The sequence below is a fragment of the Triturus cristatus genome, chromosome 3_2, assembly GCF_964204655.1.
Source record: "Triturus cristatus chromosome 3_2, aTriCri1.1, whole genome shotgun sequence".
In the NCBI taxonomy this organism is placed as follows: domain Eukaryota; kingdom Metazoa; phylum Chordata; class Amphibia; order Caudata; family Salamandridae; genus Triturus; species Triturus cristatus.
Window position 1 is genome coordinate 353,608,488 of NC_140584.1, and position 144,179 is coordinate 353,752,666.

The 144,179-nt window shown below is 44.0% G+C and overlaps 1 protein-coding gene across 2 annotated transcripts; it reads left to right on the forward strand.

Moving 5' to 3' along the window:
- Window positions 1-13,836: 13,836 nt before the first annotated feature.
- Window positions 13,837-113,329, forward strand: RRAGC (Ras related GTP binding C). 2 transcript variants are annotated; one of them, XM_085647868.1, is made up of 8 exons: window positions 13,837-14,497; window positions 23,652-23,855; window positions 39,670-39,869; window positions 62,052-62,166; window positions 78,099-78,241; window positions 85,312-85,428; window positions 90,665-90,813; window positions 111,667-113,329. In XM_085647868.1, exons 1-8 carry the CDS (start codon window positions 14,312-14,314, stop codon window positions 111,816-111,818), a joined length of 1,266 nt encoding a protein of 421 aa, XP_085503994.1. In that variant the 5' UTR covers window positions 13,837-14,311; the 3' UTR covers window positions 111,819-113,329. The 2 variants fall into 2 exon arrangements, with proteins under 2 accessions (XP_085503994.1, XP_085503995.1); XM_085647869.1 differs by lacking the exon at window positions 85,312-85,428.
- Window positions 113,330-144,179: the final 30,850 nt, after the last annotated feature.

The following is a 144,179-nucleotide window of genomic DNA, read 5'->3' on the forward strand; positions in this document are numbered from 1 at the left end:
AGAGAGAGAGAGAGAGAAAGAGAGAGAGAGAGAAAGAGAGAGAGAGAGAGAGAGAGAGACAACGAGCAGTTCTTCGGATACTAGAAGTCCTTTCTCAGCTTTTGAACTTTCCTGCTTTCTTTATCCTTCTGTAATGAGAAGGGAGAGACAATCTGATTACTAAAGTCGCTAATCTCTAGTATATCCACTATAAATGATCTGTGCCCAATAGTTCCACCAAACTATTTGGATATCTGGTGGTGTGCCCTTTCCCGCTTTTGATGCTACCTCACTCTTGTGTATGCTACGATAAACTTCTGTATCTTGAAAATAAAAAGGAATATAAATGTATGTGTTCTTCTTGAGTCCTACTTGATATTTATATATTGTGTTTATTAGTATATATTATATACCGGGGCTTTAAATCTGTAAAAGGATTCATTTTAGGTGACACACTACATCTTGATCCTTAATCTATTCATGGAGTTCAGGATTCTAATGTAGATGCGCCCTAGAATTATATCTGATATGCATAAAACAATATACATAAACTTTTGACATACATGGAACAACCATAATACTTTCTTATGGTTGCCATAGCCCCACAACTGTAACCGTAGAGCGTTAAAATGTATATATGCATCTTAATACTCAAACACCTCTTTATATCAGGAATGTTAAATTCACATTCTTTAACCAAAAGGATCTGATACAAGTTCACATTTAAATAAAAATGCACCGGAATTCATACTCAAACATAATACACAACTCCAGTTAAGTCTCAAATCAACACTGTCATGCAGTGTTCAAAGGCATGTTTTCAAGGAAATTTAGCGCTACGCTTTGACCCGTAGGCAGGGATATCGCGTAGAGTTCCAGGTATGTAATTATGTTGGTATATGCAAAGCATTCATGGCGCGAGTGTGTTACTGCCTTAAATCAACAAGGCTTGTTGTTAGTTTGTTGCAGGAAGGCCCGACTGATGCTGGCAAGGGAACAGGAGAACAATATACAAAAGGGAGCAAAAGAGGGAAATATGCCAGAGGCGCCCTCCACTCAAATAATCATATTTTACAGAAATACCTTGTTGGTATGGTACACACATCAAATCCTTTTTATTAAAGTTTCGGGTTCACTTTGTCTATATCAAGGATAGTGCTGTCTCTGGTGTAAATCTAAAAAAACATCCCTGTCTGTGTGTCAAGTGTCAAATCAAAAGTGCCTCACGTAGGCACGCCGTATGTTTTCTTCTATGGGTGTTTCATTTTTAAAAACATTATTTGTATTAGTTTTCCACAACAACACAAGGAGCAATTTGCATTAACATTGTGTTATAGTCATACCACAGCACAACATCCTACACCTCTGATTCTTAACATTTCTCCAGTGACCAAGCATTAGGGTATATGAGAGGAAAATGTTTGGGAGACATCCTGTGTGCGTATGGTATGCACCTATTGCAGGCAAATGGCATATACGACCATGTAAGCAGTCTAGGCAGGTTGGGGGGAGGTCGGGGTCGATGGTGCCTGGGGGCCAGCAGTGTTTTGTTCTAGAGTGAGTAGTTAGTCGCCCAGGGGCTGCCAAATATCCACAGGGCGAGATGTCAGGGTTGTAAGGTAGCAAGGGCCATATGTATGAACTCATTTTCTCATAGACACAGAATTGGTAAAACTCTTTGATACATATGGCCCCAAATTCCGTACTGGCGCCGTTGTATTGTGTCATAGATATAAGCCAGGCAGTCGGGTGGGGGGTGCTGGACTGCCTCAGCACACAGCGATCTCGCGCTTCGCCAATAGTAGAGCCATGGACATGAATCTGCGTTTTGATCGGGGAAGGTCAGCTGTGTGCCCCAAGAGTGCCATTGCTGGTTCTGGGTGAAGTGTAGTGTCTGTTATTTACGCAATATGCGAATGTACCAATTGCCAGTACCTGGTGATGATGGGACAGGGCCATGTGAGGTGTGCAAAGTAGGGTGATCAACTGGCACTGGTGCAAATTCAGGACGGTGAGTGTAAAAATTCAGGACAAAGGGTCAAAATTCAGGACACAAATTCAGGACAGGAGGTCAAAATTCAGGACAAAAATTCAGGACAATAGGTAAGTTTTACAGACACATCAGAGGAGGTCGCGCAATAGTATATAAGTAAGCCCAGCCATATCCAAACATATTCAGCCATTTGCAAACCTATCCATCATGTATCCTTCCATCTATAATTTCACTCATCTATCCATTATCCATCCATCCATCCTTTCACCCTATCCATCTGTACACGCATCCATCCACTCTTCTACCCATCCATCCATTCACTCATTCATCCAGCCATTTACCCTTTCACCCATCCAGCCATCCTTTCACTTACTCATCCATCCACCCAGTCACTCATCCTTCCACCCATCCACCCTTTCAGTCATCCATCCATCCTCCCTTTCCCTCTCCATCGACCCTTTCACTTAGCCATCCTTCCTTCCATCCATCCACCCATCCATCTACTCATCCACTCATGAATCCATCCATTGACCCTATCACTCATCCATCCTTTCTCTCATCCATTTATCCTTTCACTCCTTCACTCATCTATTCATCCTTTTGTCCACCTACCCTCCCTTTCACTCATCCATCCTTACATCCACCCTTTCACTCATCGTCCATGGTTGTATGACGTTACAACGCATTCCGTTGCAACGCATGCCTTTACCACACATGCGTTACAACGGGAATGCCATCACCACGCATATCTTTTATCACGAAAATGCCTTTAACACACATATTTTCACAACATTTTTCGTTGTTAAACTATGCATGTTAATGGCATTTTCATGTTAAAGGATATCTCCTATCCCTACAAATTAACCCTAATGTACTCTTAAAATTTACCCCTGCGCAACACCACCCCAATTCCCCCTTACCTCTCCACTCCAAGCACTTCTGATTTGCATTTTACGTCGTTAAGAGGAAGCGGAAGTGCCTTTCCGTTTCCTCTAACGACGCCGATTGCCTCCACATCGTTTCTCTTCATTATCTTAAAACGACGGAAACAGGTGTGTTTTTTTAAACCCACGCTTTATCTTTGTATTTTGGGGGGGGGGGAGGTAGACCCCCCCAAGCCCCCTCTTTTTTTTTTTACCTTTATCACACATGCCTTTACTACATATCTCGTAGTAAATGTATGCATGGTAAAGGCTATTCGTTGTAACCACACATGCGTTGTAATGCATGCGTGGTTATTGTCATGCGTGGAAACGACCGCGTTGTAGTGGCCGTTTCCCATCGTCCATCCATTCACCCTTGCACTTATCAATTCATCAATCCATCCATCATTTCACTCATCCATCCACCCACTCACTCACTCATCATCCACCTTTTCACTCATCCATCCACCCTTTTACCCATCCAGCTACCCTTCCACCCATACATCCATCTATTTACCTTTTCTCTCATCCATCCATCCACTCACTCATCAATCCATCCATCCTCTCTCATTATCCATCTATTCAATCTTTCATTCATCCATTCACCCTTTCACTAATTCATCCAGCCATCCACCCATCCCTTCACTTACTCACTCGCTCACCTTTTCATATACATTTTTAGCTGAGCCTTTTTGAGAAGAGGCCCATCAAGAACTTCACCCTCGCTGCAGGAGCCATTCCAGGACTTGGACAGAAGCCACCCAGGGCAGAGACAGGATCCACCACAGGGGGGGGACAGGAGCCATCACAGGCGGGGTGGGGAGGAGATGGACAGGAGCCACCACATGGGGGGACAGGAGCCATCACTGGGGGGGGGGGACAGGATGCACCAGGGTGGGCACAGGGGTGGCCATGCAGTATCCTAGTATCATCTTGGTCTCTTCCAGGGTGGGGTAGGGCTCCTCACCCCCTCCTGGACAAGACAACGAGGCAACAGGCTCTCTTTCTAAAATGTTAGTTTTGCCATACCCCACTGTGATGTAAAGTACTTAAAGGAGATACTCCAAGCGAACTGATTTAACGGATTTCCTCCATACTTTGTTAATCAGTGTGGGTGCGATTGTGCCATTTCTTTATTTTATTACATTATAGACTGCATGTTTGAAGAACCGAGGTTTGTTTACAATTTAGTAACAGTAATTAAGCTCTGTGAAAAGAACCACGTGCTGCCTCGGTGTAATCAGGGCCGGTTCTAGGATGTTTGGGGCCCTGGGCAGAAAAGGAATGTGTGAGGCCCCTCTAAATTGCAGATACATGACGCATTCAGGGATGTTTGCATCTGAATAGATGCCCCTGCTCCTGAAGCTGCAGCCCCTCCCTCTCAGTCACCTTCAAACACCTCTTAACAGCTCATCAAGGGCTGAAGGTGTGAGGGGTTGCCATCCCGCTGTGCCTCTCCAATGCTGCTGGGTATCTGAGCTTTGGTACTGCATCGGAGTCTGTCACACCCGACCTCAACAGCATCAGACTCAAGCAGGGAGGTGGGTGGAAGCTGTACCGGCTTTAGGGTGGTGCGATCGGTGCCCGGTTAAAATTACGGACAAATGGCGTCCATTAAAGGATCCTTCACGGACAACGGACAGACGGCCGAAATTACGGACTGTCCGTGAAATTTACGGACGGTTAGTCACCCTAGTGCAAAGTCTGCTGCGTGGCCTGGCATTTGAGGCAGCAGTCCGATCTGCCGGTATCATATTTAGCTATGTCCACCAGTGAAAGGTGTGCTCTATGCAGGGACTTGAACTGCAATAGCTTGTACCTATGATGAAGTGATATTTTCTGTATCTGCATGCAGCAATATGACCACATGCTGTCCGTCACGGGGATCCCTAGTTCACACTCCCATGCCTCCCGTGTCCTAATGGTAGTGTCAGGTTTCAGTGCTGTGCATGCGCGGTAGAGTCTGAAAATTAAAGGGCTCCATCTGCATCCGTTATTGCAAGCATTAACGGTGGGAACTCTTCTGGGGCCAGGGGATACGTGGGCATCTTGGATCATAGAGTGGAAAAGATTCTTTGGAATACAAAGTGGTGCATGTAGGGCATGCTATGGAATCTGGGGTCATCCGCAAGTTGCAGTGCACTGCCATCTTGGAAGAGGTCCCCAATTGTGTGGATGTTATAGGATGATAGTGTGCGTTGTACTAATGGTTTACCCATGAGCGGTAGCCATTGATTATTTTTTAATGGTATGCCAGGGGAATACAGAGGGCGCCCCCCCTCCCCCAGTCCGCGCCGCAGAGGGCGCTATGCCCAGCATGTCCCGTGCTCACTACGCCACTGGAGTCAAGCTATCCTGGCTGAAGAGGGGTGAAACCCCGAAACCGGTCCTAGGATGCTTGATTCCGGTCCAGGGAAGACATGGCTTGGCAGTTCGGGCTGGACTGTTCCCATGAGGCACAGGGTCAAGACTGATTTGCATATGGCCATGTCTGAACTGGGGTGGCGTGGTGAGCAAAATAACAATGGATTAAACCCAGATCTGTGACTGGGGGAGAATGTTTTGCCAATGTGCAACATTCCGTCCATCATCTTGTGTGTTTTGCTGTTCGCCCTATGTGGGAAGGGTAAGCCCAGACGTGGATCCCGTGCTCACTACGCCACTGGAGTCAAGCTATCCTGGCTGAAGAGGGGTGAAACCCCGAAACCGGTCCTAGGATGCTTGATTCCGGTCCAGGGAAGATATGGCTTGGCAGTTCGGGCTGGACTGTTACCATGAGGCACAGGGTCAAGACTGATTTGCATATGGCCATGTCTGAACTGGGGTGGCGTGGTGAGCAAAATAACGATGGATTAAACCCAGATCTGTGACTGGGGGTGAATGTTTTGCCACTGTGCAACATTCCGTCCATCATCTTGTGTGTTTTTCTATCATCCATCCACACCATCGCCACCTCCTCCAAGTATGCTGGAAGTGCCAAAGGGGATTTAGTTAAGCGAGTTGTTTATAGATGTTTATTATACTCTAGGAAGGCATTTTGGACGTTCTTGGTGCACAGAACATGCGCAGCCGTATCTGCTTGAATTTCAGGGATGTAGTCAGAAGCCCGTTCAGGGCGCAACATTGTGGCAAGGGTGCAGCCCAGTCTTTCACCCTCTCCGTATCGATGAGCCGTAGCATATTTCCCAAGGTTTGAGGTTTCGCAATTGGCTAATTTGAGAAATTCTTTCATATGTTGCGCTCTACGGTGCAGGCGCAGGTTTCTGTCCGCCACTGCAGCCGAGTCTAGGCCACGCAGAGCTGACTCAGTGCCATGACCGCGAGTTGGTGAGAGACACTCGAGAATACAGTTTTTAAGGAGGTTTGGGAAGAAGCAATGTTGGACTTTGGCATCAATACATGACGATCTCTAAGGACTAAATACTACTAATACTTTGAACCTACTACCCCCTGGAGGCCGACGAGCACATCCAGAGGGGTACACAGCTAAAGGTTGAACAGCTGGTTGATTGATGATCCTTGAATAAGAACTCCTTCCGGGCTCGGAGGAGTTAATAGATTTATTCTTGAGAATTCCCAACCACCAAGGGCTTTAACACTTCCTTCTTTTGTCCTGAAGAAGTCCCTACTTGATGGATCTACAAATACATACATACACAGGGTTGAAACGTCGATGTACAACCATCTCATGTCCTGGCTCACTATAACAATAAATTTAAGAAATAGGACTATCTAAAGTGAAAGACCTGAAAAGGACAGAGAATTTATGTTATTGTCTTGTTTATTGTTTGAATTTGAAAGGTCACCCATTTGCACTATATTTCACCAGTCACTCATTGAATTGTCTGTGTATTTGTTATTGTGTTTTCTTTGTCAGACAGCCCCCATTGGTATTATCTTTTTGTATAAAACTGTTTACACAATTGGCGAGAAAAGTAGAAAAACATAACAAATAATGTAATAAATACATATTTTTGATATAAACTTACTGAGGTATGGTACATTTATAAAAGTTCACTATTGATTGTGAAAGAAATAATCAGGTTCTGAACCAGTACCTTGTGTCACTGATTGGTCAAGGCATTCACTGGGAGGTGGGGGTGTCAGGGGCTATTTGAAAGTGCAATGCAGGGCTGTTAAGGTAGCGCTTTGGCGCGCTATGCAAGATTGACACCTCTGTAGTGCTGCTGTGGGTGAACCATGGGATTCCCCCGCAAGAAGGCAGGTGCAGGGGGTGTGACAATAGACTATCTGGGAATTTCTGGATTACTGCAGAAAGTAAGAAAGAAAACATGTCACGCCTCTGAAAGCGGCCAGTTTTGCAGCAGGATAGATGGCGTCTACCCTCTAAAAATAGTGATATTCAGCATCTACCCTCGACTCGTGCACTAATGTATAGTTCTCGTTGTATTTTACATTATAAAAAGCACTCTTTTAGGGCGTTGGGCTCACTCTCCGCTGATCTCTAGAAGGTGAAACTGTCATTCTGACCTTAGTCAAGATTTATTTACTTGAGCTGAATTATACTCTGTTCTGCTATTTCATATAAGCACATAATTGCATTTCATTCTGAGCTTCATGCCTTTATATGACAAATGACTAACTCACTGATTATTTGCATTTTATTTTGCTTTCTGTAATGCTTTCATTTTTCAGTAAATCTTAAAGGTTTTCACTGTAATATTTGCCAGTCTTTGTTGTGAAGCTTAATGTGCTTTACTTTTTATTCTAAAAGGTTGGTGGATATTGAAGTAATATGCTGACCAGGTCCAGTTGAGTAACAACAAAGTCCTTAGGGAGTTAATACCACTCCTGGACCGTTAGAAGTGCTTTAATTTGATCTTAGACAAAAGCGCTACATCAACTGAAAGATAGAGTGGTCACACAAAAGCAGGCTGAACACTTGGCAGCTATGTAGCAGAAGCATAAAGCTGTTTGCTGTTGTTGATTGGTTCCATGCTCTTATAGTTCTTTTCTACTTGTTTGGAACTTGAAGTTCTTTATTTGCTTCAGTCCGGAAACGTGAGCGGTCGCTGCTATTATGAAGAAAGTTATTCCATAACCTCGCCTCTGATTCCCTCATAAAAATGTTATTGATGTATAACTTTGGATGATCACAATGATTGCGCTGAGACAGGTGATATCGCTTGTGCAGTTACGATTAAGAAAACCCTAACTACCTTTTCTACAAGTCATTACAGTAACGCAAAATGCAGATTTTCCACATTTAGAAATGGGTAGAAAATCAGGATTTTAATAAAGGCACGGAGGCTAATATTATACATTATCCCTTTTATTGCTCCCCAGACAGCAGCAACAAACAAGCAATAGAATCAGAACACTTTCAGCTTCTAGAACACTGAACATGCATATACACGTAGAACTGGCAGCCATCTTCCTCTTTGGGTGCTGCAAATAAAATATAAAATCCAAAGTCTCTTATTAAAAACAAAACTTCTTCCTTTCTTTGATAACGACTTTCAAACTTCTGCATTAGACAAATTCTTCTTCTTTAACCTGCATAATAAAAAACAAATCAATAATAATTTGGGAGGGAACAGTGGAGGGATAATATTAGCCTCTGTGCCTTTATTAAAATCATGATTTTCTACCCATTTCTAAATGTGGAAAATCTGCATTTTACATCAAGGCCCGGAGGCCAATATTATGCATGTTCAAAGTTCATCTAAAACTCTATCCAACACATTTTCCACAGGCTTAAAATAGAACTTCTTAAACGTTGATTCATTACTCCAATCTGCAGCCTTCATAATTCCACCTAAACTAAAACCTCTCATAAACGCCTTGGTTGCCATAGCCCCTCTAACAGAATGAGCTCCAAAAATACTAATATCTACTCCTGCCCTCAACATCACCTCTCTCACCCACCTAGCCAATGTAGCCGATGACACAGGCTTAAAAGGTTTCTTATAAGAAATTAAAAGTTGAGAACAACCTCCTTGCCTCAAAACTAAAGTCCTCCTTTCATATTCTCTCAAACACCGTACCACACACAAGTTTTCATTTCCCTCCAAATGAGGATAAAATATTGTCCTAGACACGTTCTTTTCCTTAACACAAAGCACACACCCTCTGGCTGATAACACCTAGAATCCACCTCCAAGGCTCTAATATCAGAAACTCTTTTACAAGAAACCAAACAAAGAAGCATAGCCATCTTTCAAGATAAGAATTTAATATCCAAAGACGTATTACTACCCCAACTATCTAAGTCCTTCAAAACCAAAGAAACATCCCAAAGTACACCATACTTTGCCTTGGGAGGTAAAACCATCCTTACACTCTTAACTAACCTTTTAACCAACACATTTTGCCCTACTGGCAAACCATCCACCAAAATATGCCCAGCTGAAATCGCAGATCTGCTAATATTCACAGTATTGTAGGCCAATCTGAACCTATACAATTCTGACAAATAATTAACCACCTCCACTACAGGAGCTGATACGGAATCCAAATTCCTCTTGACACACCAATCAGACCAAGCTGATCTACAAACCTTTGTCGTCCCCTTTGACCATGATTCAACGATAATATCCTCAACCTCCTTCAATAATCCATGCACTTGCCATATTCTCCTGAAATCAACCACGCCACCAACCTTAACTGACCCCTCACAACTAAATCGTGAACATTCCCCTCTGGATCCAGAATGATCTCCCTTAAATTCGGTAACAACACCGGATCCTCTATCAACAAGTCCATCATATCTGAAAACCACACCTGAGCTCTCCAGAAAGGCGTCAAAATTACCATCTCTACTTTCTCTCTCCTGATTTTCATCAGAGTCCTCTGAATCAATGAGAATGGGGGAAAAGCATAACTTCTTCCTACTCTCCAATCCTGGAGAAAAGCGTCTATTCCTTTTGCCTCCGGATCCGGTCTCCAACTGTAAAACTCCTTCATCTGACAATTCAGTCCGTCCGCAAAAAGATCCACTTGAAATGGACGCAATCTCTTCTCCAAACTCAAAAAGAACCCCCTTTGTAGCTTCCAATTGCTCACATCTCTGAGATATCTTGAAAACCAATCCGCTTCTACGTTGCACAGACCCGGAATATACTGAGCTTGAACCACAATCTCCTTCTCTAAGCAAAATTTCCAAAATTCCTTCGCCAAGTCCGCTAACCCCTTCGACCGAAGTCCTCCTAATTTGTTCACGTACCTTACAGCCGACAAATTGTCCATCTTCAATAGCACACAACACTTCACCTGATCCCTCATGAAACTTTTTATTGCAAAGGAAGTTGCAAGAAGCTCCAGACAATTTATATTTTTCTGTTTATAAAAGTAGGGACGTCAAGACTGGTGCAGGTATCTACGCTTTGATCCCCAACCTTGTATGATAGACAATTTATATGCATCTCTTTCTCCTCCTTTGACCACTTTCCTCCTGTCGACACCAAACCACATCGTGCTCCCCAACCGAAAAGACTCGCATCCGACTCTATCTCTACTTCCGGAACCTCTCTAAAAATCACCCTGCCGTTCCATGCCTCTAGATTCATCAACCACCAATTCAATTCTTCCTTCAACTCTTGATTCAACAACATTTTCTGAGAATACTTTGCCATTCTCCTCAAGTGAAGACCCTTCAATCTCTGCAATGCCCTGTAATGTTGAGGGGCCGGAAAAATCGCTTGAATCGATGATGACAACAGACCCAGCAATCGAGCTAACTGTCTCAATGTAACCCATTTTGAATTCATTGCTCTTTTCACCTCCTTCCTTATTTTCTTCACCTTCATCATAGGTAACCTCAACACACAATCCAACGTCTGTATCTGAAAACCTAAAAATTGAATCATCTGCTGAGGCTCCACACAAGACTTCTCTTTGTTCACTACAAATCCTAGATCCTCAATTACTTTCACTGCAAACTCCATCTGTTCCTTTGCTAAATTCCTCTCCTCCGCCATGATCAAAAAGTCGTCCAGATACACTATTAAACGTATTTCCCTTGATCTCAACCAAGCTGCCACTGGACGCATCACCTTCGTAAAGCACCAAGGGGCCGATGTCAACCCAAAAGGGAGAGTCCTGAACCTCCATAACCTTCCTTTCTACCTGAACTTCAGTAAATCCCTCTGTTCCTTGCACATTGGAATAGTCAAATAGGCATCCTTCAAATCCAATCTTGTCAACCAATCTCCTTTCCTTAAAAGATCCATCAACATATGAATCCCCTCCATCTTGAAATGATTGTACGTTACCCAATTGTTCAATTCTCTCAAATTTATCACTGGGCGCATACCTTTCTCCTTTTTTTCTACCAGAAATATGTTGCTTATAAAGCCTCCCTTTACAATCCTTGCCTCTTCTATAGCTCCTTTTTTCTCTAATGCCGCTATCTCCTTCATCACCATATCCTCCATCTCCACTGAGAATCTCAAAATATTCGGAGCTCTCACCTGTACTGGCGTCTGCAAGAAATCTATTCTGTAACCTGAAACCGTTTGCAATACCCAAAGGATCCTTTGTAATCTCTTTCCATCTCGAAACAAACTGGGCTAGTCTGCCGCCCAACTTTATTTGGATAGAAAAAGGGTCTTGTAACCATCTTACCTGAGGCGCCTCTTGTCCGCCTCTCTGAACGCATTCCTCTGGCCCTGCTTCACTGTCTCTGAGGGAAGAAACTTCCCTGTCCCCCTCTTGATCCGTAGAAATTGGATCCATAACCAGTACCATAGGGTCTTCCTCCTCTTCCAAAGTTTCCTCTAGTAAAAGCTTGTCTTCGGCCGGGGAATTGACCCCGCATCCGCCCGGCCACTCAAAAAACTCTCCTTATGTCCTTTTGTGCTTTCTCAAGAGAGCTAAAAGTAAATAACTAGACATATCCTTGACGAAGTCGTCTCTAAAAAGCAAGCCCTCACTACGCTCTCCAGGTTCCTTATTTGCCAAGTCCGCCAATTTTGGGTCAATTTTAAAGAGAATAGGTTTTCTCCTCTCAATGCAAATTGCCGTATTTGCAATCCCCAAAAGACATATGGCTCTTTGGACCCATTGTCGCATTTCTGCCACATCAACTCCAGTATTATTAGAATGTGCTTCCTAGCACATATCAAATATCTTTGTCAATGGCCCCAAGACATCTAGAAGTCTATCTTAACACCCTTTTAATCCCTTTTCGAGACCTTTTCCAGGGTCTTTTCCATATTTATTTATAAACGCCACCATCTTATGATCAAGTTCTAGAGTATACGCAACCTTGCTCTCCAGACTAGGTCTAGGACACTCACTTCTCATCCTAGTTCTGACCTCTTTTGGTATTTCCCTCCTTATCCAAAATCTCACGTCCTTTGCAACGTGCTCCACCGGAGCCCACTGCGGAGAAAGAGGATGTTGTATTAAAAGAGGGTCAAACATATCCTCACCCTGAGGACCCACAATCTCATTATCTTCCAATTTAATTTCTCTCACTTTTATCTTTCTCCTTTTAAGTGGAACCTCCTCCACATCTGATTCTTCGATACTTGAACTACAAGTAAGCTCAACATCACCACTTGACGATGTTGAATCACAAGCAACAGTAGTATGTTTAATTTTCTGCGCCCTTTTTGCGCTCTCCTTCGCCTTTATAGTGATTCCTTTCAGAACCTTACGTTCCTTCCCTTTTTTCAAAGTCTCAATCATTTTCCTTTTTTGAGCTTTCTTACTCCCTTGATTAGAACCTCCTGCAACCATATCAATCTCCTCAGTGGTCCAGAAATTCTCATCTTCCCCTGATCTTTGTCTCCTTAGCATACCTTTCTCCATGGTATTCTCTATTTTTTTATCTATAGAAGCCGACATCTCCTCAAACATCTTTTCCATGTAGCTCTTCATTCTCTCCTCAAAGTTTCCTTCAACACCATCCATTTTTTTGTCTCAACTTTCCAACAATACCAACTTACAAATTTCCTCTAAAGTTCTTCCAACAAACTAGTTCTTAAATCCTTGTTATACTCCTTTCCTATTTTCTAACTCTAACATTAATATTAAAATTCTTTCCCTTAGCTCCAATCTTCTACTCAAAAACACGACCTCCTGCTGAACTTTCGACCGAAGTCTGTCAGAAACTGACCAGCGTTCTGACAGACTTCGTATTTCTTATCCCTAAATATGTCCGCGTCAATGCCCCTTTAATGTAATAAAGCTATTCCCAATCTTCAAAAATGTCCGCCACACGCTGCGTGCGTACGGCGGCCTCACTAGGTCAAAATGTCCTTCTTTATGCTGCACGCGCCTTCCACGCTAGAGATTCGATCGCCTCAAGACACAAACTCCATCTGCGCTCGAGGACCAAACACTCGTTGCCTCGTGCTAGGCCACAAACGTCCAACCGCCATACCAAGGTAACTTAAACAAGCCAAAAACGCTATTTTCCATACCCGCTAAACTTTCTAATACTTATACCTAACCATACTTCCTTTTATTTCCAAAGCTCATACCCTCTAAATATGCTTGCAACAGCAATCAACTCTAAGCTGTCAAACCTTCACAAAATCCTCACGCAACAAATCTAAACGATACACTTATGTACTCCAATTAATTCAAAATTAGCTTAATAAATATACCTTTTTAATAAATTATACAATATTTCTTTAAACAACAAACTAATTAATCTTATACAAGGGGACAACTTAAAAGTGTGCCTTATCTGATCACTGAGCAGCAACAAAAGAGGAAGATGACTGCCAGTTCTACATGTATATGCATGTTCAGTGTTTTAGAAGCTGAAAGTGTTCTGATTCTATTGCTTGTTTGTTGCTGCTGTCTGGGGAACAATAAAAGGGATAATGCATAATATTGGCCTCCGGGCCTTGATGTAAAATTGAACTGGCTTCCATTGCAAGATGGCCCCGTAGTTCATAGGCACTAGTCAGTCCCTTTTCTGTTTCTCTTGTCTTTTCTCCAGCGGGCTGCGTCAGCTGTGAGGTCAAAGTGCATAATCGTTCTTCTTCATCAGCCGCAAGACTCGGGAGCAGCTTTTGCCAGTCAGGTGATTTCTAGGCACATGATCCACGACACACCGAACCTGTTTGCTGAGCTTGACGTCTAATCCTACGATCGACGTATGGCCTTAACCAATCAGAGGTTTGGATTGCTATTCTACAGCGAATCATCGGTTAGACCAAGAGAGCAAGGCGTGGTCATTGCGAGGAGTTCGGTGGAAAGGAAGAGGAGATACGGGGGAGCTGATTTTAAATAAGGGGGACTCCCTTGTCCGTGGAAGTATACAAGTGTCACTGGTGCGGTGCAGACTCGAGCGCGTGAGGTCGGTGTCCAGTGTGACAGGTCACGGCTCTTCAGGGCCTCCCATTCGCCCGATGCGCGGCAGGCGGTGGTGGAAGTCCTGTTAATCCAAACTGCGATTCCCTCTTGCTTTTGGCAGGACCAGGCTCCCTTGGCGGACATGTCTATCCAGTACGGGGACGAGGAGCAGCTACAGGGCAGCTATGGGCCAGTGGACTCTTTCCCTAAGGACTTTGGCTATGGGGTGGAGGAGGCGGACTTGGAGGAGAGCGAGGCTCCTGCAGACAGCAAGCCGCGCATCTTGCTCATGGGGCTGCGGCGCAGTGGGAAGTCCTCCATCCAGAAGGTAAGCCGAACTTACAAGCTGCAACGTGGCTGCATGCCAAATACTTATAACTATATCAGTCGATCCTGATTGTAAAGACAGCCCAAAAAATTATGCTGTGCATTTTAAGGTTAGTGCCCTAATGGTAAAAGAGAAATTCCAAGTACTAGCATGAAAATAACGAGTACTCCAACAACGAAAGGTCCTGGGAGAAATTATTGCAATACGTCTAACCACTGGCAGTCGCTCATGTTAGCATTCCAACCCATTGTTCTTTTTCTCACCAGGCCACCTCAGGCGTTACTTGTGTTCTGGTTCAGAGGACTTGGCTTGACAGTTTTGACTGGACTGGACCTATTGGAGCAGGGCAAGGACTGCTTTCAATATGACTGGGTCTAATCTGAGGTAGCATGATGTGAAAAAGAATGATGGGTTAGAATGTTATCCCAAGCAATTGCCAGTGGTTGACGTACTGAAAGCATTCCTTCTATCCTGTTTTGGGTTATTGACTATTATTTCTGATCATTGCTGTCTCCCGCCACAGGCTTTAACCCACCAGAGTTATTTCTAGACCATCCTTGTCTATGTTGCCATTATCCATTACCTGTCCTGGTAACTGCTAATACCATTGATTTCCTATCCCAGAAAGAAGAGTGCCATGTTTCTGAGAATAGCAGAAAATTGTGGAAGAGTGAGAGACAGCTGCAGTATCATGTGTTTCCCCATTCCGTGTGTGTCTGAGCTGGTACTTGGAATGCTGAGAGTGAGTTATGTTGGGGTGTGTTGTGGAGTGGACGCTAGGATGTAGACACAAGTGGGAGGATTGATGAAACCCAGACATCACATACTGCGGTTCCTGTAACCTAAGGTCCTACATGTGAATATTATGGTTGGCATGCAATGATTCTCTCCTAGATGCCTGGTTACGTGTATGCCCTTCATATCCCCACAGTGATAAGTCTACTAAACCTGTGGAAGTTGAAGCATGGACTGTGGAGGAATCTAGGTATTAACTTTATATTTCCCTTTGTTGTGTTTCTATACAGGATTTATTCTGCATTGTCCTTGTGGATTATTTTACTAAGTGGCTAGAGATAAGGATAGTAGGCAAGGTCACGATGGAGAATATAGTTGAATTTTTAGATTATATTTTTATGCAGGGTCAGGGATTCTAAAAGTCGGCATTGGACAATGATCCACAACTTGAATGTGGTGCATAAGTTTATCTTTTTTTAATTTTTTTATTAAAATTCAATGTATCATCCAAAAGCCAGTTTAAGAGGTTTACTAGTGTTGCCAAAGAATCCTTTCAACTGGTGATTAAGAGTGGACTAGAGTGGAGCAAGGAAGGTTCTTCATGCCCCCTTGTTGTTATACAGGTTCACTTCAAATCAAGTCAGAGGGTTGTACCCTTTTGAGCTGCTACGGTTGAGAAACCTGGTTCCAGATTGATGCCAAGAGGGGGTGACTCTACAGTGGATTTTGAAATAATAAAATAAACAGTTGCCAACTACAAAATTGAAGTGGCTAAATATATGAATATATGGCGAGACAAGGGTTATATGAAGGTAACGAGAGACCCTTTCACATCAAAACCCTGCTCTCTAACCATATAATTTTGGAAACAAGTTGTTAAGGACCTGCGTGAAAATGCAGTTGGACTTTGGTGGCAGTTGGGAGTCCTCTCTGGTAAAGGAGGAGGCCTGTTGTCAGAAGGAAGTTAGCCCTGTGACCATGGAGAACTAATGTGTGCCCGCCTTTTCCCACTCTCAAATTGTGTCCGCACTGGCTGCTGTATAGGAGGATCTCGGTGAGAAGGGTGGGCACGTTCTTGCAAGGACAAGAATCCATCTGAGGAAAGTTAGAAACTGAGCTGTTGTGTTCCAATGTGTAGTCCTAAGCTTAAGGACAACCTATGGAGACAGTGTTATAAGGATAGTGCTGTTTCAGACAGTGGGAAGAGACAGTGCGTTTTCTTCACAGTAAGCATAACTGAAATGACCCATGAAGCTTCAGACAGTAATGCATTCAACAGTGACGGTGATGTAACGATATGCATTGAAGAGTATGCTGTATGATTTGTCAATTACGGTGGTCGTGGCACTGGTTAGTCCTTGCCTCTTGAGGGTGCTGTGTGCCTTGTTGGGGTTAGTGTACTGCAGTGGTTGCACATCGTTCCATTTAAATTCAAGTATCATGTATGCTGGGATCATACATCACTCACAAGCCGCCTGCATCACTAGAGGGGCATGTGCCACATGACAGGCAAGCACCCTGTTGATGGAATGTGGCCTGTTTGAGAAGGACAGCGGGCAGACTAAGACCACTGCTTGAAGCATTCACATATTTTATGGTGCCCAGCGTGACTAGAGGCGGTTGCACGGCTCCTTCCAGTGTTGTGGTCACGGCAGTGAACAGAGATAATGTGCGGCACCAGGAAGAAGAGTGTGGTGTTTGTGGGCATTGTGAGAGATACTCACCAATGTTTTGAATTCCAGACATTAGTGTCAGAGTGACACACTGGCAGTGTAGACTGTGACATCATGAAGGAGGGTAGCAAGCTGGTTGATTGGGACATGCCTGGAGACGTTCAAAAAGGACTAACCTAGGCCTCATGCTTAGTTTAGAAAGAGAATCAGGACTATCTTCAAGTACATTGGAGACAGAAATGAGACTATGTTGTTTGAGGGTGCACTGGTTCCTGACGTCATGGGAAGTAAAGACCTTGCCTGTCTTAAATGTGAACAGTGGCAATGTTAATTCACATCCATGGAGTTCATATTATTTTATGCACTTCTGTTAAGAAGCCTGCTTTGTTACCAACTGTGAGGGTAAATAATATGGGGAACAGTTTGGTGATTGTTGTGTATTGACATGTGGCATATACAGCTTATTAGTAATGTATGTGTCAGTTTAGCATGGTTTTGTGTAAGCTAAATTCTGTTTGAGAATCGCAATTAACGGTCGTGCTGTGCTAAATGCTTGATTCTGCAAAACCGGTTGTATGTTTAAATTATCCATCTGTAGTTTTTCGGAATACTGAGTGAGCATTTTCTTTTACTCAATATGGAGTCTACATAGAAGTTTGAGGAACAAGGTGAGTACCCATCTGTATGCTATATAGATTTCTGTTGGTTTTACGCCTCCAAATGTTGTGGATGTGGGGAAGAGTAGGACCCCATTTTGAGAAATGGAGTGTAGTGCCAGAGCAGTACCATGTTGGTAGAATTTTAATGGGAGAGTACCCCATGGTATGCAAAGTTAGGGAAGAATAGTACCCTGTCATAAGTGTGGGGGAGTACCTCATGGTGTACTTAGTTGAAGAAGATAAGTACCATGTTAAGAGAGGTTGAAGAGGAAAGTACCACGTGGAATGAAAATGCGGGAAAGAGTAGTACCACATGGTTTTCAGGGTGATGGCCACAAGTTTCGCCCTAGTGTTGGGGGTGATATCCAAACATTTCACCCGAGTCTTCATTCTGTATGAATTGAAGATTTAAAAGGTGTATTGTATAAGAGGGAGAGTACGTTTTGTGATTGTTTTGTGGTGCATTTTAATGAGATTAATGGATTCGGTCAGTGTTTAAATAATAGTATTTAATGTAGTTTTAGAACGTTGTAGGTGAGTGCTTCTTTAAATGCGGATGTGGCCTGGTGTTAATGGTGGTATTGATGTAGTGTTTAATTGTTGTAATATCAATACATTTTCAATACATGCCTACTAGAGGCTGTCATCATTGTGTTCGGGCGACTTTCCAAATTTTTCTGGTTCAGTTTCCAGAGAGCCTGGGTAAAAAATGTGCTGTTTTCATCCTGGCACTTGGTCATTTTGGATTGTGCAGCTAGTGTTACTAGATGTTGGGCTTGTTGGAGTGCTGAGCTATACATTTGTGTGTGTTTGGTGGATGCATGAAAAGCATCCACTCGTGGGGCCCCCTCCGACCCCTGCCCCCCTCACATCTACCACAGAGCCGCAGCCGCCATCGCTCCCGAACTACAACGCACCATCAACACCACCTTCAAAACAGGCACCTTCCCAGACGACTGGAAGCGCGCAGAAGTCAGACCCATGCTCAAGAAGCCCACAGCTCACCCCACAGACCTCAAGAACTATCAGACCATCTCGCTCCTCCCCCTTGCAGCCAAAGTTGCATAGAAAACAGTCAGCAGGAAACTGACACAATTCATTGAAGAGAACGCCGTCCTCGACCCGTTCTAATCTGGATACCGAAGCAACCACAGCACAGAGACCGCCCTATTCGCCGCCACAGACGACATCCGCACCCTCCTGGACCAAGGCCACTCCGCAGCCCTCCACCTACTCGACCTATCAGCTGCCTTCGACACAGTCTCCCACCGCACACTAGTCGCCAGACTACATGACACAGGCATACAAGGAACAGCCCTGGACTGGATCTGATCATTCCTCACCGGAAGAAGCCAAAGGATCAGACTCCCACCCTTCCTCTCCGACACCATGAAAATCACCTGCGGAGTCCCACAGGGTTCATCACTGAGCCCCATCCTCTTCAACATCTACATGGCTCCCCACGCAGCCATCGTCCGACAACACGGCCTCAACATCATATTTTACGCCGAAGACACCCAGCTCATCCTCTCCCTCACCAAATACCCCACCACTGCCAAACAAAACTTCCAGAAAGGAATGCAAGATGTCGCAGTCTGGATGACCAACACCTGCCTGAAGCTCAACGCCGAGAAGACAGAAGTCCTCGTCCTCCGTACCACCCCTTCTGCATGGGACAGCAGCTGGTGGCCGACTGCTCTCGGAAGCCCACATACCCCCTCAGACCACGCCAAGTACCTCGGCATTGTACTCGACTCATCACTCACCATGAACCGACAGGTCAACGCCATCACCTCCAGCTGCTTCAACACCCTCCGCAAGACCTTCAAGTGGATCCCCCCTGAGTCAAGGAAGACAGTCACCCACGCACTCGTCACCAGCAGACTGGACTATGGCAACGCACTCTAGCCCGCTATCAACAAGACCCTTCTCCGCAAACTCCAGACAATACAGAACATCGACGCCAGACTCGTCCTCTGCATCCCCCAACACAAACACATCCGCCAACACCTACGAAGTCTCCACTGGCTGCCCGTGGAGAAAAGTCATTTTCAAAATCCTCACTCATGCCTACACAACAACGGACCCAAATACCTCAACGACAGAATCAACTTCCACGTACCCAAAAGAAACCTCCTAGCTTCCAACCTCGCACTAGCTGAAACCCCGCACATCCACAGAGCCAGAGCAGGCGGCAGATCCTTCTCTCAGATTGCAGCCAAGACCTGGAACGAGCTACCGGCAGACATCAGATGCACCCCCACCCTGAAGACCTAAAGGAAGACCCTCAAGACCTGGCTCTTCGGCTAAACAGATCTGCGGACCCCCCCCCCCTTCTCCAGCACCTTGAGACCCTCACGAGTGAATAGCGCGCTTATAATCCCCTGATTGATTGGTGGAGTATATTGTCCTGCTGGGGATGTATATGTTGCTTGTGGACAATGGAGAATGTGTAAGAGTTGTGACAATTTCCTACGTAGTTTAATAATATGAGGTGGATTCCTGGGGACCTTGTGTATGAGTGTAATTGTAGTGGCAGGTTTTTGCTGGAGTCAAGTCAAGAGCGTTTTTAGTTAAGGTGATGTATGTTTAAACTTTCAGTTTTTTAGGTCTCGCCTGACCCAGCGCATGTGCTGGTCTGGCGAGACTTTTTGAGAGGACTCCAAAAAATGCTACCAGGCCAGCCTAGAGCTACAGTGCATGTGCACGGGTGCGCTCCGTCCTTTTCCGCGATTACTTTCAAGGCCGCACGGCCGCTTTGATGTTTGATCGCGATCACTTTCACGGCCAATAGGTCTCGCTTTTGGGACCTTATAAGTATTTAGTTATGCAACTGTTGCATGGCTAAACACATAAGGTCCCAAAGGCGAGACCTATTGGCTATGCCAATGCTTGTGTTATGTTTGTGCCTGGAATGTGTAGGCTTAGGGATGACTGGAAACCCTCTATCGAAGAAAGCTGGTGGGGTCTATGCCCTGGCTGTTGCATGACTGAGCGTCTGACTGCATATTCTGCATGCTTGTATGGTGTAATTGTGAGTGTGCAGATATTTGGTGGGAGGGCCTCCCGTCTGAGGAGGTTGAAAGATTTACACATTTGCGACCATTGTGTAATGGCAGTCATAACTTGGTTGTCTTGTTTTTTTGTGTGACATCGGGTATTAGGATCCTCATGTCTTGACCCCTCACAGAGTTTCTGTGACTGCTGTTTGTTCTCTTTGTGTGTCTACTTGGATATTGGAGAGTTTAATATGGTTTTGTTGAGTGAATGTGTAATCTATACTTGATGGAGATAAAGAAATTGTGAATGATTGCTTATGTACAAGGGAGTCTTTGTTTAGTTCGAAAGAAAAGGGTGTGTAGTATCCTGTGTTTCATTTCACCCCCACCTCTGTCTGAGCTGATGTTTAGAATGCTGAATGTGAATTATGCAATAGAATTTTAGGTGTATGGTGTTCAGTTGAAGCAAGGAGATAGACATGGAGGAAGAACGGAGCCTTCGCTAGACTTACCTGTTGTTTGAGGAACCTAAGAGCCTCACATTAAATAAATACCTTCCTACCTGAATGCTTCCAGACTCTTGTGTGAATACCCTGCCTTTGAACTAAAATAACAGTAGTTTCTGTTGAGTGGACAAGGGCTCAGTAGGTATCTACACACACCCAGTTCGGTTGCAGCATAAGTTTGTCATGTGAGCTGGTTATGGTGTTGTAGGTTGTGATGGTGGTGGTCTTTCTTGGTTGTCTTAATGGGTTAGAGTTGTTTCATAATAAGATGGGGTATAGGTGTGAGTCACCAGACACTCAGAGAAGCACATGGTTTGATATCTTGATGGTTTGAAGCAAAAGCAGGCTGAATTTGGACTTGTGGGCCCAAGTGATTAGCCTTTGGTGATATAGAAAAGTATGTGAAAATTGGAATTGTTTTATCAAGAACTACTGAAAATAATTATTTTATAGTTTAACAAAGCAGGTAAATGCATGTGTTTGTATTGCAAAGAGAAAGATGGGTCGTGCTAAGGTAGTGAGAGAAAAGACTGGATAGTTTAGACATCAGTAAGTGGGTAGCTGCGATAGGCAGAGACAGTGATTGTAACTGATTAGGTCTCGCCTGTCGTTAGCAGCGCACATGCGTTGCTTTCGCCATGCGAGGGCCTTTTGGAATAGATACAGATTCTGACTTGACTTGAAGCCCCGCCCCTGTTTCCCATTGGCTTGCGTCATCGTTTATGGTAAACGATGGCGCGTGATTGGAAATGTGGCTTCTTGGTTCCCTCCTTGTCCACTTTTAGGATGGCCCATGTGGACAGGCCGACACTATCTTTGTTCCCGGGCTCCTTGCAGCCGGACACCCTTCACACAAACCCAGTATTACACACGGTCTGTGCATGCACGTTATTTCTACGAGCTCTCCGTGCACACGCTCTCACAACTTGCACTTGCCGCACATGCCCTTGGAGTGCAAGTTACGCGATCTTTGTTCCCGGGCTCCTTGCAGCCGGACACCCTTCACACAAACCCAGTATTACACACAGTCTGTGCACACGCATTATTTCTACGAGCTCTCCGTGCATGCTCTCTCACAACTTGCACTCGAGTGTTTCCAGACCCTTCAGCAGTGCACCCCGTGAATGCATGCGTGCGGCGCGGTGTGGTCCCCATATGGACCGTATCCAGACCCTTGAGCAGTGCACACCGTGAATGCACGCATGCGTGCGCCCTGGTGTGTTCCCCATATGGACAGTATTTCCATACCCTGTAACAGTGCAGCCCATTAATGCACGCATGCGTGCGCCGTGATCCCCATATGGACAGTGTTTCCAGACCCCTCAGAAGCGCACCCTGTGAATGCGTGCGCCGCGCTGTTCTCCCATCTGACCTACCCCTATACAGACTCTCATCACCGCTCTGGATACCTGCTCCGTGTGTGATGAGAACTGGACGCTGCTGCATTCCTGGCATTCACCACATCACAAGCCGGGGGACGTGACTCGGGAGGCCCCGTCAAGGGGCCTGCTCGGCGCTGAGCCCTGCCATGTGGGCTCTGCTCCGGACTGCCTGTCCTCAGTCACTCCCCAACCTCTGCTGGTCCTTGCACAGAGGGACGTGTGAAGTGAAATGTCCATTGTACTCTGGGACACTGACGTGCGCCTAGGGGACCTTGACACGTGTCTTTCGGCTCTATGTAGCGCTTAATGCTGCGTTCTGCCTGTTTCTAGGCACTATTAAGGTTTGACTCGCCCAAGATCATTGTGTTGTCAAGCAAGTTCAGTGCACATGGACCCCGACTCTACAACTATTGGTTTCACCACTACTTCTCATCTTGTGCAGTTAACTTTTTTTTGTAACACGGTGGGTGACCTGAGACCCACTCCCAGCCAGTCTTAACCTTCCAGTCTACATCACTTCGCATGCTGGATTTTTGAGCCCGTACTTACACTTCAAGTCTATTATGATATCTGCATGCCATTTTTTGTTATTTTACTCTTTTGAAAAAAACAAAGAATTGAGATACAGTAAGTAACAAACCAAGCATTAAAATGCAATAGGTCTCGCCTTTCATTAAGTTAAAGCCATTTGCTTTGCTATACAATACCATTAGCAAAGCAAATGGCTTTAACTTAATCAAAGACTAGACCTATTGCATTTTCAATGCTTGTTTTAAAAGTGCAACTGCTGGGTCAGCAGAAAAAATACTTTGTTACAAGGTTGCCTGTGATGGTGATATAAATCTCTGTGTGGGCAAGGAACTAAAAGAGGGTTATCAAAGGCTGAACGGTAAAATGTGGTCTGAAGAAGAAACCTGTGTGAATCTAGTGCTAGTGGTGTTCAAGGTACTAGTCGCTGAAACAGATTCCTATACCTTCTCAAGGGCGTTAACTTTAGAGTTTGTGCCTGCAACCTTTCTGGACATGGCATTAAATCTTTTCTGTACTGCTGTGAATCTGGTTTCCAAGCTGTCTGTTTTCTTATGCCATTTATCCAGGGAGACTATTGTTTCTATTTTGATCGTGGTCAGACCCCAGTTCACTAGATATATGCTGTACATTCAAGCGCAATAACCAGTGACTTTTATTTCCAATCCATAGGTGGTGTTCCATAAGATGTCGCCCAACGAGACTCTCTTCTTGGAGAGCACCAACAAAATTTATAAGGACGATATATCGAACAGCTCCTTTGTGAATTTCCAGATCTGGGACTTTCCAGGCCAGATGGATTTTTTTGATCCTACTTTTGATTATGAAATGATTTTCAGAGGAACAGGAGCTTTAATTTATGTCATTGATGCACAGGTACATTTTAATCGGTGTTCTTGCATATGGAATCTTTTGCTCATCCATGCATGACGTCATTTTAGCTTTAAATTGCAAATGTTCATAATATTAAATCCTTGAATGAAGGTAAAATACTCAGAAGATTGCAAATCGAGTAACGCAATTGTTTTTTTTTTTTTTTAAATGTTCAATTCTAGGTGACTGAAAAAGTGGTAAAAGTAATGGTGGCCAATCTGAAGGTGTTGCAGCGAAACTAGACTTGTCATAGAAAATCTACGATTAGTACCACTGGATGTACTTACACCCAGTCTATTTCTATTTGCTGAACTTGACTGCACACTTTTTCCGTTCGTATACTTTATTTTCGGTACATGGGCCATAAAAGTGCATGTACTGGAAATTTCTTAACTATGTTGCACATTCAAGACTGAGAACTGTCCAGTATAACCCTGGTGTGATATGTGTCACGATTTTAGTGGCCATGAGTTCAGTTAGTCAGCACTTTTAGAGTAGTTAGATGTGTGGCATTCCTAAAGCCTGATGCCCGGGACATTGTTTGAGGTCAAGGACAGCAAGTTTTTATTTTGATTTTGTCCTTGGGGCAAGTAACCCCCTCCCCTCCGCAGTACAAACTCTTTGTCTACCAGTTCACAGTACCACATTATGTATCTGTGAATGGCATTGTCTGCAGTTAATGTAAGATTTGTATCCATGTTTTAATGCTTTTAGGACATGTATTTATGGTTCATCAATGCAAAACCTTTATTAGAGCCAGTGCTCTAAGGAAATGCTGCAAGCTTGCAATGCACTATTGACAGTGGTTCAAGTATAAAAATGTAAACATGTGTTTACAAAGTTTAACTATATGAATCTATGCGTATCACTCCCAAAATACTCTCTGATTAGATGCAAGTATTTGCAGAAGCTTGAAAACAAGATTGAAGATTCTTTGCGTTCAAAAATAAAATGTTCACAAAAATATGTAACTAGAAAAAAATATTTAGCTAAACTACTGTGAAATTTTAGGTAGCATTTATTTGAAGTATCATTTAGTAAAAACTGTTTGATGCATGCTAGTATTTCCCAAAAATATTCATAATGGAAAATCTGTCTAACCAGTTTCAACAAGATTACGGGAAACATGAAAATAAACTGTGGGAGCTGCTGGGCCCTCGTCATTAAACACAAAACTTTGCCTAAAAGGAAAAATTTATTTTGGGCTGAAAAAGCACAAGTTACCACAGTAGTTCCTGGCACTGAATGAAACGTTTGTGTGCCGATATGCTCCTTGTGAAAGAGCAGAATGCCGTCACTCACAGTATAGCCAGCTGATGGATAGAATTTCTTTTTATAACCAATTTTATTTATTTTAATCCAACGTACACGAATGACACATTGACCAGCTCTACATATTAGCATTACGTGTGTTGAGTAAAGGTACATACTGAAGATGTTGCAACAATGAACCCATGCGACACCCAGCAATTACCCCAAATCTTCTCCCGCTTGCTGGGTCAGCCCGGGACCTCATAAATTGGCCTTTTCTAGTTGGTGCACTAGTCGACACCCCTCCTCTAGTCCACCTAAGACAGGGGTTCCTAAGAGTAATTTCTCATTTAGCCACCTTCGAGGCCACCCCATTGAAGAGCCTCTCTATCCTTGGGCCACCCACCCCCCTCCAGCAAACCCACCTGGGGGTGAGGTCAAGTTGACGTTCAAAGGCCTTGGAAAGCTCCCATTGTGTATACCCTCTCAAAAGGGGGTCTGTATGGGGCAAGCCCAGGTAAAATGGAAGAAGTCAGCTTCTGGCAGTTTACAGTGTGCACAGTGGCCTGGAACAGTATTGCCTGCTCAGTGTAAATGTTGGGGACTCGGGTAGGCAATGTGAAGGTAGTTCGGTAAGATCATGCGAAGGTGTGAAGAGATCGCCAGTTTCCTTGCAGTCTTTGTGGCCTTACGCCAATCATCTTCATCAAGGTCTCCCACCCATGTCTCCATCACATCTGTAACTCAGGTAAGCAGTCCGGGGCGTTAAGAATGAGGGAGTGGTAAACCGTGGAGATGGCTCGCTTTCCCATTAAGAGCTTGGCCTCCAGGGGATTTAACTCTGGAAGATGTGTATCTGGTGTGAGGTGGACAGAAAGGGCATGATGGCATTGTGTGTGGGAAAGCTGGGAGTGTTCTTGCATGTCTTGGAAGGACATTAGGGTTTTGCCCCGCCAGACATACCCCCAGGTGAGTGATAATGATTCTGCCCCACCTCCTAAATCCTTGAAGGCATGTCACATGGAGGAAACATCTATCCTGTTACAGCAGGGTCATCACAGTGAACTTGTGGTCCCAGCCGGTAAGTCGGAGAGCTCTCCTCCAGCACGGAAGGGCCACCTTGTGCATTCTGTGAGTGTCTGTAGTATAGGGAATCTGTAGAACAGTCCTAGGAGCCTGTCGAGGTGCAGCTGATTCAATTCCTCAAGGAAGTTGAGCCATTCCACCTTCATTTAAACCAGTCATTAATTGGCGCGAGCCGTGCTGCCAGGTAGTTAATATATGGGGCAGGTATGCCTATTCCACTATCATGAGGGTGTGGGGGAGCAAAGTGCACACGGCAGTGTCTCCCTGCGAAGATAAAAGTAGTGACCTTCGATTTCAGGGTTTGAAACCATTTCTGATGAATTAGATGAGGATAGCTCAATCATTTTGAACATGGCTGCACGCCAGTTCAGGGGTAGACGGCCCTAACGCTGCAGGCCGTTTCTCATACAGATGATGAGGGGGGTTCAGATTTGGAGCCTGATTTAACTCTCAGCATATGGGTTATTCCATCACAACAGTGACGGATACCCCGTCCACCGAAAATTAAATCCTATTCTATGCTATGGGATTTATATTTCGACTGACTGGATAACCGTCATTGTTGTAACCGAGTAACCCATCCGCAGAGTTCTAAATCAGGCTCTAATATTCCACACGATGTTTGCCAGGGGGAAGTCCTGCTGGGGACCTCGTGCGTCATCTCTGGGGTGGTTTGGGCGCTGGAGGTGGGCCTGTGTCATCCGTGTCCCGGCCGGATTGTCTCAGATTCTCATTGTGGTGGAGCGGGTGGTATTCCTTTGCCCACTCCCATGCCTGCTCAGGAGTGTCAAAGAAGTGGGTGGAGGAGTTGAACACAACTTTTAGTCTGGCTGCGAAGAGGAGCATGTATTGTGCGTGAAGGGCGCTGAGCTTCTGCTTGACCTCCTCCAAAGAGCGTCTGCGTTGTTGGACCGAACGTGAGTAATCTGGGAAAATTAGAATCTTCGTAGATCATTCAGCACACAGGCTTCAGGGCTTGGTGATTAAGGATGCAAGCGATTAGTGCTTGGGGAGGAGCCTCAGGTGGTGGTCTCTTCACCAAGGATCTATGTGCCCTTTACGCCAGCCAGGAAGAGCCAAGAGATGAGTGTCTCACTGTAAGCGCTGCTTCTGCCTCAGGCAGGATAGGTCAGAGGCGCTGCCCCGACCCTTCAAGCCCCCGGTCAGCCTCTATCGCCCTTTTCCTACACCATAAGCCCAATTGTCTATTTAAGTTTGCCCAGTTGTCTGTCTGTTTTTAATTGTCCATTTATTTCTGCCCAATTGTTTTTATATTCTGCCAAAAAGTCTGTTTATATTGCCAATTTGTCTTTATTATTGCCCATTTTTTAGGTCTCGCCTCAGCTATCGCGTAAGCGATGCTCTGCGAGACTTATTGAGAGGGCTCCAAAAAGTGCTACCAGGCCAGCCTAGATGGACGCTTTTCGCGGCCGCTTTGTTGTTTGATTGCGATCACTTTTGCGGCCGCACGGCCGCTTGTCTTAATTTTAAATTTTCAATGTTGCCTTTACTTTATTATTATTGTTCACCACCTCACCTCTGCACCACCCTCTGTTTCCTGTACCTCCTCTCTCACAACCTTAAGCCTTACTCACAATCTTTTTCTGTCATTTACTCTTTGGACCTCCTCTAATGCAGTTCTCACTCTCTGCCTCACCGCTGTATCGTTGTGCATATCTCTGTCACCAGTGTACCTCTGCTGCTTCTCAGCACTCTCCACTCTTTGACTGTATGAACCACTCCTCTTTCTCTACCTGACGTCTGTCCCTCTACTTAATCTCACTACAAACAAATCTCCCCTTCACCTTTGTCTTTCACTGTTTTCTTTTCCTGGCCTGTCTTTCTACACCTCACTTCTCATTTTTCGCCTACACGCTCATCTTTAAAATGCAGCTCCCTATGCTTCTGTCCTATCCTCACATTCCTACCTCCCTCGAACTCCTCCTTCAGTGCACCCACCTCCTCCCTACATTTTGTTTTCTCTAACTCACTCTAATTTTAGCTTGCTCTAAAATCTTAGCATCTATTTCTCTGCCTATCTGTATCTTTCTTGCGACATCACTTTTTTCTTCACTTTGTCTCCTTACTTCACCTTGTCTCCTTACTTCACCTTGTCTCCTTACTTCAACTGTCTGCTCATTTCTAGCTCCCGTCTCTGCTTCTCTTCTGATTCTCTATACTCCTTTTACCCAAATCCTCCCATTTTTCTAACTCAGAAGGGGAGAAGGTCACTGTATAGGCAGAAGTTTACTCCTAGAAAGAGGCAGGACAAAGTAGAGGAGGAGAAATGGTCAGATTTCACCTCACTGAATAGTGGAAATCTTTCAAGCAGGCCTTTGAACTTACTGTTGCAGCAAGAATGCCTGTTCTGAAGGAGAATTTGGTGAATACGAATATCCAGCAATTAAGCCTAAAATGTCAAATTCATATATCTTATTTTACTATTATGTATATTAGACCATGAAATAGCCACCGAGCCATCTTTGGTGTCCCTCCTACAATGAGAGGAACAGCCTAGTTAGACCCTGCATTCCATGTCAAATATTGCTGTTGCGAGGCAAGAGTGTAGCTCAAAGTGCAAAAAGAAATCGCTTTAACAGTGCTTGTTCAAGCTGACGTTCTGTAGCATTTGGCTACTAGACTTTGGGCAGCTTGAGCCACTGGCTGTGTTTGTGGACTCCCATTTCTGAAAGTCTCATATGAATCCTTATTTGGTATCATGAGGGCTTGAATTCGCGGAAAATCGGTAATACATTTAACCTTGTAAGGAACTGGAGGGCCCCAAATGTTTGCCAGGGGCCCCAATAATAAAGATATCACTGACCTCAACACCTATAACTTGGTTGGTGAATGTACTTGGATTTTAATGTTAGTCGAAACTTGCAGTGTGTTTCCATGCACATCAGTTGCACAATAACACTAAATGTTGCCACACCGAACAGCCCAACGACACCGACCACACAGGCTACATTTTCTTCAGTCATGACAGATTCTCATCCAACTATGCAAATTGCACCGACTTCTTACACACAAGACACTTGTTTACCTTAAGCTACCAAAAACCATCACCTTAAATGAATTTTCCCACACTATTAAAATTTTGAAAATCCCCATGCCTGCACAACGCATAACCATCTTCAGACCGCACACCAGCCTTGTACAAGAACCTGGACCAGCCCTGCACAAATGGTCAGAAACTAAAAACTGATTGCTTCCCTACCCCTGTGCTCCAACCTGCACAAACAACCCTTGCACGCGCTCAATGTCACTCTAAGCCTATACCCAAAGGTCCCTTCCTATGCCACTCAACTCTCATCCCCTTCTTGTCTACTTGCAAAATTTGCATTGAGCCCCACTTCTAAACTCACTAGGCAGACTTTCCTTTTTTCTCCCCAAATCACTCCAGCTACTCCTCTCCACCAACACAAAGTCGTCTGGTACTCACACACTCAGTATCACCACACCACATTACAAAACTCCGGTCTTATATCAACCCCCCCCAAACCATAATAACCCCCTTCTGCCATACTCAAACAATCAGACATATGTTGTTCCTTGTTAGTAGTTGCATGGGTCTACAGACAACACGTATACATAAGTGCATACAACAGACTGCTATTCCTTTTGGCTGAGTGCAGTAGCTATTCGAAATCCACCATATTTTTAGGTCTCGCCTGAGCTATTGCGTAAGCGATGCTCTGCGAGACTTATTGAGAGGGCGCCAAAAAGTCCTACCAGGCCAGTCTAGACCTACAGTGCATGTGCGCGAGCGCACGCGTCGCGCTTGCCGCGATTACTTTCACTGTTTGCGATTGCGATCACTTTCGCGGCCGCACGGCAACTTGTCTTAATACATTTTAATTTTTCAATGTTGCCTTTACTTTATTGTGACCGTGATATATATCGTGTTCGCTTTAGTCATGCTCTGAATGGAAGACTACTTTATTTAGAACCTACATCTCCTTTAATTTTTTCTTTTTTTTTTTTTTTACCGGCTTCGCTCTAGTCTTTCTATTCTAGACGTGGCTCCATCCCTATAGCCATGCCAATACCGGAAAACGCACACTATTTTAAGGGCAGCGCTGGAGTTCATTTCCTTCGGCACCCTAGACGTTGGTTCTCGGTCGTTCAGATAAGCATTACGATGCGCTCTTCATTCCCTTTCGCATTCTACTTCCCTGACCTTGCTTTAACACTATCCTTCGCTCGCAACGAAACCGTAGCGCTGTCCTTAAATTTTAACTAATTGCGTTTTGTTCTTATTTTTTGAATTGATACGTGACATAATGTGACGCGCCCACTGATATCTTAAATGAAAGCTAGGACAGAGAAGCGGCTATACGCGCTTCCAATGCGCTTTTCTCCCCCATCTCTAACGTGCCTTATATGTGATGTAACACGCTGCGCCAAACGGGAACAGCATTAATTGGCATTACTGTCTTCACAATTTGACAAGGGAAGTGGCCATACACGCCTCACCGTATTTAACCCATTGCTTTACATGGTTTCGTTATATATTATTTTATGATTAATATCTATTTTGACATTTACGTGGTGTAACGCACAGCCCATACTATGACCAATATTGAATGCCTTCTGTGAGCAGCTTTTACTGGCCTTTTTTTTTTTTATCCCATGATACGGGCCACAGCGCTCCCAGGACATTACAATCTATTACAATTGTTTGAGGCGGAATTTACTTTTCTATAGCCATTTTCGTTTAGACTCCTGCATGATTACGTTTTAGGTCTCGCCTGAGCTATCACGTAAGCGATGCTCTGCGAGACATTTGGTAGGTGGGTTTAGAAAGTGCTACCCACATTGTTATGCTGGCGACAAGCTACAGTGCACGATGGCGTGCACGCGCACAGCTGCTCCCCACATTCCCCTCTCCCTTCTCGCCCAGCCATCTGCCTTTCCTGCGCCAGCCTACAGCACCATACCCCTCCCCCCCGCTGCTGCGCCCGCATCCCTAGCGTGCGTCATCGCGATCACTTTCGCTTTTAGAGTGATCGCGATGAGGGATTGTCAGTGTGTAAGTGCTTTCACTTTAGCCACGGCGGGCGCTCGCGCGCGCACCACCCCTCCTGTGACTCCATTAATTGAAAACATATGTGCTTTCACTCCATTCAGACTCCAAAAACTGCACACACAACTTTCCGCTGAGTCAGAGGCAACACTCCAGATACCTCTCACAGCAGTTACCATGTAGGAGGTTTAACTTATAGGTTCTCTATGCAGTCGTCTTTTTACGCGAGTTCTATGTTCTGTAGGTTGCTATTGAATATAACCTTCAATAACTATTGATGGATAAGTATTCAAAAACTATTTTTTTTTTAAATTGAACATATGTTATTGGGTTTATCATGTCCTATTTTGCAAATACTGAGGACCAGTGACGTAGGCATTGCCCCAGGGTCAGGAAGCACATATACGAGTCTGTCTCTGTTACATTTCACTGTACACTGCTATCAACAAAGTCATGTGCTGGCCTAGTAAAGAGATCATACTTTCAAGACTTTAAAAAAAAAGAGAATTATTTATTCAAAACCTATTTTTGATATAGCGGAGATTTCATCCCATTTTTCGTGAGACAGCTCTCTTTTCTTATCCAATTAATGACCCCTTGCTGAGTTCGATAGCTCAGATGAAGAAGGGCTTGCTTGCAAGTTTTATGTGTAGCCTACAGGTAACTCATTAAAACACAAGCAAATAGGTCTTTACCGTTTATCATTCTTATGGTGACAAAATGAGTGGCACGCATTTGGGTAAAAATAACCAGCTTTTTACATTAGGCAAACATGCGATTTATTTTTTTGAGCTGAGTAGTTGAAAAGCGGTGCTTTATGCTAATAATAACCATCACGTTTATTCCCTTCTTCATGTCTAGTGCCTCTCTCATTCTCAAACTCCCTCCTTGCTCCAGAATCTCACTACAGACACACTCTGCAGAGATGAAACTAATAGTGCCTATGTACTGGCGTCTTTCCTCACACCTCTCTCCTAACTTGTTCTCCTTCTGTCCCCTTCGCTGCCCCCGTGATTCTGTGCCTTTCTCCTTCTGTCCCCTTCGCTGCCCCTGTGATTCTGTGCCTTTTTTCTCTTTCTGTCCCCCTCGCTGCCCCCGTGATTCTGTGCCTTTTTTCTCCTCCTGTCCCCTTAGTTGTCCCCCGTGATTCTGTGCCTTTTTTCTCCTGTCCCCTTCGCTGCCCCCGTGATTCTGTGCATTTTTGCTCCTTTTGTCCCCTACGCTGCCGACGTGATTCTATGCCTTTTTTTCTCCTATCCCCTTCGCTGCCCCCATGATTCTGTGCCTTTTTCTCCTTCTCTTCCCCTTTGCTGCCCTGTGACACAACCACACACACAAGCACACCTCACACAAGCACACTACCACAACACACACACACACTACCACAACACACTCACACTACCACAACACACACACACTACCACACACACACACAAAACCACACACAACCACACCGTCAGTGCACACTTTCACCAGGCACACACACCACCAGCCGTCAGTGCACGCTTTCACCAGGCACACACACCACCAGCCATCAGTGCACGCTTTCACCAGGCACACACACCACCAGCCATCAGTGCACGCTTTCACCAGGCACAAACACCATCAGTCGTCAGTGCACGCTTTCACCAGGCACACACACCACCAGCCGTCAGTGCACGCTTTCACCAGGCACACACACCACCAGCCATCAGTGCACAATTTCTACATGCACAAACACCACCAGCCATCAGTGCTCGCTTCCACCAGGCACACACACACACCACCAGCCGTCCGTGCATGCTTTCACCAGGCACACACACACACACACACACCACCAGCCGTCCGTGCATGCTTTCACCAGGCACACACACACACACACACACACCACCAGCCGTCCGTGCATGCTTTCACCAGGCACACACACACCACCAGCCGTCAGTGCACGCTTTCACCAGGCACACACCACCAGCCGTCAGTGCACACTTCCACAAGGCACACACACCACCAGCCGTCAGTGCTCGCTTCCACCAGGCACACACACCACCAGCCGGCAGTGCACACTTCCACCAGGCACACACACCACCAGCCATCAGTTCACAAGTTCTACCGGCACACACACCACCAGCCATCAGTGCACACATCAATTGTTAACGCATCCACAATTAAATATTGTAGCAATCGCAGTATGGTGCACTTTACTTTTAAACATATTCATCTAAAGCGCAGCATGCCACCATTGCTACAAAAATAAAAATACACCTTTTTTGGGCCTACAATTTATAGACTTTGGTTGCAATTGGTGTTGCAATATTTAGCAATGCCAATAGCTCAAACTTAATTAATGCGAGACCTATTGGCTATGCCAATGCTTGTGTTCTATTGTGCCCAATTGTTTTCTCCTTCTCCCCTATTGTTGTATTGTGTTTTCATCACCAAACTGTTTTCACCGCTTACCTCTGCCCTAGCCGGTTCCCGCCGGTCCCACCTGCGCCGTGTCTGTGCCCACATTTCTCCCCAACAGCCCCTCCCTCCTCCCAAGCCTACTTAATGGAGGCCGCAGCACGTCCGTGTCAAAGGCAAGCCTGTCTGCCCCTGGACCGCACCTAGTGCCAGGAACCCTGGTCCCCAGCAATCCCACATAGTACTCCACCTCGGAGCTCTGTGCCCTGGACCCAACACGCAGCAACAACTGCTGCCTCGCATCACCACGCACCACAGCGTGCCCGTTCACCATCATCCACTTCCCCTTCAATTGGAACAGCAACTCTCCAACTACAAACGCTGACACCCCTCCGGTTCAACTTGACTGCCTCCTGATCAGCGCCAGATCACTGTGCAAACACACCACTATAATCTGGAACACCATCTCCATCCTTGCCCCCAACGTAACCTTCATCACTGAGATGTGACTCACCCCCACATCTGCCCGTGACATCGCCACTACAACTCTCACCGGGTACAAGATGAAAAAACACAGAGACCGCGCCAACACACATGGAGGAGGCATCGACATCGTGCACAAGGAATAAAGCCCTTCACCATCACCAACGACGACAACACGCCCAGCATGATGCACATGAATTTTTAGCTCCACGTCGACGCCAAAACCACCATCGGAGGCACCCTCATACAGACCGCCAGAACCACGAACCGGCCTCAGTGACACTATAGCTAAACTCATCGCCCCTCTTGCAGCTGAATCCGAACACTGTCTTCCTTTGGGGAGGGGGTGGGGTCAATATCCACCTGGACCACCTCACCGACGCCAACACTGCGGACCTCCTGGAAAGACTAGAAAACACCGGCCTGAAGCAGATCGTCACCAACCCCACACACAGAGCAGGACACACGCTAGTCCTCTCTTCACATCCAGCAACAGAATCGAATACAGCCACACCTCAGAACTTGCCTGGACTGACCATCCCATCGTATGTTTCACCATCATCGGCCCACCACATACTACCTCCATCCAGAACAACACACTCTACCGCAGTTGAACCAAAGTAACTGAACAGCAATGGACAGACGCCCTCAGCTGTACAAAACTGCCATCCTGGACCAAACGGTAGAGAACTTCAATGCCTGCATCACCAACACCGCCAATCAAGTCGCCCCACCAAATCACCCAAGATGAACAGATCCACCAAACGTGCCAGCTTGTACACACCAGAACTCGGTACATTAAAACACGAATGTAAGCAACTAGAAATAAGATGGCGAACCGGCAAGCATTACTCCGACCGAGCCACCTACAAAGCAACCCTTAACAACTACCACCGCCAGCTCAAAGCCGCAATAAAGGGGGCCCTCACATGCCGCATCGAAACTAGTGCCAACCAAAAAACTTGGCGCTCCTCACCATCGTTAGAGAATTTCTTTGCCCCTCAACCACGAAAAATGTGATCCCTCCCTCGCAAGAAATCTGCGACTCCCTCGCCGACCACTTCCACAGCAAGATAACAACCATCTACACAAACTTCAAACTCCAACCATCCGACATTCTCAGCAACCCATCGAACACAACTAGTACCTACTCGCTCACCACATGGGAACAACTCAGCACACCAGCTACTACCACCCTGATGAAATCCATCCACTCAGGAGCTCCAACAGACCCCTACATACCTTGGCTCATCAACCTTGGAAGCGTTAAGATCAGCCACCAGCTCACCACCATCCTGAACATCTCCATCACTACAACCATCTTCCTTAACTCATGGAAGCACGCAGAGGACAGTCCCCTCCTCAAGAAGCAGTCGGCAAACCCCAGAGATCTCCAGAATTACCATCCCACCTCCCTCCTACGGTTCCCCGCCAAAGTCCTGGAGAAAGCCATTAACCTCCATCTCACCGATCATCCAGAAAGAAACATGCTACTGTACCCCTGTAAGTAGGGCTTCAGAGCCAACTACAGCACAGGGATACCCTGATCGCAGCAACAGATGACATCCAAGCCTTACTTGACAAGGGAGAAATGGCTGCCCTCATCGTCCTGTACCTCTCCACAGCCTTTGACACAGTCTCCCACCACACATTCATCCAGCGACTTCACCAGATGGGAATCACAGACGAGGCACTCGGATGGATGGCGTCCTTCCACACAGGTCTCACCCAGAGAGTCTACCCCCCGTTTCACCTCGCACCCCAAGCTTACTATCTGCAGAGTACCCCAAGGCTCATGCCTCAACCTCTTCAACATCTACGTGTCACTACTCGCTGACAACACTTTATATAGGTTCTTCACTTGCTCACATAAATATGGTACTCACAGACCACACTGTCTCTAGTCCTCAAGTAATGTAGAACCACACATCATCATCTCCTTAGCCGATGACACCCAACTAGTCCTCTCACTCTCAGCGGACCCCACCCAGGCAAAAAACTTCCACAACTGCGTGAGGAACGTTCCAACATCAAATCAAGTTGTATGTACAGCTGTGTTGTGGGAGAGGATGTAGCTACACATGTTTTTGATGTGTTCATCTGTAAATCTAATTGTAAATTGTAAATATGTATCGCTTACTACCCCTGACGAGGCGCTGATGCGCTTTGCAGCGAGTAGCATGCTACACCTGAGCCCAAGATAAGAGGTTAATAGTCGATTAGTAATTGTTTTTCCTTTGCGCATTAGTTTTGTTAGGTTTGTGCTCTTGATTTCTTGTGTGTTTAGTGTAGGGATAGAATGTTGGGAGTGGATTTGAAAGGGGAAGTAGTAAATTAGGTTTTTGTAAGTACAGGTCGTGTGTGGCTATTAGTTGTGCGACATGGGTAAAAAAGGTTAAAAAAAAAAAGGAGGGGAAGATTGAGATGGGTGTTTGAGGGTTCATAGTAGTCAGAAAGGTCTGGGATGAGACAGAGAGGAGAGATTGGACGAGGTTAAAAGGAGGGATTTTTTTTAATCCGCTGCAGGTTCAGTGTCGGGTGCAGAAATGAGCAGGGGTATTTTGGGTTTGGTACCCGAAGGACACTGCATCTGTTTTGAGGAAAACCCACTGGTGGCCTTACGTTGTGCCCCTGGTTATGTCAATCGATGATTAATGTTTCAGTCGGTGTGATCATAGATTACTCCCAGTGCCTATCTTGGTGCTTCCTGGTTTGAATACTTGTAACCTGAAAGACAGACACCGGAAGTATCTATATGAAAAAATAATCACCAGACTGGGTTGAAATGAAGTTGCCGAGGTGGCCTTTTTGGCCAATAAATATTTGAAAGATCTTGGATGTGCAGTATGTCCTAGCATTCTCTGTAGAACTGGTACACTCTCTATGTTGTACCTAGTCTGTTAACCTCTGCAACACTGGCCAGCATTGTACACCAGAACTAGAGTCATGACCTAATGAATAACATTTGAACTGTTTGTTGCATGGGTGCTGGGCTCTTCATATGTCACTATAATCTTTCATATGCATAATGTGTGTGATCACGGTGGTGGACTAAGAGGGGATCCTTGGAGCCCACTGTGATCTGTCCAGATTCAATTCTAAAAGTGTGTTCGTCTCTGCCCCAAAACACAGGCCTTACTTGAATTTTAACGCATGTGTTCTGTACCTCATTGAAGAATTTGGCGAGTCAGTGTTCTTGTCATATACATTGACTAGAGAAGACTTCAATCTTATGTAGGCAACCCAGAACTATAATGTATCATCCCTGGATATTTGCTACTTATATCTACATTTAAAAGTTAAGGTCACTAGCCCTCTAAACTGTGTGCGTTGACAGGATGTAATGTGATTTTTTGTAACTTGTAATTCGCTAATCCTCATGTACAGCGCTCGGATACCTCTGGGTCTAGCCAGCACTATATAAAACTCTGCAAATAAATAAACATGGATGTGAGACAAACGCCTCAAACTGAACACGGACAAGATGGAAGTCCTCATCTTCGGCAGACACATCGTCCACTGGAATGACTCCTGGTGCCCCCCACACCTAAAGACCATGCCCTCAACCTTGGCATTGTACTAGACCGCAAACTCTCCATGAAACACGAGGTAAGCACTTTTTCCACATGATCTGCATGCTCAGCAAAATCGTCAGATGGCTTCCATCAACACCAGGAAAACTGTGATGCAGGCCCTCCAAACTCCTGCGAAGGCTCCAGACAATCCAGAACGCAGCAGCTAGGCTCATACTTAAGCTGCCCAAGAGACCACACATCGCCCAACACCTCAAGGACCTCCACTGCTCCCCGTCCAGAAGAGATGCCAGTTCAAGCTCTTGACCCATGCATACAAAGCCCTCCACAACTTAGGTCCACACTACATGAAACATCGCCTGACCTTCCACCAGCCATCCAGAAACCTTCACTTCGCTCACCTCGCCCTCACACAGACTCCAAGCATCCGCCGCAGTTGCACCAAAAGACGCTCCTTCTATCACCTCGTCGGTAAAGCCTGGAACACCTTTGCACCCCACCCTCCCCGAACCTCTTCAGGAAGAAACTCAAGACCTGGCTCTTCAATTGAAACCTGCAGCACTGTGCCTGGAGAACCCCCAGGGTGACAAGCCGCGCTCTACAAATACCTTTGTGATTGATTGATAAGGCTGCTGCCATAATTTGTCACCGCACTGCATGGCACCAAAGGGACAAATGGATTTTTGTACATGACAAATAGATTTACAAAGCACCCTGTCCCATGAACTAGTGGATATATTTATTAAATTACACATGCCTGAGTAGGTGTGGCAATAATTTGTGATTTTTTTGGTTGCAGAGATTTTGGCTTGGAATGGTGCCCTTTACCATTTGTTGCAGCCACAGAAGTTTGTGAAAGTGACATTTGTATACTTGTACAAAAATAGAGGTTTTGTCTGCTGCTATCTAGTAGGTGTAGTTTCAAATGCACCCTTTCATATTTGTTTTATTACGTTTGCTATTAGGTTAATGGTACAAAATGTTCTTGGCACAAAGCAATACCAGTTGTACCTTCTTGCAAATGTGCTTGAGTCCAGCATTGATGGTGAAATTACATGAGAAGAAAAATGCTATTCTGGTGAAGTTTGAGAAAAATAGTTTTGGCCTTTAAAACATACCTGCAGGTTGTAGTCCTAAAATACATCTATCTCATGTTTCCCACTTGTAATATTTTACATTGTTCACCATTTACATAGTCTCTTGGAGCTCATGGATGTCTCGATATGTAGACTGTTTTGTACTGGTTATTGGTCATCCAGAAACCTATTCTCTCATCGCAACAACATAGTGAAGCTCATTGAACCCTAATTAAGTCAGTGCAGCACCGTGATAAAAGAACTGCAAGCACACAGAAACACAGATTTTTTGTTTGGAAAAAAGACATGTTGCTGACCATGGTATAAGTTGTTCTTCTGAAATGGTAGTACATAGTTTCTTTGAATGTTGGAAACTATCCCATTTCCTGAATCCGTGATTAGTTTAGCAAGCTCCAAAACGAAATTTAGAAAAGTGAGTATTGTAATCTAGCTTGATTTGTATACCATAGAAACTGAAAGACTAAATATGGCAATCTTCCCATAGGAGCTCTCTTGTATGGCATGGTTCCACTTTCTATCAATGCTAGAAGGCAAACAAATGAGTTGGTGTCTTAATGGCAGTTGTTCTTATGTTTTGTCTTTTTTGCAATATAAGTTGAAATTGGAATGCAGCACTCTTACTGTTGTCACTTTTCTATATTGAAAGTGTTTTGGTCAGTAAATGTTTGGAATGCTACTGAAGCTATCTTTACATGGTTTAGAGAGCAAGCTTTGTATTGGATGCCCAACTCTGATTCTTGAAGGGTTAAATTAATGACACTATGACCATGCAAAGCATCGAAGTGAGAATAATGTAAATTGTCGAGGGGGGGGGGGGGAGCTGTATCGTGTTTCTTCCTGAAAACGTGGCATGAAGGATTGTGCAACTCAAAGACGACCGTTTGACTCTACTGATATTGACATCAGAAAGCCATCTTCCTTTTTGTCCTAATTTCATATGTGAAATTGTGTTGCAGGACGACTACATGGAGGCATTAACAAGACTACACATTACTGTTTCCAAAGCCTACAAAGTCAACCCTGACATGAACTTCGAGGTTTTTATTCACAAAGTGGATGGTTTATCAGACGATCATAAAATTGAAACTCAGAGGGATATACATCAGAGAGCAAATGATGACTTGGCAGATGCTGGACTGGAAAAGCTTCACTTGAGGTACTTCATTAATTTTGGAATGGTATTTGTAGTTTAAACACAATTCTGCCTTCAGCTTCAGTGACGTAGTGCAGTTATATCCATGGTCTTTTCAAAGGCCAGACTAATGTTGCTTTATCTAAACTTTGCCCTTTCTTTAGTTGTCTGCAGTTTGGTTTCAGCTGTTTTAAGTTGTTCTTTTTCTTTTTGGTTTAATTTAGGTTTCCATTCCCTTGACTATTTGCGATGTTGGTTGGGTTCTGATCATGCAACAACACTTTATATAGGTTCTTCACTTGCTCATATAAATATGGTGCTCGCAGACCACATTGTAATGTATAATCAGAAAGAATGCCAGATTCGTAGAATCTTAGAACATCCTACAGTCTGTAGGCATGTGTCTACTTATGCATGTAAAGGACAAACTCTTCTTAAATTCGTAGTTCACTTTCATCTCTTTCTTTTCCCTTCTCTGGGGGAAAAAAGGATTCATGTTAAGCCAGGTACCAACCAAATGTAGTCTGTGTATCTCTTCCTATCCACTTCTGGTATTATGGCATGCTTTTTTTACTCTCCTGAAACTCCATAGGAAAATCTATCTTCGTTTGATGAAGAAGAATCTCAAAACTCTTTCAAGTCCTGTAGAGCTTATCCTTCTTTTCAGCCCTGAAATCTAGAGTCTTGTTGTTGTTACTACTTGTCTAACACCTCTTAACGACACTTATTTTAAAGAACTTACCAATGTACCATTTGCCAAAATATTTTTTTAATGATTCAGCATCTTTCAATATACCTTTGTTCTTAAAGCTGTATCTGTACCAGTCTATTTTTAATTACCCCTATGAGTTTGTAAAAGCCTACTGCTATTAAACCTAGTTTTTAGGTCGTTACTCTACAAGACCTGCTGTATTCAATCTACTGGGGGAAATTCCGCCTGCTGCTTACCATTGTTTCACGTCTGCGTCGGTCTTCTTTAATGTGTCCTTATTGGTTGGCACACCCATACATCATTTCTGTTTGCTACTCCCTTGCGCTGAAACTGTTTATTTGTTTCTTTGGGGACTACTTTAGTAAAGGAAAGGTGATAACGCTTGCAAATATAGCGCTGGAACATGCAGGCTGGCAGACGCTTCCTCGCTCGCCTTGCGTTTTTTTTCTTACCCTAAACCCCTCCTGTGTGTCGGCATGCGCAGCGAAAATCATGGTCATGCATTCTAATGCACACAGCACAGTGCACCACACATATTCACTTACTGGTGTTTAAGGCAATCCATTTCCACTCTGACTCCTCACTGCCGATTCAAGTGGAATATCGCTACTACGGTCCAAAGAACATATCAAACTAATCACTCATCTAGCTGCCGTTACAATAGGTCTCGCATTCGTTAAAGTTAGAGCTGTTGGCATTGAAAATTACATTGTGTTTTTCTTTTGTTTTTTATTTGCAGTTGAATAATTATATTTGCATAGCGCTATTGCCATTTGCATAAAAAGGCAAAAGTAAAAAACATTGTCGTTTTCAACCTCAATACCTCTAACTTTTTAACAAATGCGAGACCTATTGCATTGCAAATGCTTGTTTTTTTTGTTTAGCCTTTCTGTACTGTCCAACTGTGCGGCCACAACCAGGCAAGTGGTTGTGGCCACAATTCCCTTTCTCTAGTGTGTTCTTTCTTGCTTTATCGCCACCCTTGGCATTCTTCCGAGATGGCAACATAGTTTCCTGCAGTAAACTGAGATTTGTTTGTGCAACATTGATAGAGTCCATTTTTTCTCTGATTTGCAAAACAAAAGATTGTGCAAATCAACGTATGGGCTGTTTGCCACTGCAAACATTGTTATTGTAAAACATCATCTTTACCATTCTTATTTGCTCAGATTTATTTTTTTCTTTAAATAATTCTCTGCTGATGTCTCGGAATGTCTGAAAAGGTTAAGGAAAGATGTAATCAAAACATGGAAATTTCTGCAGAAAGCTAATTGACACCAACTATTGCCAACCTGCACTTGTCTTATCATTCCCTCAATTGAAAGATGTTTAGCTTGTGTCACACATGAAAGCTACCCATACTTCTTTTGCGGGTCATTATGAAATTATTGTGGCACACTAGTGCTCTGTATATGGGCCACTCAAACGTACACATTTTTTGGGGGACTAGTGCTGACAACCTGGCAATGTAGTTTGCACTGGCAGCGGTGTTTTTGTTGGCATGTTGAATGACTTTAAGACCCTGGCTCATGTTGCTGCAGGAAAACACTTTTCCTCCCCCAGTTTCAGTTGAGAGGCATCTATAGTTGGAGTAACCTCTGCTTGTCTGTACTTGCATGTTTCTGTGATAGGCTTATTTTGGCAAAGTTATTACTGTGCCTTAACTGTAGTCACAATTCTAGCTATACTTTTTTTTTCCACAGCCTTGGGGGCATTCTGTTTTTTAATGGAAGGTATAACTTTGGTGATTCGCTCCATAGTTTAATGCAACTATTACAATGTTCTAGTTACTGCTTTTCAAGTTTGTCCTACTATACTTTTGATGGTCTGACTTACAGATTCACAGAATATATAACGTTGGGAGTACTGTACTTTGTACTTTTCAAATCTGTGTGCAAAGTAAAGCTTTTCAGAAGAAACCAATGAAGCAGTTAAAAACAAACTACAAAATTATAAACATGTTTAAAAACTGTGCATAAATCTGAATCTGCATATTTGCACAATTTTTATGTATTGTTACTCCTTTGATGCCACTGATCTGATGGGCAGCCCGACTCAGTAATTTCCTTTCTGAAACCTTCCACCATTCATGTGGCACAGCCAAATCCTCGGCATAAAACTCCACTACCTTATGCAGACTGGAAAGACTTGAGGATGCACCAGGGTCGAGGATGCACCATGCGCAAAAGTCAACACTTGTTGCGTGTAATGTTGCTTTTTTATGCACATTTTGTTAATAATTTGCAGCTAGTGTCTGTCTTGTTTGGCCTAAGTTTGTGTTTTAATAGTCTTTTGATAGCCATGAAGAAGTCCCTGTGTTTCGGGATCAGACGCGTTAGCTGTGTCCTTGTCCCTGTTTTAAAGACCAAGCAAAGAAATAAAAAACAAACAGTCCAAATATGTGTTTTGTGATGTTTGGTTTCAATGTTTGAAACTCCCTGTAACTCAGATTTTAGAATCTCTTTGAGATATTAGTCCCCATGCCACGTTTCCTCTTGTTATACTCTTGTATTGGAATGCTTCTCCCTCTTGTGAAATGTGTAATTATTGGGGTTTTTCTCGACGGTTGACCCTGGGAGTGGGAACCTGCCTTTTCGGGAACTGTACAATGAAAAGTACATTGTACATTGTAAAGTGCAATGAAATCGTACCACAGCTGTTCTGGTGGTATTTTTTGGACAAGTCTCCTCACTGGTCTCAAATAGGCACCTCAGTCCGAGTGCCAAAGATCAAATCATTAAAGAGTTTGTGCTAAGGGATTCTTGCCTGTAAAAACAAAAGAAGGAACATTTGAAAAGATATGAGAGAAGGAAATGGGGAACAGAGAATTCACACAACTACTGACCCTTGGCGGACATATCAAAGAACATATCTTTCTTTTACAAAACGGCACAGCTCAGACTTCCAGTCACCAATCACTCCTCTGGACAATTGTATACATTTCCTGATTGTTCTTTTAAATCGATCATTCCATTGGTTTGGGGATGGAAGAGCGATCCTTTCTGGTAAACAATCACTCTTCCAACCAAAACAGCCTTTTAACTTTGGGGTGCAACTGCACACAATTGTCAGTCAAAATTATTTTGCAGTTACTTTTATTGTTAAAAAGCTCTTTAAGAACTGCAATCACAGTTCTAATAGTTATATCCTTTACAATGGCAAACTCCAACCAGCATGATTATAAATGAGTCCACCAAAATTAAAAGAAATAATTAGGCATAGAAACTCTGGATACAAATTCCATAATATTGAAGGCTATCTCCTCCAACGATCCCTTAGGAACATGCTTGCAAATCATAGGAGAAGTTCCTACTCTTCTCACCTTATTGCTAACGTTGCCGACCGCTCACTCTCACCATCTCACAAAGCACCGGACACACGTCAGCCAGAATCACACTGTTTTCCTTTTTCTCCAACCATTTCTCTTCAGTGATGCATCCTCCAGTAATGCTTAAGTAAACTTCGGAACACCACTAAACACTTACAGCACAATGTCCTTTCACATTCCTCAACAGAACACAAAAGTGTCCTCATCACACACAATGTATTATGAAAACCTCTAAGGCCTCTTGATGGTGGAATAACTGTATTCTCAAAACTCTTAAAGGCAAAAGCCAGGGTAGCTTCTATGCCTTTCTGGACCAGTTTGCAAGCCACTCAAAGGCCTTTTTCATTAGCATCTGTGATTAGCTGACATGCGACATTTGGTATATAGGTTTAAAGTTCTTGGGCTCCCGCAATACACTTTTTGATGTTATCAAACTCTTTTTGACATATCACTCCATAGAAAGTCAACTCCTTTTCTAGGCGAATACCTAATGACTGTTCTACTAGCAAAATCTCGACACAAAACAGGCATAAAGTTCTGACCTTTCTAAAAATGTCTGAACTTATTATTTCTTTAGAGGTCTAGGCCGATTAACAGTTCTATGAGTTAAGTCATCTTTGGGAAAACACCCATAGCTGATGAAGTTTGACCGAAGTAGTTTACCTTGTTGTGTTAAAATTTGTATTTCTTAGTTTACAAGGTGAAACCATTGATTTTCAAAATTTGAAGTACCTTTCTCAGCCGTAGAGAATGTTGTTTCAAGTCATCACTAAAGACCAAGATCTTGGAAAAAAATTACCTCAAACGTTTTCAAATACGTTTGACATCAAGCGTTGGAAACGCTGCAGAACATAACCCAAAAGTCTTGCAATTGAAACAATACATTGAACATGGAGTAATGTTAATGTCTAAAATCATCATTCAGATTTATTTGGTGGTATGATGCTGTCAAATGGAGCGTAAAAAAAGTATAATTTCTGTAATGTTTGGTAAAGGAATCCTGTCTTCCACTGCATTGTTGTTTAGTTCCCAAAAATAAATAGAGCCTGATCTTGCCCCTTGTGTGCTACTGTATGGCTTTTCCCAAACTTTAACTGATCCTCCTCCGTTTCCCCAGCCTCTATGATACTAAGGGATACCCTTATGGCCTTATTTACAACTGGAACAGTCTTGTTCTTAAGCTTTATATGTTTAACATAACCATGTATGCACCCTGTCATATCCGATAAACCCTCAGAAAACTCCTTTATCAACTCTGATTACAAAGTGCTGACACTGCTCACTGACACCTGTGGCATGGATTTGCGATCAAGGGGAATTCCCCGACAGCTTTCGATGTGGCCAGCTCAGCACGGTCACCCACTACAGGAACATACACCTTACTGTGAGTAGTGTTTCTCCTAAATTCAAACCAGGTGTCAAAGTATCCCAAAAGTTCAATGTTTTTGTCACCATATGGGTATGTACAATCATAAGGGTCTTTAAGCTATAATTTCCCTTTGACTTTCTCTGCAATGTCAGTGTCCAACATCATGGAAAACGATATCCTCTTTGTTCTGGATAACCAGTTCACTCTTAAATAAACCAACATCATAAGCACTCTCCTCTATTATGCAAAACTGCTTTCACTTTTGGTACCGCGCGCGACGCTGCATCTGCTTTCACTTTTGCCAGGTTTAAAGTGTTGCACTCACCGCTGTCCGAGATGTGAAATAAATCCTATGGCTTCAACTCTGGATGCAATAAACAATTCCAGGTCGTCTGGCTCTTTAAAATTGAAGCCACACAGTATTTCAGGGTCACACACTAGGCAGTAGTTAAACAAAGAGGCTAGAAACCTTTACCATGGTGTTTGTCAACATTTTGTTTGAGGTGTTGTGGTAAATAAAATTCATTACCGGGACTTAATTTGATACAGAAACATAATAAAATAGCTCAGTAAATAAGAGGCAGAATCCGTGGTATTAGAGGTTCGGAATGGGCTTTATTCCAATGATCGATTATAATCGGTTGCTCCAAGTTCCGTCACCACGAAGGTTCAGGAAGTGAAGTACATACTTTATTGACAAGAAATGACTTTTATAGTACATACATTACAATGAAGCGAATGCAGTAGGCGTAACAATTGATAAGGAAAATGACGATTCATATGCGTAACCGAAAATGGGTGTAATAAGGAGTAAAAAGGAACATAATTGGTTATGATGTCATATATAGGTGGATCTATAAGATAATACTTGGCATAGATGCGCGCGCAGCAGCATGACGTGTGATTGACGTGCAACTAGGGGGTGAGGGGGACTTGACATTTAGCTCTACATGTGGAGACAAGAAGTCTGGGGGGTCAAGTCAACCTAATCCCAAATCATATCTAACATCCTATGTTTAAAGAACTATGTTATCCACAAAAGAAGGACTCTCGGACAGAATCTATTCTATACTGACTATACTGACTGTTAGTGCGTGTACAAGCGTCTAAGTGTCTACACTAGATGCGAGGGCAGGAATTTTCCATAGTAACAGGGCTATGAATTACTTGCATAAAGACAGAGAAGCCGAGCCTTTGCTTGGTAGCTGGAAGAATGTTTACTTAAACTACTAGACAGGAATGCATCGGGCAGGGAACGGAGCAGATAATTTTCGAAGGTGAAATACAGTTCTTGGCAGGCAGCAAGCTGATGTCAGGCTTCGTGAGCCGCGCAGAGAATGAGACAAAGTTCATGGTCACAGATGCAGGCTCGGACTGGAGCTTTCAGAGGCAGAAGGCAAGAGAAGCTTGATGACAGAATCAGGGCCTACTTGCCTGGACTGTAAAATGGCATAAGTGAACCATATAAAGGCGGTGGCCTTTCGTACTTAGGAATGGAATATCCGGCCCATTCATGGCGGATCAACAGAGGACATGTTAACGGTGGACGCACATGTATTTGCGTCTTCATAACTGGAACTGGAGGGAACATACATGTACTTGTAACATGCACATAGAACCGTTGGGGTCCAAGATAGGGGACATAACTGACCAGAAAAATCCATATTTCCACATTCCCTCCTTGTCCCCTACTTGCCCGTCAAGAGGTATCAATCTTCATTAATCCATTGATCTGTTCATATAGCATCATTTGTTCTTCTTTCTTTTTCCGGGATCTTGAATGAAAATCTTGATGTGGAATGCACGATGTGGCACACAGACCACAGATCGCTGGTCCACATTGTAGACATAGGCAGCAACTGAATAGTATGAGAAGGCCAATACCTAGAAATGATAGAACTCTCCATCCCCAGGCTGATATCACACTCCAAAACCAACCGGACCAAGTCCAAGTGCCTGGGTTCTGGTGTATCTGGCTTACAATCTTATGAAGGCGAGTTATAGCTTTATATACAGATGGCGAATTTTCTGGTATGAATACGCAGCAGCTTGATCCGATGACCCTACAAGCTCCGCCCCTATCAGCCAGGATGACGTCAAGGACAAGACGATTTTGAAGCACAACAGTCCGCATAGCAGACTGCTCTTCTGTTAAATTGCCTAAGGCGGAAATAGTTTCATTCACTACTGCTTCAAGGGTTCTAGTTAATCTACGTATCAGCTTACTATTAGTAACAGTACCTATATAGGGAAAGATGCCTTTATTGAAATCTGTGTATTTTTCCCATGCTGTTTCAGTGTAATCGACAATCGGGAGATCTCTCCGCTCTCTGTTGTGTACTAAATGAATATTTCTATAATAATCAGGAGGAGCTAGGAAAACAGGTGGCAAAAGGAATGCAATGTAGCAGGTACCATCCCAATCTAGAGGTAGACGCATATATGCAGTCTGACCACATATAAAGTAGGAGTGGCGATAAGCTCTAAATGAAGATTTACCTTGATCACTGAATTCTACTGTAGTAGTGCATTTACTATGGCCCATATGTATGGAACCAACTTTTCTTACACACAATTCACCTTTCGCTGGGAATACTGACATGGTTGGTAAAACTAGTTCAACTTCGGATTCGACATTTAGAACCATGAGATTAGGAGTAAAGTTACCTAATCCATATACTTCATTTTCTAGATCAGTTCCTGTTCCTTTGGGGCGACCCTCCTTGTCAGGGTAACAGACTTTGAATAAAACTAGGTTCAGATTTCCCCATACCCACTGGTCTTGGTAGACGGCTGTATCTGAGTCTATGGAATTGATTAAACTGAACCATGCTCCACAGGAGCCATTATGTGTAAACGGATGTGGAAAGAAAGGCAGGACTCCTTCATAATTCTGATAGGGAGGGAGCCGGCCACACACCCAACAATTAGTTGCATTACTAGTCTGATGGGAATGATGTAACATACTAATGAAAGTGTTATTGCGCAGCGCAAGTCTATAAGACAATTCATGCGGGGGTAAGTCACTAAAAGAATGTTCAGCAGTAACATTGTAAACGTTTCTGGCAATAGGGTAATATATGTGCAACAATATACTTGCAGTAATTATTAAAAGACTTAAGAAAAACAAGATTAATAATGTCACTATGCAATGGCTACGCAGTGATTTACAATACGCCTGTCGTTTCATCATTTTTCACGACTGTCCATGATTCAGGTCTAGGCGATACATGTCGGAGACAGATTCAACCGCTTCACCTAGGAGAGGACTTAAACAATCAAATCGTCCGACGGCCTAGGCCTTAATTTTAGATTATAGAGTTCTTTACTGTCGGCCTCAGCCAGAGGTAGTTTTGAGTCAATTGGTGAGGACACACGAGGTGGGCTGTTTACATCTGAAGGAAGTCCATGAAATTTCTTGATATGACTTGAATGCACCCATCCTTTCCTGCCCTCGATCTTCACGGCTGTCCTTGTGGTCAGCAGGACCAATTTGGGTGCCTTCCACCTGGGCTCCAGCTGGGTCTTTCGGTCGAAATTTCTCACAAGCACAAGGTCCCCCGGAACTACGTCATGGGGTTTCACCTCAGTGTTGTCGGGAAAGGCTGCAGCTACCTGTGAACGACAAGATTGTAGTGCAGACATCAAGGAAGCCAAGTAATCTGTCAGCATATTACAGTCAATATCAGTTATTTTGCGTGGTATAGGCGTCCCCCACATATTTGGTGGTCTGCCGAAGATCACCTCATACGGGGATAGCCCTGTTCGAGAGTGTGCTACCATTCTTGTGAAAAAGAGTGCAACTGGTAGTGCTACTACCCAGTCGACACCTTTCTCCCTGCATATTTTGGACAATCTAATTTTCAGTGTCTGATTATGTCTTTCTACGAGACCTGCTGCCTCAGGGTGTCGGACACAGTGGAATTTCCACTGATAACCTAACAAAAGTGAAACATGTTTCATTAATTCGGATGAGAACGGCTGGCCGTTATCTGAGTGAACAACACGTGGTAAACCGTATCGTGGGAAGAATTCTCGAACTAACTGTTTGGCAGTAGTCGGGGCAGTGTAATCTGAAACCGGGTATGCCTCCGTCCAGCGGGACAGAGCGCAGACAACTACGAGAACATATTTGAATCCTCGACATCGTTCCATCTGGATATAATCCATCTGGAGGACTTCAAAAGGGTGATTAGGAGGATGAAATCCACCTTGTTCTACGGGAACACTTTTTCCTGGGTTGAACTGGCAACAGATCATACAGGTACGGACCTTTTGTTTGGCTGCTGCTCGTAAATGTTTATTGAACCAAATGTGTTGAATGCTGTCTAGCATAGCTTTTTCTCCTAGATGTGCTGGACTATGTATAGTGTTAATTATAACTTGGACCATTGAATCAGGAAGGAACCACACGGACTTTTCCTTCATCATCCATCCTTGATCCGTTTGGATCCCTCCTAATTCAGTCCATTTCTTTATTTCTTCTGATGTAGCATGTGTCTGGATGTCAATTAAGTCAAAAGTAGGATCTTTAACTGTCATACAATGTGTCGGGACTATTGTCTTTGTCATGTCGGATGTTCGTGTTTGAGCAGTCTGTTTAGCTGTTCTGTCAGCTAAATCATTGCCTTGAGAAATGATATCAGTAACTTTCGTATGTGCTTTGCATTTCATAATCGATATTGCAATCGGTAGATGTATCGCATCTAATAAAGCATGAATGAGGGGTCCGTGCTGAATGTGGGCACCGTGAGAAGTTAAATAACCTCTCTCTCGCCACAGTACGCCGAAGTCATGTACAACTCCGAATGCATAACGTGAATCAGTGTATATGTTGACTTTTTTATTTGTAGCTTGAATACAGGCTTGTGTCAGAGCGACGAGCTCTGCTGCTTGAGCGGACAAAGTATTTATATGATTTGTTTCAATGACCTCAGTATCTGTTGTGACTGCGTAAGCAGCCACTAACTCTCCTGTATTTGTTCTCATACATGAACCATCTACATACAATGTCAGGTCTGGATCTGACAACGGGACATCGGTTAAATCTTGTCTGGGTTTCGTCGTTATTGTAATAACATCAATACAGTCATGGGCTAGTGGGTCTGTTCCGATTACTGGCAAAAGTGTGGCAGGATTCAATGTGTTACAGCGTCTGATTTCTATATGTGGCTGGAACAATGTAAGTTCGTACCCTGTAAGTCGCGCAATAGTCAAGTGTTGTGTTTGCGTTCGATTCACAAGAACCTCCACTGCATGTGGTACTTGTACTGTCAATGGATGTCCTAACACTATGGCATCGCTTTGTCTGATTGCTAAAGCTGTCGCTGCCACTGATTTCAGGCATGCAGGCAGAGCCTGAGCTACGGGATCTAATGTGCTAGAAAAATAAGCACATGGTTTGTGTGCTCCTGCTTGTTCCTGTGTGAGTACTGACAGGGCAGTACCTTCGCGTTCTGTAACAAAGAGTGTAAACTGTTTTCTGTAACATGGCGTTGCTAAAACAGGTGCTTGACATAAAGCTTTCTTTAGGCTTTCAAAAGCTTGTGTATGTTCCTGAGTCCAAGGGAGAACAGTCGATGTGGCTGCCTCCTGGGTTGTCAACTGAATGAGTGATTTTGCTAGAAATGCATATTGGGGGATCCACTGTCTACAATATGAAGTGAGGCCTATAAAAGCCCGCACCTCCTTTTGTGTCTTGGGTATTGGCATGTTAGCTATTAACTGAATGCGGTCTGGTGTAAGCTGCCTTCCCTCCTTGGACAGCGAGTGTCCAAGATAAATAACTCGCTGGACACAGAATTGCAGCTTAGAAGGGGACACCTTGTGCCCCTTTTCGGCTAGAAATTGTAAAACTGTCAGTGATGCTTTTTCACATTCGGGTTCGCTTCGGGCGGTGATCAGCAGATCATCGACATATTGAAGCAAGGCAGTGTTAACTGGCATGTGGATACTGTCAAGTTCTCGTTTCAGTGCTTGGCTATAGATGCTGGGGCTTTCTGTAAATCCTTGAGGTGCGCGTGAGAATTTAAAGCTACGTCCATTTAAACTAAATCCGAACAAATATTGACTTTCCGGATCTATTGGGACGCTGAAAAAGGCATTTTTGAGATCAATTACAGTAAAGAATGTTGCTGCGGAATCAATAGCTGTCAGTAATGATGAGATATCGGGGACCACAGGGAATTGTGGCACAATACACTTATTTAATTCGCGCAGATCAATAATCAATCGATATACTGGCGGGGCCTTTGGATCTGTTCGTTTAAGAATCGGAATTATTGGTGAATTACATACATTGGAGTCTGTTTCCACAACCACTCCTTGGGCAATGAGCTCGTCAATGATTTGTAGTAAAGCCACTACAGCATCTGGTGGTAACTTGTATTGTCGCATTCGTGGTAGTACCACTCCTGCCTTTAATGTGACTCGATATGGTGTAATATTCATGCAACCAACATCAGTAGGGCCTTGTGCCCATAGATGTGTAGGTAAAGTCTGCAGTCGGGGATCCATGTCTCTAGATACATAGTGACCTTTAAAATCACGTAAAAACAATCTTACTCCTTCCGGAGAACAACATATTATAGCTCCTAGAGCTTTCAATGTTTTTATTCCTAACAGGTTTTCTGGACATGATTTAGTAAGCAATAAATCGGTAGTTCGGGTCAAAGGTCCTATCGTAAGTGGAAGAGGTTGTGACACTTCATTAACAATAGGTTTTCCTGAAAAACCAAGGGAAATATTCTGAGAGCCTGAGAGGGGTGCCCCTGGAACTTCACTACGTTTTATGGTCGTTCGACTTGCCCCTGTATCGAGTAAAAATTTTCTGTCTTGGCCTAACAATTCACTATGTACATAAGGTCCTTCTTGATCTACAGGGATCTCGATAAGGGGTAAGTCAACTTCCCTCTCTAGGCTTGTTCATGCGTATCGTTGGTAATCAGGATAGTCGTACTGTGCGGTCTGGTACAGTTGTCGTGTCGTGGTTTGTGTGGCAGCAACGGGCAGCGCTGGTGCAGCTGGCACAAACTGTACAGACTGGGGTGGAGCTGGCATGGACTGTGCATGTTGCAAGGCTCCTTGTTCATTCTGATCCTGTCTAGGTGGCCGTGGTCTTGCTTTTGTATTACCTATGGCGATATTATGTTTCAAAACTGGACAATCGTGTACGTAATGACCTGGCTTTTTACAATAATTGCATGTCCCTTTTACAGGTCCTGCTGAATCACCGGAATGTGTCATACCCTTTTTATGTCCCTCAGCTGGAACTGTCTGAGAAACTAGCATTTTCATTTTTGTGTCTTTCATGCGTCTGTGTTCATGTTCTTGTTCCTCTCTAATTCTATTGTGATGGTATTGTAACATTTGTAACATTTGTGATGGAGTGTTACCTTGCCAGGTACTCTCGAATTTTAATACTCTATTCTTTACTTGGGGCAGGGCATTTTCCACTAATTTTGTTACAAACAGATGTGGGTATGATTCGCTACTTGCTTTTATGCCACTATTTATACCAAAACATTTTTCAAATCGGGCATAGTAATCACTAGTGTCTTCATCTTGCTTCTGTTTACAGGCTGAAATTGTACCCCAATCTTCCTTTTTCGTAGTTAATAAACGTGGCAGTACCTGTACTAATAAACCTGGTAGTGCTTTAGTTTTATCCCCGAGTCCTGCTCCTGCAGTTCGGGCCTTTTCTTCTGCTTCTAATACTGACCATTCTATCTTTTGGTCTCCTACCTCCCACTCTTTTTCCCTGAGTTTCTCATAAATGCCAGCAGGCATCAATACCTTTAATATTGTCATAATGTCGGGATAGGTATACTCTCCCATGAGTAGCATGTCTTTAATTTCTCGGTGAAAACCCGCTGGATCTTTGTCATGACTGGGTACCACTTTCTTCATTTCTAACAATTCTATTTTTGATATGGGCGTATATACAAATACGCGCTTAAACTCGTTGTCCTCGCCCTTTATTGGGTGCACTTCTCGTAAGGGATTCTGTCTATCCATGTAATACGTGGTTCTTTCCTTGATGGGCAATGAGACACGGTCTGAACATACAAAAAGAATATACTGCTTTCTTGATTCTAGAATTTCTTTAATTAATTTAGTACCTGAACCTCTCCATCTATTCATGAGTAATTCAGTCAATATATCAGGTAAGGGACCAGGGTCCGAATGCTGACTCTGATATAGTATAATGAGTTGTTGAATCATATAAATCCCAGCTAACCGCTGTTCATCCGGGGTGAGATTCAAAAATGCGCGTGCTACTGTATCATCACTATATTTTCCGGGACTGTCAACCCAATGGACAGCTGACCTGGCTAATTCTTGTTCATCCATAGAATCGAGAAAATGATAACCCCTTCGTTCTCGGAGTAATTTGTCAGCTGCTTGGAACGAATGCTCGTTAGACCTTATATGGACTATGGGTGTTTGAAATTTTCTGTTATTTTCTAGACACATCGGACGTATCGGATCAGTAAGACATCTAGTACTATTACAAGATCTTCTTCTACCTACATAGGCTATAGTTTCTGACTGTCCTGTGGGCAGTCCTGATCCTTCTTCCTCGCTTTGATCGAACTGGTCTACCGCTAATCTTTCTTCGTGTAGGCGTTCTATTTCTTTACGGATCTTTCGGCACATGGCTATTATACAATTCTGCTTATCATGTCTTCCTTCTGATATATTCTGACTCCATCTGGTAAGAGTTTGCATTGCTTCCGGGTCTACCCCTGGTCGGTCTTGATTTCTGATCACACAATTTATGAGGAAACGTAACAGTTCCCCCTGTATCTCCACTTTCTGATATTCCATAGCTCTGTTAATACATTCAGAATCTCGCCCTGTTTGAACAAAATGATATATATTATCTAGATGCGCAGTCATTCCTGGTAACTTCCCTAGATACACCGCGGCTCGTCTGATACGTAATGATGCTAGGGTCATTTCGTCCTCTTTTCCGGGCACAGGGTCATATCTACAATCTATAAGGAGTTCCTTAAGCGTACGGGCATTTATGAGTTTGGGGGTACGTGAATGTGCTGACTCTTGAAAGGTAAGTTTATTTATTCTGGGTGGCGTAGAGAAAATGTTACTAGCACCTCCCGTAGCCCCATCTGGGGTGTCGGGTGTGAAAGGATTCGTTGAACGTGACACAGCAACTATAGGTGTGGACACAGCTATAGAAGCAGCTGTAGGAACAGATGTAGAAACAGATGTGCTTGTCGGAACTTGTGACACGATCTGTTGCTGTAGGGATACGGGTACTGGGTCTTGGCGTTGAACCTCCCTGATAGGCGGTCTATGTGGGGCGGAATTAGCATACTCGGGAGCTGCGTCATCTAAATATGAGGAAAGAAAAACATCTTCTGCGGTTCTAGGATGCCCCTTAGGATGTACCTTTATTGGAAATAATGGGGTTGGCAAGTCTTTTGGTATTTCTGGAGTAGCCTTAGGTAATCCTTCAGCCAGAAGGGGATACATACCATTCATAAGGGCATTTCTTTGTCTGTCTACTTGTTCTGATTTCACTCGTGCACCTTCTTCAATTAATAGATTTTCTCGGACTTCATTTGATTTTTCTTTACTCTTCTCTTCCTGTCTACGTGCTTTTTCTGTTCGTCTATGTGATTCTTTACGCCATAATTCAATGGCGTCTTTCTGTGATTGTCTAGCTTTCTTTTTCCATAATTCTTCCTCTACTTTCACGATGCACTCTGCATCCCAGGTCCCCGCTGCGGGCCACCTCTGACTTTCTGGTAATTCCTTGGTGTAGTCTACCCATAGATCAAGAAATAATATGGCGTCTAGGCCATGTTTGTGATACATGAAGTACCCTGGAGTGTCCCTAGGAGGAATGGGAACAGCTTCTTCGAGTACCCCTTTTCTAGTTGTGATCTGTCTTAGTTTCGAAAAGAGTGGCATATTGAAAACTGATCTGATACTTGATTTTGAACAAACTTAATACCATAAACACACTAATGAACAGTCATTCATACCACAATATGCAGAACGTACTTAAAACATTTAACATTTACCTGAACAATGAACAATGATGACGATCTAAGGAGAACTTAAATCACTAAACATAATACTCGACATTAACTGAATTATATACTTGATATACTGCTAAACAGTACAGATACACTGCTGAAAACAGTGCAGACCGGATTTGTGTACCCAAACCCGTCTCGACCGGCACAAACTATGTGCACGTCAGAAAGCCTCCCCAGTAATGGTACTCACCGGGTAGCTCGGAAACGGAAGGCCTCGGAAACTCGACTGAACTTGAACCGGACTGGACTCAACTCGAACACTTCGGACACTGGACTCGACTTGGGACTTCGGAAACTGGTGGGCCTCTGTATACCTCGGATCTTGCTCTCTCAGCTAGGCTCTGGTCGGGATACTTCGCACTTCTCACCGCCTCGTCTGGGTGTTGATCGCAGCCTCAGTCGCCCCCGCTTGACCGGAGGGAGATACAGGAAATCCTGCTGGTACGCGTTATTGTCCGTCCAGCTGTGGTAGGAGACCGGGCCTGCAACTCACCGCCGGCGCGTGAGATGAGAAAGTGTCCCTGTTCGGGCGCCATTCATGTGGTAAATAAAATTCATTACCGGGACTTAATTTGATACAGAAACATAATAAAATAGCTCAGTAAATAAGAGGCAGAATCCGTGGTATTAGAGGTTCGGAATGGGCTTTATTCCAATGATCGATTATAATCGGTTGCTCCAAGTTCCGTCACCACGAAGGTTCAGGAAGTGAAGTACATACTTTATTGACAAGAAATGACTTTTATAGTACATACATTACAATGAAGCGAATGCAGTAGGCGTAACAATTGATAAGGAAAATGACGATTCATATGCGTAACCGAAAATGGGTGTAATAAGGAGTAAAAAGGAACATAATTGGTTATGATGTCATATATAGGTGGATCTATAAGATAATACTTGGCATAGATGCGCGCGCAGCAGCATGACGTGTGATTGACGTGCAACTAGGGGGTGAGGGGGACTTGACATTTAGCTCTACATGTGGAGACAAGAAGTCTGGGGGGTCAAGTCAACCTAATCCCAAATCATATCTAACATCCTATGTTTAAAGAACTATGTTATCCACAAAAGAAGGACTCTCGGACAGAATCTATTCTATACTGACTATACTGACTGTTAGTGCGTGTACAAGCGTCTAAGTGTCTACACTAGATGCGAGGGCAGGAATTTTCCATAGTAACAGGGCTATGAATTACTTGCATAAAGACAGAGAAGCCGAGCCTTTGCTCGGTAGCTGGAAGAATGTTTACTTAAACTACTAGACAGGAATGCATCGGGCAGGGAACGGAGCAGATAATTTTCGAAGGTGAAATACAGTTCTTGGCAGGCAGCAAGCTGATGTCAGGCTTCGTGAGCCGCGCAGAGAATGAGACAAAGTTCATGGTCACAGATGCAGGCTCGGACTGGAGCTTTCAGAGGCAGAAGGCAAGAGAAGCTTGATGACAGAATCAGGGCCTACTTGCCTGGACTGTAAAATGGCATAAGTGAACCATATAAAGGCGGTGGCCTTTCGTACTTAGGAATGGAATATCCGGCCCATTCATGGCGGATCAACAGAGGACATGTTAACGGTGGACGCACATGTATTTGCGTCTTCATAACTGGAACTGGAGGGAACATACATGTACTTGTAACATGCACATAGAACCGTTGGGGTCCAAGATAGGGGACATAACTGACCAGAAAAATCCATATTTCCACAGTGTTCTGACTCATGGTACTCGCTCTAGATCCAGATCCAGCACCAGCTTCACATCCTTCACATCTGTTAATCTGCCCCTCCTCTGTCCCTCGTACTTCTGCATTCTCAGGCCCACTTCTCCTGTGTCGACCTTGTTGTCTGGCAGTGCGTGTGCTGTGTGTGTGTCTTCCACCTCGCGTGTGTGCTCCTGAGGCACTCTGACTGCCTGGGGTGTCCTGGCACTCCTGTGGATGTGTCACAGCCTGACTACCAAATGCTAAAGGCGTGCGTCTTCCTCGTCTTCCCTTGTCTTCTTTCCTCCTTCCTACTCGGGACAGCACCCATGGGCCTTCCAGAGCTTCACGCCATAAAGTTTCCCCCATTCTAACCGGTCTTGACACCCTGTCATTCGAGGAGTATCTTTGTACTTCTTTTATTTTATTTGCTGAGAACTCTGCTCATTTAGCATAGGTTTATCTTTCTTTCAGCTCATTTTTGACAATTCTGTCCCTTTAAGTCTGCCCCATCTTTCTTTCATTTATTTTGATGAGGACTCTGCCTCTTAGGGGTTGGAATAGTCTTTCTTTCATGTCATTTGTTGAGGAGACTGACCCTTCTGCTGTGATTGCACTATTTTTTAACTCCCTTTGTTGATGTTTCTGGCACCTTTGGAGAAGCCTGATAACTAAAGATTTTTAGGTCTTGCCTGAGCCAGCGCATGCAGGGAAAATGTGGGCTAATTGCCATACGTGGTGCATCAGAGGACAATATATTTTATAAATTTGCACACATGTATGAGTAGGGCGACCGGGCTGTGAGTGCAGAGATGTGAAGCTATATTGGAGGCTCTTCGTGAATATGCCACTAGTTCTTCCTATCTTTCATCCTTCTCTCCCCGTACCTAACTGCATCTTCACCCCTGCGCTTTGTTTCTTTGTTCTTTCACCTTCGCCTTCTTAATTCCCATGTCCTTTTCTTTTTCCTTCTTTCTCTTGCCCCATTATTTTCTCATTCCTTTTATTCCTTCCCTCTTTGCCCCCTTTCTCTGTCCCTCCCTAGGTTCTTTTCCTGTCCGCCCACCTTCTTTCTTTCGCCCTCCCTCGGTCTGCTTCACCCTACCTTCCCTCCATCCTTCCTACCTTCCATGTTTCCTTCTGCCCTACCTTTTTTACATCCCTCCCTTTCCTTCTCACGTTCCCTATCGTTCCTTCCCTCATTCTATTTGTCCCTGCATAGTATCCCCCGTCTGCTCCATCTTTTGCCCCAGGATCCCGGACTTTCCATTCTTTCTCCTTTCCCTGCTCCCTTGCTTCCCACCTCTTTCCTTCCTCTCTTCCATTATTCCATCCTTCACTCTTTCCTTCCGTCTGTCTGTCCTTTCTTCTGTCTGTCTTTTCTATATTCCCTCTTCAGCCTTCCTTTTTACCTCCCCTGCAATCCTTCCCTTATTCATTCTTCTTTTCCTCCTGTCACCCGTTTTTTCTTCCGTCCCATCTTTTTTCGTGCGCCTTTCTTTACACTTGCGAGATTTTGTCCTGCCTTCCAGTTTCACAGTTTTGTTTTGTTCGCACCAAGGCCGTCCTTCACCTCAAAGGCCTTGAAGCCCAGCGTCTGTTGTACTGGACACAGTAGTTTAACTCTCTAGGTAGAGCGCTGACGCCGGGTGTGTTTGCTGCCGTTCAGGCTGTAAGCACGGATTGGTTCTTTGTTTCCTCTCTAGGACTCAGCCTTTCTTGTTGTGTGTAGATGTGTACTTGAAGCAATCCTTAATTTGTAAAAATAAACCAGCTTTGGCATAGCCAATTGGTCTCGCCTTTGGGACCTTATAAGTGTTTCACCATGCAACAGTTGATGATGTTGTACCAAGGATATTTTGCTGCATAACTAAATGCTTATAAGGTCCCAAAAGCGAGACCTATTGGCTATGCCAATGCTTGTTTTGTTTTAGTGCTCCAACAGCTTTTGGTATTGTGCCCTTTTTCCTACATAATTTCTACATTCTCTTAATAGCATGACAAATCCTGGTAATATAACGGACACCCCTAAATTTTAGTGTCCCTTTCATTTAAGGAAGGAGTTAATATTTGGTGTCAACTGCCTGGATGTCCGTTACACAAGCTTTTTCTTTGCATAGTTCCTCAACACAAGAAATGTTTTGTATGGCAGTAGTAATAACTGCTTAATTTGGGACCAGCCTTGGGCCATAGTTAATGTTTAAGTTTTTTCGCATTTACACCTTAATATGAACTTGCCCCTTATTCTCTCCTCCGTACTATGACCAAACTTGCATATAGAGGCAAGTTTGTGTAACACACTTGCATGTTCCTCAATTGTTTCATCTCTGATACCAAAATAATATCTTTCAAAGAAAGTCAACACCTTAGATAGGTAGTGCTCGTCTAATTTTTTGATGCAAACACCATTTTCATTATGACTGAGTCTTCCTCATCATCAGTTATGTTAGGCAAAGTCTCAAAAGCATCTTGACCTTCTGGCCGCAGACAGTGAAGAATGTTCAAAGACTTTTTTTTTTCTTCATTTAGACCACTAAGAGGACAAAAAAAGAATGGCAGGAGGCATATTTTGCATTTTCAATAGAGAACAATATTAAAAATGTCTAATTAGCAAGAAAATTGCAGAAGGTGTACAAATGTTAAGCCGACGCCCGTATGTGATATTGTACCCCCAGTCTGCAGATGTTTAACTCCTGCATCAATTATGAAGACCTGTAAGAGAAGAATGTGAGGGAAGAAAGAAATAGAAAAGAGAAACTACAATTTTCAAGAAAATGTATGGATTTATGGTGACGTGTAAGGGAAGAGTTTGATGGAGGAAAGAAATCAAAAAGAAAAACTACAACCATTCCCAAGAAAATAGATGAATTTTGTGGATTTAGATGAGATTATGCTTAAAAAAAATATGGTTAATCTTGCAAGATACTGTTCGAAAAGGTTCTGTACTTCAAGAATACTCCTCTAGATGGCAGAATGACACCAGAAAATATCAAGACCATAAAAAAGGCTTCACTCACTTGATTTTATTGGTGCTTAAAGCGAGTTGCTTTGCTGTCTGTTGGTAGAAGAGTCAGATCTCTGAAGAATAAAAAATACAGTAGCTGTGACTGGACAGCTGCAGCTGCAGCTGGTCCAAAGGCACTCAGTTTCTTCTCCGTACAGGAGAGGTCTGCCTGCTCCTTGTCCAAGTAAGGCTCTTTGAGGAGCAGAAGAACTCTGAGTAAAATGCTGAGGAGTGCATAGGAACATGTGAGATGCCAGTATATTAGGTGCATATTGATGCCTTCATGAAATATGCCAGAGACAAACAATGTGGAAGTCAAGTAATTACTAATTGTAGAAAGGTCGTCCATGAAGTTAACACAGAACCATAGAAGCCAGTTTGAACATGGATATAAATTGAGGTTAAAGCATCTGTAAGAGAATACGTTAATTTTCAGGTTTTCTCCACATATTGTAATCCAATGAAACGTCTGTGGCAAAGGAGCAAAAACCAAACAGTGTATTTATATTTCTGGCTCCAGTGAAGAGGGTCCAATTAGCTCATCATAGTCAGATCTGCAATAACACAGTATGCATATAGTTCCATTCTGACAAAAAACTCTATGCACAGGTCCTGCATGAAGACTCGACCACTGACCCCCCTGAATATCACAGTGACTCGTCGAGCATGCACTCTGTTACTGAACATTGCTGCCTGATAACTATATTTCTCTGCCCCTACTCATTCTTGCTTTTTCCCACTTGCTCAGCCACAATAAAACACAAAAACAATGATATGCAAGGTAAATTAGAAGCATAAATGTGTGGAAAAAGGACAAATGTATCTGCCTAAACATGACTAGCTTATGCTTGCGAAAAAGCTACAAATTAAACACACCACTTGGCAGCTATCTTGACTAGATACCATTCACTTGTATCATTGTTTTAAAGGTTAAATATGACTACCACCTTTTAGAAGTCATCTGCCAGCCACCCTGAGGCAATAATACAAAGATTTGCTGTGTATTTACCATTGGGGATGTGGTGCAATGAATATGAAAGAAGCATCAAGCAAGTGGACCAGTAACACTTTCTAGGGAGCTTTATAGGCTTCAAAATTTAAAATAATAACATAAAAACGAGAGAGATTGTTGTTACATTTCATAATAAAGAGATCAGACATATGGCCAGTTTCATTACTTTTACTGTAGACTAATAAGGCATATAGCCTCTATAGTTGGCTTGGCACCATAACGAACTAGGGCATACTCTATTAAACCTAGACTTTCCCTCAAGGCAGTGTTTTTGTAGGGCTTTCTAAAATTGCACAATTGCAGTCGACAAAACAACATATAACCCACCCTTAGAGTGCCTAATGAGTATTCTCACAGTGCAGATTTCTACTCAATTCGCTTAAATGTATGTCTTTTCCCTGTACAAAAGTTGGACCCATTGCCTTTGCAATAACGTTTAATAATAAACCGTTCAGATTTATGGCTTCTCACAACAAAAAAACAATGAGGCATGTAACCTTTATTATTGGCTTGTCACTATAACCAATTGAAACCTTCTTTATTGAACATAAGCTTTCCTATATGTCGTAAAAGACACTGTTTCAGATTTTCAGTGGATGCACACACCTTTTGCCAATTGAAGGCTTGCAGGGAAGAAGCTCAACACATTGGCGACTCCTATGCACCTTTCTCAGTACAGCTTCTTAAAGCTGGTTTTTCCATATCACAGAAGGTATGGCAACAGCTTTGATGTCATGCCAAGCCTGAAAATGTTGTTTGTCTTTAGATACAAATTATTGGGAGGCATTTAATTTCATTTCACAGACCTAAGATAACGTGGTGGATAATGTCATACAGGCATGCATAGGGCACTTTCTTGGATAACGGATGTTCTGTTTAAAAATGTGTGTTGCTGGGCTGGTAGTTTTTATAGGTAGCAAACAGTTGATTTGAATAGTAGCCTGAACTTAACCTCTGTTGCACATCCATCAGTTGCTTGCACTGTTGGATAACATTTTAGTTCTTTCTTCCAGCTTTTATCTGACTAGCATATACGACCACTCCATATTTGAAGCATTCAGTAAAGTGGTGCAGAAGCTCATTTCTCAACTACCAACATTGGAAAACCTGCTGAATATTTTTATTTCGGTAAGTGAATCTTTAGGGTGTTATATTTCCATGGTAGTTTAATTAGTACTGAAAGTTTACATAAGAAAGGTGTTACTGGTTTGTGTGAGCTTGTTACTATTGTTTTTCCGTGTTTCCTAAGGAGACAAAGTTTTGAGTCGGGAGCTGTTCCTTGCTCAGCCCCTCTACACGTCTCTCCTTCAGCTCTCCTGCAACTTTTCTTGCTTTTCCTACGGGTACTGGGATTTGCAAAAGGTGCAGTTTAGAAAGCACAGTTAAGATTAGAAGTCACCTGTTGCCCTCACAAACTTTTCTATTAAAGCTTTATTTTTACATATTTTGTTTCCTTTCAATTATTTTTCAGCAGGATTATGTAAACTGGATATTGTCTCCTTCAGATTCTTTTCTCGCGCTCCCCTCACAGCCCCAGACTATATTTTGCACTTTCTTCTAGCAATTTGGGACCACTGGCCTGAAATGGCACTGTTTCAAGTCCTCATTAGGGTCTTGTAGCTGTGCTGGAAGTGATGCATAGATCCCTTCCACAGTGTCACCCTTTTCTTATAGACTCTGCTAATAGAGAATCAGGATCCAGTGCCAAAAATATTTCTCTTCAATTTTAACTATTTTAGTTTGTTTTGCTTATCAAAGTGTTGTATGTTGTTGCACAAGTCTTTGGGCTTCAGGCCCTGTTGCACAAGTCTTTGGGGTTCAGGCCCTGCACTGCTGGCTGCCAACATATGTCCGTATGTGACACCCATCCTTCTTGCATATGCTTCCTTGTGAACGGCCATGATATGCCATCATGAAGCATCTGCCTTCCCTAGTGCTAGTAAGACAGAGTACCTTTTACTTTTATTCCAGTATTTCTTTATTGACTTTCATACAAAAACACACCTATGTAATACAAATTACAAGAGTATTCACCCACAGTGGATGTTCAGGCAGAGTCAATAACATGAGATAGGGAAGTTACTGTAACCATCCTGTAATTAGGGGATCATAACTTTTAAACTGGGGATAAAGTTCCTACTGCAGTAAGTCCAGTTTCAGTCCACAGTGTCCGCATATCGCTCCACACCCAACATAACTAAGATAGACAATTGTTCCAAATCACTGGCGTAACATGTGCGAGCGCTCTCCCCATGGGCAACCTGCGAAGTCTACAGCAACTGGGTCTAGTTTGCACCCACCACTTGAGAGAGACTGATTGACTGACTGACTGTCCGTCCTCCCCCTTGTGTTATGCCCTAGACAAGGCCTTAGTTTGGTACAAGTTTCACCTACCCTGCTTCATGGCGGTTCTCATCTGTTTTGGATGTAATCATCCCATGTGTCTGCTGGAGGGCCTTTAGGGCCTTATGCACGCAAGTCACTCCAGGCATTTGACTCTGATGTCCCTCATTTAAGGAGATCCTTTGCCATCAATGGTGGCTTGGTACCCCCAGGAACTTCCAGACCATAACAATATTCAGTTTATTCAGAGTATACTCCAAGGCTATGAATTTGCCACATATTACTCTGTTTTGTGCTCGGTAGAAGTTCCAAGAGACACTGCTCCGGTGACAGCACGAGTAAGCTTGGCCATAACCCCCACCACGCTCTCATTGTAGCGTACTATTTCTGGGCATGACCAAACTAAATGTTGGAAATCTGCTGTGAGGGGCATCTAGGGCAATTCAGCACAATTCCCAGAAACATGCGGTGTGGCCACACCCAGGTGAGGTACTTCTGATGAAAGTAATTTAACTGCGTAAGCCTGAGTCTCGGATTACGAGACACTGTGCTCATGTACCTCATCGCTCCTTCCCACTGCTGGACGGTCAATGACCACCCATTTACCCCGTAATATAATGGGTTGCAAGGCAGGTGCCCAGCAACCCATTATATAACAGTTACCGTTTGGGTACACCCACCATGTGTCAGCAACACACCCAACAGCTCTCAGGGCGACTACAGTGCACTGCAAGTCAGGAAGTGCCCTAGGCCTGCTCTTTATTTCTCAGTCACCTCTGGGAGTGTGAGCAGTATGTTATGTTCAGACATATCCCTCACTGTGGACCACCCATTTTCAGTTCAGTGCCTCGTGTTGTGGTGTGTGGCGAGTTCTTTGTAGAAAAAAGCAACTCTTGATGGAACAGAGAGGATTTATTAATCTCTTGGGTGAGATGGACGTGCTCAGGACAGCTCACAACATGTCCTGGCACCCGATGCAGGAAATCCCTATGGTGTGAGCACCAGGGGGGGATTTCCTTTCATTTATTTCAGCCTCAGGAGCTGGGGAAGAGCTTCCTCGGCACCCAAGGCTGTTTTTTTTCTCTCTGAAATGACATTTGCCATGCTGACTTAATTTCAGAGAAAGTGAAATGAAACTATCAACTCATTTCACTTTCACTGCAGCATTGGTGCTTGGGGTGTATCACAGCCCCCCAAGCAATGATGCAGATTAGAGAGGTATAGTTTGAAAGGGGATCCCTTCTTGGGGGTTCGCTGCTGGAGCGCAATCCCAAGCAGGGATCTACCCACTAGACACCAGGGACGTTTTTTTTTTGAGGGAGGAGCAGCCCACTCGCAATGGTAGTGCCCCCTCCAGTGCCCCCTTCCCCTCCAGGCCCACCAGTCTTTCTGCCCCACCCTACCCAGGGGGCAAATTGGATGTTCTTGCCTCCAGTCCGACCCCAGTGAGGGGGACAGTAGAAAGCCCACTAGACACCAGGGAGTTTTTTCAATTTTTTTGGTTGCAAGTGGTGGGGGTAGCCTGATCACCCACCCACACATCGAACCTAGCCTTAAACATGACCCCAACAGTCATTCTGATCCCCCCCCCTCCCCCCCCCCCCCCCCCTGGGAACTAAAGCATCCCCGTCTTTTTGGCAAGAAGGGACTTTTTATTTATTTATTTATTTCCTGAATGCTTTTTTCTGTCTTTTATAAATATGGGTAGCAGGGTTGGGCAAAGTCCCAATATTGTCCAACTTCTGTGCTAAATTGGCTGCACTTTGTGGGCTTGGGTTAGCTGCCACCAAGTTGATGTGCCTTGTATGGATCTCATGACACTCAATGCCCTGCAGATCTCAAACTTTGACTAACATTGCACATTTTCCTTGCATTTCTGTGACATAAACTCCTAGATCCTCGGGGATCCTCACAATTCCTACCACCCTGCTTTTCCCCACGTGCCTTGATTAAAAAGGTTACCCCACCTGTGTGGCTGGTCCTAACGTCCGTGATACAAAAGTCCTCAAAACGCAATGTGGAGAAATCAACAATAGGGCTAGCTCCAGTGTTGACGTCCCGGGGAGTCCAGGGTGGCGTGTCGTGGGTGGATCCCACAACATTTGTTTACCCACAATGCCCTCCAAACCTCAAACCTTGCCTAAAATTACACATTTTCCTGCATTCCTACCACCCAGCATTCCCTAATTTGTCCCCCCCACTTGTGTGACTTGTCCTAGTGCCCCTGGCAGGCAGAAATCAAATCGGGGTCAGTGAGTCGCTCGGCGAGACTCTCATTGATCTTGGTTTGATGCTTGGGGGAATGGTAAGTGGTAGGAAATATGTGGCTTCCTGCAGACTCCAAAACTTTTCATCGCAGAAATGTAAGGAAAATCTAATCAAAGTTGGAGGTTTGCAAGGGCTTCTAGGTAAGAAAACTTTTTGAGAGCCACATAAGCCACACCATCCTGATTTTCCCCTGGTGTCCAGTTTTAAAAAATGTATAGGCTTTCTAGGTTTCCCTAGGTGCTTGCTGAGCTAGGCCCTAAAATCTACAGCTAGCCACACTCCCAAAAAAGAGTCAGTTTTCAGTGGAAAAATGTGGTGTGTCCATGTTGCATTTTGGTGCCTTTCCTGTTGCAGGCACTAAGCCTACCCACATAAGTGTTGTACCATTTTTATCGCAAGCCTTGGTGTAATTCTGGATAGTAGGAAATTTGTGGCTTCCCGCGGATTCAAGTTGTCCTAACGGAAATATGAGGAAAATGTTTTGTTCAAGTCATGTGAACTGTAGATCACATGCTTTGCATAGCCTGCCATCTAGTGTTGGGTCCGGATGATTGCACTTTGTTTTTGTTCACAGAAGTCTTTTCCAGTCACAAGGTAGGTGACTCCTCCTTTCGGTGATAGTGCGCATGGGCATGAACTCCATTGTTAGTGTTTTTTTTCCGCCCTCTGGTTCGGATGTGAATTGATGGGCTCCGGTTTGTCACAGTTTTTTGGGTTCCTTTCGATGCGCATTCCTCTACTCTCGACAGTGTTGTTTCTCGATCGCGTTTCCCCATTCTCCGTGTATTGTTTAGACTCGAAAACCTTTGGTCTTAAAACTTGTGGAGGGCCGTTGGGCTTACCCGCGCCGTGCTCTCTCGCAGTCGATGGAATGGACTCCATTCAAGCTCTGTTCCGGGTGTTGCGCTAAGTTTCCGTGCACCGACTTGCACGAAGTGTGCAACCTCTGCCTATCTGCCTATCCCCGGACAAAAAAGACTGTGACTCGTGCCGATCGTTTCGATCGAAGAAGACGCTCCGTGAACGTCTGGCTCGATGTCACTAAATGCAACATCAAGGTGGCTCCGCACTGGACATCTTTGGCGAAGATTCCAACAGAGAAGAACTACACAATTAAGGAGCCAAAGAAGAAGAACTTATCTGTGTGTCCAAGGCCGACTCTGACATTGAAGAAGAGCAAGTTAGCGTACCGTGAATACAGAAACTCCCTTGCCCCCAGCAACACAATACCAAAAAGGCTTCGATCCTTCCTCTGCCTTCGGGCCAAGGTTGGCACCGAGGAAAGGTGTCGGGCAACCCGCCCTCGGGCCCAACACCGAAGCACAAGGAAAAGACTTCCGACTCAGGCTCGAGTTGGCCCATGCTGGTGCTGAGCCGAAACCTTCGGCGTCGAAACCGAAGCATGTCGTGGTAACCATTCGATGGTTATCAAAGAGTAAATCTTCGGAGCCGATGGGTTTGGAGACGAAACATTCGACGCAGAAAACAGCGACCCAAGGCAGAAAGACTTGGCCTCGGTCCGATATTCCACCTTCAGATCCGAAACAGAAAGAACTGGTAATAAATCCAGACACTGGACATATCCATGCCAAACTGCCTGCAAAAATGAAAGTGGGCCTGCAGGATGATTACCACATTCCTCTCAAGAATATAATTGTGGGTACTAACCCCTCGCCACCTTACATTTCACCTCCTTCGCCCACTGATCCAAACTTACTCAACACACAAATTCACCTCCACCATGATCACCTTACCCACAGGATGATGGGGATGGGGATGGGGATGAGGATAGGCCACAGGATACTGACCCATGGGAAGATTATGACACTGACCCAAACACGGATAATGACGCTGATTTATATCCGTCCAGACCCTTGCCACCTGACGACAATATAGGATATATTGAGCTTCTTAACAGGGCTGCTCATTATCATGGGATGGGGCTGCATAAAGAGGCTTTTTAGAAGAGGATTTCTTATTCAAAACCCAAAGTTCGTCTCGGAAAACTACTCACTACTCATACACTGCCAATGCTTAAAGGGCTGCTTAAGCATACAGATGAGATCTGTAAAGATCCTGTGAGGGCAAGAATCATTACATCCAGGGTGGAGAAAAAATATAAACCTGCACCTACTGACCCAGTCTACATTAAGGGTCAACTGCCTTTAGACTCTCTTGATGGTTTTCCAACGCTCGCAAGAGAGCTAAGTCACAGACCACAGGTGAAGCCTCTCCTCCTGATAAGGAGTCTAAATTAATTGATGCCTCAGGCAAAAGGGTAGCATCGCAAGCAGTCAATCATTGGCACATTGCTAATGCCCAAGCTTTGTTAGCTCAATATGATAGGGCTCTATGTGATGAGTTAGAAAAGCTCATGCAATTTCTACCTGATGAGCATAAATCAAAGGCTAATGACCTTATACAGGAGGACAAACTAATCACAAATACCTCCATCAGGTGCACCTCAGACGCAGCAGACACAGCAGCCCGAGCAGTAAACGCCGGCAGACTGCTGTGCAGGCATGCTTGGTTGAGAATTTAGGATTCAAACCTGAAGTGCAAGCCTCTATTCTCAACCAACAATTTACCAAGGAACACCTCTTTGGTCCAGCAGTTGACACTTCGCTGGAAAAAATGAAAAAAGATACTGAGGTTGCCAAGTCCATGGGGCTTTGCAGTTACCTTCCAATAGGGTATCCTTTCGTCGCTCCTTTTACAGGGGTGGCTCCAAGAATATATCCACAGAGAATCCCTCCTCCTCTTACAAGGGAAACTACCAATCGCCCTCATAAAGAGGCTATTTTAGAAGTAGGTTTAGAGGAAACAACGGTAAGGGAAGAGGCAGCGTTGACTCAACATGCACTTTCCCCGCAAATAAGGAGTGACTTCCTTCCGCTACCCCCGGATCATTCCACTCCTGTCGAGGAGCATCTCTCCCAATTTCTACCTGTCAGGAATGCAATCACCTCAGACAAATGGGTTCTACAAATTATCCAATATGGTTACTGCCTGGAACTTACAGACCCTCCCCCAAACATTCTTCCAAGGTCACACGCAATGTCACAAGAACATCTCACCCTTCTCAAGCAAGAAGTTTTCTCTCTGTTATTGAAAGGAGCTATATAACCAGTTCATTTACAATATCAAGGGACCGGTGTATAGTCCCTGTACTTCCTAATTCCCAAGAAGGATGGCTTTCTCAGGCCTATACCGGACCTCATGAGAACTAAATCTATATATACAGTCGAACCACTTTCATATGGTAACACTCCCAACAAGTGCTGCTGCTCCTTCAACAAGGCGACTTTCTGTCCACTTTGGACTTTAAGGACGCCTATTTCCATAGCCCAATACACCCTGCTCACCGCAAATGCCCCCGGTTCGTAATAGCAGGTCAGCATTATCAATTCAAGGTGCTCCCATTCGGAGTTACTATAGCGCCCAGAGTTTTCACCAAATGCCTGGTAGTAGTCACAGCTCATCTACGAAGACAACACATTCATTTCTTCCCATACGTGGACGACTGGCTCATAAAAGCCAGCTCGCAACAAAGCTGTCTAAAGTCACACTCACAAAACAATGCAGTTGCTCCACGATCTTGGATTCACAGTAAATCTGTCCGAATCCCATCTCCAACCATCCAACACACAAGCATATTTGGGAGCCACTATAAAAACACAAAAGGCTCTGGCCTACCCCAATCCGTCCAGAATTCAGCCTCAACACTCATTACCAGCCCTAGTGTTCATGCAGTTACTAGGAATGATGGTGTCTTGCATCCTAATAGTCCCTTACTCAAGACTTCAAATGTGTTTCCTGCAGAAATGCTTAGCACGTCAGTGGAACCAGGCTCAGGGTCTGTTATCAGATCTAGTGTTGGTGGACGGCCGCACCCATCTCTCTCTGCAAAGGTGGAATACACAAAACCTTTTTAAAGGGCGGCCCTTCATCGACCTGGTTCCACAGATAGTGCTAACAGCTAACGCACACAATTCAGGGCATGTGGAGCTTGCAGCAAAAACAGCTTCACATAAATCATCTAAAGCTAGTAGCTATTTTTCTAGCGCTCAAAGCGTTTCAAGTTCATCTAGTAGGCAAAGCTATCCTAATTCGTACACATTACATGACAGCAATGTACTACATACAAAAACAGGGAGGAACACACAATCTCCAACTGTTGCAACTATCGCAGACTATCTGGTCACAAAATGTATCTCCTCGCAGAACACCTTCCAGGAGTAAACAATCAGATTGCAGATCTGCTCAGTCGTCAAACACAATGGATCCACGAATGGGAACTACACCCTCAAGTTCTCCTCCCATTCTTTCATATGTGGGGCTTTCCAGAAATAGGTCTGTTCGCCTCAAACCTAAACGCAAAATGCCAAGCTTCGTATCCAGTTATCCACACCCATTGTCCATAGGGAATGCACTATGGATGAATTTGTCAAAGATATTTGCCCACGTTTTTTCGCCTCTCCCACTCATTCCATAAGTGGTTCGTAAACTCACAGGCGTCCCTGACACTAATCCTTGTTGCTCCCACATGGTCCCGTCAACCATGGTTCACAAACCTGTTGGAGCTCTCACTAGTCTCTCACCGAAAACTACATCTCCCACCCAATCACCTCACCCAGAGCCGTGGAGAGATAAGACATCCAGATCCCAGTCATCTCAACCTTGTGATCTGGCATCTGAATATTTAGAGTTTGTCTACCTCAATCTCCCGCCAGACCGCATGAACATCATCAAAGAGGCTAGACGTCTTACCACAAGAGCCTGCTATGCAGCAAAGTGGAAGTGGTTTGTAATATATTTATGAAAGAACGTAGTAGTGTTCCCAAAATGGGAAAGGACCGCACATCAAACAAATATCAAAAAGTCAAGTAAAAGGCATATATAGTAAACGATAGCTATAAATGCAGTGGGGTGCTAGGTAAGCCGTGAGCACTTACTTCCCTAAAGTGCCGTAAGCAGATTGAAGAAACAAACTGCTGGAAAATTATCAAAAAGATTAGCTTATACAGCACTCCCATACACAATAGAATAGGTCCAGCACACAATACAATTTCCAAGGACCGATGTCACTATAGTATATGATTTCTCCAAAGTCCTTAAATATTGCAGGATATCCAACAGTTCCAAATGATGAAGTATATTTTAAATGAATATAATAATTCTATGTACAGACTGATAAAAAAACTGCTAATACAAAGGTAGTTACAACATGTAGTCCAAACAAGGTAATTATGTATACAGCCCAATACACCGCTACTACACGAATGGTTATAGCAGGTAGTCCAAACAAAGAAAAAGATCTATACAAGCAATTATTTTATTTTTTTATATGATTAGGCAACAGCAAACATCGTGCCATTAATAAAAGTGTTCAAATCAAGAGGGAAGAGTGCATAGATTTATAATTAAATTGAGAAGAAGAGGAAAAAACACCAGAAAGATAGAACCAATAAAAAAATAAAAAATAAGAAAATGAAAACATCAGTGATCCTAAGAAAAAGAATAAAGTGCTCTTAGTTAGATGTTAAAGATTAGACTTTAGAATAAAGTAGAAACCCGCTTGATTCTTCAGTTCAAAACATTATAAACTATTTATTACATCTGCTGCGTTCAAGTTTAGCATACTCATCCATACGCTTACATCTTGCTGCAAAAGCTGCATACCTCCAGAACAGAAAACATCTGTCTCTATTCAGAGTGGCTGTCATTAAAGCATTTATGGAGGGACTTAAAAGAATCATTCCCTAAGGCTTCCACCTGCTCCACTATGGAATCGCAATGTTGTCCTCACCAGACTGATAGGTCCACCTTTTGAGCCATTGCACAGGTGTGAACTGCAGTTTCTCACTTGGAAGATAGCTTTTCTGATAGCTATCACATCACTGAGGAGAGTGGGTGACCTTCAGGCACTAACCATAGAGGAACCATTTTTACAAGTACACCAAAACAAAGTGGTTCTTTGCACCAACGCTAAATACCTACCCAAGGTCATTTCTGCCTTTCATATCCACCAATCTGTAGTTCTTCCCTGAACTAGATTATGTGGCAGAACGTGCTTTACACACACTAGATGTGGAAAGAGCATTACTTTACTGCATAGAAAGGACAAAACCTTTCCGTAAGACAAAACAACTATTTGTAGCTTTTCCTCCACCACATAAAGGCAATCCCATATCAAAAAAAGGTAATGCATTGTGGATAGTCAGGTGCATTCAAACCTGCTATGCAAAAGCAAAACTAACATTGACAATTTCCCCTAGAGCGCACGCCACATGCAAACTAGGGGCTTCTATGGCATTCTTAGGAAATATACCCAGACATGACATCTGTAAAGCTGCAAAATGGTCTAGACCTCACACATTCACAAAATACTGTTGTGTAGATGTGTTAGCAAGACAGCAAGCTAGTGTGGGCCAAGCAGTTTTACGTACACTATTTCAGACGACTGCAACAGCTACAGGTTAGCCTCCGCTTTGGGAGATTACTGCTGTCTAGTCTATGTAAAGCATGTGATCTACAGCTCACATAACTCGAACGGAAAATGCTACTTACCTAGTTTGCATCTGTTCTTGGGATGTAGAGCTGTAGATTCACATGCGCCTCCCCGGTTACCTATACCTGTTGCAGTGACGTCTTACTTGGATAAATACATACATGCACATCTCATACTACTACTCTCACTAACTACATTATCACCCTCTGCGGGAAAACAATCTAACAATGTAGTCGTGCCCATGCGCACTATCACCGAAAGGAGGAGTCACCTACCTCGTGACTGGAAAAAAGTCTTTTTCAAACAAAAACAAAGTGCAAACATCCGGACCCAACACTAGAAGGCAGGCTATGCAAAGCATGTGAATCTACAGCTGTACATGCCAATAACCAATTCATACTGGGTAAGTAGCATTTTCCTTTCTTTTTTGTCAAAGTCTGAGGTTTGCAAAGCCGCCTGGGTAAGAAAGCCTGGTAGGAGCCACACAAGTCACCCCACCATGGATTCCTGTATGTGTCTATTAAAAAAAAAAAAAGAATCAGGTTTGCCAGATTTCCCTAGGTACCTGCTGAGCAGCTATGGCCCAAAATTCACAGCTACCCACATTGAAAAAAGGGCCAGGTTTCAGTGGAAAAAATGTAATGTGTCCCTGTTCTGTGGGAATTCAGAATAGTAGAACATTTATTATCAAATGTATTTCTCTGCATTTGTGCCTTCCTAATGTAAGGCAGCCTGTAAGAAAGAAGACATTTTGATAAATGCCATCGGAATCACATGGGTACCCACAAATTCAGAGATGTACAAATAACCAGTGCTCATAACCTCTGTATCTGTTGTCTATTTCAGAAATACAAAGGTTTCTTTGATACTCATTTTTCACTCTTTATATTTTACCATGGGAATTGCTCTGTACCCGGTACACAATGAAAAACCATTGTAAGGTGCAGCTCAGTTCAAGTTGGCTCTAGGTACCACAAGTTCTTGGAGAACCTACAAACCCTATATATCCCCTCAACCAGAAAGATCAAGCAGACCCAATGGTATATTGCTTTTGTAAATCGACCATCGTGACAAGAAGTTACAAATGAAAATGTTGTCAGAAATGGCCTTTTTTCATCAGTTAGTTTCTTTGGGGAACCCTTGCGGGATCTACACAAATGACGCCCTTGCTGAATTTAGAATTTTGTCTACTTTTCAGAAATGTATAGCTTTTCCTGATAACCTATGGGTTTCACCCTGGGCTCCATCACAAACTGGAAGTAGGTTGAAAGCACAAAAATTAGGAAAAACTGGCTATTTCTTAGAAAAACATTGATTCATCTCTGCGTGTTCCTTACAACTGGGAAAATCATTATTTTAGCACAGCAAACCTTTTATTGATGCCGTATTTAGGATAAAGGCCAGAAGTTTCTTTGTGGAGCACCTTTTTCCTATTTTTTCAAACAATCCCAACATTTTCATAGTCCCCTCCAGGGGATTCCACAAACCCTGGGTATCCTTGGATTTCCCAAGGATGATAATGAAAAAAAAGCACACCAATTTGGCATGTATACCTTATGTGACAACAATTATGGAGTCAGAAGCGCAAACTGCCCTAAATAACCAAAAAAGGGCTAAGCATTCTAGTGGGAAAAGGTAGAGCAGAAAAAGGGTTAAGAAATGGACATGAGAGAGAGATTATTAGGTCAGAAAGAACCACCAGAGATGCCAGCTGCTATGTTTTTGTCAGTTTTCTCTATTTTTGACACTTTTCTTTTGATGTTTCATCAGAGTTGGATGTTTGGCTGCCATGCTCATTTCCATCTGCCTCCTTATGGAAAAGATGCGTCTTGAGAGGCAATGCACACATTATCCCTCCGTCTTCATGTTCGGCTCAGTTGTGGACCTCTTCCTTCTGAGTATTTCTCCATGACCACTTCACCTGAGGGGGGGGTCCTTTGACACAGGATGAGGGTCGGGTGTTTCACCCAAACAGCAGAACCCTAAATATTCATACTTTGAGCTTGAGAGGCTAGCTCTTTCTTACTATCATATTCCGCCATAAGAACAGGTAGCCTTTCAGGCAGGTTGTAGGCCATCTGCAAGTGTTGTTGTTTAAGGAAATGGCACAGTTACATATCCTTTGACCTTTACAAGCTCGGACCTTTCTAAATTTGAATTTGATTAATCCTTCTCTGAAAAAGGCCTTAGCCTAGGAATATTAAAAGGTGACTTTGCACACATCGTACCTTGCATCCATACTCTTGAGCATGGTTTGCCTGTTCAAGCTATCCATTGTTTCATGTATTTATATTTTTATTTAAAGATTTCAGCAAACTCTCTCCTAAATATATTCTCATTCCTTATTGAGATCTGTACTTGAAATTAACATTCTTGATAGGACCTTCTTTGAATACTATCCACTTTTGCCATCTCAAATTAGTTTCCTGGCGCGTAGGTTAAGTGGCATTCGCTTAATCTATAAAAGTATGTTACGTACCCTCTTCTGTTTCCTTCATTACTTTTTATGAAGACGTTGCTGTTTTGTACAAAGGAGAGACAAAATCCAGAGTTTCACAGATTGCTATTTTCTTGATTTCTTTCCTCTGCTCGACCATAGAAGGGATCAATTTGTACATCCACAGCGCTTAATGCTTCAAGCAAGTTGGCATTGTGTATGTTGCTTTCACCAATCCTAACTTCAGTTTTTGTGTTAAAAAGCTAAGTATTTCGTGATGGATCTCCCTTACTTTAAAGTGTTGTTAAAACTGGTCAGGGAAGTCTCACCAGCAGTCTTTGGAGCCCATTCTACTATGGTCACTCCTTCAACTGGCCCTTCGAAAAGTTTCTCTGATTCAATCATTTCTAATACTTGATCTTCTGTTCACCCTCAAATATTACTGCCTAGAAATGGAGAGTCATGCTCTCACAATTTGGATGAGAGATTCCTCAATTATTTTCCTTCGAGTTTTTCCTCAAACATCCTCCTTCATGAGTTCTTTGAGAAGGATTCAGGTAAAGAATCTGTCCAAACTATTATGTGTTAAAAGAATGAGTTACTTACTTCGCTAGTGTTCTTTCTGATGGGTATCATGGCTTCCCTCTTATAGATATATTTTGGTATTACTGGTTCTCTCTGTGCTTTACGTCCTTGCACCCTTAAGGGGGCTTTGTGGAAAGTGGATGAAACTGATTTAAATGGCCTGGGTGGTGTTCTTCGAGGGACAAAGCACCACTTTGAAGGTGCTAGGAAAGAAACCCAGTTAATGCCATTTTGCACCAGTTTTTCCAAATTGCTTGAAAAACATTCTGGTTACATTTCAACATTTGTAAGGGGGTTCATGTAAGGAATCTGCAGGAGCCTTCATATCTATCAAAAATATTATTACGGATATTTAAGTAAGTAACATTTCTTTCCAATTTCTTCTTTGTGTAAGTACTTACTTTCCTCTGAAAGCCAGACCCTTCGCAAATACAATGTTCTTTAACAGTGCTAGCCCTGTGCAGTAATAGCAAGCCACGAAAGGGTAAGACTGTGCTCCAACGCCATAGCACATACCATTTTCTTAATAAATATGTTCATTTAAACAAGAGCAACAAATCCCCTTATTACAGGACAGAAAGAGCAGAAAGCTTTGACTTTTTTTTATAGCTTTGTGCGACTTTTTTCCATTCAGATAAGGGAACTTCCACTATAGTATGCTTTGACATTTTCTCTATGCCATGGTTACTAAATGAATTTTTGGAATGCCTCAACCTGTGACAATGGTTGACATCCTTGATGTAGTGCTGTTGATGAGCACATGGGCCACCCTTGTTAATAAATAATGCCATTTGTCATAGTTGAGGTATTGAAGACTACTGATAACAATTTAAACGGAAACCGCCACCATCTGTCTCCATTCGGAGGCCATCAAGTATGGAATCAGTAACGACTTGTGCACTGTCAACTTGTCTAAGTCTAGCTACAGTGTCAAGCGGTTGCGTTAAGGAATAGGGCAGCTGGACCCAAATCCTATCCATCTGAAACTGACTAGGGTGGCACATTGTATATTGGAGGTATATTGACTGTTTCTTTCAAATTCTTTGGAAGTGACTTGTACACAGGTGCTCTTTCCTGAAGATTTCCAGGAGATTAGTAATAGGTGCCCATAGCAGAAGCTTTTGAATTTAGTTTTCTCTAGCTTATAATAGGATTAACTGAATTTTCCAGCATCTCTAGGGGCTTGTACAATTATGGGCAAGGCTAACTTGACATTTTTCTTTTAAATATAGAATTTTTTGGTATTCACTTTTCTCATAGCTATTTAGCTTCCATGTGGACAAAGCAACTAAACTGCCCTTGTTTTCCTTTATAAAAACTTGTTTGCAATTTCTGTGGCACTACTATGAAATTTCTTCCTTGGACTGAGGAGGCTCTCCTACTGGACAAGGAAAGATTAAGTACCTACCGCAGTGAGGGTTTCTTCTCAAGATTTTAACTGGGCCTTCTCATTGCTCCTCATTTGAGGTATACTGTTCTGAAATACTATACAAACGGACATAAATTGCGTCACCTCTTTCTGGGCCACTCTGTGTTATTAGCCTAAAAATACTTTTTTTTAAAATGACCCACTTTTTTCCAAGGCGCTGCAGTTTCAGATTGTTTCTCTACACTTTTTCGATTTCTGACAATGGTTTTTTAAGGTAGAAACAGAACTTTTCCAGATATAGAATTTCAAATCTTACTTGCACTTGAAATACTACAAACATACATACAAGCTAGACTTGGGTGCATGGTTGTCAACTTCTCTGGTGGTGATTAAGTAGTAGATAGTGGAGTACAATGCACGGCGCCTTATCTTCTATTTGATACAGTTGCATATTCTTTCCAGTGTTTGTGGAAGAATCTGTGGTTGCAAGCAATTCTTTTGTTTAATTTTTATTTTGGTTTGCGGTTACTTGGTGTCGACACTTGATGAGGTCAAAAATTGTCACACAAAGTCTGTAATACACATACTCATTCCTTTGCACTATTTGCCCACTGTCTACTGCTTATGTGTAAGCAGTATTGTTTGTAGTATTTCTTTAGTGCTCTCTTGCCTGTTCACAAGACCCCAGAGCACTTTCAGACAATCTGGTGAGTAATTACTTAGAGTATTGTGCATAAATGGGAGAAGCATTTTAATAACTGTGTGTTTAGTTTTGGTGTTGTGATGTGAGGAGCGTGCTCTCCGGGCCTTGACTTAATGGAATTTTATGTACCTTACTCTTGTGATTGTATGCAAAAGTGTGAGACCTTGGTATCTCACACAGCATGTACAGGTTCAGTTGTGTCCAGCTTTTGGTAAAACCCTGGTCTTTACTTCTCTGTTGAAATCTTGATTATTGTTGATAGTCTTCATTCTAATTTTGCGAATGTTTGTACTTAGAAAGCGCTCCCACTTAGTTGGGGTTTTTGATGATTGATCATTACTCTATTTTATTTTTGTTTTCTGCCATAAATATATTTTGAAACCTCATTAACGCTTTCTGCAGACTGTTAGTGTTGCAATGGTTGTGTCATTCCAAGTTGCGTGATGTTGGGAATGCTTGAAATGGCAAGTGAAACTCTTGTACTGGTAAATTTGCTGATTCATCACTGAGCTTCGGATCATGTATGATATTTTAAGTTTGTTCGTGTTTCTGCACTGTCCCTCAGGATGTTTAGCCTAGTTTTAGAGTACTGAGGTCAAAGTGTATGCAATGCACATATATCTTTATTCTGAAAAAACTACCCTAGTCTGCCTAGAGCGCTATAGATTTGAGGCAAGCAAATTTTAAACAAGTAATGATTAGCACAAAACAATCAATTATTTTGGACAGTGTGTAAATTCCCCTTACGCAAACTGCAGTGGCAGGCATACACAAGTTTCCTCTTGGTGAGAATTATGCATTTTAAATAAATATTTGACAGTTCGTCTCCATTTTTTTTCTGCAGAATTCTGGCATTGAGAAGGCTTTCCTGTTCGATGTAGTCAGCAAAATTTATATTGCAACAGACAGCTCTCCTGTCGACATGCAGTCCTACGAGCTGTGCTGTGATATGATTGATGTAGTAATTGATGTGTCCTGCATATATGGGTGAGTAACCTAATTGGAAATGAGCAAATCTTCACAATCCCTCCGTATTCCTTTCACAAATATACTTGTTTACCATCAAGGAAATCAATACGATTTGTTGAAATCCTAAATTAAGTACATCTACTCTACAACTTAATTCCCAAACGCTTCTTCCATAGCCCCCTCCTTTCATGACACTTTTTGTACTAGGTCTTATCCAGTCTTTAGTTTTGATTTTGAGGGTGGATTAAGCCAAATTTGTTTTGAATCTCTTGTCAAGTGGGCTCTTGGGAATAAGAATTGAATCCACTTTTCTTTCTGTTTCACTGGTTCAGCCCTTCGTTATTTTTTTTCATGACTTTGGAAGCTATATGTATGCTTCGCCCTAACGTATGTAGGACCAAAAATGGTGTGCAATCCTTCATGAAACAAGCTTTCCAATGCAATGATTCTTGCCTCAGGGGTGCCATGCAATCGAGTAATCCATTCCATATATTCAGGTAGTAATCCTTTGTGTATAATTAGGCTCTCCTGTTTTCAGTTTCTATTTGTGATTCCTGATGTATTTGTTTCAGTGTATTTACAACTTCTTTAACTCGGTGGTTATTGCTGTTTACATTTATTTCTACCATAAAAAATATAGAGATGGTGTTTTTCCAGTACGTATAAAGAATTTGATTTTTAGGTCGAGCATTCCAGACCTCTTGTATATACTTTATTAGGTCAAGCATTCGAGACCTCTTGTGTATATACTTTAGTATATACTTATTATATACTTGTATGTACTTTGTGAGCTCTGGAGATCAGCCCAAGGACTTGCCTGCATCCGCTTAGTGACTTTTTTCTGTTCGACTGCCTCTATTTAACTGTCTTGATAGAAAACAGCTAGCAGAGGTCTGTAAAATACCAGAATTGCTTTCTGCTGAGGGGCTTTCTTTTAATAAAAATTCTGAATCACTTTAGCTCTAGATTCCAGTCCATAGAATATGTTTTTCAAACCTTGTATGTTCAGTGATATGACCACCGAAGGCTCTGATTTTATAATAAAAACAGAGCTTTGGACTATACCATTTCCCGCTGAAAGGCAATATTTCTCTCCATGTGTTCAAATACCTGGCGTGTCACGCAATTTGGTGCTTACTTTCCCTTCATGTTAAAGAACAGTAGATATTTCAGCACCCATGCTAATGTGCTGCATAGCTAAATACATATAAGGTCCTAAAGGCGATACCGATTGCATTGCAAATACTTGTTTCTTTATTGGTAATTCTTGTGTCAATTCTTCTATCATTTCCTTTACCCTTCCCTTGTATTTGCTCTTTCATTATTTCTCTCACCTCCCTGCCTATCTTGGATTCCCAGCACTTAAACTTCAGGTCCCAGCAGCTCAGTCCCACCCATCTGAAGGATGTGAATGTCGGAGATTTGTTTAAACCACATTAGATTTTGATTACAACAGATAAAAGGTAATTGGTGGGTATTTAACACACCACCCTTCTGTTTTCTTTAGTTATATGGCAATGAAAAAGGATTTTCTTCTTAGGATACAAGGTAAATTTGGTGGTGGATTCCGTGCTTCATTATTGCAATCCACTGTTGTGTTGTCTTTTTGGTTGGCTCAGGATGCCAAGAAAAAAATGGGGTAATGTATTATTAATATTGGATGCAGGGCCTTTTCTTGCTTTTCCCCAGTCCTAATGAGAATCTAGCTAAGGAATTAGTATGTACGCTGTTGACTGTATGACCTTTGAAGACAGCAAAATGTGCTGCTCTATCGAAAAATGGCTCAAGTTCTAAAGAGATTTCATGCCTTTCTGGGGACATTTTCTTGTTTGAATCTATAGCTGACTGAATGAAGGCAACTAGTGCTACATAGTAAGTTACCTGCTAAATGTAGGAAGACCACAAAGAAAAACCTTCCTACGTTTTTTAAAGCTTTTCTTTCCTTATCGTTGAAGATTTATTCATTTTTGTACATTGTGGGACTGTGAATACTGAATATTTGGACCTAGGATCAGTTATTCTGCTGTACCTTACTGTTATGCTCTTGGCTTTTCCTGAGTTATGGGGGTAAGCCCCGAATACTGCAATAGTAAGTCACATCAACTAATAGCAAAATACTTGAGAATTTGGCCCATTGTGATTTTTTTGGGGGAAGTCAGTGTGCAAACAGCTGAGAAACGGTTCCTGCCAGGTATGTGGGTCTACATGTATTTGGAAAATATACGTGGCCTGCTGTGGTCTTGCTGGGGTTTTGTGAGAATTGCTGTAGCTATTTGATGTTTGTGTTCTGTGCAGCAGTTGCTCTGCATGAATTCTTTCTCTAGTCCTTTGGAAAGAACAAGCACAGCCAGATATGTTATAAAATGCAGCACAACAGCATACATAGCACATCAAATTCAATCCAGATGACTTGAGCTGCTGGATGGTCATAAGGACATATTTAGTGTTTCACAGCATCCACAGTGTGCCATTGCAGGAGCATCCATCATACAAAAGTGCTTAGAAGTAGAGGCTGGACTTGTCGCTTTGACAGCACAGTGAAAGTGCAACATAATTCAGTGTGTGCTGGTTTCTGTTGAAAAGTATTCGCTCAGTTGTGGTTTTATGGTTATCGTTTTTAGTGAAAAGCTGAAACCCTTCACATGATTAAAGGCATGCAGTTTTCACTGGCACATTAGATCTTTTTGCTCCATTTCAAGGTGTTATTCAAACTACCTTCTCTCTTTTTCTGAGAGAGGTCATTCTGGTTCAGTTCTCAGGCCCAAGATCCCAGCTACACAACTTAACTGTCATGTCCTAATCTGACTTCTATTCTCTATTGCAATAACAAGTCCAACCTTCTTTACTATCCTCCCTTTCGCTAATGCTCAATTCACAGACTGTTTCCTAGATAAACTTCACTGGAAGGCCATTCACTGTCTGTTTTCTGGCATGGACCAATTATGTTTTTCTGCAGCTCCATTAAACACACCCAAACAGCCCTGCATAGCATTCTATCACCTCACTGTGAACTATGCCTAACAATTAGGTAATGCATCATTCAGTGAACTAGACTACTGACTCAGCCTCTATATAGATCTTCCTCCTCCCCTCTTTTTAGACTCTTGAAAAAGACCTCCGCTTTAGTTGTCACCTACTTATTTACAGACCCTAAAAGACTGATAAGAGTTATCCTGAGCAAATGTCCAATTTATAAATGTCCACAAGTATGCTGTATTAGATATGTTCTCCACTTTATTTTCAATCGTGCAACACATCCAATGTGATACTGTAGCCAGCCTTAGTTTCAATCTTGTAATACATTAAAAAACGATACTGTAGTGTGCCAACACGTGTTTAGTCTGTGGTGTGTATACCACTGACGTCCTCAGGGCTACAGGAGAAAATGAACCAACCATAAGCATATTAGGTTATCATACCTAGCTTAAATTGGTGTATAATAACCCAAAAATATATTTAAGAACCCTCCTTGATCGGCTTCCTCCATTACCTCCCAATATCAATCACATTTTTTCTATGCGATTCGTTAGCCCTGTACTTCAAATCCTAACACACACTTGCTTTCTGCAAATTCAACCCACTCCATCTCTCCTGCACCCATGTTTAATTTATGAAGCCAGACCTATGTGCAGACTTTACTTTTTTTCAGTTTTTCGTAATGTTTAGGGACTTGCACCAATGTGAGCATTTTCCTTTTCCTCCTTTGCCTCAGAACATATGAGTCCTAGCATGTTCCACAGATTACTCATGCATTATTAACCACCCCCTTTCCCACGGCACCGCTCAACCCATACACCTTGTATTCTTATGTTTCTCATAATTTTGTTTGAACAACCTCATGTAATCGTAATCTTATGTTCAGCTGCCAAACTCAACTTGTGAGTGTGATTTTATATATTTTTTTCTTGTGTATCGTAACTTCAGCTACCAGTGACTATACTTTTCTGTTTGATGTGCAGAGCAAAATTGTTAATAAAAAGAGGACATTCGCATCTTGTCTGAAATAATCAGGAGCTATATTCCATACGTTTTTTTATTTGAGAGGAAGTGGGCACTTGTCCACCTCTCTTTGAATTGCCTTTCTTTTCAAAAACACTTATGGTCATGTGGCTTTTCCATGCATGTTATCCTTTCACCAAATGATTCAGGAACTTGGTTAGCTGTATTGCTGCTTGGAAAAATGCTTTGGTGGGAGAGCATTAAAAAAAATCTTATTCTATGTTGGACTGTTTCTTAACAGCTAGCCCATTTCTCAATGTTTTCCAGTAATGTGGAGTCATGTCATGGGTATCTTCTTTTTTGTTTCCCAATGCCCCATTTGTCAAACGCATGCCTTTCAAGGAATCCCACAAAGGAGTTTAATACATAAAAACATGCTTTGAACATTGTCAGCACTGGCTTGCATGCACTGACACTCATGATTCTTGTTTTGATTAACTGATCACTGATTCTAAAGGGATTTTCAGTCCTTGTCCTTGAGCTGATGGTTTGTTGGTTAAAATGTTTGTCAAGGGCAACATACATTCCCTTGAGGCTTCCCAGGAAATTGGAATGCTTTCACTGACCTTATTATGGTCTGGCTTGACAGCGCAGCTGTCGCCATACTGTTATGATTTGAGAATACCAGGAGAGGGGCTTTGGCTCCGCCCACCTGTTGAGATCCAGAAGTACATATTTTGATTGAGCAGAAGTTGTGTGTTTCCACATAAGTGCAGGCTATCCACACAATTATGATCATTTTGTTTATTTATCCATCCACCTGGGGTTGAACTTTCAAGGCTACACTCATGCTATTAAATTGTCTAAGAACTAGATCATTTATGGTGTTTCTTCTATTGCAGAAGAACCGATGAGATGAGGGTAGTCATTAACCTACTTGGACTTTTAAGTCTGGCTTGACAGCACCTCTGTCATTTGACCTTTTAATCTACACCAATATTAATCTACAGTGCTTTGCGTCTTTTCAAATACATAACTATTTCCACACTATCTACTTGTAATGCTTAACATTACCATACAACATTCTTTTAAAGCTAGACCTATTGTCAGTGTTTGTTAGTACATACCTCCTTGTCTGCTTACCACTTCTGATGGCCATGAGTGAGTATCAAGCAGCTGGATGAGAGGGGAGTCCCCAGAAAGCTGTCTCCATCTCGTTAGTACTGACATCCAGCTACTTTTCTTGTCAACTTATGGGATAGCACTTCTACCTAGTGAATGGTACCAGGAAAAATGCCAAGAAATAGTAAGGCACAAATGTAAATGTACTGTATTGTGACGACATACCTTTTCTCACCCCACCCAGTGAATAATTGGCTTACATTTTATTTTTCTTATCCCAAACATTTTTTCTGGCATTATACCTGGTAAATTTACCCACGTTTGTTATTTTTTTCTTGATTGCATCAGTCTTGACAATGCAAAACATTTTTATCTTCCATTGCACGTAACCGCGCTGGTAAGGAGTATATTTTAACATCTAGAGATTTTCCAACCCTTTGTAAAGGTCTGTAGTTGTTACCTCGTTTGAGAAGATAAACTGATCCCTTTATGCAAAAAACATCCTTGTTGCCAGAGAAGGCAACGGTAGGAACACCGGCAATTTACCACATTTCTGTTGCTCAGTGGTCAGTGTGCTTGTTGGTCAGTGTTATTTATCCCTTCAAAATGAATTTGTTTTTCCAAAAGCAAAAAAATCTTGTGTCTAAAATCACAGTCTAGATTGGGCTGTATTGCTACTACTAGTGTAATATTATCAGAGGTGTTCTTAAAATGTTTGTTCTCAACGTGTGTCCTTCTATGTTGTCGGAGTTCCTTTTTCAGAAATACATTGGCTGGAGTTGTGACTTTCTAGCACCATTTCTGTAGGAGGATCTTAAATAAGGTAATCATAGGAAACAATCTGGGTACTTGTAGTGTCATATGGCATTGTAATAACATTTCGGCACACTCTGTAAATAAATAAACATTTGGAAGTTTCGGAGTGATGGAGGATGCAAGGGAATGAAAAAAGAATGAGGGGTAAAAGACATTTTAGCCTGGCTACCTCACACCGTTGATATTGCATTCCAAATGAACTATTTGTGCTCTTGAAATGCAATGGAAAAGATTTAAAGCAAAACTATCTATGATATTCACACTACTTTTCTTTTGGGCTTCAATTCTGTGCAGCATTTGTCTAGTCGACAAAATTCAGTTATGCTGTTATAAGTGACTGCCATATTTTCATGCTAAAACGTTTAAAAAAGTGGGTGGGTGAAAATGACTAGGTTGGGGATTGGTGGTTGACACAAACACTTGCTTGAGAAGTGTTTGACAAAGGTACTGATATAAAAAGAAGAGAAGGATGATGTTACAGCTTAAATTGTGCATTTTGCTGATATGTGCCAGAGCCTGTAGCAGGTCAGAAAATAGGGAGCCCTTCACAATCTCAATATGGCGATAATGAGCTAAACAGCTGCATTCTGTTTTTTCAGTGGTCTGTATCAACAATCTTTTTTTGGGCCCTTAGTACCTGGCTCACCAGCCCACATCCGCAAGATCCTTCATGCACAAACTTCCATCTGATGCATTAGTGAGAGCTTGTTGGTTTCCTGTTTGTCAGTTTGCAAAGAAAAGCGTTTCTTGCGATTTCTCCACTATTAAGAGAGCTGGACATATTTGAGCTTCTTGGAGGTATACATGCTATCACTTACGTTTGATTGGTATGTTCTCTTCGTGGTGTAGTGTAGAAAAAAAAGCATCTGAGGCTGTAAAGGTTTATATTCCTTTTTCAAATTCCGAAAAAATTTGAGGTTTGAAGACATTATGTTAGTAATGTGCACTGAAAACTCTTCATTATGGAGGTCCACCCTTGATTGCTGTTCTTGGATAGAGACTAGAGTGCTGTAAAAATGTGACTTATTGGAGATGGAGTCATCTTTGTTTTCAGCTTCTTCAGTAGTCTGCTCTTTGGCTTGGCTTCATCCATTAGATTGAACAGTGTGTTTTCATGTCTGGTTCAGACTTTGCCCTCAAGCTCTCGGCTAGCATATGAATATGTTCTGCCTTTTAGAAAGCTAAGCATGCAAGCATCTTGTTTGTTTCAGGAGCAGCTGGGTTTCTGAGAAGTCCGATTTTGGGCGACGCAGAATAACATCTTCACCAAACGCTGATTCTGTAGATGGATGTCTTGACCACATGGGAGCAGAACACCCAGGGATAAGGTCTGTAATGCCTTTCTGGTTAATAGTTGAGGCAGTCCCTTCATAGTGGGAAAAGATACCATAGCCCACAAAGAGGTTACCTGGACCTTTAAATGGGCCTAAGCAACAGCACGTGATTGTGGAAACCTGCAATGTCTGGTCATTGCTGTGAGTCACTTTTTCAAAGCGTGAAAGCTTCACCTGCACTTGAACATCCTGGTAAATTGAATTTTAATTGATGTAGCAAAACTCTTTGCTTTGGGTATGGCTTTTTTTTTTAATGTGATGTTATTGGGTAAAAAAGATCAACATTGATGTCCGAGAATAAGGATACTAACCTACTATTGGATACTGGTTAGTTGTGGAGTTGCGTGGTAGAACAAATAGGGTTGTTCTGCAATAAAGGTGGCCTCTCTTACAGCAATTATCGCAGGGTATCCTTTATGGACTTAGTTTTGAAAACCTTTCCTATATGTTCTCTTTTTTTAGGGCGAATATTTCACTTCAGTACTGAAGTTGTAGAAGATCTATAATGAACCGCATGTATTGTCATCCTGCCTTTGTTCTATTAAGTCGGTGTTGAGTATTGCTTTTGCTCTTTTTGGAACCTGCTTTGCTTTTGCTTTAAATACGAGGCTTCATGTTGTAGAAGAAACGTTTGCCACGTCAGTCAGTAAGGGCTACTTTTCACGAAAAAAAATAAGATTTTTTTAAACTTTGTATATAAATCTTCTCCTGGTACAAGCTCATAGCTTATGATACACAGATGCCTTACGAATAAGTGCAGGCGACACAAGATGCAAAAGAGCAACCAACTTCCATGGTCACCCTTCCGACTCGTAGCAGTGAACAGCCAATTACCTCATCTCATATTTGCTTACACAGACTATGTGCAGTTTGTGTCTACAAATTCACCAATCATTCCATCCATATTTGATACCTGTGTTCACTCGACCCTCCCACTGTTCCTCTCTGTGCCCCCTCATTCAGGGATCTTCTTTGTCATCTTTTTCTCTGCAAAGGTTGGCTTCCTGGAAAAATGTTTTAGATTATTCAAAGAGCTGCAAATTAAGCTTGACCGGAGTGTCCAGCTCTTATTCATCTGGGGAGTGGTTGACCTATCTCCTGTTCTCACTAAGATGGCTAGTGGCTCTGCTTCTTCTGCTCTGCATAATAAGGTTCACTTTCCTATCTTGTTTAATTTAATTTTTTATGCCCAAGACAGTTGCATAAAAGATGTTACGATCCAGTTAATTCAGGCAATTGTGCGCAAGTATTGTCAAATGCCACCCATCATCAATACCCACATGCTTCAAAAATAAAATCTACAGAAAGATTGGCCAATTAGCCAGGCGACTATCTTCTTAAGGGGTTGCTGTCCTCTATGGACAGTATATGTTTCATATTTTCGGCTGATGTCTGAATTGTGGATCTCTTTAAGCTTTCCAGTTAAAAGTCGAATAGACTTCAGTAGCTCCCCCAATTTGAAAATTGTTTGTCAGGTGTGTGGAATTCCTATTTCTAGACACCAAAAACGTATTGTTTGGGGTCAAGAGCCATGTGTCTACATGTTTATTTTATCACCTGGACAAAGTGGGCTAAGCATCCACAGGTTTAAGATGTTCAAAATGGTATAAAAGGATTTTTAATCCAAAGCCTTTAGTGTTAAGTTGAGCACTTTCAGCAATACAGGAAGTTGTTGCATTAATGACAGTAAAAAAAATGTGCAAGTTTCCAAAATTGAACAATTCATGGCTCTTTATAATGTCCTGGGAATGCGCCTTTATTAAATGCGTGCACATGCAGTAGAATGATAGGTAAAGGAGTGAGTTTTATTTTGTAACCAGTGAACCCAAAATGAGTGATTTAAAAAGAACGAAGGCTGCTGACATTTTTACTATTTTCTTTCTGTATCAAATGTGCCCACGAATATTTGTAGAAACAAATATCAGAGGCCTGAAACAGATTTAATAAACTACAGTGCATTTCTTTGGAGAACTTTAAATCTTTTTTTAATGCAGAATCGGGTAAAACCAATCTATGATATACTTGGTAGCAACTGCTTTTCTTTCGGACAGCACCATATCAAGGCCAGGTACCAGATGTACGATTTCTGTGAACTGATAAATTATACCTCCTCTAGGATTCAACAGTTGTAAATGTATTGTAAAGCTAGCGAATGTTGACTGTGCACGTTTTAGTAATAATGTCTTCTGCAGAGTATAATGGACATGTTTTAAATGTCAGTCAGTATCTCTAATTTTACACACACACACACTCACTCACTCTCACACTCGTGAGGTGCCAAACACTCACACTCACACTCGTGAGGTGCCAAAAAATAATGTGTTATCGTCCATCGAACTTGTAAAAGCATGAAGTGGAGTAATATTATAGATTTTGGTTAGTGACCTATAAATCTTGACCAGATCATTCATGACCTGTTAGTTTCTTTTTGAGCTTTGAATGGAGTGGGCATGATGGGCTCAGCAGTCAAAAGCTTAAAACTGACTGATTTCCACAGAAAATCTGCGTAAGGTTAGTGTGCTTGAGTGGTTTAAAAACCTTTTATCTATCAATTGATGGAAGCATATCGTTTTGGACTATTTAATGCTGACAAAAAAGTCCTTGACAGTATCGGCATATCATGTAGCTGGCAATGAAAAATCTCAGCTCAGTCTGCAGTGATGATGGTGGCTTACCTGACGGCATTATGCTTACAAATGGACATGTATGCCCAATGTTGTGATTGAATATAGCCAAGTATGATTGTGGCAAGTAATGATTTGTAATCCTGGAACATAGTCACTATACCTCCCCGGTCCCCCAAAAAGCCCATAGTTGAGGTCTATTTCCAATCTGGTTGGCTGAGCAAAAGCTGCTTAGATCCAATGATTTCATGGAAATTGCTTTCTTGACCAAGAGCTATGGTCTCTCAATGTAGCAACAAGCGTGGATGAAGTTGTAAACCAAGCACAAGAACGTTGCTTGTCGATAGGAAGACTCTATTTGGTTCCTAATGTTTTGAAGCAGTAAAAAAGCAGATATCAGCAAATCCGATTCAAAATAGTTCATTCAACTCAAGATCATTTATTTGTTGCAGTAACAAGTCAGTCCCTTGATCACAATGGGCCACAGTTTTGGAAGCTGTCACAGTACTTGAAGAGGCCATTTAGTTTTTGTGAAGAGACGCTGACTGCGTTCATCAGTTTAACACTACAAAAAGTGGATTGAATTATGCCGATTTATTTAAAATTTTCAGAGGATTTGTCCATACCTGAACCTTTTGTGACCTGCCTGTTCATACAACTTACCCTTTGTCCTTATGTGATCTGTCACAGTGGCATAATGATGACCTAGTACAAAGGAACAATGTACATTTGATATCTCTCCTATTGGATGTCAAAGATACAATAGTGTATACAGCAAAGTATAACACCGAACATGGGAGGTGATTTTTACATTCCCATTATCTAGAATGGTAACAGCCTTATCCATCTTGCACTTCTCCTGTTAAAAACAATTAACAGTACTATCCTCCATTTTGGGGTTTTCATTAAGATCAACCAGCCTTCTACTCTGTTAACACTGTATCCTTCCATCCAACTCAATATAACCAATTGGTCATTCACCACTAGTCCACCACAATGTGTTGGCTAGACTTCCCTCTTAAACTGATCGGCATGTGAAAGGGAGTACGTTGTCCTGTTGTAATGTGTCTTCTCATGACAAACGAGAACCTGTAATAAATGCTGGTGTCTGTCAAAGTGCGCTAACAAGCAACTCTGTCTCTGAGATTTGATTCAGACTTGCTGCCTAGGTACTAAATTGAAGCCACAGGCACATGTTTTCCTTGAACCAGCATGCTGGGTGTTCATGGTCACAGGTGGTTTGTACCTGTGAAACTTACTGAAGTTTTCCATCGCAGGGTTTGGCAGGATCCCTCTGTTAGACCAGATAGTTGCTAGACACATCCTAGTATTGCCCAATAAGGCATCTTTAACTTTATAATTTAACCTTTCGATGTAGTATTTTATGTTTTGCCCATACCCATTTCTGTTTCCTGTTATCTGACCACACGCTTACCACTAATTGCAAGAATCTAAATATGCCTGACAGACCACTGTCTTATATTGGCCAGAAGGTATATGCAGTCACAAAATCATGTTGTGGAGTCACATTTTTAATATATACCTCTTGTAGATTGATCAACACTTTGTTGGATTTGTGGGTGCAATGAAAGGAAAGGCAATCCACAATAGAACCATCTTCAGATGGATTGTCCTCTGTATAAAAATATGCCACTCAGTGTATAAGAAACAACCCAGAGGGCTTGAGAGTTCATCCCACTAGAGCTAAATCAGCAACCACCGTTCTAGCTCGAAGAGTCCCAGTTCTGGACATTGTCACGCAGCCACATAGGCATCATTGCACAAGTTTGCCAAACATTACTGTTTAGACAGTCATCTCTGGCGAGATAGGCATTTTGCCTGTTCAGTCCCCTAGGACTTTTTAGTGTAATAGTCCCCAGACCCACCTCTGGGGAGAGATTGCTTTGGTATCTATTCTAAGGATTTGCGCGAAGAAGTCTCTGTCAGATGAACAAACTACTTGCCTTCGGTAACGCCTTGTCTGGTAAAGAGGCTCTGGCCACAGATTCCTTACCAACCCTTTCTTCTTCCCTGTTCTGCAAAATGTATTTTTCACATCAACGAAATCCTTTAGGACCTCACCTTGTCACACAGGTCATTTTACCTCAGTTTGGCCCCATGCTCTGTTGTAGAAAAACAGTCATGAACTCAGGTCAGTTTGCTGGGTTTGCGCCTATGCATGTCACTTAAGGTCCAGACAATGCCGTCACCGTCACCTGGAGCCGAACAATGCCACATACCGGCATGCAAGGGAACTGCAAAAAACATTCTGGGTCCAGTCTGATTCTAGGGTAAGCAATCTGCAGCTAGTCTCCTGCAGATAAGGCATTACCGAAGGTAAGTAACTGATTCTTTAATCCCATTGGCCTTCCTTCACACGATTTAGCTACCATAGTATAAGAAACATTTGGTGCAAGATCCCAATTTAATAATACATTATGTAATGCAGCTAATTCTTAAAGAAAGTATTGACTTTGACATACACTTGTTACATATTTGCAATGCCTGGTGAACTTTACTTGTGTACTGTTTTGTCACATTTTTGAAAATATGAATCTGAATGTAATCCTTTGTCACGCTATGTGTTTTGTATTCTTTGTAAATAGCTTAAAAGAAGATGGAACCGGAAGTGCATATGACAAGGAATCCATGGCAATTATCAAACTAAACAACACAACAGTTCTCTACCTAAAGGAAGTGACAAAATTTCTTGCTTTGGTTTGCATACTTAGGGAAGAAAGCTTTGAGCGTAAAGGTAATAATTTGCTATTTTTCTCTGCATAAACGATTTTTTCTTAGAGCAGTGGTTCTTAACTTTTCGACTTATGTGGACCCCCACTGAGCCATTATTTGAATCTGGGGACCCTAGCCTAAGCAATGTCGATTTAAACTGTAAAACAATACACAAAAATATGGAAACAAGCCTTCATCGAGCAAATGCACAAATTATTAAATGTTTTATTCAATTAACAAATAAAAAAGATACATTTTAGTGGAACGGTTGGAGCTTTTCTAAATTCAATTAAGGCCATCCATCTTCCATACTATATTCAGTTTGATGCACTTGCACTGCTCCCATGAATCAGTCTGAGGGTACGAACTACGTTTTTAGCCACTAATTGTAAATACCTTCACATTTACGTAACATTTTACACTTTTAATTTTGCTTCTTTGTTTATGTACACTTGATTAATCTGTATATATTTAATTTTCTAAGCAGTTATGGACCCCCTGAGTAGGCGTCATAGACCCCCAGGAGTCCACGAAGCACAGGTTAAGAACCATTGTCTTGGTGTTAGCTGCTTTCTGTGCATTTGTTTCGAGAGGAACATGGTTGATTAGTTTCCTGTTTTTCCTAGGCTGTAACTGTCATTTTGCTGTTTAAAAAGGTTTCCCCAAGTTCCTTAAGCAAATTCCTATGTCTTGCCTTACAATCAGGTTGGTTTGTAACTATTTTACACATCTTTTTGGTGGAGCTCTAGATACAGTTTGATGGTAGCAAATATATTTTGATAATTAGACTGCCTTGCGCATATTTTTGTTAACTAGTTTCACATACTTGGTTTCATCCACTCCCCGCGTACCACTCTTGAAGAAACTAGGAGCAGTTTCAAATTGCGAGTATTCTTGACTGATATGAAGCTACACACTTAGATTAACCCTGGTTTTAAGTCTGTTTCTTAACATGAAACCTATATTTTAATTAATATCAATTTTCAAAACCAAATCCTGAACTATTTTTGTGAGTATTTTTACTTTGATAAGCATGATGTTAACTTCATGTTTTAGGATGTACCAGGTAATTCTCTTCTTTGGGTGCATCATTTATAAATCTATTTTTTTAAATGTGAGTTACGAAGGAGTAGTTGATAAAGGTCATGTTTGTCTTTCTTGAGAGAGACAAGTCCTTATTCATTGATCACATGAGTGTACTATGTCTTTTGTTTGGGGCATTTTTTTAGATGGAATGTAAGGGAGTTGGGGATAGAGAGAGCGAGTCCGTGTGGACATCCGCTCAACAATTGTCTGGTTAGCTATCAACTTTAGTTGTTCACGGACAATGTAAACCCCTCTCTGGTCACTTGAGGCATCATCCAAGGACTAGACTTTGCATTTATGTAGGCTTTTCCACAGAATAAGGGAGACATCAAGAGACTATTCTATAAAATGTGGCTTACTAAGTAACAACATTCTTCAGAATCCTGGAGTATCGGGATTAGGTTGTGTTGACATGAAGATAAACCTCAAGAGCATGAAGTAACTGAACACTTGCTGTCAGCTGTCTAAGTGGGCTAAAGACTCTGTTTTCAGAGTTCAGTTGTACCTCTGGTCGATTTAATTTATACAGTGCAACCCACAGAGGTGGTGAATGCTTTATACGCTGAAGATAAAATGTCATCATAGAACAGGGCATTGAAAGACTGGAGTAATTGGAATTTCTTGGCAAGGAGGACCCCCTTGTGGTTTTGATTCATCAATGAAAGAGGCCTTTTATGAATGCCCTTCTAATGTGTCCTTGCCCTATTTGAGAAGGACTAAAATCAGTGCCTTCCTCATAAACTGGGGCATCTATCAAAGACTCTTTGCAGCCTGATCTATTGACAACAAGCGGGGTGCTAAAGTGTCAGCACAATCAGCATAAATCTCTATGGGCAGGTCACCCATACCCAGGGTCCTATTGTGCGCCATCAGATAGAGGCTACCCAGGATACTTGAATGCTGCACAGGTAATCTTGAAGGACAGGCTCAGTCCCAGTCCCTGCTTTCTTCAAACTTATGGTATTGTTCAGATGCTTTGTTGATTACCTCCTGAGAGTTTGTGTTTACATTTTCTGTAGTTTCGATCACCCCAATTGATGTCTTCCAAACTTCTGATTTCAGAAGCAAGGCCATCTCCCTGCCCAATACATTCCTTCTGTGTGCTGCCTAGTTATGTACTCTATAATCTATCCTCTCCAGATTCTCCATCAACTAGGAGTGCCTCTGCCTCAGAGCTTTAAGACGTAGCCCTCCTTCAGGCCGAGCAGACAGTAAATTCTCTAACTCTCGGATGTCCCGTTACACCTTCGTTATTTAGTGTATGTCTCAGACTCTAAACACACTGCCCATGAATGACCACCTTAAAGTGTCATCTAAGGCAAAACTCCCTTTCGCCTATCTCCTGAAATGGGGTATAGAACAATGCCTTACTCCAGCAGTTTCCTTATTGGGACTCACTGCCTGCCCCTTCACCAAAGTATGCTCAGTGAAGCAGTCTGCAGGTGTGCGGCCTAGATATTTAGCACCAGCTACATTTGGCCACAATGCATTGTCACAGAAGAATAAATCCGTTCTAGTATGCTATGGTGGACCAGGGAATTGAAGGAGTACTCCAATGCGTCCGTATGCTTGAGTCACCACACCTTGTGCAGTTGCCTATGTTCCATCCACTTTTGAAAATAGAGCATCAATTTAAAACCCACAGTGCCAGGGAGGGGTGGACTGGATGTGCCCAAGTCCGTGTCACATAACCAGTTAAAATCGCCTCCACCTTCCCAATTGCTAGAGGCCTGCAAATCCTGTATGAATAATGGAGGCAGGCTGTCCGATTGATTAACATTTGGAGTGTAGACAGCAACACAGACATTAGCTCCCCACCGAACAGCCCCTCAAGCACAACATACCCACCCTCTGGGTCAATACTGCTGTGTTTCACCGCATAGGGGATATGGGGATGGGGGGGCGATCCATATCAGGGTGCCTCTGTGACACAGAGTATGAGGTGCCAAATATTTACCCCCTCCACTGCTTAGCTACACCTTAAAGTTCAGCTCTATTGAGGTATCTTCTGAAGGCAGACCAAGTGTCCTGCACTTACGGATGCATAGCTGGAATCTTGCCCGAACACAAAAGTCTACTAATTTACCCACTCAGCTCTGCTGTGTGCATCAGAGGCCTCGTTGCACTAAACTCGCAAGCGTGACAGACCAGAGAGCATACAGATGACCATTGTTCAGCAACTCCTTTCTCCTTAGCGCCTAACCTCATGTCCAGTATCGCTTTTAACCCCTTATGCACAGTAAGATTCACATTTCAAATGTCTTTATTGTGTGGGTGGCAGCGGGTGATGTGGTGGCTTGTAGGTTGGGGTGTGGTGAAGTGTAGTTGTGGTGGCGGGGGGGAATGAACACACCCACCCTTTGCCAGAGGCTCCAAGATCCAGTTCAGCTCCAAGTAGCATTCAAGTCTCTCTGGCACCGACTCCTCCAAAGTGCATTAATGCACTATAGCTCAGAAAATGTCCCTTTTTGAAAGCCTGCAGTAACGAAAACAAGCGGGTATTTCCAGGGAGGCTGAGGACAGAGGAAGTACTGTTGTTGTACGAACCCCCAACCTTCCCAGGCGCAATGCTTTCCACTTCCAGGAGCTGCTCACGCCTTTGCTGGCTGCCACCCCCGCTGCGATCAGTTGTCGCCCACACTTGAAAACTGGCAGGGACACCTAATTGCGAATCCTCAAATTAATGTCTGCGGCCCAAGACCACCTAAAGCAGACTGCAGGCTACCCTCGCCGTAGCTCCAGTAACCGGGACTGTAGCTGCTCCTCCTGTTTCGTTGCATCCAGGCCTTTGCACTGCTAACTCAGCAAGAAGAGGACTGCCCATCCACTGGTCGTGGGCCGCCATACAGAGCGCCTCATCAGCTGTAGCGCTCTAGCAGTTCATAGGATCTGGTGCCTCTCCTCTGTATTGGATAAATGGTGAGTCATGCAGGGCCTCAGACTGAGCTTAAAGCTACACGTCTCGCCCAGCTGCCAACTTGGTGACACCTCAACACAGCTAGGATATAGCAGGTAATATTACGTAGTGGGAGGAAAGGGATCTTTCTTAGTAGTAGGTTAGTGAAGAGACAGGTAAGTAGGTTTGTGACAACTGAAAATCTTCAATTGGACCAGCTGCAGTTGGTGGCGATAGAAAAACAATTCCAGCATCTACTGAAGTATCATTCAGAGAATGTCTTGTCGGCATCTTCTGAAGGAACGCTGAAAATCAGACATTTGTTGTGCAGGTGATGAAGCTGATCTTCATTAAGTGCCTCTCCGCTTTCAGGTGCCTCTGGCATAGCAATACACTTGGTTGAACAAGTCCCCCAAATCCACATAATTAATATTTCAGTGCTGAGTAACCACTTGTGCAGGGGTTAGGCACAAGTACACCACTAGCCCCTGATGAGTGAGTGAAGTGTCAAGACTGTGGTTCGAAGTTTCTTTATGGACTGACATTTGAAACAACCCAGTTGGCACAGGGAAGTGATGGATTTCAGTTAGTTTATTTGCGGAAGTAGTGTCAATGAGGTTCTGTTTACGGTGAGGGTAGATTAGGGGGTAGAAAGAAAGCTTCATTGCCCATGACTGTTTGTTTCTGTGCTGTGGAACTACAGGAGTAGGTAAAAGGAAATGTATTGGATTTGAGTGAAGTGAATAAAGAAAGTGAGAAGTAGAAAGTAGTGATGCCTTATTGGTAATCAGAGGCGGGAAAATGTTTTTGGTGATTGAAAGATGAAGTTGGTAAAGTGTATCTGGCGTAGAAGGGTGACCATTTGCTAGGAAAGCGGGAAATCACAGTGCCACAGAACAGATGTTAGTTTGTTTAGATCAGGTTTGGAAATGTGGAGAGGATCCAGAAGGTGTTTGAGAGATTATGATTATAAACAATTTAGTACTAAAGAAGAGGGCTAACTTATAGTTCAAGCGGTGAAAAGTGTCCCTAATCTTATGCATGAACTACTTAAAGAAGAGTTGGAAAGGCTAATGAAATCAGGAGCCAATGAAGAAATTTCAGAGCAGCTCAGGTCGGCAGTTTAATGAACATATCTTCACCATACCACCAGGCAATAATTTAAGAGGATTGCCAACCTTTGATTTCATTTGTCACATTGCTTGATTCTTTATCAGTTTCATACGGTGCCCTTTGGCCTTGTGTTGGAAGCATCCGCGTGGATCCCTTTTCCATTGAGGGATATGGAATGTAGATGAAGTTTGTTTTGTCAATATTATACAATAGTCTATGGCTAGAACCATGAGGAGTATGATGGAGTCTTAAATGAGGTTTTGAACTGCTAAGAGAGAAGTGGTCATGTAGGCAAAAGAAAACATATCCTTTCCAAGTAGGGTCTGTGTCATATTGTGGATGTACAATTTCATGTGATGGTGGAAGACCTAACTTAGATCTGGCCATTCTGACAAATATTCAGTGCAAACATATCTTGGTGTATTATTCTCAGTTCATCTGCAGTTTTGCTAGTATTATATACATCAGTTGCTGGTGATGAAACAAGGTATGAGTGGTCAGTGCTTTTGACTGGGTCAAAAATTAAATGGTCGGTGTACCTACATTGAGTACTTTTTTATGTACACAGAAAAGGTATTTTGATGGCTGATACCAGTCTGAGGGGTTTAGGTGCTGTTCAGGCGCTGTCTCTACCCAGCTAAACGGGAAAGAGGAAAAACATGTGCCATTTGCCTATTGTTAGCTTTGGGCGATTCAAAGTAGTTGAGAGGGGAAGAACATTAGCCTTTTCATGAGTCATTCAGTATATCGAGTTTTTCTTTTAGGGTTTTGTGTTTACTATGAGACCTAACCTGTGTTTGGGGGGGTGTGGGGTTTGGTGGATGAATTGATGGATTACAAGATTTACATTTTCAGTTGTAATATTTCCACTGGTAGAGGAATCTGGCAGCTTGATTGTAGAGAGATGCAAAAAGAACTGTTGATGGACAGAATGCAGAACAATGTCATACATTCACCCCAGTACAGAGATCTGGGCCTAAATCCATCGTTTTTTTGCTCACCGTGCCATTCCAGTTTGGACCCAGCCATATGCAAATCACGGCCCAGGGAAGACATGGCTTGGCAGTTCGGGCTGGACTGTTTCCATGAGGCACAGGGTCAGACTGATTTGCATATGGCCATGTCTGAACTGGGGTGGTGGAGTGAGCTAAAGAATGATGATGGATTCAACCCAGATCAGTTGACTGGGGGTGAGCGTTTGATTTGCTCAAACGCTCCGTCCATCATCTCCTTTGGTATCGCTTTGATTGTAGAGAGAAGCAGGTGGGAAATATAACTGTCATGTGGGTGAGTAATTAGGCAATTCAGAAAGTTGAGTATGAGCTGGCTGTTCAAGAAGATATTTTGGTGAAAATAATGGAAATGGTTGGCCTATTTTTAATGAGTTAACTGATCAGGAAAAGTTAATGTCGATTTGTGTAGAATTGACCGATATGTAATTCCCAAAAGAGTGTGAGAGAAAATTGGCATGTCTGTTCTCTTTTTTTTTTTTTCCTTCAAATTTAAATTAAATACAGATTGGTAAATTGATTATATTCTCTGCATATTTATCCATAAAAATCTGCAAAAACTGTAAATATATATGAAGGAAATTGAAAATTTTAAAGCAGGTTGTTCGTGGGTTGTTGGGGGATGTTAAATCAGTTTTTGTAACGTGGTTGCTGCTGTGAGATTCAACACTCCAATCACTCTTACATGTATGAATTGAAATGTGGCAAAGGTCTTTACTAGTGTTCTTGTCTCCCATGGGGGAAATGCAAGTTTCTGGTTGTTGCCTGACTTTCGATATCAAGTTGTCTCTTTCTCGAGGCATGTACTTTATTATTTCAGTGTGTTTCTCCACCACTGGTATACTCTACATAAGTGGTTCTTACCCTTTTGACTTCTGTGGACCCCTACTTAACCATCACTGTGACCCTGGGGCACCTATTGAATCAGTATTGGAGTCCAGGGACCTACTGAGTAATTACTGAAAGCTGGGACACCGTCCTAAGCATTTTCAATAATTTGAACTAAAAATGCAAAAAAATACCAAAAGACTATGAAGCCAGTTTTCATCAAACAAATACACAAGTGATAAAATATTGTATTAAATTCACAAACCAATATAATTTTTAAAGTGTGGAGCCCTTCTAAATTCAATTGAGGCCAATCATTGTCCCTACTATATTCTGTCTGATGCACTTGCCTTGTTACTGTGAATCGATCTGAGGCTACTATCTTAGTTTTTACTTTTAATGTTTTTTATAGATGCTGTTACAAATAAACAACCATGCCTGCAGTCAAACCACCTCAAACAATAACCTCTTTTCCCACCTCCCTTACATATTATCCCATCCCCACACCAGAACAGTGGTATGGTAAACAGCAATATATTACACATCAGTATCTAGTGCTTCAAAGGATCTAAAGCGAGGCAGCAGTGCATGATCGAGCATCCCAGTGTTCGTAGACATGTCTTATCCTGGAACCCCGCATTAAAGTATGAAAGGACAGGACACCATAGTTTGTAAAAGATCTGAGATGTGTCCACCAAGTTATTTGAAATTGTCTTGTGCCCCAGCAGATTCCAGAGCTTGTGGAACTGAAATTCACATGGAGGGGTGGTTGGTTTCCCCCAAAGAGAAGAAATGGTGTGCTTGGCAGTGAGGATGAGATGGGATATTTATTTGCCTCCACTGGAATGGAGTGGATAGTATCCTGCAAAGGATCTACTAAGCGGGCCAGTTCAGGGAGCTTGTCTAGGTTTCAGCCCTGGATCTTGGAGATGGCAAGAAAAATAGCATCCCTAAAGTCTCCCAGTCGGAGACATGACCACAGCTTGTGCATGTGGGTGCCTATGTTTCCTCATCTGCAAGACTCTGGGTATGTGGAATTGATGATTTGGCAAGATGTCAGCATAACACTATTATAGAGGATCTACTTGCCATGGGCATGGCGAGCAAAATTGTTAGTGCAGAGGAACTCCTCTTGCCACTGTTTGACATCTAATGTAATGTTAAGATCTTTCTCCCAGTGTAAATCAAACTACGATTTTACTTGCTGTTGCCTGTTTGTTGAGTATGCTGTAGATGTCAAAGACGTGGGCCTAGTTTAGAGTTTGGTGAATAGGATACTTGCTTCTCAAACGTGACTGATGTCCCATCGTCTGTATTACAAGATCCACTGAATATAATGCTCTTGTAATACGGTGGATGGATATCTTGTCACGGTTGTGATGGAGTATCACATGTGCCAAACTCTAAATTAAGCTCCAAGTTTTGAAGGAGGAGAGGTGCAAGAGGAATTTCACAAAGAGTGAAGGTGCTCTTGTATCATGAGCTTTGACACTACTGGGTGAAACCCAGTAGCAAATCTCGAGGTAATGAAAGTGCTTGGCTTCTGGAATGCCGTATTCATGTTTGATCTCTTCGAAGGTTTGCAGTTGGCCCTCAGCGTAGAAGTCCTGAAGGTGAAAGCCATCCCTCTCTCTCCGTATCTGGAAGACCTGTGTCGGCTGGCCCGAAGCATCTATGTGCTGTCTACGATTGATATGAAGAGAGAGGGAAAAGAGGTGAGACAACGTTAGGTTTGACAGCAACAGAATCCCAAACTGCTTGAAGTCTTCTGTGGTCTCTGTGCCACTCACTGGGCACAGGTGCATCAGCCAGAGCTAGTCACCTCATTAGCTCAAGGGAGCCTTTTCAAACAAAATGAGGGTGGGAGGTCACTGCCTCACATCCCAGCACTCCGTTTGCCCCACTGCATCATGGTAAATGCAGTGCATGCTAACGCCTACTTGAGTGGCATTTTTCACCCTTGTTGGTACAGAGACCTGAGAAGATTTTCAGCAGCATTCGTCAGCACCCCCAAAATTACTTTTTCCTCCCTTTAGATGAAGGGATGAATCCAGAAACCTGTGTCTAGAGCTATACAGCACAGGCTGTACCAACAAGGGTGAAAAATGAGACTACTACTGAAATAAGTGTTAATCATGCACTGCATTTACCATGATGCATTGGGGCAAATTGAGTGCTGGTATGTGAGGCAGTGTGCGCCCGCCCTGCTCCTGCTGAAAAGGCTTCCTTGAGCTAATGAACTGACAAGCTTGTGTTGATGCACCTGCAGCCAGTGAGGGTCAATTCAATTACAAAGAGTGCTGGTGGATGTGAAAACAGCTCAAAATAATACAATAAATAAGCGGAAACATTCTAAGGCAATGAGTTTGCAGGGAAAAGAAGACAACAGATATATACAATAAAACACTAATCCTCGAGAGAGTCGGCAGCTGCCTGTTGTGTAGTTCGATATTGAGCAAACATACCCCAGAAGCTCTTCGGGCAGTTGGCAGGAGGAATCATTTCATTATAGACATCGGACTGGGTGTTACAGTAAACCATGTCGTGTTTCCACTCTGTTACCGTGGGCAGCGGACCTCTCATCCAGCGCAACGCTAGCTGACGCTTGGCAAGGAGAAGGCCCATCGCAACCAATTTACGTACACTTTTCTTAAGAGGTTTAGTATAGCCCAGGAGCGCAAGTAGGGATCCGGAGCCAGAGATAACCCCAGAATATCGTTCAGCTTCGGAAATATTAATCCCCAATAGAGTTGTACCTGTGGGCACTGCCATGCCTGATGAAAGAAACCCGCAGGCGGCGCATGTCACCGCTCACAATTATCATTGTTCCTTAATCCATATAAACGTAGGGGGGAATAATACACTCTTGCGAGTATTCTCACAGCAATAGATCCATATGTCATCTGTAATGGGGACACCTACATCTAGTTGCCATGCTTGACTAACCTTGTTAAGGGAGGAAGTCTTCACTTTCAGAGCTGAAGCGTATAATTTGGAAATCAGCTTACAGGGGGACTGCGCACTCAACAGAGCCGTGAATGGAGGGATGACCAAGGGCTCCTGCAATTCTTCCCCCAGCAACGCCCACATAGCGTGTCGAGTTCTAAAGAAGTGAAATTTGGTCAGGGGCGAATGTGTACTATCTACTCCTGCCAACTCCTCCCATGTGCCCAACTGCCCATGTCTGAAGAGGTCACCCACTTTCTGTATGCAGAGTTTTTTTGAGGGGGTCCAGAGTTCCTTTCTCCGAGCTAAGTACGAACCATTCAACCTGCATCCGGGGAGCGTATAATTGCGCCCCATCATATAGTCTAAGTAATGCATTCCACGCGTGGACGACGGAGTTAATCTAATCCAGTATTCTGCAGCGCCTTGAAGGGGTCTAGATAAGGAAATGAGGGAGGGAGTGCGAGGCCGCAGCTACTTTCTCAATGTGAAGATGGGGCAAATCATGGGGCCCGTGTACCCAGCTGTGCGCATGAAAGGCCTGAGCGGCCCTGTAATAAAGTTCTAAATTCGGGGCATTCAATCCACCAGCGGTGTACGGCAGCATGAGGGTATCCAGGGCGACCCTAGGAGACTTACCAGCCCATGCTAATTTATCCGTCAGGGAGCGGAGCTCGCGAAACACGTGTTGGGGAACTACTATGAGAATATTCGTAAAGAGAAAGAGCAGGTGGGGAAGTACGATCATTTTCATTAAAGAGACTCTACCTGCCAGGGACAGTGGGAGCCGTATCTAAATCATCCCAAAGCTTATCAATCAATTTACCATAATTGGCTTTAATTATCGCGTCCGCGTCTGTATGCACCTGAATGCCCCGATAGCGCACCGGTTCAGTGGTCCATTGGAGCGGGAAATCAAGTAGAAACTGAGTGGTGGCTGGAGTCAGGGGGAACATAATGGATTTATCCCATTTTATCCTAAGGCCTGAGAGGCCACCAAAACGCGGTACCTCACGTATCACAGGCGACAGGTGGGTTTCGGGATCTCTAATATATAAAAAAGTATTGTCTGCATAAGCAGAGGTAATGAGATTGTACTGAGGAAACCGAAGTCCTCTATGCCCATGATATTCTCACAATGCCCGCAGCAGAGGCTCTGCAGCAATAGCATACAGCAACAGAGACAGTGGGCACCCCTGCCTGGTGCCCCGCATAATAGGAAACTGGGCAGAGATCGCGTCACCCATGCGCACTCGAGCCAGTGGAGAATTTAGAGTACCGAGATCAGTTGTAGAAATACCTCACCAATACCCATGCGCCGTAACACCGCGTACATAAACTTCCATTCAATGGAGTCAAAAGCCGCCTCGGCATCTAAAAAAACTGCGGCGGCCTTTACCTCCGGACGGACATACTGGAGAGCCCCAAAAACCGTGCGGATATTGTGCTATAGCGTGCGACCCGGAATGAACCCAGCTTGTTCAGGATCTATAAGCTGAGGGAGAAGTGGCGACAGATGATTGGCCAGGACCTTCGCAAATAGCTTCGTGTCCACATTGATCAGGGAAAGCAGACGATACGAGGGGCATTTACGGGGGTTTTTATTGGTCGTTAGCATAGTAATGATCAATGCCTCTCGCATAGACGGGGGCATAATACCGTCCGCAGCCTTCTCATGAAATAGAGAGATTAGATGAGGAATAAGGAGATCGGTAAAGCCCTTTTAGAATGCAACCGTAAGGCCGTCGAGCCCTGGAGCGCTGCCCTCCTGCATTGACCCCAACGCGAGACGTACCTCTGCAGCCTCGATAGGGTGCATCAAAAATTCCCAATGCCTATTCTGTAACCAGGGAAGCTGAATATATTCTAGATAGGTAGCGATGTCCTCCTCGCTAGGGGCAAGTTTAGAGCTATACAGCTCTTGGTAGTAAGAGGGGAACTGAGCATTAATGTCCGTGCGACCGGTCAGAAGTGATCCATCCTCTCTCTCCAATTCAACAATATCGCCAGCAGCAAGTCTGCGCCGGGCCATGGCCACCAGCACTGAACCAGGTCGATCAGACTCTCCGTAGGCTGTAGCAGAAGCATACTTGCCCATATGTTTGACCTCGCTGTCCGCCTCTTCATGGAAGTCAACCAACATGGTCTTAAGTTGCTCCTGCAACTCAGGGTCATTAGTGAGTAAGAGGTGGGCTTCCAGATCCAGTAGACGGGACTCCAGGGAAGTAAGACGACCCAGAATAGCCCAAAGAACTCCCGCATGTTTGCTAATGGCTACGCCTCTGATGAAGACCTTGAACGCCTCCCATACTGTGGTAAATGAGTCGTCCAAACCCACATTAAACTTGACGTATTCTGAGATCTCCCCACTGAGCTCTGAATAGAAAACGGAATCTAACTACGAATGGGGGGGGGAAGCGCCACAAAAATGGGGGAGGGGAACGATTGGGCACAGCAACCGCAATCGTGACCGGGGAGTGGTCCGAATACGAGCGGGGCAGGACAGAACAGGTCTGCACCTTGGGCAACAAGGATTGCGAAATAAACCAGTAGTCAATGCGGGTATGAATATCGTGTTGCGCGGAGTAATGTGTAAACAACCCCCCCCCCCACGGTCTCCCGAATGCGACCGCCAGACATCCGTCAACTGAAGTTGCAAAGCGATAGCCATCACCTCCCTCGTCGAGGCTGAGAGGGGGCGAATAGGGCCCCTCGAGCGATCTAGCGTCGTATCCATTATACAATTCAAATCACCCCCCCAGAATATCGGAAGGGAACTGCGGTCTAAGTAAGGCAAGCAAGGAACGATAGAACCCCGGATCGTTATAGTTCGGACCATATGAATTGACCACCAGAAATTCCCACTCTGGGCTATAGCAACGGGACAATACGTATCGGCCAGCAGTCTGCCATTAATAGATCTTATTGGAAACCTGCCTTAGGGTTGAGCCAAGTCAAAACACCCCTAGAATGAGAAGTGAAACCAGCCGCATGTGAAGTCCCTGCCAACCTTCCTCCAGTAAGCAGCGCAGAGCCCGGGAGTAGATAAGTCTCCTGCAACAACGCAATGTCAATCACTTTTCGTTTCAGATAGGCAATAACTTTCCGCACCTTGCGATGGTCATTGAGACTGCGGACATTCCATGTCATAAAAGACATTTGCTTGGGCAAGCGCGCCCTAGTCTGCATTTCCGTCATGACAATGAGAATTGCTCAAAACCCCCCCCCCCCCCCCACTCCTCCCATCATGAATGCTAGAATAAAGCGTGTGATCCATAAAAGAGAAAAATAAGAAAAAAATATCCAACTCTCCAAACAATCCCCATACCTCCCCACCCATGCCTTGCGCACCCCAGCAATACAAAGTCGAGTTCCCATCCTTCCCTGATAAAACATAACAATAGAAATCACAATCCAAAAATTAAAGTAAGTGCTTACAGTGAGAAAGTGCGTGCTACGCATTGGGGCAGATGTTGCCCGGGAGTCCATCATCTGTCCTTGTCTACTCCAGACCACCGGTTCATAGGTTATATAACCCGTTTTGCAGATTGTTAGCGGCATAACTATTTACTTAACGGCACTTGGGAGAGTAAGGTGCCCAAAGGATGTAAACAAAGTCACTTTGTTTGCCTAATAAAGTGGTTGACTGTAACTTGACTATCGACAATACAGTTCTATAACATATAGCAAATATTACAGGCATTTTAATGGACACTACATGCAAATGGGCGCAGCATCTGTTCCTTATCAGTCATTCTCATCTAGGCCTCCAGATGCAGCATCAACTTGTGTATCACTATCTCGTGGCTTGGAAGACCCGTCTGTTCTGCCCCTCTCCTTGAGGGCCTTCTGGAGGGAGCGAGGGTCCGTGAAGATCTGTTGTCTGCCATCTCGACGTACTCTAAGCTGCGCCGGGTATAGCATTGCATAGTCAATGTAGTTTACGTTTCACGGGTGCAATTTGCCTTCTGGACTCTTGGACTTTCAGGGTGAAGTTAGGGAACAAGAAAATCTGTGGGCCTTCATATTGCAACGAGCCGAGCTCCCTAGCTCTACGGAGCGCAGTATCTCTGTCTCTGTAATTCAAAAGTTTGCCTATAATAGGGCGAGGGGGGGCTCCAGGAGATGGCCTAGGGCCAAGTGAGCGATGTGCTCTCTCTACCACAAACATTGGCGGAAAGACCTCTGCTCCCAGTAGTGTAGTGAGTAGTTTTTCAATGAACAGCTCCATATTGCCTGTCACAGTAGATTCCGGAAGGCCCATTATGCGGAGATTGCTCCGCCTCGATCTCGCCTCTAAATCTTCAGCTCTATCCTGTAGGGCAATGAGGGTTTTCTCCATATTTTTTTGTACTGCATTGGAGTCCGATTGAGCCTCCTCAGACTCCGTAATGCGGCGTTCCGCCATATCCAGGCGCTCTGCATGTTTATCAACCCGTTCCGTCGTCCTGTCCATTCTGTAAGTAAGGGTGTCGATCTTGGCGTCTATAGCCCTTAGACCTTTCTGCATTGATGCAATAATGGACTTGATTTCCCATATAGTGTCCTCAGCTGGGCGTTCAGTGTCAGATAATGCAGACTCCACTGGTATGTGCGTGAAGCTCAGCCTCGATGGACCAGCTAGCGCAGGAGACTCTCTCTGCAATATGTGCAGCTCACAATGCAATACAGGGCCTAAAAACAGTGTAGTGACATTATAAGCTGTAAGTGGTGAACGTCTAGTCAGATCTCAGCGCCACACCAGACTCCACAGCGCAGCGTCAACATGCCAAATAAAGCGAAGTCTGGAGGGGAGACAGGCCCCAATCGCCCTCCACCAAGCGGGTCAGTCGGTATCCAAGCAGGCCATCCGCAGAGGGATCGTCTTCCTCCCCAGGACCACGGGGCACAGCAGACGAGGCCCGAATTTGCAGCAAGGGGCCCACAAAGAGCATGGCCGATGTGAGGCACGCAACCCACTCCAAGCTAGCACATCGCCTCAAGCCTGGAGCATCGGTACTGAAGGGACACTGCAGGTAGGTCCCAGCCACCCCATGCAGCCGGCAAACCGGAGGGCCAAGCGTACGAGCGGAGGAAGGGAAAGTAAACCAAAAAGCAGCCTCCCCACCAGGTTAGAATCCCTAGTGTCCCGCACTGCTCCAATATATAGGGCCGGAGTGCAGTCACAAGGAGGCCCGTTACGTCGCAGTCAGTTCCCTGAGCCCCCATACGGGGCTCGTGTGTCGGGCTATCACAACCCTTCAAAGGGCACACCGGGAGGACAGGCCCAACGTAGCCCTCACCTCAGTCCCGCACCAGTGAAGCTGCACAGTTCGTGGGCGATCGAGCAGGAGGGCGCGGGGGACGATCTCACCTACAAGGCCGTACTCGCGAGCTGAACGGCAGTGCGTGCGAACGGGGGAGGAAGCAATCAGCAGCCCGACCCCTGCCCGATATTAGAGCCCCCAGCACTCCTCACCGCACCGGCATGCAGATTCCAGCGCCCGGCTCCACAGGGCCAATGCAGCCCAGGCGATCCTCCGGGCCTTCCTCTAGGTCTCGGCAGCGCGCATACGAAAGCGCCAATGCTCTAGAAGGGTGCACCTCCAAGCCGCAGCCTGTGACTCTCCCGGCAGTCGCAGCTCGAACTCCCTTGTAGCCACAAGCCCCAGAAAGGTATCGATCGAATCACCGCTGCTCAGGCGATGTTTGCCGTAATCGTTTCTGTAGGTTCTCGGCATCAGGAGCAGCAAATCCCTGTCGGATGATTCCGGCGGTCGGCGGAGCCAATGCACTAAGCGGCCATCTTTGAGCCCGGCAAGCTCCGCCCCCACCACACACGTCCAGAGTTACACAGCACAGGCTGCACTAACCAGGATGAAAAATGAGACTACTACTAAAATAAGTGTTATCATGCACTGCATTTACCACTTGGGCAAATTAAGTGCTGAGATGTGAGGCAGTGGACTCCTGTCCTCCTTTTCTAAATGGGTTAGGTCCATGCTGGTTTTGGGAATCAACGCAATAGATGTCTGTCATGCATGGAGTGTCTCTTCTCTTGGTTGTGAAGGTATTGATTAGGGTAGGCTGGTGAGGGTAGGATGGAGTTGAGTAGCAAAACGTTTATAGAAGACTAGGGCTAAACCAGTTGGGGTTATGTGCTTTAGAAAGATTGATGACTGCCAAAACCTTGGCAGGTGAGATGGGTTCATCGAGTTCCACGGCAAAGTCCACCGAGAGTCAAGGTTGGGTGACTGATCTCAGGAGCGGCGCTCGGAGGATATTAAGAGGGCTGCATACAGGGACTAATGGAAGGAGTAGAAGGCTTGGAGATCACCGACTGTGGTAATGTGCATGGTGCCAGCATTTCGGATTTCAACAGTAAACCTGTGGGCTTGGTGTGCCCTCAGTTTGTGAGAAAACATAGTACCAAGTTCTTTTGGCCCACTCATGGAAGTAGGCCCAAAATCTAGTGAAGATATAATTGGCTCTGTCTAGCTCCAGTGTGTGTAACTGACCCCGTACTGCCAAGACCTTCCACCAGAGTTTTTTGGATGGTGAACGTTTATGTTGTTGTTCAAGGGCCAATAATTCTGAAGTAAACTGTGATCTGGTAAGGTCACGTGTGCGCTTAAGTCTAGCTGCTTCCTGGATGAAGTTCCCCCTTATAACTGCTTTGAGGGCCAACTTCTGGTGGATCTTGGACACTACCAGCAGGTCTCAAAGAAGGGAATCTTTAACGGGCCATGCACCCTGTTGCTGTTTCCTCCCACCCTCTCCCAATGAAGGGTCAGCAAGACACTGGTGTGATCAGTGGGAGTTTGGGGAAGTTAGTCTGCCTCTGCTATGGTGTACTCAAGTCTCTTGTCCTACAAAAGAAGGCAGATCCGAGCAGAAGTGCAGTGTGCGGGTGAGTAGTGGGAGTAATCTATACTGAGTGGGCGACATGTATGCCAAGCATTAAGCAACTCCAGGCCGCAAGCCATGCCAACTCCACCCCCCCTCCTTCCGAGGGTAGCTTCAGGGTCCTGCCATGGCACTGGTGTGATCTTTCCTGGAGGCATGCAGAACAACACTAAGGACCTTCACCAAAAAGCAACAATCATCTGGGGTGTGCCCCTTAAAAAACGTTTTTCCCAGGGTTTTGGGCATTAGTTTAAAACCAAACAAATATGTTAAGTAAAGTGCACTGAGCTGGCAGGTAGAACTGCTGTGTCTGCCTTCTTAGAACAAGAAGAGGTGTTTCATTACCATTGGAAAGCTTGGGATCGCAGCCTGTGTGTCTGTCCCTCAGAGATGAGCTTCCCAGAGAAAGTAAATATGTGCTCAAATACAGTAAATTTAACCTATTTGCCCGGGACTTTAGTTTTTTTTTTTTGGAACCCTCTAACTTTATAGTTGACTGCTTTCAGTTAAGTTTATGTAGTGGTCAAGTTGCAGTAACTGCAAACTTTCAGAACTGTAAAAACATCATCATTAATCGCCCAACAGTGGGTGCAGGCAAACCAGATAGAACCATCAAAGTAAGAAAACATATCATGTGCATGGAGGCTTCCAACTCCCGGCAAGAAAACGAGAAGGGGGGGGGGGAGGGGGGGAGTGGCAGTGATGACACTATGAAATAACCCCACCCCTGCCCTGCCCGGCATAAGCAAAGGGGGGAAGCCCTAAGTAGCAGTAGGGATCCCCACGGAAGTGGTCCATGGCCCCTCTTGCTGGACCGGGGCCACCACACTCCTCTGATTGTTGTTCGCCCTTCGTGCTTCATCAATGATCGTCTTTTTAATGTGTTCCAGAAGCTGGAGCTTGGCTGACTCCTCCTCTCATGCCAGGAATTTCTCTGCCAGCCAGAGCCACTAGACTGCCAGCTGATACATTCAGGATCTGTACCTGGAGGGAGGCTGTGACGTGTGTGCGGCTCTCCCAAGTATAGATAATGCAGAGAGGATGTGCCCATCTATAGTTTTTATCACAAGACATTGGAAAGTCAGTAACAGGATTAAAGCTACACAGTTTTGCAAGGGTGGTAGCCAAAAGATCCTGAAAAAGGACAAGCTTTGCACTATTGAATAAGCTGGAACCTCAACACTCTTTGAGCATATTCTCTTCCTTTTCTGTGAAGCAGTGAATGTGGGTTAGACCATCCGGTGTGTATTTCCTTACTCTGAAGAGAGGCACCACTCTATTCACCCTGTCCACATTGATGGGGTCGCCATTACTTCTTTCCAAGATGGCTTTGCAAAAAGTGTGAGGTACCCGGGAAATGGACCTCTGAAACACTACTTGGGACTACCCGAATGCATACATTGTTGCAACAAAACTGTTCTCAAGATCTTCTTCTAATTTCTCCTTTAAGCTAATTTGCTGATCCTCCAGTTAAAGGATACTTTGATGCAGTGCTTTGCACGCTTACGTTTGGCCATAGATTGTTCAGTTTGTGCCATATGCTCATCGAGGTCCCACTGAGGTCCGTCTTGACCCCCCTAATGTCATCCTAGATCTCTTGAAAGAGTTGTAGGAGAAAGCCTTTAGTGATGAGCCCGGGTGATGTCCTCGGGAGTATCGCTCTGACCCTAAGTTGTGTGCATTGCTGTGGGGGTTCACCTTGTGATTATTGTGAAGGAAGGATTTGTTGGTGTTGTCTTGAGGCAGGCGTGGGGCCAACTCTCACAGGTCCAGGACCTCCATCAATACCCAGGGCAGTGTCCTCTCCCCACAGTCTCTAGCTCAGTCTGAAAGCAAGAATGCCCAGCAACAAACTGCCAGCAGCTAGAATCTCCCCCGCCCACCCAACTCCGATCACATGGCTGTGTTAAGCCCAAGAAGAAACACTGCCATTTTACATGCACACTTTCCTTAAGTTGCCTTCATTTCTACACAATGACTTTTGACACACATTTGCTTGCGTGACAGTGCAGGATTAGTTTCTCAAAAACTACATTACTTACGTTTACACTTCGTAGGCACACTATCACTATACCGTGAACATTTAGTTCAAGGCCTAAACGTCCAACGTGTAAATGTTGTTTATTGTTCGTGAATAAGGTGACACAACTATCACAAGAGGATAAACAATGACCTCCACACAGAAGCGTGGATGCTGTTATTATTTATTCACATGCATTTCTGTGTTAAAATCAGAGGAACACTCTGCTTTCACTGCAAGGTCACTGTTTGTCGGAGTCTCAGCCCTGCTGATTCTTGTTTTCCCTCTGCAAGGCAGGAATGTCCAACTTGTGACCAAGATGGGGACCTGAACACATTGGCTACAGGTAATGGGGAGTTAAATTATCCATAGGCTATCTGGTTTTAGTTTAAACCTATAATAACTGATAAAATCCCACCGAAAGGAAAGTAGCCATCACCGGTGTAAACCTTTAAACACTGAAAAAACACCATTGCAACTCCAAACTAAATGTCATTCAATGAAAGGAAAAGATGAGCGAAAGAGATATTTGTATTTCTTCCTGAAGGGGCCAATAAAATGTAACTTTGTTATACAAGGTAGCATCAAGAAAGACTTGTCTAACATTATTCTGCTTGAGTTTTGTTGTTTGGGGATGTCACTAAAACATTGTCTCTTCTTCCTTCTACTTTTTTCAGTTTTGTGATCTTTGGTCTAAAGATGCAGTGTTTGGAGGCATGTTTCAGGTCTTATTTAGTTACTTTATCAACTGTAGCGAATCGGGACATATCAAAATCATATTTGATATTTTGGCTACATTTGATTTCACTGATGGGTAAAATGGCTGATTTCATAAGAATCTTTCCTAATATGTACCATCACATTCACTCACAGACAGAGAATGTCAGAAATCATTTGATACATCAGCCCCCTTTTCTAGTGAGTCAGTATTGATTGTAAGTGAATTGCCAAACACTCCAAGCTTTAAACATTCATTGCAAGATGCACTGTAAGGTATATGTTAAACGAATGTTGTTACCAAGCATCTGAGATAGTGGTGAAAACATGACACCAGACGTTTGGTACACATAAAAAGCAGTGTCACTGGAATGCTGCTGAAAAAAAAATCCCACCAAGTTCAATAAAGATTGGAGTGATATTGGTTGCATTTGCAGTAATTCAGCTAGGTATGTGAAAAAGTTGCATGATGGTCTGTCAAAATCGATACCGGAGCTGAAGTGCTTCCCTGTAAGAGATCTTGTCACTTGCTAGATGGTATGCTGAAAGCATCTTTACAATCTTCAGAGTTAATGTAGAATGCTATTGACTTTGTAGTCCATTCTGGTGCAGTAAAAATGTACTTGGACCTCATATACCTTGTGCACAAGCTATCTATACACATTTACTATCAGTGCAGAAAGCAAGAAATAATTCAAATTAAATTACAATTCCATAAACATGGGAAAAACACTGTTTCAGTTGTTTTTAATGGCGCGAAAATGTGTAACCACTGATAACCACTGGTTTTTTAATGTATTCAAAAAACTGAAAAAACCCCACCAGAATTTACCAAAAATAGGTAGATTGGGTTCTTATTTAATAACCGCCTGAGTAGTTCTATTTTTTTAGCCTTCAGGTTCAGATTCCTTCACATTTAAAGAATGTTTTAAAATATTCAGTTGTACATTTTGCTTCCCTATTTGTATACAGCTTATTAATTTGTTAATATTTAATTTTCTAAGCAGTCGCAGATTCCCTGCATAGGTTTTGTGGGCCTCCAGGTGTCTTCGGAACACAGGTTAAGAACCACTGCCCTACATGCTTGCAGCAGTTAATGTTCCCTGGATTCAAGCTGTTGAGACCTATTCAGTTTATTAACATGTTATCCTTTGTTCTCCTTGGAGCCTTAAAGTGCCCATGACCTACATATCAAATCACTGCCCAAACTGTATAAACGGAATTGTGAACATTAAATATAACTGTAAAATACATAGTGGCATATTTATACTGAGAATATTAATAGCTTTCAAAATGTCTCATTCTCTTTGTGTGATAATGCATTTTCAATTTATCTCATAACATTTTTTTTTTTTTTTTTAAATCTATGCATAGGTTTGATAGACTACAATTTTCACTGTTTCCGCAAAGCTATTCATGAGGTATTTGAAGTGGGTGTTGCCTCCCATAGAACCTTCAGTCATCAAGCAAGTACCACAAACCTGAATGCAGTGACTCAGAATGGTACCCCTGCCAATGCAGTTTAAGTTTAAACAGTCCCATTGCCAACTTAAATCCAAAGGCAGAGACATGGTGTGTACAAGGTCCGAAATGGAATAGCTGCTGTTCTGGTGCTGGCTCTAGTGGAAAACTCACTACACGTTCAACATCTTTCTGCATCCTTGGTCATACAGCTCAAGCGGTCTGAAAATCTGAAGAGACGAGTACGAATTTGACTCAGACTTTCTCTTATCACCTGTTTTTACGAGTCTTTTGACTTGGGATTAAAAACTGCACTAGAGTTCCTGTGAAGATTATAAACCATGCCTAGGAGCACCTTTCAATAATTCCAAATCGCTTAGATTGATTCATGTGGGTGTAGTGCTTGCGTTTTAACCCATCGCCTTTAAAGGAAATGTGTATTTTTGGAACCTCAGACACATTGCCCCGACTGTTTACAATTTCAGTAGAACGCAACATTCCAAGAAGTCTCAATTTGAACCTCTCGAGTGGTGTGAGCCATATTGACAGATTGTGCTGTAACTTAACTACAAGTGGAAGAACTGCACACTTCTGTGGCCAATGACGTGTGTGGTTTGGGACTGAATTGTGCCGTGGGCTAGATGTTAGTTTAAGTCTGTTCCTTGTTATCTAACCAAGTAAAGGCACCAGTGGTATGAATCAGAAGAGTTTTGTGCTTTGAAAAAAGGTTGAAGTCCGCAACTGGATCAGTGATTTGTTAGAAAGACAGGAGTGAGCATATTTCTTTACCGACTCTTATCTATATGGAACAATCATTTGCAAGACTTAATTCCAGCTGCCTTGCTTGGATGGATGACCAAAAATGTAGTTGAGTAATACTGGCCTTTTAAGATATGAATATTTACTTGAACTACTCTATCTGGAAATGGTTATGCAGAAGATGTCCTAAAATTGAAGTGAATTTTGCTGTTTTATTTACAGTGGTTTCCAGTATTTACAAACAGTTGTTGAAAATGAAGTGCCGTGCCTCATTTTCCTTTGCAATGTTTCAAAATCTAGTAATGTTTCGTTCTGATGTATTTCTCGCCACACTTTATGCTCTCTAATTTCCCCCGTCCCCCTGTTTTTAAAATGGTACGGACTTCACATTAAACAGCCTTCTAAGGTTGCTTTGCCATCAACCTTCCCATTCTTTGCACCTTTTAAGCACAGTTAGTAGTCCAAGCCTTACACACTCATTTTGGCAGTTTATACATACTCAAAATTAAACTGGCTGTATGAGTGTTGAGAAGCTCAATTCCCTCAGCAACTGTTACAAGTGAAGCACCTTTTTCGGGTATTTGTCTGTCCGAAATCTGCTGGACCACTTGAGTACACAAGTGCCACTGTATGATATGTTTGTATATAAAAAAAATCTATATACCTAACGGTGTGACTGCCTTTAAGAGTTCTCTGCAGATGATTGTTGATGGTGTTGTGGCTTAGCACATACAAGGTTTATCAACCAAAAATGCTTTATTATATTTTTTTCACTGAAGTATGTATAACGCGGGCATTAATAAACACATTTGCTAAAGTTGATGTTTATTTGCAAGTGAAATTGAAGATTTGACTGTGTAGCAGAATGCTCTTATGACTTTTTGATTTTTGTAAGGAAGTATTTTCGCAACCAAGGCACCAAATGTTAAGCACTTGACATCCTCTTTATTATATGACACCAAAGTTTGTTGCAGATATCCTGCCTATGTTAAACTTTGAGTTTTTGTTGTATTGATTCCGATAATAGATGAGCATCACTCCAGCAGGTGGTAAATGTAAGGAATCCTTTTCAGCTGGTAGCTATTTTTGCTCCATTATATTTCTCTCTTTGTCAGGGTAGAATGTTTTAGCTGTTTATGTTCTGCAGGAAAAAAGTCTGTTTCCCAGTAAGTATTGCTAACAAGTTTTTAGTGTGTGTCACAGTTTACATAACTTCATCCCAGTCGGCAGTGCTGACTAATGAGCTTTTGACATTCTGACAGTTAACCCAAATATTTCTTTGTTTTTCAAGTGCCCTTCATGGTAGCATTATCAGCACTTAGTCTGCTGCACTGCCAGAAATGTGTGGAACCTATAATGAATGCATCGGACATTTAATCGTGCCTGATTACCAATACTATTGGTTGACCTTTTTGGTATTATCTAGAGGGATTAAATACTCCAGGTGTTTCCCGCAAAACAAAACTTGGATAACTGGCTTGCGGTATCCATTACAGTGGTAAAAAAGCATGTCTGTGACTGTATGTCTTTAGTATGCTGGCCATTTAACAGTTAATTTGCATAACAGATCAAGCATTGGCTAGACTGATTTTAATGATTGTTTTCGTGAATGAACTTAGTCTAGATTCACATGTTGTTCATTATTGCCCTGGTTTTGGTTGGAAATCTTCTTGTGACCTAACCTTTTTTTGCTGCCTTGCTTCAGACTATTTAGCTGTCGTAGATTAATTTCAGACAGTAATTTAACATTCAATTAAGAGTGTGCTTTGGGTCTTTCCTTTGCTCATTATTGGATTCCTCTTTTGTTTTTGTACAGTTTATTTGCCACCTTATCATTCTATGTGTTTTTCTTATTCTTGCATCTCCCCTGGAACATTTTGGGTTTTCCAGGCTTCCTATTCGATGAGTTTTTCCTTCCACTCTTGATGTCAGGAACCTATTTTTCCTTTTGCATGTTCCTATAGCTTTAACCTTTTAGCACTCTATTGGTGATCCTGCCCCTCTCTTTCCTGTTTTCCCTTGTGTCTTCACATCTAGCCCAGCCCTAATTCCTCACTGCTGATATTATTTCTGCCCTCAGTCTTTGCCTCTGGTCTCCCAAACTGTTGCTGATCCTCCTGCTTTCCCATGCTTCTTCCACTGACAGATTGATCATATAGTCTGTCTGGCAATTCCTTCTGTGGAGGATGAAAACCGTTTTTTGCAGGCCTTGTCTTTTAAGTGCGGATAATCTTGTGGACTTCACAGCCCGTGATTTGAATTCTCCAAGATCAAGGTAATGCTTTCCGGTTGCTGCAGTTTCCCTTGTTCTAAGAAAATGCATATAGGTGCAGTGAATAGCCACAGGACTGAAGGAGAAAGCATAATAACAGAAAAACTAATTCAATGAAAAATTTAGATGAAAAGCGTCTCGAAGGACTTTGAGCCTTGGCAGCACAGTAATAAACAGGGCTGAAGGGGAAATCAAATTAAAGAAGCAATACGAAAGTCCAAAAGATGCTAGGGACAAAAGGATAAATCAGGGCAATGATTCCATTGAATAAACTCTCCAACTGTGTTTTGACGGAGTACAATCTCACTCTTCCTTGTATATGAGCAGGCTGGCAAACAGAAGGTGCTTTCTTGGATTGGTAAACTTGCTAGATAAACACAATGAAGATGGCCATCTTTGTTTTGTCTACTTGACTTCCCTTCCTATTAAGAAAAAAAAAAGTAGCAGAGGATGTGACAGAAGACCTCCTTATACTGTAGGCACCAGAGAACCTCAAAAGAGGAGCTCTGTCACCCTTAGAGGTTGCTGCAGACAAGCACATCCATGGTTGGTGCAGAGAAGCACAGCCACCCACCGAGAGAAGGAAGGCCTGCTGTGCCTCGAATTCAGCCTGAAGATGCCAACAACATTCCCCACCCTCTACTGCTAAGCCCTGGACTAACCATACAGGTAAGGCAGATGGGGACATTCTGTGTCTCTTTGCACCACTGTGCAGACTCAACAGTTTATCCCTTCTCCGAGGCTCCAGGTTGTCGGATAAAGGTATGAAAGAAGCAATATACAGGGCAAAGCCATTCACCTCAGTTGTGGGATACCAGGAGTGTGGGTATTTTTCCAGTGAAACAAAAACAAAATTCGTAAATGACTAAAATTTCATGCTTTGTTTGATTGACAGGAGGGGTGATAATAAATAATGAAATAGATGTACAACTTGATTTAATTTTAAAAAAGTTGGGTGAACTATGATTTAGTTATCTAAATGCCACTGGCTTAGTAAGTTTGTTAATAGTAAAAGGTTCCAAGAAACATGGTTGTAGCTGAATAGATGTTGTGTGGGTAGGAGTCCTTAGGCTAACCCACACCTTATCTCCTGGTTGCAAGGTTTGTGCAGGCCTAGCGTGTGATTCAATAGTAACCTTTATGGATTGTTTAGTCTCTAATGCTCTTGGCCATAGCTTTTTTTGTTTCCACAGATGCTTGAAAAAGTCAGAAGCAACAGGAACTGGAGGATTGATTTACGGAGAGGAAGATCCTATACGAAGGTGAAATCCTACCATTTTAGATGGATGAAACATTGATCACAGAATGAGTGGTGTTATGGGTAAAATCTTCTAATGGTAGTTTTTCAAACCCTGTGAATTGGGTAGCATTACTAAAAACATCATAGTTAACTGTTCCAGGCCATGGTTTACCTTTTTGGATTGCCCATTGGGTTGAGAATGATAACCTGAATACCATTCGTGTCTTTTTTTAAATATTTTTTTATTTCTTTAATTATTTATCAACACTAACCGATTACAGTGCAGTGGATTAGTGCCATTATCGCTCCGCTGTGCGTATTGTATTGTAATTGCATTTTATATAGCACTTACTACCCCTTACGAGGCGTCAAAGCGCTTTTTTGGCGCGTAGCTCGCTACTCTGGGACCCATAGAGGATTAGTGTTGAATTCGTATAGTGAAACATGCAAGTACATTTTAAGTGGTGAATAGGTTAGTCAGTTACTTAGATTTGGAAGGATAACAGAAGGATAGAAGAGAAAAAAAAGGTTTGTATTTATATAGCGCTTGTTACTCCTGAATGGGTGTTGAATCACGCTTCTCCGGAAACCCATAAAGGGTTAGTGCTGAATTAGTATGGTGAAATATGAAAGTACTTTGAGTGGTGGATATTAGTTAGTTATTTGGAGTGAGAAGGATAGCGGAGGGATAAAAGAGAAGAAAGGTTAGCATTCATGTAGCACCTGTTACCCCTTATAGGTGTTGAAGCGCTTTTCTGGCGAGTAGGACACTACTTCGGTACCCATAAAGGATTAGTGTTGAAAATTAGTATAGTGAAGTATGAAGTAATTTGAGTGGTGGATATGTTGTTCAGTTATTTGGATAGAGAAGGCTAGGTTGCGGGATAGAAGAGGGAAAGAGGTTTGTATTTATATAGCGCTTGCTACCCCTTGATCGGGTTTTGAAGCACTTTATTGGTGAGTAGCACGCTACTCTGGAACCCAGAAGGAGTACTGTTGAATTAGTATAGCGAAACATGAAAGTAATTTGAGTGGTGGATTTGTCAGTCAGTTATTTGGATTGAGAATTGTTGGGGAGGGGTAGAAAAATGTTTGCATTTATATTGCGCTGGTAACCCTGATGGGGTGTTGAAACGCTTTATTGGCGAGTAGCACGCTACTCTGGAACCCATAAAGGATTAGTGGTGAATTAGTATAGTGGAATATGAAATTTGAGAAGTGAACATGTTAGTTTGTTATTTTTTTATTGAAAAGGATAGTGGAGGGATAGAAGAGTGAGATTATAATTTTTTTTTTGAGGTCATAGCAACGTAGATTTTCTATTCTAGCTGCAGCTTCCTCAAAGCAAGCGGTAGCGACATGCTGCGCATGCCCGCATTGAGATATTTCACCGGGAGGCAGTCTAGTGCTAGATTTTCTCGCTTGCGCTCACCAACTTACCGCTGGCGAGCCATGCGCTAAAAAAACCCACCATGCAGTGGTTTGCTGCGTTGTTTTTCAGAACTTCGTTTTACAAGCGGAGTGGGCAAAACTCTGCGAACTCTGCCGGAGGAGCGGAGTTTTTCGCCCACCCCTATTTCCAACATCACTGAATAGTTCTACCCATATGAATCTAGAGAGAACACCAACAATAGAGAACTATTGCAACAGGTAGGCAACTCACCTTACCAGACACAGGAGATTAAAGGCTTTTGATGTCAAAATATTTCCTGGATAACCTGTTTGAAATCAATCGCCATGTAAACTATCTGTGCCAATACCACAATCGGGTACAAACTTTGGCCACCATGGCAAATATTTATAACTTCCACAACGCACATATTAGCCTTTTCATACTGTGCTACTAAGTACTGCATAAACATGCCAATGACAGTATGAAACTCAGCATAGATTCAAAGTGGTGCATAAATAAAAAAGAGCTGCATGTGGCTGTGTATGAATGCAGGTAAAGGCCTTCAGGGGTTTTAAAGGTAGTGCTGTATGTATGCACCGGACAAACCTATTAAGACCGTACCACATTTGAAAATGAAATCAAAATGATTTCTAATTCAAATAACAAGTGACATAAAAAAAAAAAACATTTTCCTGTTACATCCTGTTAGAAATGGGGATCTTTAGTTGGCAGACGTAGGTACCATTGTCCAAATAGGGGCACTTGCTTCTAGTCAGGGTAATGGGGATACACTCCTAAAATAACCTCTGCTCTCCAACTTTGTAGCTTGGCACGAGCAGACAGGTTTCTCTCCGAGGCAGTGTGTAAAGCATTTGTGAACACATACAGTAAAACAGTGAAAACGCTACAAATGGACACCACACCAGTTTAGAAAAATAGTCATTCTTTATCTTAACCAACAAGACCAAATACGATAAAAATCCAATATACAATACTCTTGAAAAATAGTACTTGTGCAAAATAACCTTTAAATTGCAGGAAAATCAATAAAACGTATGTTCGAGGCATATGAGCTGCAGATTGTACACTTAGCATAGATCGCCATCTGGTGTTGGGCCCGGATGTTTGCAGTTTGTTTTTCTTCTTGGACAGTCTTTGGAAGTCACGAGTTTGGTGACTCCTCCTTCGGTCCGTACTGCGCATGAGCTTCGGCTCCATCCTCAGATTGTTTTTTTCCGCCATCGGGCTCGGATGTGATACTTCGTGCTCCGGCTTCGAACTTCTACGGTTCCAGCCTCGACGGAAAATCCTCGATTCTTCGAGTTCCTTCATCATCTTCATCTCTCGAAGCGGCACTTTCTCCATCCCGTTCATCGACACCGGCCTTCGGGCCCTCCGCGACTCCGGTCCCGGCCGATGGAAAGGACTCCGTTCAAAAAGTGCCCAAAATGTGGGTCTAAATTTCCCCACACCGACCTCCATCAGGTGTGTAACCTTTGCCTCTCTCCGGAACACGAGGCTAGAGACTGCCCCGCCTGCAAGTCTTTTCGATCGAAGAAGACCATCCGAGATCGAAGAGCTCGACGCACCATGGCGCACTCATCCTCCGCAGCTCCACCGGACATCTTCGGAGACGACGCCGAAGCTTCGGGACAAACACACACCGAACAGGAGGAAGACGTCGTCAGCGCTTCCGAGGCCGACGACTCCGACGTGGAGGACATTACACCAGCGCAGCGGGCCGTGAGTAATATGCCCCCTCCTACCCCCACCCCGAAAACCAAAGAGACTCAGGTTACTCCCTCGCCTGCCGGCCTGGGCAAAACCAAAACCAAAACTTCGATCACCCCACCTTCGGGCCCGGTGTCGAAGCTCCCAAAGTCTCATGGCAGCTCGGGATCGAGCCAGCCGACACCCGGTGCCGAAAAACAGCATCCGGCACCGAAGACTGCAAAATCCAGCTCGACTCCGAAACCACCGGTGCCAAAGCCTGGACACTCGGTGCCGACCAAACACAAACACAAATCTGTCGGCACCGATGCTCCGGCGCCGAAACATCATTCGACGCCGAAACACCCGGAGACCTCAAAAAAGCATGGCGCACACAGACCATCGAAACCCCCGGTTCCGAAATCACCGGTGCCGACAGACGACTCGACACCATTGGCTCTGTTTACACCAGACCCTTTACAAAAGACTTTGTCCAAAGATCCTAAGACTGGGCTTTTGACTTTAACTACCAAGAAAAGACGCCTTGATGCTCCGGCTCCTCCTCCTCCACCCAAAAGGAAGGACTCTGCTACTTCTCCCCTCAGAGTGCCCTCCCCACTACCGCCTCCCCTACCCCCTCCACCTCCTCCACCACCTCCACCTCACAGGTCTCCGCCACCTGTACCTCACTACGATCCGACCCCATCCCCAGATCCGGATGATGGGGATCCGGACAATTACCCGGCGGACGCCCCAATGGATCCCACTCCACCAGGGACCCCAGATCCATGGGAGGATTACAATAACCCTGATATACCCAATGTACCTCAGGACGACTTATACCCATCAAGACCGTCTCCTCCAGAGGACTCCTTAGGGTTTCACCATTTAGTGCAGAGAGCAGCACACTACCATGGGGTGGACATGCACAGTGAACCAGTAGAAGAAGACTTCCTACTGGATACATTTGATATACAAGACAAATCCACTTCCATTTTACCCATGCTTAAGGGTGTCACCAAGCACGCTACAGAGGTGTTCAAAGACCCTGTCAGAGCCAGAGTACTGAACCCTAGAATAGAGAAGAAGTATAAGGCGGCACCCACAGACCCTGCTTACATCAAGGGCCCTGCTCCCCTAGATTCCCTAGTTGTCTCCACAGCTAGAAAGCGGGCTAACTCCCAATCCTCAGGAGATGCCCCACCGCCAGACAAAGAATCTAAACTTCTGGACGCGTCTGGTAAACGCACCGCCTCCCAAGCTGCAAACATGTGGCGCATTGCAAACACACAAGCACTGCTTGCGCGATATGATAGAGCACACTATGACGAACTAGAGGCTCTTATGCAGCACCTTCCAGAAAAATACAAGCACAAGGCTCATGACCTGATACAGGAGGGTAAACTAATTACAAACACCTCCATTAAGTGTGCCCTCGATGCAGCCGACACTGCTTCTAGGGCCATAAATACCAGTGTCCTGCTTCGTCGCCACGCCTGGCTCAGGATCTCAGGTTTCAAGCCTGAAGTCCAGGCATCCATACTCAATCACCCCTTTGACCAGGAAACACTCTTTGGGCCAAAGGTAGACGAAGCGCTCGAAAAGATGAAGAAAGACACAGACACAGCAAAGTCTATGGGGGCACTCCAAACACAAGCCTCCAAACGTTCCTTTCGACGCTCGTCCTTTCGTGGCACAGGCAGAGGCTCCTCCACCGATAACGCCTCTACCTCCTACAAGTCCCCTCCTCAAAATACCTTTTCAAAGGGCAATCAGAGAGGTGGTTACAGGGGTAACAACAATAAGGGCAGGGGCAAAACCAACAACACCCGTTCTGCCACCCCCCCCGCACAATGACTCCCCTCCGCTCCCCCCAGACCATTCCACTCCGGTCGGGGGCAGACTACAAAACTTTATCCACGTATGGGAGTCCATAACATCGGACAAATGGGTAACCCAAATCATTCGATCAGGGTACTGTCTCGAACTAACATCTACCCCACCCAATATCCCACCAAAGCACCGTCCAATGTCTCAAGAACATTCCACACTGCTCAAACAAGAGGTACTCTCACTCCTCCAAAAACACGCTATAGAGCAGGTCCCCGTCAATCAACAAAATCTAGGGGTCTACTCCCTATATTTCTTAATACCAAAGAAAGACGGGACCCTCAGACCCATTCTCGACCTCCGGCCTCTAAATGCCTACATACACTCAGACCATTTTCACATGGTCACCCTACAGCAAGTCCTCCCACTCCTCTGCCAGGGAGACTTTCTCACAACCTTGGATCTGAAAGACGCATACTTTCACATTCCAATACACCCCTCTCACAGGAAATACCTCAGGTTCGTGGTGGACGGACAACATTACCAATTCACGGTTCTCCCCTTCGGGGTCACCACCGCACCGCGGGTGTTTACCAAATGCCTAGCAGTAGTAGCAGCACACCTCAGACGTCAACACATTCACGTCTTCCCTTACCTGGACGACTGGCTGATAAAAGCCGCGTCCTACGACCAATGTGTGCAGCATACAAACAGCACCATCCAACTGCTCCACCAGCTAGGCTTCACGGTGAACTACCAAAAGTCCCACCTCATACCATCTCACACAAAGCAATATCTCGGGGCCACTATAGACACCTCCAAGGGTATTGCCTATCCAAACTCAGCCAGAATCACAAGCATTCAAGCCTTACGCAAAACATTCCTTCCTCAACACTCTCTTCCAGCAAGAGTGTTTATGAAGCTCATAGGAATGATGGCGTCTTGCATCTTCATAGTGCCCCATGCAAGACTCCACATGCGTCCACTTCAAGAGTGCCTAGCACAACAGTGGAACCAGGCCCAGGGTCAGCTGACGGATCTGGTGTTGGTGGACGGCCGCACACATCACTCTCTGCAGTGGTGGAACACCACAAACCTTTCCAAAGGGCGGCCGTTCCTGGACCCGGTTCCTCAGGTGATTCTAACAGCGGACGCATCGCTCTCCGGCTGGGGAGCGCACCTCCTACACCTCACCATGCAAGGTCTATGGACGCCACAGCAAAAATCGCTCCACATCAACCACCTGGAGCTCTTGGCGATCTTTCTAGCCCTAAAATCTTTCCAAAAACAGATTTCGGGCAAAGCAGTCCTCATTCGCACAGACAATATGACTGCGATGTATTATATACAAAAACAGGGGGGGACACACTCTCCCCAGCTCTCCCGCTTAGCCCAGAGCATATGGAGATGGCCAATTCCCCAAAACATCTTTCTCCTGGCACAGCACGTTCCAGGCGTACAAAACACCATGGCAGATCTGCTCAGCAGACAAACACAACAACTACACGAATGGGAACTGCATCCACAAGTTCTTCACCCATTCTTCCAACAGTGGGGGCATCCTCAGATAGACCTCTTCGCCACCCACGAAAACAAAAAATGCCCAAGCTTCGCCGCCAGATACCCACACCCATTGTCCAAGGGCAATGCGATATGGATGAACTGGTCAGGCAGATTTGCATACGCCTTTCCACCTCTCCCACTAATTCCATTAGTGGTCAGGAAGCTACAACAGCACTCCCTCACACTCATTCTGGTAGCTCCGACGTGGGCCAGGCAGCCGTGGTACACCACGCTACTACAACTGTCAGTGGTACCACATCAAAAATTGCATCTATCCCCATGCCTCCTAACCCAGAACCATGGAGAAATCAGGCACCCGGACCCAGCTCAGCTCAACCTGGCGATCTGGCTCCTGAAATCCTAGAATTCGGATACCTTAACCTTCCCCCTGATTGCATGAACATCATCATGGAAGCCAGACGTCCTACCACTAGAGCATGCTATGCCGCAAAGTGGAAAAGATTCGTAATTTACTGCCGTAACAATACAATCAACCCTCTAGATGCATCCATACAGCACATAATATGCTATCTGCTCCATCTTCACAGGTGTAACCTGGCATATTCATCCATACGCCTACACCTAGCAGCGATCGCTGCCTATCTACAAAACAGGCAGCATTTATCACTCTTCAGAGTGCCCGCTATTAAAGCCTTCATGGAAGGCCTTAAACGAGTAATTCCTCCCAGGGCACCACCTTCCCCTGTATGGAATCTAAATTTGGTTCTTACACGTCTAATGGGTCCGCCCTTCGAACCAATGCACAAATGTGAGCTACAGTTTCTCACCTGGAAAACAGCTTTCCTTGTAGCTATCACTTCCCTTAGAAGGGTTGGTGAAATACAGGCGTTCACCATACAGGAACCCTACATACAAATGCATCACAGCAAGGTCATACTTCGCACAAATCCGAAGTTTCTGCCCAAAGTCATTTCCCCCTTCCACCTCAATCAATCAGTGGAATTACCTGTCTTCTTTTCGCAACCCCAATCTGTTGCAGAAAGGGCCTTACACACGCTTGATGTAAAAAGGGCGTTACTATACTACATACAAAGAACGCAACCCTTCAGGAAGACTAAACAATTGTTCGTTTCCTTCTCTCCACCACATAAAGGCAACCCCATTTCAAAATCAGGGATAGCTAGGTGGATTGTAAAATGCATACAAATTTGCTATCAAAAGGCAAAGAGAACATTATCTGTTCCCCCTAAAGCCCACTCTACAAGAAAGTTAGGGGCTTCTATGGCTTTTCTAGGGAATATACCCTTAGATGACATCTGCAAGGCAGCCACATGGTCTACACCGCACACCTTCACAAAACACTACTGTGTAGATGTGCATTCCAAGCAGCAAGCTAGGGTGGGCCAGGCTGTACTAAAGACACTTTTTCAAACAGCTGCAACGGATACCGGTGGTCGCCGCTAGGGTTGGGTACTGCTATATAATCTATGCTAAGTGTACAATCTGCAGCTCATATGCCTCGAACGGAATATGCTACTTACCAGTATGCATCTGTTCTTGGCATGTAGAGCTGCAGAGTTGTACACGCCCACCCGCCTCCCCGGCTACCTGTATCCGTTCCAGTACATCTTATTTAGATACAACACATGGGTTTCTCACTGTTATTACTACGCTCCATCATTTCCCTGTTGGCGAAAAACAATCTGAGGATGGAGCCGAAGCCCATGCGCAGTACGGACCGAAGGAGGAGTCACCAAACTCGTGACTTCCAAAGACTGTCCAAGAAGAAAAACAAACTGCAAACATCCGGGCCCAACACCAGATGGCGATCTATGCTAAGTGTACAACTCTGCAGCTCTACATGCCAAGAACAGATGCATACTGGTAAGTAGCATATTCCTTCTTGTGACTCTGTAGCTCCTCCTGGGTCTACCACGAAACTGAATACGACAGAGTCTCGCAATTCCAGCCGACCGCGTCGATACAGGCCAGCTAAAGCGTTGACAGACTCGGACACAGTACTTTTCTTGTTGCGACCAACTTGTCGGGGCAAGTCGGTCCGGGCAAACGTCGCTGTCGCGTTGTGAAGCGGAGTGTTGCGGCAGGCGGTGTCCTCACAATGCAGTGCAGGCAGCGGGTCGTTGACTGAGTCGGTGAGACCAGGGCTTGCGTTGAAGGGTGAGACGGTGCTCACCGCGGTGCTGGCAAGTCAGGGTGTTGCAACGGAGCCGGGCAATATTCGGGTCGGGCAGCGACCGAGTCGGTGATGTCCTCGCAGCATGTAACGAAGCATTGCGGAGTTTGGTGCCCTCAGGACGCGGTACAAGCAGTGGCTCATTGACCGAGTCGGTGAGACCAGGGTTGCGTTGCGAAACGAGGCGTTTCTCTTGGCGGTGCTTTCAGGACAAAGACTCCTGTGACCGACTTGATGACAGTTGGTTACCCTTTTTTTCGGTGGAGAAGATCGGTGCCCACAGACACTGTGAGGTCTTTGCTATTCCTGAGATCTCTAGAACGAGGGGCAAGCTCAATTCAAGCCCTTGGCGATCTTTTCTTCAAGCAGGGGTACAAAGCAAGCAGCAAAGTCCTTTTCTCCTTACCTTAGCAGCAAGTAACCACTGCAGGCCAACCCCAGACAGCAAACAGCACAGGGGCAGTATTCCTCCTCAGCTTCTCCGGCTCTTCTCCATGGCAAAGGTTCCTCTTGATTTCCAGAAGTGATCTAAAAGTCTGGGGTCTACACCCCTCTTTTTATACACCAAAATCCTTTGTTCTCTGAAGGCAGAGAGCGTCTGTACCCAACCAAAACCAGTTCTGTCCTCACTGGTGCAGCTGCGTGGCAGGAGTTTGAGACAGGCCCATTCAGGTGAAAGGAAATCTCCTTCCCCCCTACTCTAAATGCAGCCCAGCTCTGATTCATCAGACTTCTGGGCCCTTTCCAGCCCCTGTTATCCAAAAGCCAGACACGCAATACACAAACGTAGCAGAGGCACACTGGATGGGTAGGCAAGAAAATACCTACTTTCTAGAAATGATATTTTCAAATACAGAATGTTAAAGTGACCCTCACTAAAAGATGCATCTTAACATTCTGAGTTCAGGCATACTAAACTTTATTTTCCCACCTTGTTCCCAGGGCCTGTTATGTTTATAAGATGTTATATACAAACTCCCCATTCTGTCCTGTGGGAACAGGTAGCCTTGCAATAGTGAAAAATGAAATTGGCTGTATTTCACTTTCAGGACATGCCACACACATCAGGGCATGTCCTTCCTTTCACTTACAATGCACCCTGCCCACAGGGCTACCTTGGGCCTACCTTAGGAGTGACTAATATGTAGAAAAGGGAATGTTTAGGGACTGGCAAGTGGGTGCACTTGCCAAGTCGACATGGCAGTCCAGACTGCCCACAGGCTCTGTAATGGCAGGTCAGAGTTACATTTTACAGGAGTTTCTGTGGGTGGCACAATCGGTGCTGCAGCCCACTAGCAGCATTTGATTTACAGGCCCTAGGCACGTACCGTGCACTATACTAGGGTCTGACAAGTAAATTAAATATGCCAATCATGGAATCACTAATCCATAACAACAATTTACAAAAGGAGCACTTGCACTTTGGCATTGAACAGCAGTGGCAAAGTGCCCAAAGCATCTAGGCCAGAAAAACGGAGTCCAACATACAGCAAAAACACAGGAGGCAAGGCAAAAAATGCAGGGGAGACCCACGCTAATGGTGCCAGGTCTAACACATCCCGTAAAAATGATATTCAGAATGAGTGGCTTGCCAATCCCTGACGTTCAACATATGTTCCATGTCTGTTACTTGATTGCGAGTCAGGAAGTGTCACCTGTAGTGCTCGCAGTTAGTATGTGGTTCGCATGGTAGGCACTTGCACGGTACGGGCCTTTGGAAAGAGAGAGTGTCATTTTTATTCGCAGTCCTGAGGTGTTATGTTCCCTTGACAGGAAAGCTGTCATATGGACATTTTGCTTACGTCTGATCACCTTTATGGGTCCTCCAGAACTACCAGTTTGTCATTCGTTGCCCACTCATGCAGTCCTGTCATTGCTTTTTGCTTCTGATTTATCAGGATATTCATCCCATATTGTGCCATTTGGATCCCTCCCCTTTGCTAGTTCCGAGTCATGGCGTCTGCATCTGCCCTGGCCCATTTATTGAGGTACCTGAGCCAGTCCTGCACCGCTGGGAGCTGGCTTTCCTTTCATGCCATCGCTATGTCTCTTGAATAACAACATGACTAGGGCAGCAAGTCTATGAACGTATTTACCTTTAGACGGTCATGGCATCAATCCAAGCGAGCCAAGTCGAGGTCTGTTTGTTTTTACCAATCCAACTATGTCTGATACTATCACCGTCACACTTTCCCATGTCGGGCTGAGCACTGGGCATGCGCACACCATATGATAAAATTTTGCCTCCGACTGTCGACATCTTGGGCAGGCATGAGGAGCTCCTCCCATGCATGCTGTGCAAGCATTTCGGGGTAAGATACGTTTTGTGGAGGTAATTGAATTGCATGTAATGAAATCTTGGATTTCTCAACACTCGCTTGGCTTGCGCCCTAATTTTTTTTGCCATTAGTCATCTGCGATGTCCCGGTCAAGTTCTATGTTCCATTACGTCTTTGATACTGGGCGATGAATGGACGCGGTGCCATGGATAAGTTAGGCATAGCTGTGACGCCCCTATGGGCCATGCTGTGCGTAAGGGCACCCTGCAGTGAGGGAGATGCGTATGACTCCTCTCTCCCACGATCCCACCTGGTCCCAATCGCAAGTACTATGCCATTACATGCAAGAAAGTTGCATGCATTCAATCTGTATGTTTCTTGCAACTCTCTAAGTTTGCAACCATGCTTCCTCATACCACTCCCAACCTAAGGAGTTCGCATATCCTCCCAGGTTCTCACCTCGTACTCCTGTGCATATGGAGGTTGGGATCCGTGCTTATAGTTAGTCCCAACATTTCTTCGTAGTCGACATCAGCCCGGTGTTTATTTCCATTTGCATGGTCTTGCTCATCAGCCAGTCCAGTACCGATCTGCCGCTAATGGCCGCCTATGTCATTTCTCCCCACGTAAGTACCTGCTTCCTGCTACCTCAGTGGCCACTTAAGCTGTGTAGTATAACTTGTATTCAGGGGCACCGATTATCCCACCACCCACCAGTGGGCGCCTGGTCTTGTAGAGGGCAACCCGACTCCTGCCCCCACACCATATCAAGTCAGAGAGCCCATTATTCAGAGCCCTAAAGAACGAGGAAGGGCGAAGTACCAGCAACGCATGAAAGTACAGTAGCTGGAACAGAATGAGCATCTTGGCTATCGCCATTCTACCCATTGGAGACAACAGTGGGGACCTCTAAAATCTCAAGCATTGTCTAATCGATGTAAGTGCTCTACCCAGGTTTCCCTCTATTAAGTCTGCATCTGTATTATATAGGTGGATGCCCACAGACTTAAATATTTCGTACACGATTTGAGCCCAGCATGCAGGTCCGTCTCTCCATGAGGTCCCCACGGGCCTAATGGGGAACAGGCCTGACTTGTTCAATTCACCCGTAGGCCTGATGCTTCACCAAACGACTCCAGTGTCTCTATCAGGCCCGACATGGACTCGCCAGCGCCTCCTAAGTAGACGAGCACGTATAAGGATTCCCTCTCCCAAATGCACGTACCCCCCCCAGTCTGCTGCCCGCATATGAAGTCTACATGCCAGTGGTTCGGTTGCACATGCAAAAATTAGCAGCGTATGCGGGCAACCCTGCCTCGTGCCTCTCTGTATAATGAATGGAGCAGAGATCGTCTAGCCTATTTTAACTGTAGCCAACGGCTGATAACCTATTATTTTAATCCATGCATGAAATGTCGGTTCAGATCCCGTGTCGGACAGGACGTCAAGGAGATATGACCAGCCCAACGTATTCAATTCCTTTTTGAGGTCCAGGGACACCGATAGGCAGTCCTCCGCCAAGACTTTGCCATTGCTCAAGCTCGAGAAATGATGGACATTAAGGAAAGTGCTCCTACCCGGTATAGATACATTTTGGTCCACGTGAACCCATCTCCCCATGAGAGGCAGTAGCCTGTTAGCCAAAAGTTTGCCCAGCAACTTATAATTTTTTTATTGAGGAGGCAGAGTGGGCAGAAAGATCACACATCCTTGGGATCCGAAAGATTGGCGTCTCTTGATTGAAGTATACAAAAGCTGCCAGAAATGGGAGCCATTCTTCAGCTCCTCCCGGAAATAATCATTTGATGCAAACTATTAAGACTAAAACATCAATGATGAATCCTTTAGCCGTGCCTGAGAGCAGTGTTTTTCCTTAAATGGTGAAAAATGTGCCACCTTAGCAACGGTAACTAATCACACATTAGCCCTGAGAAGGGAGGTTGATTAACAATTAAATCTTTAGCAAAAAAACGAAGAATTAGGTCAAATGTGGATTTCACTCAGCTATGTCCTGCAATAGCACTTTAAACCTCCTACTGTAAGACTTTTATTGGAATGAACAATACCTACTTGAAAAGATAGATGTCAAAGGACTAGAGATTTCTGACGAAGGATGTCTTCCAATACTTGAGAATCCAATTAAGCCTGGACTTCCCAAGCTTTTTGGAAAAAAGAATGGACCACCCTAATAAGTTGGTTTTGTAATAGATGTGTTGGTTCAAATTACACTTATTAATTGGAATATTTTCAGTAAGGTGTAAGCAGCCAAAGTTTGTGATCCAGGAATGTATGTAATGTGAAATTCGAGCTCGGAAAAAAAAAAAACATAAGTCAAACAAGCTTAGTGACTGTTGGGGTAAGAGAGTCTCCTGCATAGTAAACTGACATGCACCCATGCCATGAGTAACCAGACTAAATGTGTAACTGGTATCCTGATGAGCCCAGCACACACACAATTCTGTAGTTCCTGTTGAGGTTGCGGTTCAGACATGTCCTCTCAGCAGTGGTGGCAGCATAATTCTTTTTGAATCTGTATTATTAGTCCGTTAATTTTTACTTGTTGAAAGTGAGAGGGCGATGCCTACAGGCCTACTCGTCCAACATTCAATACAGACCTTGTGCTGACGTCTGTGTGTGCATGTTCAGTGCATCTAATGAGTAGTGATTGGTAAATGATTGCATGATTGCGAGTGTGTGAATTCTGAAGCCAGTAGGATCCGTTTGTAATTTCACCTGATTTTGACATGGCACAAGATGGAGGTTCTGATGCAGCCTCAGATACTCTATGGCAACTTTTTAGGTCGAGCCTGAGCCAGCACGCAAGCACTGCTTGGGGAAGAGCTGTGGTAGTTCAGTACGGGAGAGAATCCCCGCCCATATTTGTCATTGGCTTGTATCTTTGTCCTTCGTAAATGCTGGCCTCTGATTCCGTACTAGGCTTGTTAGTCCCTAGCACTATTTTGGTTTTCTAGTTTTTCTTACTGTAAGCTCGACGTGCGCTGCTTCAGCTGGAACTGCTTGTTTTTGTTTACTAGCCGCATGCCCCGCCTTCATGTTAATGGAGGCCACGCCCCTTTCTTTAGACACGGCTCGTCTAAAGAAAAGGGTGCAGCCTTGAATAATCTGAAAGTTTATTTCCATAGTGCTGTAAATCACCTTTGCTGTAAAGGAGGGCTGGGCTTCTCCGTCCTTGGCTCGAGCCAGCGAGATTCTTTCCTGGTACGTGTTAGAAAACTTCCTGCTTTTGAAAGACTTGCAACCCGGCCAGCTTAATTATACGTCAACACATTTACTGATTTCCTTTCGTTTTTTTTACAGACCTGAAAGAGGCATTTGTAAATATGGGGAAGCATATACAAACGCACAATGCAAAACACATTGGTGCAAACACAGGAAGCCTAGAGCAAAGTAATACATGCAAGATCATCCTTAAAACGCAGAGGCAATGCCAGCCCTTTACAGGCTAGTTCAGAGCCCCAGTGAAGCTGAAATATCTAGAAAGCTTTACTTGCAAAATGCAAATGTCCCTCATAAAGATGGCCAATGGAATTATGCGACAGGGAAGAACCCACTTATGCATACGTATTGGTAAACTATGCAACAATATAAGGCAAATGTATGCAGCACCTATTCTGACGACATTACTACGTTATTTTTCGTCAGGTACCCAACTTAACACTGAGCAGAGATCCTATCTCGGTAACAATTTAACACTCGTCAAAATAGGCAATTAAAATGTAAACGGATAATTTTTCGAATGGACCTCTACTGCGCAGCAACACGCGTCGCCAAGTTTTTAGTAACTCTTGATCCACTTGAGCGAGAACTACATTTTGGGGGCTAAAATCTGCAAATGATGCAGCAGATGGTGGATTACGTGGCAAATCCGAGGTTATGGAAATAGCGCTGCAGCCACAGAATCGCTTAATTCCAGTGGCCTTGCTCATAAATTACAGAACCGCCCCAAAGCACGTGAGATCGCATTACACACAGTTGTAAAAATTTAATTATTAAAAAGTGCAAAAAGCTTTGTTTTTAAGGCCCTTAATGCCGTGATTTGCCCCAAATCACACATTGTGGTGAGGTGGGAAGACACAGTTTACTGAAATTGCACTGTTTTTATAGTTGACATTTTGGCAGGACACTGATGACAGTTGCGCCCATGTTCAATCCTCGTGGACAGGGGTGGGAACTAGAAGGCCATGCAGAGCCACTGCTTGATGTCTAAAAGAATACGTGCCAGGACCCAAACCTTTCCTCACAAGCCTCTTGCCGCTGAATGTTGGGCTTGCTGAATACCATGTCCAGTCTTGATTTCACTTCATGCCTCAATCACACTGCCCCCCCTTCATCTTTCTTGCAGGTTTTTTTGGTCAAAATCTTGTGATGAAAAATAAGTCTCAGTCCAAACAAATGACTTCCTGGTGGGTGCAACCTGTAACCATCAGCTCAAATTAAGCACTACTTGGACTAACAACCCAGACGTCCTTTGACGTTGGAGCCTCTTTTCAGAGCTTAGTATGCCTGGCTACCCTTCCTGGCTCCCCTGGGACACTACCACATGGTCACTTAAGTGAGGCATTCCGGTGGGAACGTGCTGCTTGAAGACGTCTGATCTGGATGAGTCACTACTGCCTTCAGCAAGCACCATGACAGGGTAACAATTCAATATATTTAACTATCCAGTTGTTTATTTAAATGCATGTAGATATAGAGCACTTTTCGCGGTGGACAACTAATATAACTCCACAATCATTTCAGGCAAGGTGAGAAATAAACATTGATGCCAAAAGGTAGGTTTGTACCAGAGAAGTTACTAGATGAAGTGCCAGCTAGACAGAAGGAAGTTTTGTTGCGGATAGCACTTATTAAACGTTTTAGCCCACTTTTTATCGCTTTGCGTTTTGCCAGATATTAGAACCAAGAGCACATGGGGTGCTTTGTCCAACAACACACATTCTGGTCACGTGGGGAAGCCCGGGTTCAAACCCGTATTTCCTGCTTGCAGCTGACAAGCGAACCAGTGACCTGCAAGAACTGGTACAGATACATATTGTCTCTAATAAACACCGTCCTGCCACATCCGCTCCTATTTCAGTAATAGGCCCACCACAGCTTCACCATAGCAGTAGTGGCTGGTGCTTTTAAAAAGTGGCAGAAAGTTAAATATAAAGTTCAAGCGGAGGAGGACGGGGGTTACAAAGCAGGTTGGAGAGGATGTGGCCAGGTTCGAGTCTCTGCGTCGGCTTAGCATCATGTGATTCTGGGCATATCGCATAATCTCCTAGTGCCGCAGCGTAAAAAAATGCTGAATATCATTTATACACTAAAGAAGCAGCACCACATATTTTGGTCTATATATAAAAGCACCTGGCAAAGTGATATTTAAATTTTGCCCAACTATAACTAGAGTTGCTGGCCGAATGCTCTTTAAAGCATGCTGTTTACCATAAGGTTTTCCAGTGACTCCTTCGGGGAAAACATCCTGGCCACAATAACTGTCATGTAGCCACTTGTCTTGTGAGACACCGTTGCAAATATTTGTTTAAAATCCAGCAGCATGTAATTGTCTAATTTTATTACCACATAGGACATACATTTAATACTTGGCCCACTCATGCTCCTATGCTGTCTACATACTTACTAATCAAAAAATCAGGATTTATAAAGCGTGACAAATCACCCATGAGGGTCTCAATGCGCTGGGGTTGCTAACTGTTTCGAGGTGATTTGTTCATAAGGGAGTGTTTGGAAACTTTCACAAATAAAAATTCTTATTTAAAGGAGTATTTTACTTATGTTTTAAAACCCAAACATAAATAAAAACTCACGTGAACTCTAGACCTATTGCATTGCAAATGCTTGTCTGGGAAGGAATTGCTCAATCTTTCCTGAACACCCATTTGGTTGATGATGGACGACTGGGGATGCAGCAGCATCCTCCTCCTCCTCCCCCACAAGCATTTTGCTTGGTACATCTTCAGTAATGCTTTCAAAGGTTACCTGCTGAATCTAGATGCAAAACCAGTGACTGATGAGATGGACTACTTAACTTCCGTGTTTTTTTTATTCAGTTAGGGGCTTTCATCGAAGTTGCGACTCAAACAAGATACCTAGATAGGAAAAAAGTGGACCTTCTGTAAAATATAACCTTGTAGGCAAAGTCCTGGTTATAGTAGATCTAGTGCTGGCAGTCATAATAAAAGATTTATTAATATTCGTTGACATGTCCAAATCTTCCATAAAAGAACATTTGAGTCAAGAAGAGTTGGTAATCTCTTGGCAGTCTTTGCCAAAAGAACAGCATTGTCTATATAAAGTAGAGCTGGAATAGGTATTTTCGCTGCTAAGGGCAATCTGCTCCCGTTGCAAATAAACTGCTCTCTAAACCATTAATATATAAAATAAACCGGAATGGTGCAAGACTACATCCTTGACGGACCGCTCTTATTAGTTCTAAAAGATATTGAACAAGAAGCGTCCCTGGCATAAGGAACTGAGGCAGTAGTATCCTTATGGAGATCCTTCCAAAAAAGCACAAGGTCCTGATGGATCCCTAACAAAAGTAGGATGTTCACAGCTTCTAACAACTAAAAAGCTGAGGTAAGATCCATGAACGCTATATGGATCATGCCACATCTTGCCACTATATTTATTTACGATTAAATATAAATTCATGCTCTGAACTTTAGTAGTCCTCCTCAATCTAAAACCGAATTGCAGGTCCGATTAGAGATTATTATCTGCCCAGGTTAAGAAGCGGTTATCAACATCTCGCCTGACCTTCACATCCGAATTAATAAAAGAAATGGATCTGTATACAATGATATAGGAGGACTATGAGCACAAAGGCCCTGACTTAGCTGCTTTCAGAAGCTGAGTAAGCAAGGGACCCATACCACAGTGTCTTTAATAGATAATTCTGGTGAGATTCCATCCGGGCCTAGTGCCTTGTTCCTGGTAAGTCACGAGATCCTTTTGTCAACTTCCTCAAAAGTAAAAATTATATTCGTCCCCTTCATTTTCAAATCTTTTTAAAAGGGAGCCGTTGGACAACTGATCACCTTTGTCCGAGAGCAGGTCTCACGGAGAGCTCCACAGACCGTGCTGGAGAGGCGGCGAGGTGGTTCTGCAAGCTTAAGGAGACGTGCCTGCTTCGGTCGTTGCTTTCCGGGAAAGCAACTTCTGAGCTGGTGAGCCCGCCAAGACCTCTTACCTGCTCTTGCCCCACGGGGGCTAAATCTAACAGCAGCGGAAGGCAGGACCGGGGGTACCTGATCGACGGCGCTGGGGTGGAACTCGGTCCCCCAGCAGGCCCTGTGTCCACTCGGCGCGGGAGTTGACGTCACCCTCCTGGCGTCGCACATAATCTTCGCCGGCACTCGCGCAGCGCGGGCCATCCCCGGGCCAAGGGCGGGGCCGTCTGCGCCCGTCAAAGCCCGCAGGAGATCGGGCTCGGCCACTCCCATTGGTCTTTGGAGTGCGATTATCCTGCTGCCTTTGGACTTGTGCAGGAACTGCTTCATAAGGTGGGTGTCCTGATCGTGCAATTGACCCACATATTATCTGAACAAACTACTCAATGACTCAGTTTTTTTATTTGTTTTAATCTTAACTCCTGTGGGATCCCTAAAAATAGAATATATTGTTCGAGGCATATGAGCTGCAGATCACACACTGAGGATAAGATCGCCATCTGGTGTTGGGCTCGGATGATTGCAGGTTGTTGTTGTCTTCGGAAGAAAACTTTGGTCGCGAGATAGGTGACTCCTCCTCTGGACAACAGTGCGCATGGGCATCCACTCCATCCTCAGATTGTTTTTTTCTGCCATTGGGTTCGGATGACCTTTTTTCCGCTCCAGCAGAAAACTTCTAGCAATCACAACAACTCTCAAAAATGTATAACTCGACGTCGAAATCCCATCGGACCGGCTCCGGACGCGGCTGATGGAAAGGACATCCTTTAAAAAATGCCCCCAATGCGGAGCAAAGTTCCCCCACAGTGATCACCACGAGGTCTGTAATTTGTGCCTCTCACCAGACCACAACTAATCCAGCTGTCCAGCCTGCGCCGCATTCCGCTCGAAGAAAACTATCCGGGACCGAAGAGCTCGACGCCATATCATGGCCAAACCGGTTCCGGAACCAGAAGACATCTTTGCACAGGATGTCCCTGACGACGATTCCGAAGATCTCCAGATCATGTCCGAGGCTGACGATTCTGATCCGGGTCAGCCTGTGAGTACCAGCTCCCCTACCCCAAACCCACCAAAAAAGACATTGGTCAAGACTCTGCCAGCTGGTCCCAGTCGCGATCCAAAATCATCTTCAGAAGCCCCGCCCCCGGGCCCGGCTCCAAAGAAAACTAAGCCTGCAGGTGGCTCGGGCTAGAGCAAACCTCATATTATTGTGCCTACAATACCTTCGGCACCGAAGCAGGCTCCGAGACCGAAATCTCCATCGGCACCGAAACGTCACTCGGCACCGAAAGGTTCTTCGGCACCGAAAACTCCATCGGACCCGAAAAGTTCTTCGGCACCAAAAACCTCCTCGGTGCCGAAAAAAGTCCACAAAGAACCTGCCGATCTCACAAAATCCAGATCGAAACCCAAAAAGTCGGCGCCAAAGCCACCTTCGGACACTGAGGAACTTTTTCGGCCAGATCCAACGCAAAAACGAATTTACATCAATCCTAAAACCGGACATGTCACAGCGGTGCCATACAAGAAAAGGAAGCTGGACACACCAGCTCCTCTAAAGAAGGACTGTGCCACTTCACCCATACGTCCTTCCTCTCCTATATTACCTCCTATCCCATCCCCCCCACCCCCACCGCCTTCTCCTCTACTATCTCCTTCTCACACACCACCTCCACAGGATGATGATGATGATTTAGGGGGAGGGGGAGACCCGGATTTCCTTAAAGATCCCACTGATCCTAATGATCCCTTTACACTCCCGGACACGGCACCCATAGATGACTGGGCTTACCCTATGCTTGACATGCCTGATCTCACTCCATACCCCTCAAAACCCTCCCCTCCTGATGACCGTTTAGGGTTTGGTCAGCTTATAAACAGGGCGGCACTGTTCCATAGCGTCACCATGCACACCGACACACCTGAGGAAGATTTTCTCCTCGACCCCTTTGAGCAGTCGCAAAAAACCGTTCACATTCTACCCATGATTAAGGGAGTGATAAAGCACGCCACTGAGGTTTTTAAAGACCCTGTTAGGGCCAGGGTTCTTAACCCTCGGATCGAAAAAAAATACAGACCGGCACCACAGGCTCCTACGTACATCAAAGCGCAACTCCCCTTAGACTCTTTAGTCGTGTCAAATGCCAGAAAGCGGGCAAACTCCCAAACAACCGGAGACACACTGCCCCCAGACAAAGAGTCCAAACTCTTGGAGGCTTCCGGCAAAAGGGTTGCCGCACAAGCTGCTAACCACTGGCGTATTGCCAATACAGAAGCCCTATTGGCTCGCTATGATAGGGCTCATTATGATCAACTGGAGGACCTTTTGCAACACCTGCCTGATCAATACAAATCCCACGCCAATGACCTCATCCAAGAGGGTAAACTAATATCAAATGTGCATTAGACGCAGCGGACACCGCCTCTAGGGCAGTCAATACAAGCGTTCTGCTTAGACGCCACGCATGACTCCACCATTCTTGCTCAACCCTTTAATCAGGAGCAACTATTCGGACCCGCAGTAGACACTGCATTAGAAAAAATGAAGAAAGATAATGAGACTGCCTAATCAATGGGAGCATTACAGTCTCCTCAAGCCAGAGGCTCCTTTCGTCGCTCCTTTTATAGAGGGGCATCCAAAAATGTGGAAACAGACACCTCGTCCACCTTCAAAACATCAGGTCAAACATCCCCTAACAGAGGATATTTTAGAGGAGGTTACAGAGGAAATAATACCAAAGGCCGAGGGCGGGGCAACAACAACACCCGCACCTCTACAGCCACTAAACAGTGACTTACCACCACTCCCCCCAGACCATTCCACTCCGGTCGGGGGAAGACTTCAACAGTTCCTACCTGTCTGGTATTCCATCACAACAGACAGGTGGGTAAGACAAATTATCCAGTCTGGCTACTGCCTCGAACTCATAAACACCCCCCCAAACATACCACCCAAGCACTGTCCCATGTCGTCTCACCACCTCACGCTCCTCAAACACGAAATTCAGTCTTTGCTTCAAAAACACGCAATAGAACCAGTTCCACTCCAACATCAGGGCACAGGAGTATATTCTCTATACTTCCTCATTCCCAAAAAGGACAAGACCTTAAGACCCATACTAGACCTCAGACTACTAAACCAGTATATACAATCAGACCACTTCCACATGATCACTCTCTAGCAGGTCCTTCCATTACTTCAACAAGGCGACTTCCTTGCCACATTGGACCTCAAGGACGCATATTTTCACATCCCTATGCATCCTGCGCACAGGAAGTATCTACGATTCGTGGTAGACGGTCAGCACTATCAGTTTACAGTTCTCCCATTCGGAGTAACAACCGCACCCAGGGTATTCACCAAATGCTTAGCAGTTGTGGCAGCGCATCTCAGGAGACAAAAAATTAATGTCTTCCCCTATCTGGACGATTGGCTCATAAAAGCCAATACTCTTGACAAATGCGTTCTCCACACTCGCCGCACTATTCAAACCCTACACAACTTGGGATTTACAATCAACTATCCCCAATCTCATCTACAACCCTCCCACGTACATCCATACCTGGGAGCCACCATAGATACATCCAAGGCCATAGCTTATCCCAGCACAGCCAGGATAGCCAACATACAAAATCTCATCAAAAAATTTCAAACCCAACACTCTATTCCAGCAAGAGTGTTTATGCAACTCTCATGCATGATGGCGTCATGCATGTCCATAGTACCCCATGCACACCTTCAAATGCGTCCCCTACAGGAATGTCTAGCACAACAGTGGAACCAGGCCCACGGACAACTTACCGATCTGGTGTTGGTGGACAGCCGCTCACTTCGTTCACTGAAGTGGTGGAACACCATCAACCTGTCCTAAGGGCGGCCGTTCTTAGAGCCTCTTCCACAAATTGTGCTGATGACCGACGCATCTTTTACAGGGTGGGGAGCCCACCTCCTTCAACACACCACTCAGGGCAGGTGGACCACTCAACAAAAACAGCTCCACATCAATCACCTAGAACTTCTGGCGGTGTTCCTAGCACTCAAATCCTTCCAAGTGCATCTAAAAAACAGAACTGTCCTAATCCGCACGGACAACATGACCACAATGTATTACATACAGAAGCAGGGGGGGACACATTCTCTACACCTGTCCCAACTCTCACAACAAATCTGGAGATGGGCAATTCCCCAAAAAGGGCAATGCGATATGGATGAACTGGTCAGGCAGATTTGCATACGCTTTTCCGCTTCTCCCACTCATTCCATTTGTGGTACGCAAACTGAAACAAAATTCGCTAACGCTCATCCTAGTAGCTCCCACTTGGGCACGTCAACCCTGGTTCACCACACTTATGGAACTATCTCTAGTTCCACATCAAAAATTGCATCTCTCCCCGGCTCTATTAACCCAGAACCATGGAGAAATCAGACACCCAGATCCTCAAACTCTGAACTTGGCAATCTGGCTCCTGAAGTCTTAGAGTTCGGATACCTCAACCTTCCTCCAGACTGTATGAATATCATAAAAGAAGCCAGAAGACCTACTACTAGGGCGTGTTATGCAGCAAAATGGAAAAGATTTGCCATTTACTGCACTATCAATGACATACGTCAACTGGATGCGTCCATCCAAAACATCATTTGCGATTTACTACACTTGCAAAGATGCAATTTAGCGTATTCCTCTATACTTCTTCATCTAGCGGCATTAGCAGCCTACTTGCAAAATAGGCAACACCTGTCCTTCTTTAAGGTACCAGCCATTAAAGCATTTATGGAAGGTCTTAACAGAATTATTCCTACAAGATTACCACCTTCACCAGTGTGGAACCTTAATATTGTTCTAACAAGGCTCATGGGTCCCCCATTTGAACCAATGCACAAATGCGAACTGCAGTTCCTAACATGGAAAGTGGCTTTCCTTGTCGCAATCACATCCCTGCGAAGAGTAAGTGAAATACAAGCCTTAACTCTTGAAGAACCCTTCCTACGACTACATCGTAACAAAGTGGTTCTTAGGACAAACCCAAAATTCCTCCCTAAAGTCATCTCCCCTTTCCATCTAAACCAGTCAGTCGAACTGCCAGTCTTCTTCCCTAATCCAGACTCAGTGGCTGAGAGGGCACTTCATACCTTAGATGTTAAAAGAACCTGCTTTATTACATCGACAGAACCAAACCTTTTCGAAAAACCAAGCAACTGCTTGTTGCTTTCGCTCCACCACATAAGGGCAACCCTATTTCCAAATCGGGTATAGCCAGGTGGATAGTTAAATGTATCCAAATATGTTACCAAAAAGGTAAACGTACTCTTACAGTTCCCCCTAGGGCGCACTCCACGCGTAAGATAGGGGCTTCTATGGCATTCTTAGGGAACATCCCCATAGAAGACATTTGCAAAGCAGCCACATGGTCTACTACACACACCTTCACTAAGCACTACTGTGTCGATGTGCACTCCAAGCAACAAGCTTCAGCAGGCCAAGCTGTCCTAAAAACTCTATTCCAAACTGCTGCAATGGATACAGGTGACCACCGCTAGGGGAGACACTGCTATATAGTCTATCCTTAGTGTGTGATCTGCAGCTCATATGCCTCGAACGGAATATGTTACTTACCAGTATGCATCTGTTCTTGGCATGTAGAGCTGCAGAGCCACACACGCCCACCCGCCTCCCCGGGACCTGTATCTGTTCCAGCATGGTCTTAATTAGACACTACACATGGACATCCTTTCTCTTTACTTCTTATACAATCCATCATTTCCCATCATGGCGAAAAACAATCTGAGGATGGAGTGGATGCCCATGCGCACTGTTGTCCAGAGGAGGAGTCACCTATCTCGTGACCAAAGACTTCTAACGAAAACAACAACAACCTGCAATCATCCGAGCCCAACACCAGATGGCGATCTTATCCTTAGTGTGTGGCTCTGCAGCTGTACATGCCAAGAACAGATGCATACTGGTAAGTAGCATATTCCATACTGTGACTGATTTCTTGGTCCCTCATCCAACTGACTTGCCAAATCAATCCAAAGGGAGTCCCCACTGGCCAATTAAAAATGGGGGGGGGTCGTATCTGTTCGGGGAAAAGAGTGGCAGCATCTGTGCAATCGCCAACAAATCACCAGCCAACCTCGATCAATAAGATGCTTCAGAGGGCCATAGGGGTGGTCTCAAATGAGATTGAATTGACTGAAAGACGCTTATCAATCACACTAGATCTAGCTCAGCCCATTTTTAATACTGAACTGCAGACCATAAATCCAGACCCCCCAAGGGCCCAAGTTAGAACACGTGCTTTAGTTCATGACGTGCCAACTCTGGACTCGAACATTGGGGATACTCCTCTAGACCCGCGTAAAAGAGGGAATGCTAAAACTGCCACAAAAGCTGGGAAAATTGGGAAGAAGAGAACTAAGGACCATGCAGAAGACGGGGCTCTGGGATATGTAGGGTTGGGGGGGCATGTGAACGAAGGCACAGAACAACCACATTGGGTGTCAAATCTGGTCAGGGATTTGCATTTGGATATAAGAAATATAATTAAGGAGGAGTTGCTCACTCTGACCACTAGAGTAGATAATCTTGCATCTTTAGTAGATGACTACATTAGTAAGGCAGGACCTAGAGAGAAATATCCGCGCCACCAGACCAGGTCCCCAGCCCACCCAAGAAATGGCCATGCTTTAGTAACCACTTGTAATTCGACTCCACTAGCCCAAAGTAACAGGGAAAATGTGGCGGCTCATTCATATACATCTAAAAAACCAATTAATAGCACCACTAGCCTAGAAAGTGAGGAATCGTGCAGGAAGCGGGAAACTGGTAGACAACCAAGACCCCCAGCAGAAGAATCCCAAGCGGGAACAAACATGCAAAACTTCGGTTCAAAGTGCAGAATTAGACCAAGGCAGGATTTGCAAATTGTGCCATCAGAGGGAAGTTCAGACTTACCATGTATTAATCTCCCCCCCCGAATTCTACACCATATGTCCTGATTCTAACAAACGTGCCAGAACTCAAAAATGGGCAAAGGGAATCGCTTTATGAGTTAAAAAATAAATGTATCTTTTGGCTGTCTAAACCACTTCAATTTTCCTACAAGAATGCGGGTGAGATCTTATTTATGCGCAGGGAGAGCCAAAGAGTAAAAGATTTAGATGGTGATTCCATTGTGATTAATTTCAGAAACCCACAGGTTGTTAGGACACTCCTAATGCAAACACACCAAGAGCAAAAAGGGGACATCAGGCCCCTTCCACTGGGGTACTTTTACCCCCTGAGACTGGGGTCCCTTATTGATACTTATGACATCTGTATGTTTCAGGAGACTTGGGCCAGAGAGGACATCCATAGATTGGGTTATGCGACTTATTGCTTGGCAGCTACGAGTGGGGGAAGGGGAAGACCTGCGGGAGGACTTTGTGTTTGGGTAGCTGTACACTTGGGATGCACGGCAAAACAGATTGACACAACTTCACGAGACGTACTCTGTGTCATCCTAAGTTTCCCTACCAAGATCAGAATAGCCCAAATCAATGTCTACTCTCACCCGGTTACCTATGGCCAGGAGTCTCCAACTCTTGAGCATTTGGCAACCTTTTTACATATTTGTGGTACTTGCTGGAGATTTTCAACTGCCAGTATGAGCCACTGAAGGATTTAATTGGGGATGACCTCGACTAGGACCAGCATTGGTCAATTCCAGATTTGAATGCCCCACCAACTCGAGCCTGGACCCCTTTGGTGCTCCAAATGAACACTCTTAACATTGACCCATTCTTTTAGGGCTTGTAATGGTCGAACCAAATCTGATTCCCCAGCAAAACACACTTACAATAGACTTGGTAGCTCCTCCATTTTAGATAATATCTTGGTGGATACTAAATCCTGGTGTTGGGTGATCGATTTTAAGGTCATACCTAGGCACGATAGCAATGTCCTGGCCCTAGAAATGGTATCACCGTGCTCCAAGAGTGTTCAAGTGGGAAATCATCTAAACGGGTCCAGGTTAACCCTGACTGGTTGTAGGAGGCAAGTGAAATGGGGGGTGCGGGGGGGGGTCATCTGTAACTCTCAGGACAAGCTGGCCGACCTTTATAAAACTGTCACTCCATACCTTGAGGCTGCCTATCAACTCAGCTATACAACAGTCTCCAATACAGTCATAGCAAAAATCAAGAGTAATCATAAAGATCTAGTAAGTGACCTGCTCAACATCTTCTTTCCTGTTGCTAAATCTAAACAAAAGGTGCCTATAGGCCACTCCTGGTATAACGGCGATTGTCGAAGAGCTAAGCACTCATTGATCCTAGCAATTAAAGCAAAGGACAAACTAATGGTAAGAGAGAAGCGAATAGCCTATAGAAATACAATCAATGCTGCAAAAAAACAATGGGAGGCCGATAAATGGGAAACTATGAGGGCTGCTTTAAGTTCAAGGGACATGCGAACATTTTGGAACATAGTTAATACCGGTTGCAAGGAGAGTAAATCGGCAATAGAGCCAAATCTTGGGGCAGAAATCTGGAGGACTCCCTTCAAGTCGCTATATGCAAGGGAAAAGGATGAAGTAGGTCAAGCTATGGGCACGCTAACTTGCTCTCAGCAGTCTTCCCCCAATGCCACAGAAATCTCCCTAAAAGAGAAAATGGCTGCATTGAACAGAGTAGCTCCCGCTAAAGCGCCAGGCTTAGACAAAATCCCAGGTGATGTTTTTAGGAACAAACCTATTATTTGGGCACCATATTTTTGAAGCCTATTTAATGCTATTCTTCAGGGGATGCCAATTCCAACGACCTGGTTGGGGGCAGAGATCATCCCGATTTACAAGAAGGGCTCTCCACTTCTCCCCGCTAACTATCGTCCAGTTAGTCTCATAGATGTCTCACAAAAAATCTATGCACAAGTACTTTTGGATCGATTAGAGAGATGGATGGAGGAGCATTCCATACTTCGCCCCTACCAGGCAGACTTTAGAGCAAGGATGTCCACGATGGATCAGATTCTAAGGCTACAACTCCTCTATTGGAAGACAGTGCTTCTGGAGGGCGACAGCCTTTATCTGATCCTCGTGGACTTAAAATCAGCACTTGACCTGGTCCCCAGGGACAAATTATGGCCCATTTTAATAAGTATGGGGGTCCCTCCGTACCTCTGTGATCAGATGAAGTGGCTTCATGAATCTAACTATGCACAAGTTAGATATGGGAAAAATGGTGAGCTCACAGATCCTATAGTTCTAGACAGAGGGGAAGGCAGGGGTGCGTTTTGGCCCCAACCCTCTTCTGTCTATTAATGGCCTTGTGGAGGACTTGATTGTTGGGAGGGACGTTGATGCCCCCAGGTTGGCGAAACACAGGGTTCCGGCCCTGATGTTCGCCGACGACACTCTATTATCTAAAGCTCCTATTGGAATCCAACGGACCCTAGACATCTTCCAGTCATTTTGTAAAAGTAGGGTTTTTGGAGATAAACTCTCTAAAGACCAAATACATGTTTTTTAACGCAGGCGATTCCACACGTCCAAATCCCTGCTTTGATGGGAAACCTCTGGAAAAGGTTTCAGTTTTTGACTATCTAGGATTAACCCTCACTGATAAAATGCAGTGGGACGCTCAAATTAAGAGGGCTAGTTTAAGACTAGCCCGAACTTCGGGGGGACTGGCGAAGATGCTTAAGAAAAACACCCACAAAATTGTTGACTCGGCTATGGAAATTTACAAGACACAAGCAAGGGGGGCGGCGCGGCCCTGTATGGGACAGAAATTTGGGGCCATCAATCATCTGACTCCCTCTCCAGGAATGAAAATTCCTTCATTAGACAAATACTAGGCCTCCCAAAAACTACACCACTGACGCCACTCCGTATGGACCTTGGGGTCTGTCCAATTGCTGAGGAAGTTGCCCTTAGGCCCCTTCTCCATTGGAGACGTTTATGGTGCATACCGGAATTGGTGGCTTTTAAGGATGAGATGAAGGAGGTCTTAAATTTGCAGGGGGCGGGCTAAATCCCATGGTTAGC

Excerpts from the sequence above, each read along its gene's own strand:
- RRAGC (XM_085647868.1), top strand. The coding sequence starts at position 14,312 with ATGTCTATCCAGTACGGGGACGAGGAGCAGCTACAGGGCAGCTATGGG. Across the intron at positions 23,856-39,669 it reads TTTATGTCATTGATGCACAG|GACGACTACATGGAGGCATT; the intron begins GTACATTTTAAT and ends ATTGTGTTGCAG. Across the intron at positions 85,429-90,664 it reads GCAGAACACCCAGGGATAAG|CTTAAAAGAAGATGGAACCG; the intron begins GTCTGTAATGCC and ends CTTTGTAAATAG.